We start from the raw sequence: 107,472 nt of genomic DNA on the forward strand, positions 1-107,472 counted from the left end.
AGTATGGTTTTAGAGGGACACAGACTGGTGTCACCCTCAGGTAGGCAGTGTGACTGACCACCCGCCAACTAACAGGTCTCTACAGGAGTCTAATGATGTTTCCTCTAAGGAGACGGGAATATATCTTCCCATAAATAGGTGACCTGCTTGGCCAAAAAACTGCGACTGCAGCCAGCAGGCTTGGTGTCTGTGTAGCTCCGGCCAGAGACCATCCACCTGCTGGAACGTTTTTTGCCAAGCCCAGAACTACGGAACTTGCTGTTGAAATTAAGTTCAAAAGGCGGGCATGGGTAATTGGTTCTCTCCTATCTCAGCAAGGTTAGCCAACGTGGTGTGGTTGGGATTTGGCACGGGAGGGAAAGGGCACAGTTGACCAAATTAATATACTAAACTTAGTAGAATTGTATAACGATGGCTGAACAGCAGCTACACTGATGGTGCTTAGAGGATGCTCTCAGAGATGTAGATTTGTGAGGTACAGCTTTTCCAGTGTATTAAAAGTAATAGAATTCATACCATTGCCAGATCAGGTTGAAGGCTTCTTTGCACATTCAGGATGTCCTTGTGCCACAGCCCAAAAAGCACGACGGCAAATTTGTGTGGATTTCTCCAAGGCGATCTGGAGAAGGGACCCTAGAAGGGAGGGTGTTGTTTTGGCCTGCGGGCCAGGAGGAGAAGGGACTTAGCGCTGTCCGTTCCCGAGTCTGTTCACTCTGCCCGACGTGTTGGTTCTAGCCCTTTTCACCTTTACATGGCACCAGCTCACATCATCTCCTCTCTGTCTGCCCAGCAGGCTCTTGCGGAAGCAGAGCAGCTGTCGTGGCTCTGAGAGAAGGGGCTCCTGTTGCAGCAGCTGGAAGGTCTGCAGCAAGCAGTTGCAAGGCTGCAACATAAGAAGACTGAGCTGGAGCAACTCCATGCTGAGCTCAGGAGGAGTCTTGAGCAGATAAACCAGGCTTTCACTGCCTCCACACAGCCTCGCGGTCCTCTGGAACACAGCACATGTCCACAGGCAGTGCTTTGGAGTCCTCTGCTCGTTTCCTTCCCTCTCCCACATGCCCCTGCGGACACACGCTTTCGTATTTTGTCTCTCTGTTCTGGCACCCCTTTGCCTTCACAAACGCACATTTGCTCCGGTACCACCCTGCTTGCCCCAGTGTCCCCACACACACATTTGACACTCTTGGGTCAGGAACTGGTTCCTCTTGCTCTTTCTCTTCCACAGTCTACTTCACATGCTTTTTGCCCCCTGCATTCTCTGGTGCAATTAACGGTCTCTGAGCAGACATCTCCTTGCCGTGATGTCCAGAGGTCCCTTTGCTCCCTGTTTGGTGGCAGGTTTCTGTGACCCTGTCTCCCATCCAACATGCAGGTGGAATGTGAACGGAGGAGGCTGAAGAGGTATTACAGGGGCCGGTCGCTGCCAGATGCCTGTGGATTGTCCCTCTCTGACCAGCACAGGATGCCTGCTTCCAGACAGGTGGGAACAGAATCTGACTTGGTGGGAGGAGGCTCTGGCCATGCCAAGGAACAATGGCCAATACCATTCAGCCCCCCAGTATAGGCCCTACGGAAGTTGAATATACCATGGCCCTGTCCAAACTGGAGACCAAAAAGAAATCCTTGTGTTTCCTGCACAGGAGGAGTCTCACGTGTGCTGCAGCTGCTGCTTAGCTGAGTTGCAGAACCAAGGGAGGAGCAGGAAAGCTCTCATAAAAAGCTGCTGTGGCCGTATGGATGGGCAGAGCTTTGCCCAAGGTTTGTGTGGCTGTCAGGAAGGGAGTGCACCAGGCAGTGGAAATACCCAGCCAGACACATCTGCTGGCCATGGCCAGACAACGGCGTTCACCTGGGTCTAGTCCCTGGCTTGCCTAAAGGTCCGGCAAGGTGGGAGAGGGATCAGAGGAAATTCAGAAAAATGGAATTGCTTCTGTTATTTGAGTTCACTTGCCAAGAAGGAATATTCTCCTGTTCCTCGCTTGAGGTTGGGGATTGCGTTCCCGTGTGGAACACAGCCCTCGGCAAAGCACGTGTCCCTTTGGAAACCAAGGAGAACCTCTGACCTGGGCTGCTTTCCCCAAAGCAGCAGAGCCCTGAGCGCTGCTCCGAGTGCTGGCATCTCCTCGGCTCCAGAGCAGGCAGAGGGCAACACGCCGAGCTGCTGTGGCTGCGCTGCAAACCTCACAGGGGGTGACAGCCGCTGGGTCTCCCCCACCACAAAGCCCGGCGGGCGCAGCCCCGGGGGGCCAGGAAATAATGGAGTTGGAGGATTTCCAAGGCCGCAGCAGTCCTCTAAGGCTCCTTTTCTCCCTGGGCTTTGCTCATCAAATTATGCTCAGCTCAATTGTGGAATGCGCTGAAGCTAGGAAAAAGGAGAGTTTGCTCCCGTCTCACGTGCTAGCTGTTGAGTTTTGAAAATAGATCAGAAGAGAAGAGTTCTTCACTCCCTTGTGTAACCAGTAGTCCCTTGCTGAGGAAAAAGCATGTGGAACTACGATGTCAGTAGCCCAAATGTCTCCGGCAAACAAGAGCTGGGTTACTAACTCCTGTAGGAACCTCTGTCTTTACTGCACATGTAACGTCTCCGTGTCACACGTGTGTGGATGGTGTGCCAGAAGGAAACCTGCACTGATGACCATCCAAGCTCAGCTCAGGGTGGCTCTGGCTGCCTGCTGCTTCCTGTTCCACGAGGACACAGCGTTCATTGGGGCTGGAGGTCGGGGCCGCGTCTCCCCTGACAGCCAGTGCCGCGGAGCTCCAGGTGGCCCTGACCGCATGGGCTTGTCTGAGCTGGGCCTGCCGCCCCTTCCGGGCGTCCCTTCTGCAGAGGCAGTGGCACCGGGACGCAGGCGCAGGCAGAGGACACCAAGCGCTGTGCAGAGACCAGCCGGGAGCCGCCAGGCCTCCGCCAAGAGCTGGCTGGCTCCGTGGCAGTGGTGGTCCAGGGGCCTGCGGCTGCTGCTCTGGAGGCAGAGGCTGAGCCGTTGGGTCGTCTCCGAGTCTTCCGTTCGGCAGCGCCGTGGGGCCCTGGCTCGTGCCCTGCCTGCCTGAGACCAGATCTTATGACAGTTGCCTCAAAGCTTGTTTGCAAAGCCAGCTGCAGGACCTCAGGCGGGCTGGCAAAGCTTGCCTGCAGCCCAGCTTGCTGCAGGACCCCCTGGCAGGCCAGCAAAGCTCATTTGCAGCACAGCTCAACCTCCTGACCGGCCAGCCGAGTGCAAACCAGACAAGGCTGTGTCTAGACACTGACCCCCCCGGCCTGCTGGAGCCAGGACTGCGAAACAAACACGTGCACCAGACTGGGGGAACGTGGGGTACATGTCATTGCCCAGGGAACCGTCTCCCCAAACACCTTGTAAAAGGCCATGCGACCAAACGACGAGGAGACCCCCACCACTGCTGCACACAGGAGCTATGGGGACCCCACCACCGACACACATGGGGGCTATGGGGACCCGACTGTTAAAGATTTTATTCTCACACAAGTGGGTTACACCAGGTATTGCTTTATTCACAACTCAGAGTTGCGCCATCACCTCAGTGAGTGGCCAAGCTGAACTCGCTAGATCAGTTTATAGACATTTATTAACCGATTACATCAAGGCTAGAATCTTCATAAGTTTCTAAGCAACCGTTCCGTTCCTTTGAGTACACCATTTATTAAGTTCTTTCTATTCTTCTGTCTTGGTAGAATTCTCCCTGGCTGGTTTCAGGCCTTGCTTGGTTTCAGGGTCGTCTTGGAGTCATCGTCTGTCCTTCATCTTCTTTTGTGAATTCTGTTTGATACAATCCATACAATTAATTTCTATCCCAATTGCACGCATACACATTGTATGGTTTCTTAACACAGCTGTGTTCACACAGCTGAATCTACGTTCTAGTTCTATGATTTTATTCTATTCTATCATCAATCTTCTTTATAATCAATCTCTGACACCGACCACCGACACACATGGGAGCTGCGGGGACCCCACCACCGCACACAGGAGCTATGGACGGACGGGACGCCGCGGGACCCACGGCGGCGACCCTCTCTTGCGACTCCATCCTGACTGCTTGCTCGGTTTCTTTCTTTCCCACCTTTCCCTCTCTTTCCCGCCGCCGTTTCCTCGTGCCTCCACCGGGACAGGCGACGATCGACCTGTCCGACTGACCGGCGGCGTGTGGCCTCCTCCTCCTCCCTCCGGGAAGATCAGCGGCTCGGGGCTCCCCGAGGAGGGGCTCCCGCCGTGGGAGCGCGGCTCGGAAGCGTCTCCCGGTGACAGCGAGTCTTCGGTTTTTTAACAGCAGGGATTTGGCCGGAGTGCCCTCTTCCAGCGGGAGGAAGCCGCTGGCTCTCTGCGGGCCACCGCGAGCGGTGCCGCGGTGCCGGGCGATGCCACCCGCGGAGCCCCCGCCACTCCCCGGGACGAGGCAGCGGATGGCGGCGTTGTCCCGGCGGAGGGGTTTTCCCCGGGACACGGGCTCCCCGCTTCGCCGCTGCGACCGCCGGCCCGGCCCGAGGCCCTCCGCGGGGCGCGGGCACCACCCGCCACCGGGGCGGGACCGGGCCGAGGGCCACCGCCCCCGGCCGCCCCGCCCCTCCCCTCCCACCGCGCGGGCCCGGCGCGGCACCCGGCGCCGCCTCCCGAGCGCGCTGCGCAGGCGCGGGGCCGGCGGCGGGGAGGGGCGGGCACGCGCGGGGCTCCCGCCCCGGGGCGGGGCCGGGGGCGGGGCGCGCGCGCCGCCATGGAGGCGCTGCGGCGGCTGGAGCGGTTCGATGCGTTCTCCAAGCCCCTGGAGGACTTTCGGGTCAAGACGTGCGGGGGCGCGCTGGGTGAGCGGGTGCGGGGCCGGGGCCGGGGCCGGGGCCGGGGCCAGGGCCGCGGGCGGGCGGGCGAGGCGGGTCTGACGGCGGCTCTCGGCCCCGGCAGTGACGGCGGTCAGCGGGCTCATCATGGCGCTGCTGTTCTTCTCGGAGCTGCGGTACTACCTCACCACGGAGGTGCGTGGCGGCGCGGGGCGGGGGGGGCGAAGAGGCGGCCCCGCAGCTCGGCCCGGGGTCTCTTTCCGAGGGGCCGGGCGCGGGGGGGGCCGTGCCGCCGCCCGGCCAGGGGAGCGGCGCCGGGGCCGGGGGAGCGGCCTGCGCTGTGCTCCCGGGGAAACGGGGCGCGCCGGTGTTCCTTGTCCCCAGGTGAACCCGGAGCTGTACGTTGACAGATCGAGGGGAGAGAAGCTGAAGATCAACCTGGATGTTGTTTTTCCGCACATGCCGTGTGCTTGTGAGTCGGAGCGGGGGGGCCGGGGGGGCCGGGATGCCCGCCGGCACCGTCTGTCGCGTCGAGCTCGGTGCCGCTGGAAGAACTGGGACGGGGTCCGGGTTAGGCCGTGGTGGTGGTGCTGGGAAGCTGCAGAGGCTCCGCGGGAAGTTACTCGCCGAGGCGCAACCTTCCCGGGATTTTTGTGCTGAAATCCTGAGCGTAACGCCAACGCCGCGTGATAACCTTTCTCCAGAAGTTTTAAGATCAGAATGAGCGCTGATAATCTGACTGCCTTGTATCCGAGGTCAGAACAGAGCTGCGGGACGAAGCGACGGGACGGTTTGTAGGTCTCGCTGCGTATGGCGGCTGTGCGCGTTGTCCGCTGCCTCCTCTTCTGTTGTAGGAATGCCTTTGGGTGTGCGCTGGGCTCGAAACGTAGTGAGCCTGAATTCCCTCTGCCCAGCCACGATATTCTGGGACTTTGCCTTCCTCACATTCAACAGGGCGTGGGAAGGCTCTGCTGTTTCCTGCAGAGAAGCTGTGAGTCGCAGAATCCCAGCATGGCAGGGGTTGGCAGGGCCCTCTGTGGGTCCCCCAGCCCAACCCCCTGCCCAAGCAGGGTCACCCAGAGCAGGCTGCACAGCACCGCGGCCAGGCGGGGCTGGAATATCTCCAGAGAAGGAGACTCCACAGCCTCCCTGGGCAGCCTGGGCCAGGGCTCCGGCACCCTCAGAGGGAAGAAGTTCTTCCTCGGGTTCAGCTGGAGCTTCCTCTGCTTCAGTTTGTGCCCGTTGCCCCTTGTCCTGTTGCTGGGCACCACTGGAAAGAGTCTGGCCCCATCCTCCTGACCCCCACCCTGCAGATATTTGTAGGCATTTCTAAGGTCCCCTCTCAGCCTTCTCTTCTCCAGGCTGAACAAGCCCAGCTCCCTCAGCCTCTCCTTGCAGGAGAGATGCTCCAGTCCCCTCCTCATCCTCGTAGCCCTCCGCTGGACTCTCTCCAGTAGCTCCTCATCTTCCTTGAACTGGGGAGCCCAGAACTGGACACAGGAGTCCAGATGGAGCCTCACCAGGGCAGAGCAGAGGGGGAGGAGAACCTCCCTCGACCTGCTGGCCACACTCCTCTTAATGTCCTACGAGGCTTCGCAGCCGGGCTGGGCCCATGGAGCTGCTGGGTCTGTGCTGTGAACAGGGCTCACAGGGAGGTGTGCTGGGGGGGAAGGGGCAAGGGCGAGGGAGTCAAAGTGGGAGGCAGCTTGCAAACAGTGTGAAGCTTAACTCCTGAACTCCTGAAAATGGTGATGGGCTCTGAGGGGTTTGGTTTTGTTTTTTACCCGAAGTGTCATTACCTGTCCTGGTCGCGCTTTGTGGGGCAGTTGGAAGCAGTCCTTCTGGCAGAGCGAACCAAAGCCCGTGTCGGGAGGGGTTGTTTAGGGTGCTGAAATGTGCGTTTGAGTCCCTCTATGTCACGTCGCCCCAGCTGTGCACCCTCTTCCAGACCAGCATGCTCTTATCCCCCTCGCCTCGCTGCAAGATTCTGGGTTTTCACTGGCTGGGTGCTTCCGCAGCCTGCCCCAGGCCATAGCACGTGTGTGTTTAGAGACCGCTTTCCTTGCTGGCTGGTTTCAGATTTGAGCATCGATGCCATGGATGTGGCGGGAGAGCAGCAGCTGGATGTGGAGCACAATCTGTTCAAGCAGCGTTTGGATAAAGCTGGCAATCGTGTGACGCCGGAGGCCGACAGACACGGTAGGGTGCTGTTCGGCCTTTCTTGGGTGGGTGCCCTCGCAGTCTTTACTTCACTGTGTGCCTGCTTTGGGATTCACGGGCACACATGACAGCTGAAGAGCATTTGAACACCACAAGCTCTTGTAGAGCTGTTAGCAGCAAATCCACGAAACTGGCAGATCAGAGGAACTCCTCTTATAGTCGCTGCTCGTGCGAGGCAGATCTTGGCCGAGTCCCCCTGAAATTACAGCAAGGGCTGATGGATGCATTTCTGGAATAAAGCTGCGGAGTTAATGGTCTTTTACGACTGGAAATCAAGGCGCTGTTCTGGTACAGCTTGGCTTTGGTTGTACCTTTGACTCACAGCGGGCTGACAAATGGGACGGCCTGGGTAGAGGAAAGAGCCTGTCTGCAGGGAAGGCTCCAGGGACTCGGCGCTTAAGCCTGAACCTGCACTTCACTGCATTCACTGTGTGTGTGTAAAGGCACACCTGAGAAATATATTTTATTTGATTTCTCAGTTACGAGTCATAGTAGGTGGTCCTTGGTACATAAGCCTTTCCTCTACACTTTTTACATCTTCTGACTCATTGTTGTACTTTGATACAAACCAGCAACGATTCTGGCAAAGTGTTCCAAGGGAACAGCAGTACTGTCCTGACTTTTCCTGTCCAAAACATGAGCTCCTTGTCGCCTTTTCTGTGAGAAAAGGTAATAATTGCTTGGCTCTAAGCCGAAAGGTGAACAGTTGGTAGTATGAGAGTTTCTCCTGTTGTCACAGGAACACGGTGATCGTGTTCCTTACTGCTGTGTCACGTAGCAGCCTTTCTGTATTCAGAGGCTGTGGCATCACAGATCGAATGTCTGGGGACAAACCCAACTTTTTTGTAGGTAATCCTCTGTCAGCACGTGGAGGCCTCCTGCCTTACTCGTACTGCCCGTCCCCATCGGGATGGCTCCATCTGAACCGGGTGCTCTGACTCCTCGTATGGTTGATGGGGAGGAAGAGAAACTTGTAGGCAGCAAACCGTCCCGCCTAGAAGAGGCGTTTGAACAGAGATCAGCTGTGTTGTGTGTAACAAGCAGTTTCTTCTGCTGTCTGGAAAAAGCACGCAACACTGACGTTCAGGCAGTTGTGCAAATGGCACCTGTAGCGGTACTGGCCTCAGCTGTAGTAACGCATACCCCAGTTTTATGGAGTGGTCTGCGGAGGCTTTTCCTGGTCGTAGTTACATTACAGTAGTGAACAGCTTAACAGTTTCTGTGAGAGGCTGCATTCTGTGCTTGGATGTCGTGTTCATCCTTTCCGTTGCACGGCCAGGAACGAGGGAATTCTGTCCTGGTGGTTCATACCGTTTCCTTCCTTTTCACACGGACAGTTCTCCAAGCTCGTGTATCGTATCTGCATGCAAGTTGAGGACCATGTTAACAGCAAGAAGCCCTGCGTGTAGGGTTTTAGGTACTGCAGTTTCTTTACAGAGTCTAAACTGTGCACATTACCTCTGGATGCTGTCTCTGAGAGAACAGAGTAAAGTATTTGATTAAAGAAATAAGGTTAACGATTGGCTTTCCAGCATATTTCATACTTTGCAATTAAAATCTCTTTTTTTTTCTAGCAGACAATACAGGCAGCTTTAGTACCTACTTCTGCCCACCTGTTGCACCTCCGAGTCTTGACGAGCAAAGCCCTGCTAGCGTTTTGTCCCCTCAGCAGTGTCTGACCGTGTACGTTCTTGCCGTCCCAGTACCGGTTACCCCAGGAGCCGCCTTTCCGAGGCTTGGGGAGGCGGGTGCGGCGGTGCCTGGCGGGGAGCCCGAGAGGGCTGTTGGAACCCAAGAGACTCGCTCCTGTCCTTCAGGGCTTGTGGGTTGAAACAGCCTGATTTGAAGGGGGCCTCTTGCTAGAAGAGACAACGTTTTTGAAAATTTTGGGCACAAAATTCCTTGGCTCACATACTGCTAACTCCAAAATTTGCAGACCTTTGATACTTGCTTTGGCTCTTGACAGAACAGAAGTCCTGTTTGAGTTTTCTGCAGGCAGCTCCTGCCCTTTGGTGAGTTCCGGCTGTCCCCAGCTCTTATCTCCTCTGTTACGAGTCCCTCTTGAGCCTTCTGCACAGAAGAACATAAAACTCCAGGAGTTTGTGCCCCAGCCGTGCTGCGGCTGCACATTCAACACGCGCGTGGCCCGGGCACTGACAGTGTTGTTACGTCCCGGAGAAGGTAGAAATTCCTTGGGGATTTCTAGGGAGCAGTGTTTACTGTGTCTGCCTTGTCAGCACTGTCATCCAGGGGTCTGGTTTTCCACTTGGGAGACTCCCGCTCTGACCTGGTTTCACCGCAATGTATAACCGTGTTCCCTGCGCCTTGGGCACTGCTGGTGCGGTCGACTGCTACTTAAAATGCTGTGTGTGGAACGGGTCCTGTATCGGTCACGATTTACTGCTTGGGTCTGCTTTAGACAATGTTTGAGCAGAGCCTTTATGCACGTAACGTCTGATGAGTGCTCCAGCAAGGCTGAGAGGCAGCCAGTTCTTTCTGCGGAGGGTGTTCTTGAGATGACAGATGCTGGCCGGCTGCTTGGTCGTACCCCTCCCCTCAGCAGGCTCCGTGCAGGCTGTTCCAGGTGGGCTTTGGGTGTAGGTTGGCAGCTTCCAACGCAAAATGATTGCGTTCATGTGTCGAACACTTACTGTGCATGGAACAAAACAAGAGAACAAGATAGCATTTCTAGACATGCCTCATCTCTTTGAACCCTCTTTTGTCTTAGAGCTGGGGAAGGAAGAAGAAAAAGTGTTTGATCCCAACTCTTTGGATGCCGATCGCTGCGAGAGCTGTTATGGGGCAGAGTCAGAGGACATTCGGTAAACTTTACACATTCTCATATCTCCCGAGCACTGGAGTGAATACAGCTGTGTTGCCTGGACGAGTCGTGAGCTGGAGCGTCTCTTTGTAGCAGTAAGGATGGTAAGGTGGTGCTTGTGCTTTTGCAGGTGCTGTAACACTTGTGACGATGTCAGAGAAGCGTACCGGCGGCGAGGCTGGGCCTTCAAGAACCCGGATAGCATAGAGCAGTGCAGGAGGGAAGGGTTCAGCCAGAAGATGCAAGAGCAGAAGAATGAGGGCTGCCAAGTGTATGGTTTCCTGGAGGTCAACAAGGTGAGAGCGGGGTTTTGCTGTGGGCCTGCTGCAGTACGGTGACGGCTGTGAAAAGGCCAAGCTGGGGCGTTCTCTCCTTCGCCAGCTCTCGGTGCCCACGGGACTGCCACATAATGACCCCTGGGCTCAGCAAGGCACTTGTGCCAGGGAAGGGGTTCAGCAGGAGAATCGGGAGAAAGGGTGGGAAGGGGATGAATTCTCCATGTCATTGTGTGGGCTGGTAGGAAGCGTGCCAGCTGGAGAAGCTGAGCTTTTCCTACCGCCGAGTTGATGAGTGTTTTTGCTGAGGTGTCTGGAGGAGGAGAGGCAGCTTCTCTGAGGTTAGATCGTCCCAGCTGCCCTGCTGCTCTTAAACCAGAGACCACCAGTGGTTGCTGGAGATAGCAGTAACCAGCAGCTCGCCAGCAGAGGTGCTGGAGAGAGTGAAATGGTATCTTCTGTAGAAAAACAGTGGAGGCAAGGCTATTGGAGATGGTTGTCAAAGCTGAAAATGCTCAGAGAGGTGGGTTTTGCTACTGGTGTATGAAAATGTAGTACGAGATATACCAGATAATGGTGTGGCTGCCCTGTCATTTGGTGGGTTACCAGACCCAGAACACTTGGACATGCAGATTGCGTACCCAAGTACCTTCTAGAAGTCAGGCCCAGGCTAAATTTTTCTTTCTTTTTTTTTTTTTTTTTAAATTCAAACTCTGGGTTTTTCACATCGTTGTGTCTGTTTCCTGGAGACCACACTGTTTGTTTCTGGGAATTGAACCTTTTACTCGCAAAGGCAGACATTGTGATTTGAGCATCTTCATGGGTACCAAACCGTTATGGGACCCTCTGTCACAAAGTGTGATGAGCAGGAAAGATTCCAAGGGGAATGCTGGAGGCAGCAAGGATGCAAGGATGGGTGTCGCTGGGGAAATCTCTGAGGGCTGTTGTTACGCACCTGGAATTTTGCACCTCTCTGTTCTCGTCAGGTCTGCAGTTAATGTAGGAAGTAGGTTTGCGCAGGTTTGTAGGTCTAGTGCTTTATTTTTGCAAGCAGCGTATTTTCATGGATGCATACGTAGGATCACTTGTTTATTATATTAAGGGTGAGATTTTTTACCCTGTGCACTCTCTCTCTCAGTTACTTTCTCCACTCCTTTCCTGTGATAGCTTTTTGTATTTCCTGCAGCAGCAGCTGGTTCTGTCCTGACAGACCTAATTCCTCCTTCTTCCCATTTTTCTGTCCACTAAAATAATCTGCATAGCACACTTATTTTCAACATCAGAAATTATGGCTATCCATGTCACTGCCTGTGAGGAAGAGGGGAAATTCATATTTCTTTTAGGACAATACCTGCCGATATCATCACCTGTGAAAACGCGTTGCTTAGTGTATATCTGGTTTCAGCCAAAGTGTAAAAATCCAAGCACCAGTGTGACTGCTTTATTTGTATAGGTTCAGACCTTTTAATAAAAGATTACTATCTCCTGCAGGTGGCTGGAAATTTCCACTTTGCACCGGGAAAAAGTTTCCAGCAGTCTCATGTACACGGTAAAGTATTTTCCTTTCCTGCTTGTTGTGAGCTTTAGCTTCCAAGTGCGTCTGCCCGTTTTCTGTGAATGTCTTTGCATCACTATCCATAAGAACAGCAGCACTGCTTCAGTGGGGAGGGCGTTGTTGAAGTTTTGTTGCAGAGGTTTAGAACCATCGTGAACAAATAGAGAAGTGTTTTGTGGAGGTGCTGCCGTGTGGGTGTGGAAGGACTTGGGGGAGAATGTTTCTGGGCAGTCTCTCGGTCTCACTTTTTCCACAGAACTTTGCTGCTCTGCTGTAAAACAGCGTCAGGTGAGGTGTTCAGTGCAGGACCTGAGTATCAGTGTCTCTGGAAGGGGTTATTGTGGAGAATACCTCAGGAGAATTTTAAAGCAGCTCAGAACTTTTTTGGCACTGAAACGAGTAGTCCTGGCTCTCCTGCACCAAGGGAAAACCAGAATCAAACACTGTTGATCTTTACAGCTTTCTGTTCCAGACAGCACAGCCCCAAGCCCTGCCTATTTATTTGGTGCAAGCTGAGACTGGGCTTGCTTCACTGCTCTTTGCTCCACAGGCTTTGGATCCTGAACGGAGATTTTATGTTCAGTTTCTGCAGGGGGCTGCAGGTTTTGGTGAAGTTCTCTCTTCCACTTGTGCCTCTGTAAGGACAGTCTCTGCCTGTTTGTGATGCTGGATATCGTAGCTGTTTTCTTTGCAGCAGTTCACACCCTCTCTCTTTCCTTCCTGTCTTGGAGAAAAGAGGAAGAATGGCGTGACCCAGGCGTGTAACCTCCCGAGGTGTGTGGTGCAGGCGCTGCTGCCGTCTCTGCCCGTGCCTGTATGGTAGCAGCCATCTGCTGCTTCAGCTGCGGTGGTCGGCAGCGAGTTTCCAGCGTGCAGGAGAGTCCGTAGTGATGGGTTCCTTGGGAGAGAAGTGATTGTCATATCAGTTCTTTCTTCCTTGCTATATTCCTTCTGGCCAAGGGGAAACTGAGGCTTCTCGTTCGTCCTTTAGATTATCTTGGGGCCATTCTGTTGCCGAGGTGCTGTCATCACTGGTTTTTAGGGAAGACATTGCCCATCGTGCTTTACTGACAGCCAGAGAGCTTTTCAGGAGTCCTTAAGATGCATCATGAGATTCCCTTAAGTCCCTAGAAAAGAAGTTGACACTGATGACAACATTCAGGATGTTCTCTGTCCTAGAGGCACACTCTCAATGAACATGAGAATTTCCATGGGTGAAACAGTTCTGTATGTGGTCCGAATTTTGTGGTTGTCTTACAGCCTACATGGTCAACCGGAGGAACAAAGTTATCTTTGGAAGCACTGGTTCTGGGAGTACCATTTGTTTTCCTCCTCATTTGTGGGGATGATTGTGGAAGGAAAAAAGAACCAAGTAATCTGCTCTTTGAGATGATGATGGTTTTGGAAAAGGAGCTGCCTACTTGGAGTCACCGAGCTTTGCCTAGGAGTGTGTGGTGTATCGTTAGCTCTGTAAGAGCACAAATTCACTGATCAGTTGTGCATCTTCGTTAATGTTCAGCGTGTGGACTTAAGGGAGGGTTTATTCCCTTCTCTACTTGAGGTTTGTTTGACAGCCAGAACCTATCTGAAGGCATTCTTTGACACTCTGGATGACCCCTAATAGCCTCTCTTGGTTTCCATACTTTTTGATGTTTTGCATGCTGAATTGCAAAAGGACATGGAATCTTTGACGGGAGACTGGTTATCATTTTTTAGGTCCGTTGACATCTTCTCGTTGGCAACGAAGAGCAAGTGACGGTAATTCTTTTTTTCTGCAAGGACTGCAGCCTCTTTCTCTGTTCCTTTCCTGGAGCCCTGCTAGTTGTGGGGCTGTTACTGTTATCCTAGGCCTTCCACAGATACCAGTTCCTCATCTGAACTCTCCTCCTGCCCATCAGCATTGTTGGAAAAACAAACAATGTGGGGCTCAATCTCCATCCATCAAGGGCACCATTTCAGTGTGGAGGAGATGCAGATGCTCTGGGTGATCACCTGTCCAGTATTCCTTCCGCAGAGGGTGTTTGTGTGAGCTCATTCTAACTTCTGTCCCACAGTAGTGTCTGCCAGGAAAGTAACCATTTTCATCCCCAGACGCATACTGGAGCCTGAGAGTCTTGTTCCATCCTCAGCATTGCGAAGGACTTGTGTTTCTACGCTGGTCAACTCCTTTCAGAGTTTGGTTGTCTTGGTGCTGGGAGATGCAAGGTCTCACCCATATCTGTGCAGATGGACAAGCCGTTTGCAAGTTACATTGCATCTGTTTTGGAGACCACAAACATGACCCTTCCATTTGTCCCCGGACTATAATCCGTCAGAGCTCAAGCCGAACCGTTGTTGGGAAGACCTGACGTTTGTCAAGCAGCCATCTGGAGGCTCTCCATACCTCCCATGCCTTCTCCACACCAAGTAACGTGCTGTTGGGGAAGCACCAGCAGGGATGTAGCATTTGGCAAAGTGGATGGGAACTGCTGTGCGAAGGATTCGGAGGCCTGTCTCCGAGGAGGTGTAAGTCTAAGGCAGTTATTGGTTAGTCACGCGGTGTTGAATATACATGAACCGGCTTTTGAAAGAAACGGCCTATGAGATAGGCCGTCCAAACATACGTTTCCCTGGCCCCCGTCCTTCCAGGTGTTCCCCTTGGTTGGGATCTTGCCACAGAACGGAACAAAGCAAACTTCGTGGTTTGCTGCCTTCTCTGTGCATCGGGTGTGATGAAAGCAGCCCAGGACTGATGAAGAGCAGAAACTTGTTACCCAGCTTTGAGTGTTAATATGTTGTGAACATAAACCCTGAGTGCACTTCTGGATAGCTTTGGTTGCTCCTGAAATGACCTTTCTGTTACCTTAAGGCTGAAAAAGAGTCTAAACATAACCGGCGTTGTCAGTTGGCATGCTGCTGTAGAGCTCACTTACCAAATACGGGCATCCCCCTGTATTTTTCCTTTTAGTGATGAATTCCTGCATTTTTGTTTCTCTGTTACTCTTTGCATGATTGCTTGTCCAGAGATCAGTCCTTTGGCTGGCTAGGCAGTCATTGTATGTGGCCTGGAAAGCACACGGGCAAAGCTGTTGCGCTTCCCCTTTTTGGTATGAGTTTTATATGCTGCTCTATCTGAGTCTGTATCTTTTCATTGGAAGGATCTGAATATTTCTCTTTTCTCTCCTACTCTGCTCATGTTTGCAGTGCACGCTGCTGAGAGTAAGTGTTGCTGTATCCTTTTTATCCTCCTTATCCTCCTTCGGGAGGAGCCGTTGGTGTAGGCTGGGATTTGAGAAGATGTGCTGAAAGCTAAAAGGAGAGCCACCCCGGGTCGTTCTGCTGTGGCAAACCAGCTAACCTGCCAATCCCAGAGCACTCGGCAGGAGGCTTTCCAAGGGTTTGTAAACCACTGGAGTTTTGAAGGGTAGTCGTGGTGATGACGGGTTGAGACGTGGTCTTTGGGCTCGGTAACATCTGGGGGAGGGCTCAGGCTCTTGGCTTTGCTCACCCCCTCCCCCAGCTGCAGCTTTTTCGGTGTTGCTCCCTGCCTCAGTCCCCTCTGCACGACGCGTCCGTACGCCACTCGTCGTCTTCCTGCCGCTGTGCTCCTCTAGGATATTTCCCTCCAGATATTTCCAGCTTGAAAACTGGTGTCGTAGCTCACCTTGGAGCAGCGTGTTTGGGTCGCTGTGTCTTGGGTTTCTTGCTGTCTTCACATGTTTATTGGCAGAGCCCTGAGTGGCCGTAAGTGCTGTTAACCCTGTTTCATGGGTAAAGGACTGAACGTCAGAGTCTCGGGAGGCTTGTGGTTGTTGAGGTCAGAAATGTGAAATGAGGAGAGTTCTGCAGACTGGATATCTGGAAAAGAGCAAAAAAATCTGGAAAAGAGAGTTCTTTAGGTAGACAGCAGTTCTCTTACTAAAACAGTGAAGAAAACTAGGTTCTGTAAAACCAGACAGGCTTCTCGACAAACCTCAGCTGTTGTACCGGTCTCCGTGTTTCACTGAGCCAGGCGCTTCGCTGCGGGTGCGGAGCGGAATTAATGTGGGTTTGTTTCTTCCAAAATAACAGTCTCTGCTCCGAGCTGACCAGACCTTCGGGAGATCTTCTGTTCTGTTTCCTTGTTCTGATTCTTCCTGAAGCAGGCTAAACAGCCGGTGGTTTTGTGTTGAGCAAGCTATGGCTAGCGAAGCATTTATCTGCAGCCTGTGCTTTGCGTAACCCGCGGTGATCAAAGACGAAGAAACCGTGGTCTGGTGGAACACTGTTTTCAAAACTGAACGTACCAGCCATTGTCTTTCACAGAGTTGTAAGTCATGTATTGGAGAGGAGTTCTATAAAAACTAATTAATCAGCATTTCATCTGCGGCAGGCATAGCAGAGCAGTGTGGGGAAATTTTGTTTTGGACAGCCAGAACTGTTAACCTGGGTCATGCATGATGTGAGTCTTGTGTAACGAGTTAGCTGATGAGCGGTCTCTCTCCGGTGCTGCCCTTGCATTTCTCTGGTACTGCGCTGTTGCCGTAAGAGTCGTCAGCCGTGCCAGCACCCAGCTCCCTGCCGAGGACTGGGGCTGCCCAGGCGGTAGAGCTGCTAAACGCCATAATCCTGCGCGGGCTCCGAGGAGCCTGGCTACCAGGAGGAGCATCCCGGTCCCCCCAGTGCATCCCTTGTCCCCCCTGAACAAGGCTCCCTGCAGCTGTGTGCAGAGCCAGTTCATCTGGAGCTGCTGGGGCTGGGGGAATAGCCTCGCCTAACGGAACGCTTCTCTTGCGGCCTGTTGTGTTCTCTGGTGGGGCTCCTGGCCGAGGGGAGGGTGGGATGGGGATGGGCCATCAACAGAGACTGTTCCTTTGGCAGGAGGTCCAGTTTAGCTGCAGATCCCTGAGCCGGTAGAACTTTGTTATGAACTGGAGGTTGGCCTGCTGATGTCTGTGCCGAGGGCAGCGGGACTTGGCACTCCACTGACACCTCAGCCGCTGAATTCTCGACTTAAGCCCAAATACTGCTGCAGCGTGAAACAGGGTGTTGCTGGTAACCATTAAGAAGAACAGTGTAGCATAACCCCACGGCTGCTTCTCCCTTCTTTCCTTTCCCTGCCCACCATTTCGCATCTATTTCTAAATTTTTGGTAGGAGTTTCTTTTTAAAAGCCAGCTGAGTTCTTTGATCCAGTTGCCAGCACAAGCACCCAGAGCACTGTGCTGGTGGCACTGGTGGGTCTGCAGACTGGTCAGAGGTGTGCTGGTGGCAGTGGTGGGTCTGCACACTGGTCAGAGGTGTGCTGGTGGCACTGGTGGGTCTGCAGACTGGTCAGAGGTGTGCTGGTGGCAGTGGTGGGTCTGCAGACTGGTCAGAGGTGTGCTGGTGGCGGTGGTGGGTCTGCACACTGATCAGAGGTGTGCTGGTGGCACTGGTGGGTCTGCAGACTGGTCAGAGGTGTGCTGGTGGCAGTGGTGGGTCTGCACACTGATCAGAGGTGTGCTGGTGGCGGTGGTGGGTCTGCAGACTGGTCAGAGGTGTGCTGGTGGCAGTGGTGGGTCTGCAGACTGGTCAGAGGTGTGCTGGTGGCAGTGGTGGGTCTGCACACTGATCAGAGGTGTGCTGGTGGCACTGGTGGGTCTGCACACTGGTCAGAGGCAGCAAGGTCTGAAGCCAGGGCAGCTCTGAGCTCTTTACAATGCAGAACCATGGCCTGAATTGCAATGCCTGCAGCCTTGGTTTCTGAGCATCGAACATTTAACTGTGAAAGGGCCTCTCCCTTGGTGGGAGCCTTAGGAGGAGCGGGTTTAGGCTTAGCAGTTCCTTTTCTAGCTGCCCATTCTCTGTTTTGCATGTGTGTACCTTGGGATTTAGAAAGGGCTTTCTGTAAACACAAGTAAAGCTTCTGCTGTTGTCTTGAAAGGTGTTCAGGGCAAAGGCGGAGTTCACAGCACAGAAGTGTTTAGGAGGAGAGGCTGGCGCCGGTGCTTTCGCTCTGCAGCCTCTCTTGTGCCAGGCTGTGCTCAGCAGCCCTTTGGGGGAGCAGCGTGCCCAGCCTTTGTTAAGAATGTAGCAGCACTTGGTGGTCTGATTCTGCCAGCTCCTAAAATCATAGCCCACGAGTTTTGAAGTGTGTTTTTCTTTGCGGAGGTGAAAGGTGAGGTCTGGCTTCCCAAGCGTGTGGCTTCACCTCTCAAAATGCGCCACAGGCTCTGGCTGCGTGGAGACGATTGTGTGACCTTGGGTGAAGCTGGTAGGAGCGACAGTGAAACCGAGTTGTAAGTTATGTGTTCATCCCGAGAGTGACGCTTCCGGCATTGCCTGAAGTCATTTAAGTCACCAACCGAAAGAGTTCCATTGCCCAAAGAGATCCATTGCCCGTATCTTTGCCAGGTCCCTTCTGCTGTCTTTGTCGTGTTGCTGTGTGCAGGAAGGGCAAAGAGCGGGCAGGCCAAACGCCCCTGATCCTCGCGCCGGTGACAGTCACCTCAGCCCCAGCAGCAGTTCGCAAATACCCTGCTCAGGCCGTCCCCACAAGGACTTCTTTCACCGTGTGTTCTCCAGGCAGCGGTGACAAGGCTGACGGGCGGAGGGTTGCTCGGGTGGTGATGGCTTCGTGAGGGCACTCGCGTGGGAGGTTAAGGCGCGCGCTCTGCTCAGCCGTTAGCTGAGATCTGTTGTGTTTTACAGTAGTTAGAGGAGTTCTGCATAGCAGGTGGTAGCAATGAAGTTTTCCTTGCTTGCCCCTGGGATCTTGTTTTTGCCCTAGAGTAGGAATATATTCAGGTGAGGACTGAAATGCCTAATCTGAATTAACCCCAAATTCAAGTTACTTTCCTTCACTCTAGCAGTGGGGAATTGCAGTGGTTTTATCTATCCCATGTCCTACTGCAAGCAAGGGAGAAACCCAGGCAGTTTTCTTGCCGTTTTAAATTGCGGTGGAAATGAGAGGAGCTCCCTTGTAAACTAGAATAAGGTCAATAGATAGGCTCGTTATCACAATCTGAAATACATTGTTAAACTCTTTTTCTATTACAGTTCACGATCTGCAGAGCTTCGGCCTTGACAATGTAAGTGTTCCCAAGACAGTGTTCTAGTTCTCTTGGTCTGTTTTTCTTCCGGATTTGCCTCCCTCTGAGACGTTGAGATCCTAGCGTACTGATCCCAGCCGGATTTGGCCTTTGGGAGTCTGAGCAGAACCTGGGACCTGCTTTCATACAGGGCTCTGAAGTATATTCTTGGACATGTTGGTGGGCAAGCCCGCTCCCCTCTTCCTGACACTGCCTTGCTCCTTAGTCTGTGCTTCCCGGTTTTCAAAGGCTGACGTTTCCCCAGCTGCTTCTGGACCTGCCAGAGTTTACCTTGTGCTGGGAGGAAGGCTGATGTCACCCATACCCGCGACGCTGAGGTGGCTGACAGCACAGCGCTGCTGGGGCAGGGAGAGGCGTGGGTGGGAGACCCTGCTCCGTAGATGGGAGGGAAGGGCATGGGGATCTGGGGATTTCCAGCAGGAAAAGGAGCAATTCCACATCTTGGAATCTCCCGTGAATCAAAACGAAGAGCAAGTGCTTTGGAGTTCACTGTTAGGGCACACAGATTAAGGGAGGACCAGTCTCTGTAACAGAGCCCCACTCAGAAAAATGCACAAATACTTCACTTTCAGCCCTTACCTTGCCTCTCGGATGCTGTGCAGTTGTTTGAGTTGTTGGCGTGTCTGTTTCAGATCAATATGACGCACTACATCAAACATCTCTCATTTGGAAGGGATTATCCAGGCCTTGTGAACCCTCTGGATGGGACAGACATCACTGCGCAGCAAGGTAAAAGCCAGCTGAGAGGAATCTCTTTTTCAGCGTCTGTACTAACCAGTGTTAAAATAGAACAGGAGCGAAGTTCCCAGTCTTTAACAAGAACCCTGACAGCGCTGTGTAAAAGGTGGACTCGTCCACCTTGTGCTGCGGAACAGCTACCTCCATTCACCTGGAACAATTCTGCCAGTGTGTTTTGATTCTGTGACCTTTCTGAAAGATCTCTCTTTGTCGTTAGACGCCCGCCTCAGGTGTAGTTCAGGGAGAGCCCTGTGTAGCTACCACATGCAGTAGGAGATAAGCAGAAGCTGCAGGATAGAGAAAAGAGGCCTGATTGATAGTTGCTGGAGAGCTGTGGTGTCTGCCTGACCTTGACCTACCCAGCAGGAACAGCTGAACAGCTGCAGTGGCGTGGAAATATTGCTGATCTTTTCTGGCCAGCTCCCGTTTGCTGGCTTGAGGAGGAAAGGCGATTCTCTCCTCATGCTGCTGCTGCTCAAACGATAATCTTGGTTTCTTCACACAAGCCCGCCCGTGTGCATTTTCCATGAAGGTTCCCGACCCTACCACTTTGCGTGCCACTGCGGAGATCAGTTGGTTTTTTAGATCCACTGAAGTCTGCAGAGTTTGTGTTTGCAGGGACTTGGGGCGCTGCTGAATAGAGCAGCTTGGGGAAGGAAGTCGTTTGCTTTGAGGTGGTGGTAGGATTAACAATCCTGAATCCGTTCTTTTAAATTTTCCACCATCGATGTTGATTCTTGTACCCAAATTGAAGGATGGTGCTTAAAATAAAATACAGAAAAATGAAAAGGTGTCATGACGCTCAACACGATCGTGACGCCGTAGTTTTTCTGTGGTGTAACAAACTCTCTGAGAGGGGGCTTGTAGCTGGCTGGTAAAATTCTCTCTGTAGGCTGAAGCTTTCCATCCTGGGCCTTGGAGAACCAGATGACAAATTCTTGAGGAATTAGCACTGGAGACATGCTCCAGAAAAGAAGTGGGAGAAGTAGATTGCAGGTCAAATTTATGTTTATTGCAGACCAGCTAAAGATATTGTATAGGAGAATTACTTCTTCTGTAGATATGGATGAATAGTCCTCTCCTCTAGGGAATTTCGTAGAAAATCAGGTTTCAAAGCGACTCCTGCCTTCTGTTATGCTTAAGAGAACTGAAGGGACCAGCTGGTCTGAGACAGCAGCAGGAGTTCTCTTTATTCTTCACTGATCCAGGTGTTGCTTGTCATCTCCTGATATGATGGAAGCCATGCTTCTACAGGAATAAACTGCAGTCTCTATTGAAGTTGCTATAGGACACTCATTTAGAGTTGAGTGTGCTGTCTTAGGGCTTTGCTGTTTAGATGTAAAGGTTTTCATGTGCTAGAGTCAGACTTTTCAAGAAGTTGTACTGGTAAATCTATGGCAAGGTAACTGGTTTGTAGAACATTTTCCATTTAGTCAAGGCCAAAATGCTGGTAGTTTTGATTTTGGTTGGAAGAGGAACGAGATTCACTTTGGCTAAAGGAAAACTCAGACGTTAACATTCCTATCCTTGCAAACCTCCGGTAGCTGTTGTGCAGGAAGATGTTACCTGAGAAGTTAAACAAAACCAATTTGTGTCTACCTGACCTGTCAGTTAAGCTTTCCAGCTCTTTGCCAGTTATTAATTGTGTCTCTCTGTCTTTGCTTATAGGTTCCATGATGTTTCAGTATTTTGTCAAAGTGGTCCCCACAGTGTACATGAAAGTAGATGGTGAAGTAAGTACCTTTTTTCCTTATTGCTTTGGCAAGTGAGAGCCAGCAGGCTTTCTCCTCAGATTCTGAAGCTGACCCTAGCTGACCTCTGGTGGAAGCAACACAATCTGTTTGACTTTCTTGACATAACCACCCCAGCAAGAAGAACAGTTTCTGTGGTGTAACATTACCTGTAATGATGCAGCAGTGAGGAAGCAGATTGCGGCCTCCTCCATCCCACCTAGATCAAAGTGACCGTGCCATTTTCATCATGTTCCCTCATGAATCCCTCCTAGTGCATGCTCAGGAGAAGTGAAAGCACCCAGGAGATCCAAAAAATGTTCTTTGGAGGATCACCCAAGATCAGCTTGTCTCCAGTCTAAAAACTCCTTTGACCTCCAAAAAGGCGTGGCTAGCTTTCAAGCCCTGCTTTCAGAATATGTCCATTTTTTGGGACAGGTAGGATAAAGAAACCACGGAGGAGATACCAGGGTGAGAAGAAGATCATGAGAACAGACAAACTTACACTGTCTCCCGAAGCCAGCCTGAGGGAGCAGAAAGAATTATGATTTCTTTCATTCATTTGGAAGCACTTATTTTGGTTGCCATCATTCTGCAGGGGATCTCGAGAGCTACAGAGAGCCTCTTTATAAAAAAGAAACCAAACCAGACCTGTCAGCGTTATTTGGGCCCCCGTGGTCTTAGGGCAGCAGAATGATGTAAGCTGTTATGTTTCTTCCGCAAAGAACACACCGGCAGAAGCAGCAGCTCTTGGTTGTGCAGGCTTCAGCACCCATCCTACCGGTGTGCTGGCCTAACCCTGTGAGGAAGAGGCAGGTGCCACATGCCCCAGTACCTCTGTAAACGTTCACGTGCAAGATGGCTTAGCTCCCTAGCTCGCTCCCAGATTTTGGTTCTGCATCTTCTACGCTGCATGGGTGGTGCATGCCCAGCTTCACTTTAACACCAAACCAGTTTCCTCTGAGGTGAAACCCAGGTGTGGTTCTGGGACTCGTTAAGTGCAAGGACTGATGTACACGTGGATGAAAATACGCAGAATTTGACTCCCACGTCCTGCGCAGTCTTAGAACGCTGCGCAAACCCCGCAACACTGGGAACCCTTACCACCTCAGGTTCTTCAGCCAAGCCCATGCCACTCTCGGGCGCGTACCACGTAGCATTGCAGTCAGAGCAACATGCTGCTGTGCATCCACACCACCTTTGTGTTGCTTTAGGCACTCTGACATCTAACCACCGGCAGATTATTAGCTATGTCAAGGCTACGTAGGGACCACAAATCTGAGGAGCCACACAGCCACAGAAGATACAACATAGACGTTCAAGCGAAGCTGTCCTACAGCAGTGTGGTCAGAGCAAGCTAACAGAATCCACTGGAAAGGTAGATGTAGTTTGTATTGCTTCATCTGCCCTAAAGATTGAAACTGTTTGCAAGACTCAGATCTCATGTGATAAATTCTTATGTGGGCCACTCTTTCTTCAGTCTCCAGCCTAGAAGGGACCCATCTGTTTTTGCCTGGAAGTTGGGTGAAAGTTGCTTGCTATGAGGTGATACTGAGAGAACCTTCAGGCCACGTTTGAAGCTCATTCTGCTTGGATTCAGGATGCCTCTGCAGTTTCTGTGGATGATTGGCATTCCTGGAGTACAAAGGATAGTTAATTGGAGCCCTATTCTTACGGCCACCTCCCGGTATACCAGGGCTCCTGTTTCTTTTGATGAAATCTCACATTCTGCTGTGGAGCTGTTGTTCAGTTTTCAAAGGACTTCTCCTGTCAAAAGAATTGCTTTTTGTTAGTCAGCAGGTAAGGAATCCATGCAGACCGTGATGCTTATACCTATGGTAACTATGGATCCAGGGGTGCTGCCAGATGTATACCGGGGCTGTGTTGTACATTCAGTACTTGGAACCCCCAAATGTGGAATTTGGTAACAAAACTGCATAGTATTTTTCTCGGCTTGGAGTGTAATTTGTGTCAGCTTATTGAGATGATAGAACGTAATTTTACTTTACAGACACCCAATTTATTTGCTCTAAGAATAGGACTGGTATGAGCAACGTGTAGAAGAATGACAGGGCATAGAAGAATGCGGCAGGGTGATCTCCGTTTGTACAGAGACAGGCAGTCTCTGTCCTTCTGCAGCCCAGGCACTCTCCTGCCTTTATGTGTTATTTCCCTTTTTCTTACTCTCAAATATATATGGCTTTCTCCCATCGTGGTGTCTCCTGAAGCGTGCTTAGGGGAACTACAGTTTGGTGGAGGATGACGTGGAGCTGAGCTTGAGGTCGAGAGGGACAGCTTATGCCATTACTTGCCAGCAGAGACCAAAACCAGTCCAGCCTGGGGACTGATGCCTCACTCATTCTTTGGGCTAGCTGGGGCTCTAACTGACAGCCTGGAGTGAAAATAGACCTGATCCTGATGGAGCTCTTTATGACCCATCGTAACCACTGTCAGGCCCCCCCACAAGTGAGTGGGCAGGGCTACACTGATGCGGTTCACTGAACTCATGTTTTAGTCGCCTTTCCTGTTCCTTGTTAGCAAAGTGACGTTTGCGGTGCTTGGTCCTGCTAGGTGGTGAGGACTAACCAGTTTTCCGTGACACGACATGAGAAGATAGCCAATGGGCTACTGGGAGACCAGGGTCTGCCTGGCGTATTTGTGCTTTATGAACTTTCGCCCATGATGGTGAAGCTCACAGAGAAGCACAGGTAAGAGACGTTTCAATCTATTTCATTCACCCGCCGTTGATTCTGTCATTTTACATAGCTTACAACTCCATCCTTGCTTCGACATGGCAGTGCCGACGCCTGAAAGCCATCCAAGCCCCTTCCCAGTCAGTGGAGAGGAAGAGGAGCTCCCAGATGCCCTTCCTCTCGATGTGACCATCTGAAAGGGATGGAGGTTTTTCTTGTACTGCCTGAAGTGTTTCAATCCAGTACCAAGATGGAGAAGGGAATTGGTGCAGTGAGCAGAAGTCTGACATAGTGGTTCTCATTTCGGACTAATTTCCTCAAAGTCTTTTTTAATGGGAAGACTGGCTTTACATAGCGTGCCCATCTTACCAGCAGCTGCAGCGGCACCCGCGCTGATCCAGCCTGGCTACTTACTCTGCTTTTGCTATAGCTTTTCCTCATGTTGTAGTCGGTGTGGAACCTCTTTGTTCTTTCTGGGTCCTCTGTTAATCACAGGCATGCAATTGCAGGGGAATGGAAGGGCTTGTAGCTGTCCTGTCTTTTAGGATCCCAATGAGAGACAGCCAATGCCTGCACCTTAAAATGTGTGAACGTGTGCTTAGGGATTTAGTTTTAGTGTTAAAGCAGCCTGCTGTGCATTCTGTCTGGGTAGGAGTGGATAAAATCTTGGGGATTTAAAGTCCATCCTTTAGGTTTATGAGTTCAGTACTTGCCTCCTAGAGTTGCCATTGAGCTCGTTAGAGCGTACTACTCTAATGCTACTCAGTGCTGCTCAGTAAAAGTGTCAGTGACAAACTCCATTCTGTAGCCAACAGGGGCTATGTAATTGTAAAATCTGTTAGTTGTCAGCTATTAATATTACATAATGCATACTTATGTGCTGTGATAAACACCGTGTTAATTATGAAATAGTTTTTATTAGTTAACTGTTGCTTCTCTGACATGTTGGTATCTGAGCTCATGCTGGTTGTTCGTGTTGTTTTCCCCATTCTAGGTCCTTTACACACTTCCTCACGGGAGTTTGTGCCATCGTTGGAGGCATATTTACAGGTATTGCACCTTTGAAGCTTTTTTCTTTTGAAAGTGTGAACATTTGCCATCTTACTCTTTCTAAAGGCTGCATGGCTGGTGATAAATCCCTGTTTGGTGGGGAGAGAGGATTTCAGCCTTCAGGAGAGGATATAGCCTGTTCTGGAGAGTCGCAGGAGTGGTGTCAGATTGTAATTCGCATTGCAGACTTTGAAGATGCTGTAGACCTATTATAATATTTCATTCAATGAAGTATTTAATTTCATTATGATGTAGACCTATCATAATATTTCATTTAGATGCTCTACGGGACTTCTTGTTTTCAAATAATGCGGCCTTTCACATACAATATGAATGCATCTGTGCTGTTTTCTTGGCCAGCTTGGGTCTGTAAGCAGGTAGGTGCTTTCCTGTGGAACCAAAGCCAGCAAAACCCAGGTCGTCGTGGGCATAACCATCTCGGAGGTCTCAGACGGTGTTCCCAGACACAGGAGCTCCCGTGAGTGCTCTGCAGGGACTGAAAGCAGCGCTCACAGCTAGACAGGGTCCCGTAAGCAGAGGCTGTTCCTGCGGAGCCATTGGAGTCTCTGGACGTCACTCTCAGTGCTGGCTTCTGCAGTAGCTCGTCAGTGTCCAGCTCAGCTCCATGTGCGTGACAGAGCCCAGCCTTGGTCCAGCCTTGCACTCCAGGCAATAACCCCGGGTGCTCTGAAACATGGTCAGGGATGACCATGGTGTCACAATGCTCAATTAACCTGCTACTGTTAATCAGGATTTCTCTGTGTAGAATGATCGTATTGATTTCTATGGTTGACTCAGGCAAAGATGTTCAAAAATTTATTTTCAGGACAGACGCAAGTGCCGTCTAGCACTGATGAGGTTTGGCAGCCAGTTCACAGTGTTTGCTGCCTGCCACTGTGCTCAGACTCTCTATAGGACAGATCAAATCAGCTGTGTAACAGGTTTTGTGTTACAGCATCAAATTGATTCCACAAACAGACATAGTTTCAGGGCAAAACAACAACGAAAGACAGCCATCTGACGTGTTACTCGAAGGCCAGATAGTCAGGCCAATCGTCTGTATTCTGCACTAACAGAAGACTCCGTTCCTGTTTTAGCTGCTACTTTTTGTATAGTATTGAAATGTCTGGTTTCGTGTAGGGCCAAGTAATCGCTCGCTTACTCCTTGGGTAGCGGTGTTGAATAAGAGGAAGAACGGGAAGCTTCAGAACGGCATTGCAAACACCTTCCTTCGCTGGCACCCTGTGTTTCTTCCCAGGCAGGAGCTCAGGGGTCCCATCCTGCAAAGGCCGCTTCGCTGGGTGCCGGGCTGTCGGGTTTTGTCATGCAGCAGACCCGTTCTGAGCTTTCCTGCAGTCCCAAAGAAGCACTGAGTGAACGGGCTCCCTCAGTGCTGGGGAGATGTGGGGGAAGGGCTGCGGGAAGAACTGAAGGCGTTGGTTTGTTTTGCTGTGTGTCCTTGCTGGGTCAGCACTGCAGTCTCCAACAAAGGCATCCGTGAAGGGCAGCACTGGGTAGCGTAGCTTGCTTTTAAGGTTGCTGTGAAAGGAGCAAGAAATGGGAAACGTGCCCTTGGCAAGCTGGCTGAGGGCAGTGACGTGCATGGCATAAAGCTCTCGGCATCAGCTTCCTCTGCAGCCTCTCCGCACTCCTCAGTAAACACACGAGGCTCGGCCTGTCTCATTTTTGCCTCTGTAAGAGAGAGCTTTTTCTGGCGCAGCGTGATCACCTCTGCCTGCAAGCTGGACCTTGTCTGTCGTAACGAGACGAGGACCGACTCTTCTGAGCAGCAGCAGCTGTCTTCCACCTGGGGGAGGTGGGATTCCTGTGCGCTGACAGCAGGGTTTGTGTTCTCTTTCCCTGGGAGTTGTTCTCTCTTTGAGGCATGTCTGGCTTGATCCGTCTGTTTTTTCCTTGTAGTTGCAGGATTCATTGACTCCTTGATCTATCACTCAGCACGTGCCATCCAGAGGAAAATCGAACTTGGGAAGACAACTTAAATAAGCAATGACCTCATCCCACAAAACAGACCTTTGAGGAGAGCTAGACGGGTTTTTCGAAACACAAGTGATCTTCTGAGCACCCAAGAGAAGAGGTTTGGAGTTACCTGTCCCATCATTCTTTGTTTGGCATGAATTAGTGGATGGAACTGCTTGAACCTTGCTGCTACACAGACTGGCCATCTCGTCGGGCTGTGCAAACCCTGCTGTAACCCCCCTTTTGTGTCAGTCTGCGTTCACCCAGTTCCGCCCCCTCCCCGGGAGAGCTGCTGGAGCGACTGCGTTCTGTTTGCCTCCGGGAGCAACGGGCGGTGGTGTCACGAGACCTGGAATGGACTGAAGTTGCCATCAAACAAGCTCCCTAGCAACACCAGTGAGCTTTTTAAATTTTTCTTAAAAATGTTTTGGAGTGTGCTGCTGCCGTGTTCCAGACCTGTGTGAAAATGTCCCGAAGCCCCTGTGCTTTCCTCCCAGCTGTCCTGGGCGAGGTGGTGAGAGCCGGCACGTGGGATGTGCTCGCTGGCCCGTGGGGCTTCGCGGGGGCTCCGGATTGCTCTGATGAAGTTGCAGGTTGATGTGTCAGCAAAAAAAAGTGTTTGGAGTTTTAATTGTTTTTTAAATTGGATTGTGTTTTTCACTTCCCCTCTCTTTGTATTTTGAAATAAAGTCCATCCTCTGTGGGTTTTGGTAAAGCATTTGGAAGAGTAATTAAATTATTTGAGCTAATCCTGGTACTGAATTGGAAATGATAATTAAAAAACACACCTGCCTTGGGGCAAAGTATGTACATACCATGATGATGATGATGGTTTTTTTTCTCTTTTTAATGATAATGCGTGAGTAGAGTGCTTGGTATGTGAAATTATACTGGGAGAATTTTGAAAATAATGAGGAAAATAATGAGGAAATTTGCAAATAATGAGGAAAAATAAAACATTGTGGATTCCTGCCTTGTTCTGAGGCAGAATAGGCTCGTTAACTCTTAACTCTCAGGTCAGGATTTGCTTTGGTGCCGATTCTAAACTTGGTCCAAACAGTTGGTCCAACAGTGGCAGTGAGTGACAGGCACAAGATCAGATAAGGCAGAGAGAAAGCTATGTTATAATTGATTTTAAAGTATTTTTTTGTTTGAGGGTTTGGGTTTTTTTCAGTTAGTGTAACTTATCTGCAAACTAGGAAGTATAGAAACCTGCGTTTTTTCAAGGGGGGAGAGAAGCAATTTGAGCTGTGGGGAAGGAGACTGATTAATCTCCAAGCTAGAATACTGAAAAAAATGGGTTTGTAAGAAAAATACATTTGAAACAAGGATGTTTAATAAATCCATGGGCTCGGGATCATATGGCACTACTAGACTGTGAGGAAGGCGACAGCCCCAGTTAAACAGTTCGCAGCTAAGGGCTTGGTCTTTGGTCAGAAAGCCCGTTACTTGTAAACCTCAGCAAAGCCTGGAGAGCATCGGTGCGTGGCACCTGGAGGGAGCAGGGCAGCTGAAGGGTGGGCAGGAGCGAGACTGGCAGGGGGAAACTGGGGTTAGTGGAGAAGAGAAGCAGAAGATGCATACAGAAATGGACATGCTACCTGGAGAGGCAGAAAATCAATGAAGCTAATGAGTTAACACGAGCACTACAGGCTTCTGATATAGAACAGGAGCTCATGAGTGGGGGAGGTCTGGAGATTTTAATACGCGGAGTGACTAACGGCCGCGGAAAAGCTGAGCCTCGTTCAGGGAAGTTCGTGTTTGAGAGCAGGAACAGACGTCCATGCCGCTAACCCTGCTCCAGAGGAGAAGGACCTCGTTGGGAGCGCTGTCTGCGGCATCTGCAGCGTGCTGCAGGTTGTGTTGGCTTTCAAAGCAGTAAGGGTGCGAAAAGTAAAGCACATGTTAAGAATAGATTCGTGCGGCTTTTCAAAGTTCATTCAATGTAAGATCATTTCAACTGTACTTGAATCTGTCATCTTTTGACTCGAGTCTTTTCCTTTCTTACTCTTGTGTGATACAATTTTAAAAATATGGCTTTGGTTATAAAAGGGCAGGAAGGGAAGATGCCCCTGTCCCCCACCCAAAGAACAGCTCTGAATCTCCCCCAAAAGCTGTCGCTGTGTGGAAATGCCAGCTCTGTCATGCGGGCAGCCACGTCAGACTGGCTGCCATCATCACCGCAGCTGGCACCCAAAGGCTTGGTGGCCACCGCAGGGCCGTGGACAGCCGCTCATGGGCTCCACGCCCGCCTCCAGCCCACCGTCTCCTCTTCCTCTCCCAGGCAGCGTGGGCAGAGGCACGCGCAGCCTGTGTCCAGCCCAGTGCAATGTCCCTGGTGCCATGGGACCGTGTCACCTCCTGGCACCCGCAGTGCCCGGCTGCTGGGACCAGCCCACGCAGCACCCAGAGCCCGGGGATCGCAGGGTCTGTGGGCACGCGGCGGCACTAGGGCAGCGAAGCGAGCGGAGAGCTGAGGCAGCTGCCGGCTGTGCAGGGGACGGCCAGTTCCTGTGCGAACAGCCTGGCCTCAGTTCCTTGGAAAGGCATCATCTGTAGAACAGAATCCTGCCTTCAGCTGCCAGTTTCTCGATGAGGCTGAATTCAGCGTCAGCGTCGTGGACCCTCGTCCTGCGAAAGGCTCCGGACCAGCGGTTTTTCTCCCAGTAGTGGTGCCAGTTCCCTTCGGCATCTGCTCCGAAGCCAAAGACGGAGACCTGCACAGAGGCCAGCCAGAGCCGTCGCCCACGGGCGCTCGGGCTGCGGGAGCGCGCGGTGCCGTGGCAGAATGGCCGCCGTGCCCGGTCCCGCCGGCCGCGCTCACCCGCTGGCAGGCGTGCAAGGCGAAGAGCAGGGCCGTGAAGCCGGTGGAGGGGTACCGCCCGCGGCGCTGCGTCCAGCTGTCGTGGACGTACTTGAGGAACGCGGGGCTCAGGACCAGCACCTGGCGGGCAGCAGGGCGGCCATCAGCTGCTCCCCGAGCTGCAGAGGGGACAGCCGGCCCTGCCACCCGCTGCCTTCGCCCTGCTGCCCGCCTCGCCGCTCTGCCCGGAGGAGACGCTGGAGCCTGCCCGGCCCTTACCTTGCGTCTGTCAGCGTGGATGAACGGCTTCACCCTGACGTAGGTGCTGCGGGAGCCGGAGGACAGCGGTGAGCGCGGGGCGCTCGGCCGCCGGGGCCTCTCCTCCACAGGCAGCCGGCGTGCGGGGGGCGGCCACGGCCCCTCGGCAGCCCCAGCCCCGTGGGTGGCCACGCAGCAGCCCCCGGCCCGGCTCTGGGAAGGGACCATCAAGCCCCATGGCCGCCATCCTGCCGGTGGGGGCTGTGGGACTGCGGGATGCCCCAGCTGCGCGGGGCCGGGTCGGTGCCACCTCCCACAGCGCGGTGCAGAGGGGTGCTGGACCCTCGCCCAGCGTCCTCTGCTCCCCTAGGTCAGGGCCCCAGTGAGGCCCCAGGGCCCCCCACCCCATCCCCAGGGTCTGTCCCCAAGGCGGACGCACTGCGTGAGCTCTCCGGTGGAGAAGGCGCTGGTCACCCACTGCAGGTCCAGGGGCTTGAAGGGGACGAGGACGAGGTGGACACCCGGCCCGAGGTTCACTGCGCTCTCCGGGTACATGAGGTGATGGGTTGTTCTCCTGCCAACGTCCAGCTCGAAGCCAGCGATCTTTGCTTGGTTCATCCTAGGAGACAGCGGGAGGGCACGTCCCAAAACACAGGCGCACACGCGCCAGTCCCAGGCCGCCGGGCAGGGACACCAGGTCACCCTGGCCAGCAGCAAAGAGGGGACGTGGGCAGCACAGGGCTGGTGTGGGCTCCATGGAGCAGGGCCAGCAGCCCTCTGCCATCACCGGGCTCGTGGCTGGGGGCTGGGGCACCCCAGGGTCCCAGGGAGGGGCCCAGCCCCTTCGGCTCACCCACCTCAGCACCCAGTCATGGGCATCGATCCGCAGCCCGTGGCCAGACCCCTTCAGTCGCCCCGAGTTCCCCACCACCGCGCAAGTCCTGCAGCGGGACGGGTGCCATGCGCTGCCGGCCGGGGCCGGGATGACGGTGAAGAGCTGCTGCATGATGGCCTGGAGCTGGACGTCCCGCGGGGGACCCTGCAGGGTCTGGGGGAGCAAGAGCAGCAGACAGGCAGCATCAGCCCCTGCCAGTACCCCCAAAGCGGGCTGGAGCCCCACTCCTCCCAGCACAGCCCTGGGAAAGGCACAGAAAACCCCAGTGGGGAATTGGGGAAAGGGTGTGGGACAGCCCAGAGGGGTGGGGGGTGAGTTGAGGGGGGGGGGAGGGTGAGCTGGTGGTCCTGCACCCCCTGCATCCCCCCATCGCGCCTGTCCGACTGCCCTGTCCCACCGCAAACAGACTCGGGGAGCCCGGGAAGAGCCCCAAGCCCCCGCCCGTGCCCCACTCACCAGCCACCACTGGACCACGTCGGCGGGGAGCTCGTGGGCTGCGCCCGTCAGCAGGGGCTCCGCGGCCGCGTCATAGCGGGCGTCAAACCACGCGGAGCTGTTGGCAGGGGCAAGGCAGCGGGCGGTGGGCGCGCCGAGGAGGGCGGGAGCCCAGGGGAAGGAGCCGAGGCCGGCGGTGGGGGCTCGGAAGCACTGCCACAGGACCAGCAGCAGGCACAGGGCCAGCAGCACCCGCGTGCGCCGCTGGCACAGCATCCCTCACGGCGCCTGCAGCGAGACGGCACCGGGACCAGCGGCAGTGGCACCGCAGACCCCCTTCGCACCCACCCGCCCTGCCCAGCCTCCTGGGGCACCCCTGGGCTGCTCGCCGACCCTGCAGAGACCTGAAACAGCCTGGTACGCGCTTCCTTTTCAAACTGCTCTCTGGGTTTATTGCTGTGCTCTGCTGCTGGCACTGCCGCAGCTGCTCAGGGCCGCGGGCAGCACGTGCTGGGCCAGGAGCCGCTCTTTGCCTGCAACACTTCCACGGTCTGCAAATCGACCTGCAAACAAGCGGCAGAGCCTCATCGTCCCGGCCACGAGCTGAACTCCAGCTCCGCTGCGGAGTGGCAGCCGCCCGCCCGTGACGAGCTCTGGTGCCGGCACCGAGCCTCGGCACCGAGCCCACGCAGCCGGCCGGACGCTCCCAGCCCAGCAGCCCCCGGGTTCAGCAGCTTCAAGGGCCCTGAGTCACGGCCAGGAGGAAGGAGCAGGAGGTGCTAACCGCCAGTTGTGGGCAGGAACCGTTCTTCAATACCTAGATTTAAGCAGCATTTCCGCTCTCCATCTAAAAGCGCTCACGTAAACCTGAAGTCAGAGTGAAAAGGGTTTTCTCACCCTCAGGGAGCTCACGAAGTGCTCAGCCCCTCAGGACCTGGCTCCTGTGGCCCAAGGCGAGAGTGTGGATGCAGGACATGGGGACAACCTCCACCCAGGGTCAGCAGTGACTGCAGCAGCTTGGGGTGGGGTGAGGGGGTATCCCCTGGGGACTGGGAAAGCTGAAGGAGAGAAAAACCCCTCCTGGTTTTCTGGAGTAGAACCACCCCTGTGCTTCCTCCAGGCCCTGCCGTGGGGCTACGGTCAGCACCAGCTTCATTTCTCCACATCAACCACTTTCTGTGGCTCCCGCAGCACGGACGTCCGTCCTGCTCCAGGCGGTACCGACCCGCTGCACGCCGGTCTGACCCGCCGGACGTCGGAGAGCAAAACTGCTGCGCCGGGGGGCCAGCAGCCAGCGGAGATGGGAGATGGGAGGGGGTGCTGGACAATGCAGGGGGGCCGCGGTGGGGCGTACCCCACTGCAAGCCTGCCCTTTCAGGCAGCAGCTGAACCAGAAGACCTCTGCTTGAAGGGAAGCACCCACGGGCCACCACCAGCCCGCGAGGAACAGAGGTGGGTGCTCACACGCAGGAAGCAGCCAGGAAATACCGGCTCTTCACGGCGCAGGCTCAGGGGGACCCCAAAGCCCCCCTGCACCGTCCCCGCCGGCGGCCGCGGAACCCCGTGACCTGCTCTGTCTCCCCGCTGCAGCAGCCACGAGCATTTGCAGTGACAGAGACAAAGAGCATCCGTCTGCCATGCCGGTCTTGGCAGGAGCCAGCGATCGCCCCGGGGTGGTTCGAGCACTTGTGGAGCCCCGGAGTTGTGAGGCCGCGTCCCAGGGAGGGGACGAGCTGGCTGGCAGCCGCATGGCTGTCCCCAGCAGCTCCATGAAGCCCAGAGCCAGAGGACTCGGGCAGTGTAGGGAATATTTCGTGCAGGTTTTTGCAGTCACCCATGGCAGGGCGGGCAGGGCTCTGGCCAGGCAGGGCTGAGCTGCACAGACTCCCTGCCGGTGCCGGTGCCCAGGCTCTGCTCCACAGACGGGGTGTCTCCACCCGCACCCCCACGGCGGCTGAAACGACCCCCCCGGACCCGCATCCAGAGGTGCTCCGACGTCGGGGTTCCCCAGCCCAGTGACATTGGCCACGAGCCGCCACGTCGCAGCCATGTGGCAGCCGCAGCCCTGCCCCCACCCCTGCCCAGCCCCAAGGGACACTGCCGGGAGCTTTGTGGCCCCGCAGCCAGAAAAGCCCTCGCAGTGCCATGGCCCCTGTCCCCAGACGGCTGGCCCGGGGCCCCTCACCTCCTCGGGGAGAGCTCCGTGGAGCAGGGCCGGGCGACGTGGATGCTCCCAGGCTGGGTGACCTCGCCAGCGCTCTTTGCAAGTGGCAACAACCGCCACGGGAAGAGGAAGTGTTGCACCATGACGTGGGGGGGACCGAGCCTTGCGGCAAGCGGCGCGGTGAGGTCAGGGCTGCCATCCCTCCTCCAGCAGTGCCCGCCACCACGGCGTCCCGGCGCGTCCCTCCCGCACAGCCCAGCGCCGGGGCGGCCACCGTCCCGCCAGAGCTGCAGGCCCTGGCCATGTTCCCAGGGCCGAATCAGGAAATTCATCATTAAAAAGTTCCTCCGAGAGTGGCATCCAGCACCTCACCAGCTGGTTTCTTTTGCTCATCCGGGTGGGATTTTAGCTCAGAGAGGACAGAGGAAGGCTGTGAAATGTGCCTCAGCAACTGGAAAAACACAGCCAGTGGAGAAAAGCCATGCAAGCTGAATTGTGAGCAATTTTAAGCTGAATTGTGAGTAATTTTATCCAAGGGGAGGTCAGCCCTCTTTGCTCCGATGCCTGCAGCAAGGATTGGTGCCTGGGGGAGAGCGGCGAAGAGGAAGTATCTAGAAACTCAAACTAGAACAGCCCTGCGAAGAACAGAGCACTGAGGAGCCGGTATTTATTGGCAGCGGGCTCAAAGGGCCATTTTGCTGGGTGGGGGCCAGGCAGCAACGGAGCCGTGCCAGGAGCTGCCACCGAGCACATTTTCTGGAGTCAGCCTGGGTGGGAGGCATTCGGGACGGCACAGGCCCAGGGCGGTGCTGGCTCACAGCGCTGGTTCGCGTTCCCCGGCTCCCGGCACGCTCAGCCCTCCGAAGAAGCCCCTTTCCCACGGACGTGCGTCCTGCACAGCTCCGCTTGCAGCTCCAGAGCGCGCAGGGCACAGCGCTGCTCCGCTCCGCCATCGTTTTCACCAGCACTGGGAGAGCAGCACGGAGCAGGCAGCGAGGTCTGGGCAAGGCAGGAGCTGGGCTCTGGGCAGCAGAGTGCCCCAGAGCTGTCTCCTGCACGGGAACGTGGCTGGGGCAGGAGCACATCCATGGGGGTTGCTCTGTGTACGCTCTGGGGGAGCCCACGGGAGGAGCGGGAGCACGGGGTGAGCTGGTGTTCCCAGCCCGCTCGTCCCGGGGCCCTCAGTGCAGACTGGAGCTTGGGGAGTTGCGTTGTAAGCAGCTGATCAGATCGTTCTTCCTGCATTGAAGCAGCTCCTACTCGTTGAGCACGTGAACAAATGAAGCGGGGAAGACACCTTGCCTGTGGGGCTGTCCTTCAATCCACCCTTTCTGTGGGCAGAAAGGAAGGGAGACGAGTGGTGAGCACGGCACGGGGTGTACAGAGGGATGGGGAACTGGCCCCAGAGCAGCTGCCTTCGGTTGCCGAGGAAAAGGTGGGAGACAGAGACAGATGCAGAGCAGGAGGTGACAGCGGATGTGACAGTCACGGGACAGAGGCCAGAGGCGGATGGAGAGGGGATCACGCGCACCCCAGCCCCAGCCTGCGCAGGCGGGTTCACTCACCCACCAGTTGCTGTCCTCCTTTTCAGACACCACAATGATCTCGCCTGTGCGGAAAGTCAGCTCATCCTCCCGGTCAGCCTGGCAGTCGTAGAGCGCGCGGACCCTGCGGAGCAGCAGTCTGTTCTGCAGGCAGGAGAGCAGCGTCAGGCCTCCTCAGCTTCACCACGCAGAACCGAGCTGCCGCTGCCGCCTTGGTCCCAGAGCCCCGAGCAAAGAGCTGAGGAGCACGGACAAGAGACTGGGAGGTTTCCTGCGCAGGGGGAGGGCAGAGGTGGCAGGTCACCTGCTGGGACTTTGGGTGGGACAGGGGTCCAGAAGACAGCTCCTTCTGCTGGAGCACCCACCCAGAGGCAGCCGCCCCTCTGCCCCAGGGCTGCGGCGCGTGGAGTTGCACTGTCTGGGGTCCCGGTTCTCCCAGAGCGGTTCTGTGCGAGGCGGCAGCAGCGCTGCTCCCCACAACCCCAAGACCAAGCAGCCCAAGCGATGTCCCCATGACAAAAGGGCTCTGCACAGTGTCCCTGGGGAGAAGGCGTCCCCTGGAGCACAGAGAGGCAGGGCCAGTGTGGACACTGCACCCTTGTCTGTGTCCAGAACTGCACCCTGACCTGCCAACAACCCGAAATCACGAGCAAGGCTTCCCTCCAGAGGCAGCGGAGCCTTACGGGGGTTTTGGTAGCGTTCCCAGCACCCAGCAGAGAGACGTCAACACCAGGGAGTCACAGCAGAAGTGCTGGGAGGAGAAGTTGCTGAGGCTGACTACTGCTCAGCTCAAAAACCAAAGGTGATAAATATGGGCAGATGCTTGAGCTGAGCTGATCCCGGCCGCTGGACACCTACCAAACTGCTCCTCCGAGGAAGAAGAGGTGGGACATCCCAGGCATGGCCAGAGCATGGATCTGGCTCCTGGAGGGGTCCGTGTGGGCCAGGCTGTCCCACTTTGCTGGTGCCAGGAGTGCAGAGGGGGTCTGTGGCTTTCAGGGCACCTGCAACACAATCAGGCTGGTCATCTCCTCCCACCTTCCATCACAGGTGGACAACAGCAGCCACCACTGTCAGGGAACATGGCGCAGCATGGTCCTCCACGACACAGCATGGGCAACCAGCACCCCACCGGTCTGGGAGCTGGGAAGAGGGGGACTGGTGGAGAGGGGCAGCAGGGGAAGGGGACGTGGCCAGGAAGCAGAAGGACATTGAGCGGAGGCTGGGGTGAGAAGCACATTACCAGGAGGTGGGAGATGGGCCGTGCCGCTCCAAGGTGCCCCAGGAGCCGCCAGCACCCGGGGAGGGACGCGGCTGCCACGGATCGTGCACGTGGCACTCTCTGTTCCCCCTGCTCCCGGGCGCTGCTGGGATCAGGCTGTTTGCTGGAGGACCCCATGGGCCAGGCGTCCGTCCCGGAGCCCCCGGGGCTGCTCTGGGCAGCGCCCACCCCCTTGATGAAGGGTTGTGTTGCTCAAGCCACGGCCTCAGCCCCCCACCTGCCACCCTGCCTGGATGGGGGGGCATCCACCTGCCATGGGACACCCGTGGAAACAACGATGGGGACGAGGTCATTCCCTGCTCTGAATTCAGCATTTCCAGCAGACCAGCAAACCCTAGAATAACCCCCCTGGAGGCACCGGTGTCCAACGGCCAGGGTGCAGGGAGCCCACCTTGTACGCGGCAGCTGCGGGCACGCAGTCCGGTGCCGCAGCTCCTGCAGCTCGCTCAGTCCCGCATCCCAGCGAAAGGCCTCACGGGCCTGACCCAGGAACAAGGCTCAGCCAGAGAAAGCCACCGACAGCCCGACCTAGCGCGGGTGCTGGACGGCAGCCCTCCAGCAGGTCCTTCCCACCGGCGCGGCCGGGCTCCTCAGCCCCCTGAGCCTGTCCGGTCACTACCTGCGGCCGGGCTGCGCTGCTCAGGGCTGAGCGGTACCCAAGGCACCGGCTCCGAGGACGTGCGCTTGTGCTTGATGCTCAGAGGCGAGGGTGGGCTCCTCCTGCTCCTTGTGTCCTCATCAAAGACGGATGAGCTGGTAAGGAAGGGCAGATGTGTCCCCTGGAGGGCTAAACACAGAGCAAGCACAGATCAGGGGGCAGCACCAAGCGGCCAGGCTCCAGGGGCGAAGCGCCGGGGGACAGCAGGCACAAACGCACGAGCAGGGATCGTCTTCTCTCTGCTCGCAGGTCTGACTTGAGAAATGGTTGGAAGCAGCGCTGGGACTGGCAGAGGGGGAGTCAGAGAGGACCTGGTGAGCCTCCCGGAGAACAGGGTAGGCTCTTGGACGTGGGACACCCCATGGGAAGGCTGGGCAAGGACAGTGGGAGTCGATCTTGCTGAGGAGCAGCACTGCGATGCTGCTGCTGTTTCTGCTGGCAGCGTTGTCTTCGCATCCCTGTGTCTGAAGACCTGCTCCTCTGCCTGTCCCCACAGCAGCAGGAGCGCCTGGGATGCAGCAGCGCCCGGCACATCCTAACAGCACCGGGCAGGGAGCGCCAAGGGCTCTTCAACGCGGGGACCGGCGCTAGGACAGACCGACCAGCACAAGCCAGCCTCGGTCCTTCAAGGAGCAAAGCACAGAAGGGTGCCCGAGGTCACCAGCCAACCCCCCCACCACGCTGGGGGCCCAGCTCCCCCCCGACCCCCCTCAGCCGACGGAGCCCCTCGCCCCGCAGTCCTCGCTGGACCCGCCGCAGGCCCTCACCTGGCTTCCCCCGCTGGGGCGGGAGCGGAGGAGCGTAGGAGGGGGCCGGCGGCACATCCAGGGCACGGAGGTGGGCAGCGGCAGGGCGGCGGCAGCAGCTCTGGGGACGCGCAGACCCCTTCCTCGCAGAGCCCAGCTGGGAAAGGGACGGAGCGGGTCAGACGGAGCTGACTGGGCAGGGTCCAGTGCGACGCGGCAGCGGCGGCACGCGCGGCCCCAAGCCAGCGCGTGCCAGGACCTCACCTTCTCATCTAGGTCTTCGTCACTCTCGTACATGTCCTCTTGGCCCAGCCACCACTCGCACTCCACGTGGACATGGGGGCTGAACTGATCGCTCTGGGCCTGCAGCAGCTGGGGCAGAGGAGCTCCCTGAGGACACGCCAGCCCCGTCCTGCCCCACCAGCCCCACGGCAGCTGCTGACCCCATCTCCCACCACCCGCCCGTCCAGACAATGTCTGCAAGCTGCCAGAGGTGCTTTCCAGCAGCGAGGGAGCTCTGCGAAGGTCTCCAAACACACAAACGAGGATGTGGCAGAAGCAAGGCTTGGCCTTGTGGCAGAAGCAGGCTGCCCAGGGAGGTTCTGGAGTCTCCTTCTCTGGAGATATTCCAGCCCCGCCTGGCCGCGGTGCTGTGCAGCCTGCTCTGGGTGACCCTGCTTGGGCAGGGGGTTGGGCTGGGTGACCACAGAGGGCCCTGCCAGCCCCTGCCATGCTGGGATTCTGTGATTCTGTGACTCGCTGAGGAGATGCACTCACCCCACACACTTCCAGGTCCCCCTGCCCAGGCACAGCGTGTCCCCTGCCTGGCCTGTCCCCAGCCACTCTGCCACGAGGGACCCCATGCTGGCAGGGCCAGCACCCACTGGACCCCTCCACACCCTCCTCTGCATCCCACACCAGCGCTGGAGATGCTGAGGGGCGTGGGTGGTCCTGCAGGACACGTTCACGTGGGTGCGGGGCCCCCACTGCTCCCTGCCACTGGGACGTGTCCCAGAACTGGAGCGGTGATTGGACACAGCGACTTACCAGCTCCTCACACAGGGGATGTCTCATCCTCCTGGCAACATCCAGGGCCGTGTCTCCCGCTTCGTTAGCTGCAAGGGGAGAACAGCAGCCTTGAGCACCGCGAGCCCGTGCTGTGAAGAGCAGTGCTGCACTCGGGGCACCAGGGGCAAATAACCCTGAAAGAAGGGACAGCCTAATCCCAGGCCAAAACAACAGCTCAGGCCATTCAGGGATGGTGGGGGGCAGCCAAAGAAGAGGGCAGGAGCTGAGACACCCAGATAAGGAGAGAAAGGAAAATCGAGGAAATCCTGATGAGTTGCAGAGATGGGACAGGATGGAGGGACACCAGAGCTCAGTCACTGCCAGAACCCGAAGGTCACAAAACCCGAGGAGGACTCCGCAGCCAGCACCCTTTGTACTCTGTGTCACCACAGGGAGCTTTGGGCAGACCCACTACGCGTTTGGTGGACACAGACTGCCTGGGCACCCAGGTCCCAGTGCTTGCAATCAGGGCTGTGAGTGCGAGTGCAAACGAGCGACAACCATTTGACGTGTTTCACTTCAACCTAAAACCCCTTCCACTCCTGGGGGCTCAGAGGGTGGGACCTGTGATGGTGTTGCTGTAACGCTGCAGCCTTATCATTTCTGCAAAAGCTGTCCTTGCAGAGCTGCAGCACAAGTCTGGCTGGGGAGGGGTGGGCTGGGGGGACTCTGGGGAAGGGTGGGAGAAGAGAACAGCAAGAGGCCTGCACCCTGAGGCACCACTGAGCACCCCAGACCAGCGGGCAGGGTCTCCACTGCGGACTCAAGGTGCTCGAGGTACCAGTGGTGGTCAGCCAAGGCAGGTCAGGCACGGCTGCACCCAGCATGGCCGAGGCAGGGAGAAATTTGGGTGCCAAACCCCTGTGCTCCTGGGGGACACGCACCCAGCTCCTGCTGCCCTGCCACCACCTCTCTGCACTCCGAGGGGCTGCCACCACGCTGCCCTGAGCAGGAGACAGGAGCATCTCAGGAGCAGCCCAGGAGGCAAGGCTCAATGCGCCTACCAGCTCGGCTGATGTCTGACGGTGGGAACGTGTGTGCCCTCCCATTTCACCCGCATCCTAGCTTTAAAGCTCACTTCTTTGTTGTGAAGAGGGGATTCGCGGGCAGCACAAAGAGCTGGACCTGTGATCTGGGCTCCAGAGCACCAGCACACAGCGTCTGTGACCCAGCGCTCGGGCGGCCATCCCGCCTGCCCCCAGCACTGCAGCGCTGGGGGGGAGCGAGTTCAGCGTCTGCGTCGGCTGCTGCTGCGCATGTGCTGCGTGCGGAAGGGCCGCTCGGGCAGCGTTTGCCTTGTGGGGCTCTGCCAGCTCGGCGAGCCCACCCCGGTGCAGTCCGACCGCGGAGCTGCCAGGCGCAGGCAGGCCTCTGGCTGCCCACCTGGGAGGGGGGCAAGCGAAGTGGGGCAGAGGCATGAGCTCCCTGGGCTCAGGAGCATCCCAGAGCAAGCTGGTTCCTCCCTGGGGAGCAGAGAGGAGCAGCCCCTGCTCCACGCCGGAGAGCAAAGCCGCTGCTTCTGCCCCAGGCTGTTGATGGGAGGAACCTGCGAGATGTGGTCACCTCACTCATGGAGGGCCACGTGCGGCCCAGACCAGCCTGTGAAGGCAGCTGAGCCCGGGGAGCCAGCGAAGAGCAGCGTCAGCATCAGCACGTTGCTGGACAAACGGAGAAGAGCCTGGGGCTGAGGCTGTCACTCTGTGGGCTGGGTCCCCACCCGACGCTGTCACCAACCCACCTCTCCCCAGCCGCAGACAAGCGCTGCTGAGCACTGCAGCAAGGCTAAGGAGGCGTCTCCAGAGAAGAGCTGAGAAGACACCCAGTGTGTGCACGGGGTGGGGGGTCCCGCGGCCACTCACTGATGGTGATGTTGGCTTTGGCCTTCAGCAGCAGTTTGACGCACTCGGGTTTGTTGTGAGAGCAGCAGTAGTGTAGCGGCGTGTTCCCCCGCGCCGTCCGCTTCGCCAGGCTCCCGCTGCAGCAGAGGGTGGGCAATGTCAGCACCCCTGGGAAGAGCCGCCGGCTCCAGCCACGGCAAATACTGCTGGCACACACGTCCTGCCTCCCACCTCAGCCAGGGAAGAGGTGGTCACCACCACCGCCACACCTCAGCCCAGAGGGGACAGGGGAACAAGGAGTGGTTGCCCCAAGCCCAGCCCAAGGCACATTTGCTGGGAGGCCTGTCCTGGTGATATTTCTTTTTTTTGGGAGCATTTTGGAGAAGACAATCAGTCTTGCACCTTTCACCAGCACTAGCCATGACAAGCTGACTGTCGTGAGCTTACCTGTTCTGGACAAGAAAATCAACGATATGCAAAGAGGTTCGATCAGACAGCAACACTGCGAGGTGGAGAATGGTCTCCCCAGGTTCCTGTAACCAAGACACGCACAGCAAGGATGAGACTGCGTCTGCCCACACCCCCACCACAGACCGGAGCACTCTCCTTCAGGGACTGTCCTTGCACACTGAAAATCCCTGAGGGATGAAAAGCTTTGGCTGTGTGTCTTGGCCACCAACGCTACTGAGAACATGGTTAATATGTGTAGAGCCACGACTCACGGCTTCATGAAGAAGAACCAGTCATTCCCTTTTCACATTTAGAAGCTGAGGCAACCAAAGGTGACTTTTCTCTGCAGGCCAGTGGCTGAACTTTGCCAAGGCCACGATCTCACCAGAGTCCCGGGGCGTGCAACGGCTGCTGCCCACAGAGCTGCTTCTCCATTGCCGGTTTGTCCCAAGACATCCCACACTGACGGTGCTTCTCGCTCACCGCAGCATTTTACTCCTTCATTTTCCCTCTGCAGAACACCCACCAGCGTCCATGCCAGCCAAGGGGTGGCACGGCGGCGTGCCTGCAGCCCCAGGGGAGGGCTCTGCTCTCCTCTCGCTCTGACAGCGAAGAACCATGCTGCTGTTTTGCAGGAAAAAATGCTGCCCTGATTTTCCAGCGAGACTTGGATGTCGTGAGGAAACCTGCTCAGAAGTTTACAAGTAAATCTCGGTTACAAATTTGCCTTTGGAAAGCCTTGGGATGGGTTCTGACTTCTGGCCCCCGCGCACAGCACGAGGAGGGCTGTGGGGTCGCAGGCAGAAAACCTCCCTCTGCCGTGAAGTTCCTCACCCCACTCGAGTCTGCCTGCTGCTTCCAGCTCACAGAAAGCACTGTTTTCATCAGAAACCTCAGTCCACTCCCGGGCACAGGGACCCGTACGGACAGGCTGGAGAGGCGACGGGAAAGCTGTTTTCCCCATGGGCCCACGGGAGGAGTGGCCATACCTGCAGAGGTGCCAGCACCGGCTCGCTCAAATCCACGTTCTCTGCGTACGCTTGGAGCAAAGAAAATATGTCCTTGTCCTTGACGGCTTCTGGGAGGCCAGGACACCGAGCAGCAGCGCTCCTCTTGGCATATTTCTTCTCGATATACTTGGAGATGATGAAATTTTTCCGAAAGGCCCTGGCAGAGACAGAGTGAGAGACCCTGGCCGAACGAGAGTGAGCGGCCGCAGAGCATCCCAGGGCCAAGCCCCCCTCCCCTGCTGCTCCAGCCACCGTCCCTCCCGCTCCCGCAGACCTGCCAGGCTCTTTAGCTCCTTTTCTCTCTCCGTTGCATCCCCCAAACGCCTCTGCAGCAGCGTTCATAATTCATAATTCGATATTCATAACAACTTTAACAGAACACTGTGGATTTCTTACAGCTGCCTCTGCTGCAGTTACGTAGTTAAATGACAACTTGACATTCATGCATTCAAAGTGTGAGCGCTGCCATGGCTGGGGCGAGGACCCTGCACCCAGCGCGGGGAGTAAGAACCAGCTCCCCATCTCTCCTTCCAGCAGGGATCCCACCGCCTTCATCCAACACCCCAAGGTCTCGTGCTGGGAGAGACAGGGAAAGGTCCGTGCCTCTCCCCCTCTCCCAGGCACTCGTGGCTTTCCAGAACCCCCTCCATCGTCTCTGCTCCAGGGTGAGGAGCCCTGACCCCTCCACCCTTCCCGAGTGGGAGACGCTCAGGGGTGCCCTGGGGATTTAGATACGATCGTGGTGATGTTTTCTGCTCTCTTCTCCCTTCCTTTTCCTTCCTCCCCAGCCCTGGGCTGTGCTTTGCCTCTTGGACCCCTCTGCCCTCACTGTTCAGTGCTGGGCTCGGCTCCCTGACTGCGAGAATTAGGGGAACGAGCAGAAATCTCAAGGACTGTGAAAAACACATGGCATGAATTGGCCAAGCATATCCATGGGTCAGGAACAGCTTCCAGGCAAGGACTGGCTGAGTAAGCTGTGACTCATCCCCCGGAGGGGTCAAGAACAGCAGAAGCAGTGGCCGGCCAGAGGATCTGGGGCGGCTGCAGGTGCCCCAGGGGCAAAAGAGTGCTCCAAACAGAAAAGGCCACTGAGGAAGTGCTGAATTATTAATTTCATGCAGATTCAGCGTCCCCAGCTTCCAACTGGAAGGGTGGATCTGGCAACGTGGATCTTGAACACGCTGTTCCCCTTGTATTTTCCTGCTCTCCCAGCTCTATGCTGCTCCCTCCCTGCCAAGGGCAGTTCCCCATCCACCTATTCACTGCAGGGTGAATGGTCTAAACAGTGCCCTGGTCAGGACTTACCTTTAATGGAACCTCATTGTGCCTGGCCTGCCTGCTCTCCAGCCTCCTGAAGGTCCCCTCAGCACTGACGAGAAGCTGCCCAGCTATATGTTTCCCCCGAGAGCTCTGCTGCAGCCCAAGTTTACAGCACTAAGCCCTGGAGCAGCCCCCAGCTATCACTGGTACCAGCCACACCACCCCAGCTCTCCCCCGTCCTCTGCAGATCCCAGAGGCTGCGGGCTCCAGGATGAAGGACGGGGGTTCCTGCATCCTCAGCAGATCCTCGCTCGATGCCTGCGCTGATCCCATCAACCCTGGGCCCCAGCTGCTGGACACCATGAATTTTTCTGCACGATGCAGGTCCCTGCCCCCATCCCACTCCACCCTGCCGATGTGCAGGCAGGGCCATCCTGCTTCAGCATCTCCCCTTGGGCTTTAATATTTCTCTTCTTGCCTTTCCCTTTCCAGTACCAATTCCTCAGTCCTCGTCCTGACCTCGAGGGCAATCCCTGACCTGTCCTGCTGGCTCTTCCTCATTTTTCTGCTCTCCTTCATCAAACCTTTCCTGCTGGGCTTGATGAAATTGCTTCTAAAGAGAACTTGTGGTCTGGGGAGGAGATTGGGCAGTGCCAAGTGTTTGGTCGCTGCAGGGAGCACACAGGACTGCAGACGTGTGTCCGTGGGTGAGGACCCCCTATCTAACCTCCCACAAAAGAACAGCTCTTGCGGAGCAACTCACATGTCACTGTGCACTGTGGGCTTCAGGGAGAAGCTGGGGAGATTCGCTTCCATGATGTCATTGAAGCCAGAGTTGCCGATATTCCTCGCCAGCTGCAAAACAGCCAAGCTAGAGGTGACCTGGGACCTGCAGCAGCTCTACTCGTGTGGCAGCAGGACAGGGAGCTCCAGGCTGAGGTCCTGACCAGGTATCAAGGAGATACCCAGGGGTGCCAGCATGTGTGTGCCCAGTGCTGGAGCCTCTGCCCGGACTCCTGCCACTGAGATCTCCCCACTCCAGCAGTGCAACCAACTCCAGAGCTGAGCCCTGGGCAAGCAATGATCCCTGCCAGACGCTCCCATCTCCTGCCCTGATGCCCACCAGCAGCTCCCCCCACAGCCCCATCAAACCCATGAGCACCTGGAGCTTCGTGGCCCTAAAACAGCCCCACATGCCGTCTCCAGCCCCCTGCCTGCCCCACACTCTGCTCTACCCCAGGTCAAGCGTGGCCCTGCCCCACATCTCCCCTGTGCCAGGGGATGCAGATGGGGAGAGAGGGCTGAGGGAGACGGGTGACTCAGCAGCAGCAAAATGAGTCCCTGCTCTCCTCCCTGAAGATAACAATTCCTGCCACAATAACCACTAAAACCTGGGAATTACAGGTGGGCACAGGTCAGTTCAACGGGTGAAAAAACGACTAAATTAACTTCATTTCAGGCAGGCTGCAGCAGAAGCAGGGGGAAGCCCGAGGACACCGGCAGTGTCCTACCAGCAATTCGGAGGTCGCCAGCTTGTCCAGGGCCAGCGACTGGATGCGGGACAGATGCACACCCATCTCCCGGTGAATTCCAGAGCACTCGATGCAGATCAGAATGCCCAGGTTAACGGAGAGCCAGGTGGGATCTGCGGAGACAAGACTGCCAGGCTCGTGCGTATCTGTGGCCCCCCCCCACCCCAGGGCGCGAGCCCCACGGCAGCACAGAGGCGAAGGGCCAGAGCCCGGCTGCCCGAGGGTCTCCGGGAGCCGGACGCCGTGGAGGGCAGGGCTGAGCTGTGCCTGCCCGGGTGGGGGGAGCCGGGCAGCCCCCGGCCACGGGCTGGCTCTCACCTGGGGCCGAGCAGTCGCAGCACTCCCTGTTCCCAGGGATGCCTCTGACCTCCGCCACCACGGCGCGGGCCAGCTCGTCCCAGCTGCTCTCCCCAGCGCTCTGCGCCTTGCTGAAGGCCACGTTCAGCGCCTCCTCCTTGCTGTTGCTGAGGACGGACACCCAGCTGCAGGGGCAGAAAGCAGCTTAGGAACAGGGGCTGCGCGGCCGTGCTCAGGCTGCAGGGCGAGCAGGGCGGTGGGGCTCGGAGATCCCGCTCTGCCCCAGCCTGCACAGCCACACACAAAGGTCCTTCACCGGACTCCAGTAGCAAACTGGGACCAGGAGCCTCCACCACGCTCTGTGTCCTGCTCGCGGCCAGCCAGCCCCCGGGGAGTGACCGGGACACCATCAAGATGGGAAGGGCACCGGAGAAGGGGCCGCGGCACGCTGGCTCCTCACCGGCAGCCGGAGGAGCGCTTTCTGGGCTGCAGCGAGGCGCTGACAGTACTCACGTGGCACAGTCCTGCTCGTCCTCTGCCAGGAACCGGTACGTGCGGTTGTCTGAAACACACAGAGCCAGACTCCTCCAGCACCCCGCTCGTCCGGCTCGCCTGCCGCGCCCGGCAGGACACGGCACGCCTGAGCTGGGCTCAGCAGAGCCGGAGCGGCCTCCGGCCCGGGGAAGCTGGGGTGACAGTCACCTCCAGCTGACTCAGCCCCCCCCCGGTGCACCCCAGGCAAAGCGACCTGCTCCTGCACCAGGAACGAGGGATGCTGGTGTCAGCTAAGCTGCAGCCTGGGACTACACTTGCGTGGTCCCCACGCACCCCACGCTGCCCCATGGCACTGCTGCCTATCTCAACAGTGTGCCTATCACTGTTTCCGAGCAGAGCTGCCTCCTGGCACAGTTTTTCCAGGGTAATCCCCCCAAGCTGGCCCAAAGCTGCAGAGATTGCCCTCATCCCTGCCGGTGCTGGCTCTCTGAGTCCAAAGCACCATCACCGCTCCAGGCCCTTCCTGGGGGAACCGCAGGGCAGGTGTCAGCACTCACGGGAAACCAGATCGAAGCATTTCTTGTCATCCGTGCTCGGCTTCACCTGGCAGGTCAGTAAATTCAGCTTGGCTGGCGGGCGGTTGAGCTGCAAGCAGAGTGGGGAAGCATCAAAGGGCTGTGGTCCAGCGGTGACGAGCATCGCCTGCCTCTGGAAGCAGAGCCATGGACCTGCCTTCTGCCCAGCACTCTGTCTTTGGGTCTGCTCTCAGAAGCAATGTAAAAAATAGCAGCACAGACTTTTTCTCTCCCAACAGCCACCCCACGCTTGGAGCCAGGTCCCCAGGCTCAGCCCCTCCGTGCACACAGGCATGCGAAGGTCTCTTGTGTTCGTCTCAAGCCCTCTTGCGTTGCAGGGACTTACGTCTCAACAGAAAGCCTCTTACGCCAGGGCAGCCCAGCGGCACCAGCAGCAGGCAGGAGGGCTCTGACGAGCCCCGGGCAGCCATGGGCATGGCTGGCATGGCCGGCTCTGCGGCCCCTGCGGTGTCGAGCAGCAGCTCCCAGGCAGGAGCAGAGCAGAGCGGAAGAAGCGGTTCCTACCATGCTGTGGGAGATGGTCAGGTAGCCATTGCTGATGGTGCATTTCCTCTTCTGCCAGACTTTTCTCAACCTGGAAAGAAGCGGAGGGTGAGCCGCGATGACACACGTGGAGGAGCAGACGTGCACTGGCAAAGGCCAGAGCCATGCAAGGCACAGCACGGGGCCACAGCTCTCGTCAGAGAAGCTGGCTGGGCTGCCACAGACGGGTCAGCTCTGGGCTGAGCAGGACACATCACGTGGCAGAAGACAGGCTTGTACAGGTAGGCAGCAGAGCTGCTGTGGAGGCGATGCCGGCGCAGAGCAGCAGTCGGGGCAGCAGGACCTGCTAGGAGGGCATGCAGCCCTTTGCAGAAGACCTCAGCAAACACCAAGACCACGACCTCGAAACTGCTCCCAGCTGGCTTTCCTGTGCCTGCCGTTCAGGGCCAATCGTAACACAGGAGAAAGGTGGAAGAGAAAAGGGAGAGAGACCGAACTTTGGTCTGTGGCAAAGGAGACTCCTAAGCCCCAGTTCATTATTTTCTGTCCAGCTTCAGGTTTTCTAGGACCCTTCACAGTCCTTCCCAAGTCTCCCAGCGCAGGACCCCTGTGATTCCCAGCAAGCGTCCTCCCACGCACTAGTGGGAGATGCTCCTCTTCCCAAAGACAGGATTGCTTTCTGGGAGCTCGCAGTCTGGCTCCTGGAGAGGGGCACGCTCTCTCTCCCCTCTGGTCCATGATGCTATCTCCAAGGCTGCACTGACCTACGCTGTGTCTAATTCACCCCACATTTCTGCTCGTTCCCCTAATTCTCACAGTCAGGGAGCCGAGCCCAGTACTGAACGGTGAGGGAAAAGGGGACCAAAAGGCAAAGGATGGACCAGGACAGGGGAGGAAGGGAAAGGAAGGGAGAAGAGAGCAGAAAACATCACCAGGATCATATCTAAATCCCCTGAGTGTCTCCCACTCGGGAAGGGTGGAGGGGTCAGGGCTCCTCACCCTGGAGCAGAGGCGATGGAGGGGGTTCTGGAAAGCCACGAGTGCCTGGCAGAGGGGGAAAGGCACGGACCTTTCCCTGTCTCTCCCAGCACGAGACCTTGGGGTGTTGGATGAAGGTGGTGGGATCCCTGCTGGAAGGAGAGATGGGGAGCTGGTTCTTACTCCCCGCGCTGGGTGCAGGGTCCTCGCCCCCAGTGCTCACAGAGCTTCAGAGGACATCGGGCAGCTTCGCAGGAGAGGAATACCCTCAGAGCTAAAAGACAGACACAAGCTGCCTGCAGCTCTGTGTTGAAAGCTGCTGGAGGCTGGGGCAGTGGTGAGGACACCTTCACACGCGCCTGTCCTGTTCCTCTACCTGGTGGCCACCCCAGGAGAGGAGGTTGGTCTGGGTGAGCCCTGCTCTGGCCCCAGGTCACCAAATCACAATTGAGAGAGGCATGCTGGATCCCAGCTTACCCATCGCTTTTCTTGTAGAGAGTGCCCGACTTCTCTGTGCCGTACTGCTTGTTCCCGTGCAGCTGGTGCATGTTGTACCCTGCCTGCTTGTTCCCAGGCTCCTGGCAGAAGCAGAGACTTAGCAGCAAGGTCATACTGCTGGCAACCATGAGCACGTTCTCAGGGCACTGCCAGGGACCCTGTGCTGCCCCAGAACTCACCAGAAGCCCCATGACTTTCTGCATCGGCGGGCAGGCACTGTACAAGCAGCTGCCATGCCATGCCTTCTGCAGGCACCACCCCGTGTTCCCTCGTACGAAGGGCCAGAGTTTACCTCTTTTTGCTCCAGCTGCAATGCTGCTTTCAGCTGATCCCGAAGGGCGCAGAGCTGCTTCTTCTCCTCGTCCTGCCTGATCTTCATCTGAAAAGCACCGGAGCGCAGCAAGCTGCTCACATGGCAGCAGGGGCCTCCTGCCTCAGCATCCCACTCTCCGGGAGCAGCAGAGGTGCCCCCGCACCACCCTCTGCCCTCGTCGCCTCCCCGCGCCCGTGGGACGCACCCAGCCCCATTCCTACAGTGGGAGGTTGCCGCTAATACCCTGCGGTGCCATGGTATGTGGCATGTGCAAGAAGTACTTCAGTGGAAACCTCGCTGGGGGAGGCAGCAGGCATGTCCCCAGCACTGGCACTCCTACAACACAAGACCTCAGGAGAGCTGTCTGCATTTTACTGAGAAACCAGCTGTTTGCAGCTCTCCACAGTGTAAAAACAACCAACAGCTTGAAGGTCACCATGGCGGTTGGGTATTTTTTCCTTTGAGGTGTCAGTAATTAAAATAATTTAAAGGTCCCCAAGCCATCAAAAAGTCGATGGACCTTTGCACAGGAATGGGGCCCTGAAACGGAGCTGGGGGTTTGCCTGCATGACGGATCCGTAAGGTGCTGCTTGCTGTGCTCAGTTACCCTGCTCTGGCCCCAGGTCACCAAATCACAATTGAGAGAGGCATGCTGGATCCCAGCTTACCCATCGCTGGGTACCCAGTGCTGCCTCCCCTCTTTTTGTTCTCTCCACAATGAAGTTTAATATGAGTGATTACAAATTATGGAACAAGCAGGGTAACACCCCTAAAGCAGATTAATTTGAACAAAGCAGCAGATGCCCAGAGGAGACCTGCACTACAGGACCGTGGAGACGAGTACAAGTCATGCTGACACCATATCTGGGTGAGGATCGTATCGCAAGCCTCTGCAAATCTTGACTTTCAAGGAGGTATGGAGAAGGATGAGCAAGCCCAAGAAAACTGGAACTGAGGTCCAGAAATGCTGGGAAACCAGCATAAACCCTCTGCTGGCCTTGGAGGATGTCGTACCACCTGTGACAGGAGTGCCCAGACCGTCTCGGGAAGCCTTGCCGCTTGCACAGACTCCCGTCTGGCTCCTGGCTGTGTATGACCAACAGAGCCCAAAGTCAAAAGCTAATGTTCACGAGGCTTACATGACCTGCCTCCGCGGCTAAACAAAGCCCCTGAGGAAGTGCATTAAGAGCTGGAGTTGGCAGCAACAGGCATGGGAAGCTAAGAGCACAAATTCGAAATCTGGAAGTCTGCAGAACAGCTAGGGCTTTGGCAGACGAATCTGTTAGTGCCTCCCTGGTTCCCGGGTTTATGCTTGTTCTTCCTACGCTGTGCGCTGGCGTATGGCACCATAATTTTCGCAGTCCCAGCGATGGCTGCCCCCTCTGTGGGCCACTGTGCACCAGAGGACCAGGAAACAACGATTAATAGGTGTGAAGAGCTGCAGAAGTCCTCAGCTCTGCTTCCGCAGATGAAGAGGATGCCCTGGGGAAGACATCCCTGCTCTGCTCGCCGCACCCAGCTTCAGACAAACACTCACACTCTGCAGCTCTGGGACGAGCTTCTCTGTAAACTGCTTAAGTTTTCCCATTGTGTTTAAACATTCCTGGAAAAAACTGAGAGGAGAGGCTAGTGTAAGGGCATGTCCTGAAATCCTGCTCCCAGCACTGGCTGTGAAGCCTGCAGACCACGGGCTCCCCTGAGCTCCTGCCTCAGAGCCCATCATGCCTTTAGCAGGCAGTGCTTTAGAGTTGAAAAAAAAATCTTTCTTAGGAAATGTATTTTGAAAAGTTTTGCAGGCAGTTAAATTCAGGGAGAGCGCTCAGCACTCTGTCGTCTTTGCATCCCAGCTATCTGCTTTACACTGGCTGATGAAAATTGATCAGACTAAAGAGAGGGAATGCACCCCCTTGAGAGCCTTGCCTCCACCGCCTCCAGGAGAAGAGGGCTTTCGGCAAGCTACAGGACAAAGCTGACTGCAGGAACCCAGGTCCTGCCAGTTAAGCTACCCCCCAGGTCCTCTCTACAGCCAGTGCTTCTGGGGAGCAAGGGCATGCAGCCAGGATACCGGTCGCTCTTACCTGAACTGTGAGCTGCAGTGCTTGATGTGGTTTTGCAGCAGGTCAATCCCTTTCTTGGTTTTGATCTCGTTCACTTTGATTAGGTACTGAAGGGAAAAGGACACGAGGACTGAATTTGTAGCTTTGAGAGAAATGCCTCTGATGCACGTTACGGATGGGCGTGGGCACAGGGCGAGGGAGGGGATTCTGCCCCGCTCTGCTGAGACCCCCCAGGAGTCCTGCGTCCAGCTCTGGAGCCCTCAGCACAGGACAGACATGGACCTGTTGGAGCAGGGCCAGAGGAGGCCCCAGCAATGATCCAGGGGCTGGAACCCCTCTGCTGGGAGGAAAGGCTGGGAGAGCTGGGGCTGCTCAGCCTGGGGAAGAGAAGGCTGCGGGGAGACCTCAGAGCAGCTGCCAGGGCCTGGAGGGGCTGCGAGAGAGCTGGAGAGGGGCTTGTGACAAGGGCAGGGAGTGATGGGACAAGGGGTGATGGTTTTAAACTAAAAGAGGGGAGATTCAGACTAGATATAAGGCAGAAATTTTTTACAATGAGGGTGGTGAAACACTGGCACACGTTGCCCAGAGAGGTGGTCAATGCCCCATCCCTGGAAACATTCAAGGCCAGGTTGGACAGGGCTCTGAGCAACCTGATTCAGTCAAAGATGTCCCTGCTTATTGCAGGGGGTCTGGACTAGATGGTCTTTAAAGGTTCCTTCCAACCCAAACCATTCTACGATTCTATGCCCCACACACACAGTGTGTTTTGGTCCATCCTGGCAGTTATGTCCTGATGGGAGCAGCTCATGTGGCTTTTCTGGGGTCAGAAGATGGTGCTAAGCAGGGCCCAGTGCTTTGATCTGGCCAATAGAGTGGCGGACCCACCCTGGGTTTGCTGCACTTTACTTATGCAGGGCATTAACACTCAGTTAATACACTCTCAAAGATTCACCACTCATGGTGCCTTCACCAAAGAAAGGCCAGATTTCCTATAGACCTTCAAACCTCATAGCTCAAGAGCCAAGTTCCTCCAAGACCCACTAGACTTGGTCCATGATCCACCTGACCCTACTGACAAAGCTAGTGCTGTGAGCCTGCCTATGCCCAACACGCAGCTGGCATCTCAGCCTGCCTTGAGGACCTTCAGAAGTGAGCTGAAGGTTCAGATTTCTGGCCCAAACTGATCTGCCATCTCACTCAGCCCATCCTCCACCATAACAATCTCACCCACGAAAACCAACACCGGCCCTTTCAGTTGGCAGACTGACAACGTGAAACAGTGTGCTGTGAAACACGTTCAATATTTCTCCATCCTTCTCTGGACTACTCCTACACCAGCATCAGCTCGCTTGACATTGCAACGGCTGTAAAAACAGCAACCTACGGGTAACCGTTTCCAGAGGACCCGCAGGCCAACACAGTAAATCACCTCCCAAAATACACGTTCAACATTGCCAGCCTCAGGCTTTCCTGTGTTTATTCTGCAAGGATCATTCAAAACACCCTCGATCCATCAGAAGAAGGATTTCCTAGAAGACAACCTCTCAGGAACCCGAATGTCATGCATGGACTCACATCAGCACAGAATGAAGCCTCCGCCTGACCTGCTCGCCCTGTTGAAGGATGGTGCAGTTCCATAGCACAAGGGCTTCTAATGCTTGCAGTAGAACAGCTGCAGTATGGAAACAGTAGCTGTTTCCAAAACATGGCTACAAAGAGCTGGATATTTCGAATGAAATCGGTATGTTCCAGTCCTTTACTCGTGCTGTTGCTTGTACTTGTGGCAGTGGGAACCGGGAATTCCGTCTGCAGGGGGGTTGGGCCAAGTTTATCCCAACAAGCAGAGGGAGGGCTATGGTGGGACCAAAGAGGGGGAGCAGGGACCTCAGTGCCAGCAGCACCCACCATGGGCAGTCAGGAAGAAGCCTGGGTCCAAAGCCTTCGTGGAATTTTTCCCAAGTTGTTACCTCTACTGCCAGGTTAATATAGGCGCAAGCTTTGGCTAAACTCCTTGATCAGACCCTGCCCCAGGTTGGCTTGAGCCTAGCACAACCCAGGCAGCTCTTCAACTGAGGGAATATGCCCAGAGTCTCGCCGGCCCAACGGACCTGACCTGCTGCGCAATGGTCCCTGGGGATCTGCAGCCCACATTGGTGCTGCTCCCAGGGGCTCCAGGGGCTCCAGAGGAGCTGCCGGAGGCTGCCAGTGCCTGGAGCAGAGCCTGGGGCACTTCAGCATCCCAGGAAGGCAGAAAGGGACCTGCAGTACCCTGGACACAAGCATCACTCACTAACTGGGGACAGAAGGTGGCTCTGAATGGAAAATCAGTGCGGATTCAGACAAAAAAGCTGCTTAGAAACAATCCCAGGTTGGAGGGCAAGCAAGAAACACCAGTGTGAGAGTCACTGCTGATGTCTGCTTGCTCCAGACTGGGCTCTGCGGGGCTGTGCCACGGACTCTGCGCACCAGTGGAAGGGAAATTCATCCCTTGGGTGCCAGTTCAGCAGCTCCAACACTGCTGTGCGCAGCACAGGCTGGTGCCTGTCCTTACCTCACACATGTTCAACTGGAAGGTCCTGCGCTCCTTCTCCATCTCCTCGGCAATCTCCCCCCCGCTCACCTCGCTCCGCACCATGCCGTGCTGCTTCGCCAGCTCACGCTTCTCCTTCTCGATCTTGGCGCTCAAGGCAAGAGGAGAGACGCGTGAAAGGCTCTGCCTGACTGCTCACCGGTGGAGGCAGACAAAAACCAGCCTCTGAGTCCAGGCCTCAGGGTGAGGGAGCCCAGTGACTTACAGTTTGTTCTCGTAGTCCTTGCAGGCCTTCTCAAAGGGCTTCTTGAACTCCTGGGAAGAGCCAAAGGTGCCGTTTAATGACTGCGACCGGGACCTACTTCCTCAGGGTGCTGGGCCACCCTAGCAGACCCAGGACATGGCTGTCCGCAGGAGTGTCCTTCCCCAGGAAGATCCTCGCCTCTCCTCCGTGCACTCACCGGTGAAGTTCCGCTCGCGGGCACGTGCTTGCACGCACACGCAGATACACGCAGACTCCAACGCGCACACCGCACACACGGGCATCGCACAGGCACGTGCAGGGCAGTACCCAGCAACACCACCTTTCACAGACTCTCCGTTGCAAGGGCAGAAGGAATTGCTCAGACACGCACAAGCCAGAAAGTGTCAGCCAGGTTCTCACCCACGGAAGCCAGAACGTCGTGTTTAACTGAAACACCGCTCAGAAAGACAGCAGAAACCCCCCCAAAGCTGGCAATGCCAGCACAATCTGATTCTTCCCTGGAGATTCATTTAATGGTGAACTAGCCTTGCTGCTGAAAGGACGTTATTTGTTTCTCACCTGACTTCGTGTGACTTCAGGTTCTCTCCAGTGGTTACCATCTTGGTATGTTCATCTGGATTTGTCCATCAAACGCATTTACTCAGGTGACCCACGTTCTGCTCTGTTCTCACCACTTACTGCTCTGCAAACCTCTACGTCAGACAGAGCAAACCTGGCTGCAGGGGGCTTCGGGAGGTCTCTGGTCTAACCTCCCACCCAAGGCAGGGACAGCACTGACTTCAGATCAGGCTTTGTGCAGACAGATGTTGAAAAACCCCAAGGATGGAGAGCCCACAGCCTCTCTGGGGCCCTGTCCCGATGCCTCTCAGTCCCCCAAGGCAAGATTTCATTATTTATGTCAAGGCAGCACCTTGTCGGGACAAATCTTGCATTTATCTCTATTCTAACGAAAACGTGAAACAAATTCAGGTCAGCCTCTGCTTCCTGTTGGAAATTATCTTCAGCTTAACAACGACTCCTTGACGGCAGCTGGTTTTTTTCCTCTCTCTCTGCCTGCTTTCTTGGTTCCCAATCTTCTTGACATCTTCCTTAACAATGAAAATAGTGGATTTTTCCCTTTTTATTTCATTTACTTCACAGCAGAAGTTCCACAATTTGCTCTCTCCTTCCACTTTCATGCTGCTGTATAGCACAAGCTTCCAAACAGATGCTGAAACACTCATAATTTGTTTCAGTATTTGGCAATTAGTTCTATGGAAGTGCCCAAACTCTGCCACAGTTCCCATCCCTCTTTCTGCAATCCTGTCCAAAACTGTCCCTCCAGTTTCCCAGAGTTCAGCTGTTTGCTCAAGGATCCCCAGCGCAGCTCTGACACAGCCCAGCTGCAAAACCCTCATCAAGCGTCTGAGGAAACTGCAGAGCTGGGAGAAAATCTATTGCATGGAACCACATGAGATTAAAAAGGTAAAATTACAGAGTTCAGGCTGATGAAACAGGTTCATTAGGAGCTCAAAGATTCAAGAGGGAAAATACTGTCACAGGAAAATATAAAAGCCTAAGAGAAGAAAACACAGAGGGTTTGTCAGAGTACCAGCAGGTCTGGTGGAAGATGGCAACGGCCAATATTAAGAATCTGTTGCAGGGAGCAGCAGCTCTGTCCCTGCTCCTCCCGAGCTGGTCTGCCCGGCCAGGACGAGCACTCAGGTGTCTCGTCATGGTGCTGAGTGTATTAACACCAAGCTCATTAAATCCTAACAATCTTGTATGCGCATCAGCCAGTAAAGAATTGCTTTACTGCTTCAAGCCATATATACCCTGCTCGCAGAGTCTCTGTGCCCAAAACTACCCAGAGAGGGACGGTGCCAGGTCACCACTGGCAGCTGCTCCACCACATGAGATGCAGGCTACGATCAGCAATCCCTCGACAGCGACCTCGCTCAGCATCAGGATCAGTCCCAGCCTCTGAACCCTGAGCCCCTGTGGGCACGGACACCCCTCCGCAGGCAGAGGCACCCAGGGGCAATCACGCAGAGCTGACGCCCTGAGTACAGCCACGGGGACTTCGCGGTAGGGATGCGTGTGCAGGCTTACCAAGGACCATGATGACCTTCCCATTGGTTAAAAAAAGCAAAAATTAAATATGAGTTTGATGTTTTTCCTAAAACCTACACTGATGACCACTGCGAAACTCTCTGATATCTCTACAGCGCTGAAGATCAAATTGCATGGTCACGTCAGTACTCGCTGCTCTGCAGTCCCTGCGAGGTACCTGCAGCCAGCAGATCCACACTTCCACGCTCAGATTCCCACCAACACGCATGTGCTCGCACACATAGATGCATGAGCCACCGGGGGGTCGGTCGGTGGGGGTGGACCTCCCTAGGAGGTTGTCAGGGAGTTTGTGCAGTGGTAGCCAGGGAAGATACCAATATTTGGTGCATAACACTGATTTTTCCCCACCAGACTCCCTCGGGTTCAGCCAGGTGCTGCAGAGGGGCAGAGGTCCCGGCTAAGGGGCACCACCACCTTGCCCCGCGGCGCGAGGCAGCAGCACGCGGCACACGGAGGCGCAGGCAGACCTGCCCACCCAGCACCCATCCCTGCCCGCGGGACGAGACCCCACGGCTGGCACCCGCTCTGCCTCCAGCCACTCGCTGACCCACCCCACCTCGGCACAGCCCTGGGACCCCGGCTTACCCCTTTGAGCTCTTTCATGTCACCCTTTATTAATGACTCCAGGGAAAAGTTAATGTTGTGGTACAAACTCTGCCACTGGAAAGGAAAGAGAGATCACGCCGCTAGCACCGCGCCCCTGCCCCGATCCTCGCGCAGAGAAAGCAGAGCTGTGTGTGAGCCCGCGGAGCAGCTCCTGTGGATAACGTTCAGCAGAAAGCCTCCATCCTTGGAAATTACCAAGCCGGAAAAAGCCAGAGCCAGCCCGACTCAGTGCTGGTGAGCGCCTGGCTTCAGGCAGGATGGAGGGCCTCCAGGAGCCTCTTCTGAGCAGCGTCAGAGGTCTGCGCAGACGGCCCCAGCCATGCAGGCTGCGCCGCTGGCTCTGCAACCAGACGCCATGGCCCCCTGACTCCTTCTGGGGACGAGCGTGGGCCTCCAGGCTGTGGCCCAGAGCCTGCTGCTCTCCCTCGGGACCCCTGCCAGCATCCCCTTGCCAGCCAAGGGCCCCACTCCAATGTGCATGCCGGGACAGAGCTGCCTACCAGGCTCTGGAGAGCAGTCAGCAGCTCCCGGGAGAAGGCAGCAAAGGTGCTAAAGGCGCTGGCCAGCTGCTCCTCACCCTCCAGCTGGTAGTTGGCTGAGAACTTCTCCTGAGCAGCAATGTGGGCTTCGAGGTGGCTGATGAGCTCTAGGGGAACACAGATGGTCTCCGGCGAGTGCAGGGGGAAGGGTCAGGATGAGCATCCAACCCCTGCCTCCCTCCTGGGAGTCACCATGCCCAGTTCTGCTCACACACCGGAGCCGGCTCCTGTTGCCTCCTGCTGCCCCCACCACACCCAGCTGTAGACACCCCTGAGACCCACATTCGCCTCTGTGGTCAACCTGACCTGCAGCAAGGACTCCCCTCATGCACCCATTGCCGTCTCCCCCCTCCTGAGGCTCCGTTCTGACCTTGTCCACAGCTGTGTTCCGCCTTGGCTGCTTTCCTCATCTTCTGTAGCACCGCTCGGTCAGCATCCAAGGCCTAGAAACACAGAGAAGTTGGTCAATGACTACATCCATACACTCCTCTCCATAACCCACAGGGCTTAGCACAAGCTTCAGCATCCCCAAGCCAGCAGACAGGTGATGATCTAGTGGTAGTAGCCCATGTGTATCTTAAGTCTTTGCAAGCCTTCCTGATGTTTTTCTGGAACAAGTAGTCAAGCATTAAAAGAGAACTGGAAAACATATTAGAAAAAGGAACACGCAGCATTGACAGAAAATGTGGATTTCAGTGGCAAGAGACTGTTAGTTGCAAACTAACTGTGAGTTTCTGTTAGTTAAAAACTAAATTTCCATCCTGGGAGCAGGATAATTCCCAATACCAGATCCGACTGGCTGTGCTTTGCTTAGTTGGGCTTTGAAACCCTGCAAGGGTGGAGGTCACGTCTCTAGTGACCTCTTGCAGTGCTGCATCACCCTCTGCAGAAGAAACTTTTCTTAACGCCCAGCCTGAACTTTCCGAGCCACAAAGTAGATATTGCTGCACGTTGTATCATCTGATGCTGCCCGAAAAAGCTTGATGCCATTGCCTAGAACTGCCCTCGGATGAGCTGTGGGCTGCTGTTGGACACCCCCTCTTCACCCAGCTCTGCTTCTCTTTTAACATCCACTGACCTTCTCTGCTATCTCCATGTCGCTCCTGACTGGGGACAGTCTTCCAGGTGTGGGTGAATGGGTTTCACCGGACTGATGGGAGCCCTGACAGCTCCCACATCGCACTGGCCCAGCCGCAGGGAGTGACAGGGCTTCACTCTAAGGGTTGTCCTGACAGTGCCAGAGCTTGAAGACAGGGCATAGGCTTTTGAGATCCATGAACACTGATTTGTGGGAGCAGTTTTACAGCAATTTGGGAATGCAAAGAACAGCCCAAGGTGGACTTGCATGCTACAGCTAAGGCTGTTCAACAGCTGACCGGGCAGGTGGGTACCTGGGGAGGGGGAGTACCACCACTAGCTTTGTCCTCTGTTGTGCACTGTGGCAGCCAAGCCATGCAGCTGAACCCGGGTAGAAGAGGAAGATGTGAGTCCGGCTCTGCGTGGGTCAGCGCAGTCGAGACGGTGGCATGCAGGGGCATCGCCATAAACATTTAGGTACCCAAGGAGCAGTAGCGCTGGAAACTTATCTGCCTGCATAGTTCCAGAGTTCAGTGCAGCAGGGAGGTTGAGAACTTCAATTATGGACTTAGACCCCAAAACAGGAGTTGCCACCCACGACTCTTAGCACCTGCACCTTCTTGTCCAGCCCAGTTTGGGACTGAGGTTTTCCAGTCAAGCCCTCAAACAGAGACTCCTGGGGCAACTAACATAAGACCTCTAGGACCAGCAGGACTATGCTCACACCAAGCAATGCAAATCCAGGGAATCCAGTGTTACGGTTCAAAAAGATGCCCGTGGGCCAAGGTCAGAAAGGCAGTGGTGGGACAGTTATCATGAGTGCTGCCGTGAGGTAGGCACAGTCTCGTCCTGGGCCACAGCTCCCTGCAGATGTCTGAGTTGCTGCATGTGGGATTCATCTCACTGACCTGAAGCATCCCTTCGCCCTTCTTCAGGTGAAGCGCCTCTTCCTTGCAGAGGCTCCACTGGGGCAGCTTTCCCAGTTCCAGATGTCTCTCATCTCTCTCCTCAATCCTACAGCAGACTTTTAGCCACACAGTTGGACTCGACCTCTTCCCTTCCCCACCTGCCCTTGTGCGTGGCACTGGGAGAGAGCAGTCTGGAGCCTGCTGCCACCGAGACCCTGATCTCCAGCCTCCCAGCAGCCTCCAGAGCCTCTCTTGCCCCTTGCTCCCCTCTGCTGCTGGAACCGACCTTGACGAGCACGGCTGCCTCCTTCCGAAACTGTCCCTGGAGCCTGCTCAGGTCCCTTGTGATGCCAGTCATGCTTACACTTCATCTTTTGCCAGAAATTCAGCTCTCCACACACAGATGCTCAAACCTCCCACATCCAGGGCCTTCCTCTTCCTCTCTCCTGACAATCCCCTCCCTGAAGGCATAACCTCGGTCCACAAGTGACCCATCCCCACCTTTGGGACAATTCCCTGCCTTCTGGGCCGATGTTTTCAGGCCAGGAGGCTTCCCTGCTTCAGAGGAGCAGCACCAGGGTGAAACCCCTCCGCCGTGTCCCCAAGGCCATCACCACCAGGCACCTCCACTGCGCCGGGCTGCCCCGGTCCGGCGAGCCCAGCTGCCAGCGGCAGCTCTCCCTCCAAGGGTCGTGACGTGTGTACGAGCACGGTCGCCGGCCACAACGCAGGAATTTGCCCATCTGGTGCTAGGTGCAGGAAACCCCAAGCTCCCTTCCCTGCCTGTACTTCCACCTGCGTTCATCACCTCGTGGGCACGGATCCGGGTCTGCACGCAGCCGCGCTGTGCGACTTCCCCTTCGGGGACCTGCCGCCAGCTCCGGTCCTTCCTTGAGCCGAGCGCTTTCGCTCTGCCGCCCACGCTGCTGCCGGGCTCAGCACACACCGTGCTAGGACTCTCCTCGCTCGAGGACGGGCTCCTGCTGCGCTTTCTGCTCTCTCCCACACTGGTGCTGCTCTCCGCACCTGCTGACGGCTGTTTGCACGCACAAGGACTCTTCGCTGCACAAAGTTCCCCACACCATCAGTAAAAGCTGCTGGCTGAGCCGCTGCAGAAGTCACCGGGATTTCTGCCTTTCAGAGGTGAGACCAAGCAACAGAAGGACCTGCGGCTCCAGCTCTTTCAGATCTGTTTTCATCCCTGTCTGAGATTTCCAGTGTGCTGCTCCCTTCTCACTAGTTTTCAAGAGTGCAGACAGACACAGATTGAGAGGGACCTCTGATCGTCTGCGTAGACACGGCATCAACAGTCACAGGACAACCTTGCACGCGCCCTTTGTGGGACTTTGCACCCTTTGTGCGGCTCAGCAGTCTCCAGAAAGACATCCAAGCTGCACTGCAAGACAATGGAGACCATTTGCTCCACCTGGGTCATGCACATCAGTAGTTCATTAAGTCACAGCTAAAATACTGCAACTGATTTATTTTTTCAGTTCAGCTTCAGCTCCCAGCTGCTGGCTTTCGCTTGCCCTTCTCCAGCACCAGTCAGAAGGAACGAAGTCGCAGGCGAGAGCCTGGTCAGCCTCACCTGGCTGCATGGCGAGAGCGTGTTGGGCTCAGGGAGAAGCAAGGCAGAGGCCAGCACTGATGCAGGCAGAGAGGACCTTCCTCTAGGACAGGCAGAGAGAGGAGGCACCTAGCTCCTGCTGACACCAGCACCCAAGAAGAGCAACTGGGGATAGGCGCGATGCTGGCGTTTCTCCTTGCCACCTGCTCAGTCCAGCCCTGATCTATAACCAGAGATGAAGGTGCCTCCTGCCCTACGCAACCGCTCGGCTCACACCACCGCTCCCCGCTTCCACTGCGGCAAATCCCCTGCGGGCTGCGCCGGGGGCTGCTGCCGCACAGCAGTGGGAGCGTGTCCCGAGTTCTGTGCCCGCTCCGACGCGCGAGTCCAAGCCAGGAGCTCTGCAGACACAGTTCAGCAGTGTTTCCCTCTAACCGCAGCTTCCTGATGTAGCAGCTCTGGTTGCTTTAAAGGACTGAAGTTTTAGCTTTCCTCGGGGTGCAAGTGATAGAGTAACAGTTGAAAATTAAGCAACACAAGGAAATTGCCCCATGAGCAGAGGCTCCTGAGCAAGTCCTGGCCTCCGGAGGCCTAAGGACTGAGAAGAATAAAACCTCAGTGACCACCGCTGAGAAAACGATCTACAGGAGCACAGCTCTACACCTGCTCCAGGGGTGCTTCAGGGCAGTGTGGCTGTCACAGCCCTCAGACAGGCCCTGATAAAGTCCCGGGCACCATCCCCTCATCTGCTGAAACTACAAAGTCATGAGAAAGGTGCCACGGTGGTGGTGCAGTTTGGTGGCTCCCAGCACATTTACCAGACCTACCGGAGGAGGCACTGAGGGTCTTGAAGCCCTTGGACCACCATACGGAGAGCCCCACCACAGTGGCAACATCTTGTGGATACTTTCCATAGGGGGTCAGGACTTCGATTTGCGCAGGAACAGGACAGCGCGATGGTGACGCTATACTGGCCATAGTTCCCAGCTGAGTCCCGAGGTGGGTCTAGGTGGGCAGTGGGATGCCCTCCGTGGGAAGCCAGGCCGCTCCACCGAGCCGACCTTGCCCTCCCTCACGGTCTTCTCAGGGCATCAAGCTCTGCTGCTCAGTCCCTCAGGTGCCAGCAGCATGCAGCAACCCCTTCCCCTCCCCATCAGGGTATTCTGGCTTTTGCCATTGGTCAGAAAACAACGGCATTTGGCCCAAATAAGTCTTGCGTTGGCTGCTGCGCTCAGCAGCCAGCTCTCACCCCGGCTCTGTGAATTCTTGGAACCACTCATGCATTCGGCCTCCGAACACGCCACGTCAGCAGCTCCCAGAGCTCAGCTCTGGACAAGTGGGAAAACCGTCCCACTGCCCCCCAAGGACTTCCTTCAGTTTTTGTTTTGCTTTTCCTTTTACGCTGGTCTGGTCTGGTCTGTCCTCTCTTTGCCATACAGTGTGAGCATGGTCCAAGCTGCAGCCTCCCCCCACAAAACTCTTCCCCCCTTGCTCTTGTCCCCACCGACTGACGCCTGTCACCCGGCCACCGCGACCTGGCACAGGTCCTCGCCAGATCTTTGCTTTGAGTGGTCTGCAAGCACCCAGAGATGCTCGCACCACTCTCCACTCACGGAGACAAACGATACGGCAGCGCCTAAGCCGAGGTGCACCTCCTGCGGGACCACAACACGGGCGGCCCCCCCAGCCCCTCGGGGTGCCGGCCCGTGGCCCCCGCCCCGGCTCACCTCCTCCAGGCTGCTGGCGGTGGCCTTGCAGCGGCCCATGTGGCTGGCGAAGGCAGAAGTGGTGGGCGAGCTGAGGTCCTCCTGCGCCTGCCACACGAAGTCGCACACGGAGATGAGGGCCGCCATGGTGCCGCGGCGAGGTGGCCCCAGGAAGGGGAACTGCCACGGGAGCCGCGGTCGCGCCGGGGCTGGGCAGGGGGCTGGGGCCACGCTGCTGCAGCAGCGAGGCAGGAGGCAGCCCCTCTCCCTGCACACCCACCCCCTGAAGAGGCACAGACCCCCTCGGGGTGCGCCCACTGACACACACCCGCGCACCCAGCAGCACGCCTGCGGCTCTGTGAGTGCACCCTGAAATATTTTGAGGAAGCTTGAGGCAGACACGCGCCGAGTCACAGGGAGCCCGAGCCTGGTGGCGAGGTGGAAAACGCAGCTGAGCACGGCTGCGAGAGCCAAGGAGCTGCCGACGGACGTGCGCTGGGCATGCTGGGGAGCACTGGGCTTGCTGGCATGGACGGGCCACTGCTGGGGTGCACCGGGTGTGCTGGGGTGCACTGGTCACTGCTGGGGTGTGGCGGTCACTGCTGGGGTGTGCTGGGATGTGGTGGTCGCTGCTGGGGTGCACTGAGTGTGCTGGGGTGCACTGGGCTTGCTGGCATGGACCGGTCACTGCTGGGGTGCACTGGTCACTGCTGGGGTGTGGCAGTCACTGCTGGGGTGCACTGGGTTTGCTGGGATGTGGTGGTCGCTGCTGGGGTGTACCAGGTATACTGGGGCACACCAGGTATACTGGGGCACACTGTCACTGCTGGGGTGCACTGGGTGTGCTGGGGTGCACTGGTCACTGCTGGGGTGCACTGGGTGTGCTGGGGTGCGCCGGGCACCGCTCGCAGAGGCCGCGTCCCGGTGACAGCCCTCGCATCCCTCTGGGGGTGAGGCAGCTCTGGGGGCAGCACCAGTGCCCAGGGCCCCCCTCCAGCCCCGCGCAGGGCTGCGGGACCCGAGCCCTCGCAGTCTGTCTCGCCCCCGCTGCACCCTGAGGGTCCCCTGCGGGGACAGGGCCCCCCGCTGCCATTCTGGGCCGCGCCAGCAGCCCTGGGGAGCACCAGCTCTGCCCCACACTCGCACCGGGCGTCACGTCCAGCCCGAGTCCTCATCCGCTCCTCCCCTGCCTGCCTGGCTCTGCCCAGCCAGGATTTCCCCGCTCCTGCCCGTTCAGAAGACGGCCAGGCAGCCGCCTTCTCTATAAAACCCCGTCGCCAGTTAATTTCTTTGGAAATGCAGCGGTCCCTCTGAACATCCCCTCCTGCATCAGGACGAGACCCCTCCGAAGGACCCTGTCCTGTCCAAGCTCAGGGTGAAGCACCTCCCCTCGAGATCAGAGCACCTCAGGGCTTGTCTGCGCAGAAGCCAGGAACTCGGGGGCACCAGAGACCACACTGAGAACCAGTCCCATTTGGTGTACACCAGCCCAACACCACAACGCAGATCCTCGCTGACGCCCCAGCGCGGGGCTACCCGGAGGGAGGGCGAAGGGGCACCAGCAAAGACTGCTTGCAGCAGGCTGGCCCCCAGCTCCCGAGAGCGGCTGCAGGCACAAGCAGCATGGGAGGGAGCAGCCAAGGAGCTTTTATTCCTGTGGAAATGGAGAGCCAAAATGACGTTTGAAGCAAGCCTGAATCCAGCGCAGCACACACAGGAAAAGCTGTGAAGCAGCTTGTAATGAGTGAGAACCAGGAACTCTGCATCCTGGGGAGTGCTACCACGTCCAGAGCCAACTCCAAGAGCTGTTCCTGTGCTCTTGGCACGGCAGGAAGGTCATGGCTACCTTGGCTCTGCCATCTTTCTCCCTGTGGAGCCCCATTCAAAGGTTTTCCAGCTCCTGCCTTCACCGGGACCCTGCACCAGGCCTGCCTTCCCCCCATACAATGTGTTTTGAACAGGCAAAGGCCTGGGAAGTGCCAGGGGTTGTCAAGCTGGAGCATGGATGGCTCTGTATGTCCCCACCTCTACCAGAATCGCTTTCAATGGCAAGAGCTGGTTTCAGCTGCCATGTCTGTGTGGACAGCCCCAGCAGACCTTGTTTTCCCACCCTCCCACTCCAGTCCCACAAAGAGCAACTTTTTTCCCCAAAGTTGTAACTGTCCTTCAAGTTTTCCTTATTTAGTATGTTGGTTTCTTAGCCTCTCACGGGTACCTAGCATGAAACAGGACTCCCCAGAGACAGGCCACTTCCGCAGGTCTCTCCCTCTGAAGATTGCCTCCGCACCCGCGGTATTTCCTTAAACATTCCGGTCCAGTCTCAATTCCCGCAATCATCACCCCTGTCTTTGAGCAGTCCTGCGCTGGAGAGCATTTATCCATTGATGATCTTCTCGCTGATGTAGCCAGGCATGGTGTAGATCAAAAGAACCAGGAAGATTGTCAGAACAGCGACAATGAACAGCACGATGATGTATTTCTTGTACCGCTTCCAGATAAAGAACACAAAGGTCTTCATGGGATTCACAAACCAGTTGAAAGAAGTTTTTGGCCGGCTGGAGCAGGAAGGGAAGAACAGATAAGCACAGGCTCAAGCCACAGAGCAGCACGCTGGCCGCTCTGCTTTGGAGCCCTGCCACTCTCACGGGTCGCCAGCTCTTCCTGCTGCTTCCAGAGAGGATCACCCCAGGGACTGCAATAACTACAGCGCCCGTGAAAGCGCTGGAGACAACAGGACCCGAGCCCCAGGACCACCCCAGGACCGCCCCCACAGAGCTGCTCTGCTCCCCTGTGGCTAACGGGCACCTTCACATGGCTAAACCAGAGCTGCCCTTTCTGTACAAGTAATGTCATGGCATAGCTCCCTCTAGTACCTCCCTGAGATCAGCCCTGGCCCGGATGCCGTGGCCACAAGTCCTGTGGGACCCACCAGAGCCCTGGGAAGCCCCGCAGCCCCAGTCCTGCAGACCCCACCACCTACGGCCTCATGGATCGCGCTTGGCTTCCTGACAAGGAAATGCTCCCGCAGCTGCTGAAAACACGGCACTGCCCATCTCTGTGAAAGGTGACAACACAGATACTCACTTCGGCTTTTCCAGGGGTTCAGGCTCTTTTCGGCCCAAACCAGCAGGACTTTTCTCAGCTTCCTCCACAGTCAGCAGCTGGAACTCTGCTTCCACCTTACCCTGGAGAGGGAACAGATCTGAGCCACAGCCACACGCGTTGCTCCGCAGACCAGCCTGCTGACCACCCGCCCGGCCAGGACCGATATTTTTCTCCCGGTTCCGCTCAGAGATGCTCAGAGCAATCGCCTTTTCTCTCCAGGCGTTAGCTACAGAGCCTCTCGCTTCGCAGCCAGTGGAAACCGTGGCCTGGGCAGAAGCTAACCGTTTGGCAGACAAGGCACTGTATCGTAACGCACGCCCCAGCTGTCTTGATTTGTCTGCAGCCTCCCACACTGGCACTGCGCAAAACTCGCTCTTGGGGACAAGCAGTGGTGCACTAGCAGGGCCCCCGGCAGCACGTCTGCCCTGGGACAGCTGGCGCCCGCCCGTCGCGGGTAGGCAGAGACCCTAGGACAAGCTTTTGCTGCTGTCCTGTCGGGTTGATGGGGAGCCACACGCCTTTTGCTGTGCTCCCCTCGCTGAGCACTGCTCTGCGCAAGACCCAGAGGAAGACATGAAGCTGGACACCCCCTGCAAAGCCACCGCAGCTGACACTTCTGGGCAGACGAAGTGCCAGATTTGCAGCAGATGGGACAAGTCTTCAGGACCCTGCACAAAGTCCCGAGCAGCTGGGCCGTTGCTGCCTCTGTAGGTTACGTCCGTGTGGGACAGGCTGCTGCGGGTAGGCAGAGGCAAAACACTGGCTCTCTGCTCACCCGTGCCTGCACCCTGCCTTACCGTCAGGAGGTACGTGTTCCCGCTGGGGTCTGTGAACTCCACGTCCTCTGGTTTGACTGAGCTGCTCCATTTCTTTTTCTTCTTCTTCTGTTTGTCCTCCCTCTTCTCTCTCTCCTCGTCTTCTTGGTCTTTGAGTTTGATGAAAGGCCACCAGCCCCTCATGCGCTTGCTTCGGAAGATGGAGAAGCGAGGCGTTGCATTCTCCTTCGCCATCTTGATGGTGCAATGCTCTGAGCTCTTGGCCGCCCGCACCATGTCATGCAGCTTCAGCTCGATGGAGCCTGGAGGCACAGGGAAGGGGAGAGCTCATGGTGAAACCCTGAGGTCAGCCTCACGCACCGTTTGGCTTTCTGTCTCAGCTACGCTCCCAGCACCACGAGTAGGTCCCAGCTGCTGCAATGATCTAGCAGAGTCCTGCATGTTTGCAGGTGGAGAACCTGAAGCTCAGCATAAGACAGCACCAGCCCTAGAGTCAGAGACTAAGAAGCAGAAGCCACAGGTCTTGTCTCGTCTCTGATGTGGCCAGTTTGGTCTGCGTGTGGTACAGCGGGTTATTTTCACTCCTTTACTGTGTCTCACCCTGCTCTCCTCATGTGTTTAAGCTCCTCTTCCCCTCTCATTCCTGCAAATGTCAATGAAAAATTATAAAATCTGGAAAACTCTTTAAAGGTTTGAAGTCTGTTTTACATCTGAAACAGCCTCAGTTCATTTCCCTGCTTGGCCTTGCGCATCTGTCCTCCTTGGAAGGAGCTTCTGGCCCACTTTGGCACTGAGCCCTTGCAACAAATCAGTCCTAGCACGTACTGGTCTGTATTGGCAAAAGCACACCCAGCAACCAAAGGATGTGGGTGGCCTCCTCTGCTCAGCTCTGGTGAGACTGCATCTGGATACTGTGTCCAGTTTTGGGCCCCCAAAACAAGAAAGGTGTCAACTAACTAGAGAGAGTCCAGCAGCTGAGATGGTCAAGGCTAGAGTATGTGCCATAGCAGGACGGGTTGAGAGACCCACGCGTGTTCAGCTGTCCTGCAGCCGGGACCAATATTGCCACCAGCACATTGTTGAAGAGAGGAGTACCGGTGCACCAGAGAAGAGAGGTCAAGGGAGAGATCCTACTGCATCTCCCATGGCCTAAAGGAAGCTATGGAGCAGATGGAGCTAGGCTCCTCATAGAAGTGGACCATGAAAGTATGCAAGGCAATGGACACAAGCTGCTGCAAATAAAAAAATTTGAGAATTATGAGAATGGTGCAGCCAGGAAAAGGAGCCCAGAAGGGTGCTGGGAGCTCCAACCTTGGAAATACTCAAAACTCACGCAGACAAGGCCTGCTTGGAGCAGGAGGTTGCAGTACAGACTGCAGAAGCCCCTTCCTGCCTAGAAGTTCCTGAGATTGTACATGCCAGCAATGGCTGGGATTGCTGTCTAACACTTTCTTCAGTGCCTGAGTAGCATGGCTGAACCAGTCACCACAGCAGTGCCTCATGGAGGTAAAGCCCTTTAAATCCACCATGGAAGGCTGATGAATAAAGAGAGGTTTATCCTGCCCAAGAGGCAGCAGGGCAAAGCGGCTGCTCTTTAATGGGGAGGTCAAAGTTTGAAGAAGGGAGGGACAACTGAACGGGGTGCTACAAACTTGGGGATGGCAGTAGAAGCAAGAGACCATAGGTCTGGTTGCTGGGAAGCACCAGAGCAGCCGGGAAGCTCTGAGCCCCCAGGGATGGGATGCCGCAGATCACATCCAAATGGTCTCACAAAGGTTGCCAGTCCCTGCGCCCACAACATAAGCTCCTGGGAAAGCTGCTCTCTGGCCAAGTCTTTGGGACCTGCAGACCTGAGTAGGAGCAGGCAAAATGAGCAAATTTATCAGAAAGGTTGTGAGGAAGCAGACCCTGGAAGTTCTGTGGTGTGACAGGCCCTGAAAAAAGAACACCAAGGACCTGGGACAAGCACGCAAGCTCAACATGTCTGTGTAGGGGAGGTGCATATCTCCAGGTTCTGCCTACAGCTCACATGTGAAAAACCAGCCCAGGTGACTGCTGAGCGGAAGAGCCTGATCTGATGCCTCTGGTGTCACTTTTCGGAGAGCTGGGCCCCAGGGGAAACCCTGTAATACTCCAGCAAGGCGAGGGACAGGTCATCCGACTTCCAGCAGGTCACATCATACCTAGAAAGTCATTAGCTGAAATCCTGTCGTAATCCCAGACCTGGAGGACTAGGACAGCCGGTTCCCGAAACTCTGATTCCTCCACAGAGAAGACAGAGTCCTTCTTCTTGTAGGTGATCTCCTTCTCGGTCGGGAGATAGTTGAAGCGGAAGATGAGCCTCCAGTTGAAATTGCCCTCTCCGGTCAAGGAGTTAAAGTGAACATCCGTCTCCTGCTTGTCATGGTCAAGACCCTTTATCCAGCTGCAGGAGAAACTCAGTTATCTCCTACCCACTGTCAGCCAGCCCCAAAGGCAGAGCAGAAGGATGGAGGGGCTGAACCCCATCCCATGGGGTAGCAGGAAAGGAAGAGAGTCAGAGACCCAAACCGCACCACCACCTGATCAACATCTCTGGGGATACAGCAGTCCAGGCAGGGGACCGGAGTGGGGCACCTTGTGCTGAGGCAGCGAGGAGCAGAGGTTCGGAGGAGGCAGTGAGGGTGTGGGGCAGGGCAGGGAGCAGGACAGCAAGGCTCTGGCCTCTCTCCAGCTCCCACCAGACCTTTTCACGTAGATGTCGCTGGAAGGCTCTCCCGTTACTGGGTTGACATCATCAAGGATCACGTCCTCCGTGTTCCAGACAATCACACGCAGCTCGTAGCTGTGGGAAGGACACAGGGGTGAGAGAGACACACGCTCTCGCCCCCAGTGCCTGGGAGGACAGGTGGAGCCCACATCAGCAGAGCAGCAGGACTGGAACCCTCGTCGCACTGTGGTCCCCTGCTAGGGTTCCTCTGGCCAAGCACAACCCAGCAGTCTCGCTCCTACACACAAAGCTGTTTCTGGGGGGCTACAGCCCCACAAGACAAACACCCACAGTCAAAACAGGCAGCTTCTGCAAAGCAAATCCCTGGTGTGTGGGAAACCCACCCAGCACCATTGGGCTGCAGAAGCACAGGAAGGCTTAGGCAGGAAGGGACCTCTGCAGTCCCTGCTCCAGCCTCTAACTTCATAGTAGATCAGATTGCTCAGGGCCTTGTTTGCATGAGTTTTGAATATCTCCAAGGCTGGATATCCCAGCAGCTTTCTGGGTCACTCCGTCCCTACCCCAAGGTAGCTGCACTCTCACTGGGAAAATGTTTTACTTTATCCAGTTGGAGCTTCCCTTCCTGCAGTTTGTGTCCATCATCTCTTGTCCTTTCACGTGCACCTCTGGGAAGAATCTGGACTATCCATCTCCATAGACTCATTAGAGCATAGAAAAAAGTGGATCTCCTTCAACTTCCCTTCTCCAGGCACCCAGAGGACATCTGTCCACTAGCCAAGACAGAGCTAGACGAGTAGCTCCGACCTGGGTTCCTATGACCTTCGTGTCCAGCCTTAGAGAGATGAACCCTGCCCTTCACAAACACTTGTGCAGCTGAAGTGCTTATGTCCCAGGAGACCGTCCCAAGGCCAGCGCTGAAGCAGAGAGGGCTGCATGCCAGGCTAGCACAGACCCTCAGCCTGTGCAGGACTCCGTGGCACATCCCACCAGGCACGGCGAAGGACCGTGACCCTCCACACAGGCTCACCAGCCCCAGCCCCGCTCCCATGGGTGCTACCTGACAGGCAGTCGTGGCTTGATATTGACAGGCGGCGGTGCAGGGACGTCGTTTGGAAACATGTCAATCCACATGTGCAAGGAGCCCTGAGGAGAAAAGACAGCAGAGAGACTTCAAAAGACAGACCACACTCCAGCTCTTCAAGGAGCAAGGGCTTGGTCCCGCAAGGAAAGCTCTCACCAGAAAGCCACTGCTTGGCTCTCTCCATCCCCAGCACTTCAGAGTGACACATGACTGGATTTCAGTCAGGGAAAAAATTAGAACTACCAAAAATTGCTTATTTCCTTCCCCACCCTGCTCCCAAGAAAAACCACGTCAGCTGGACTGAGTCCAACAGAAACACCTGAGGTTTCAGAGGCAAATGTGTCGCTCTGTCTTAACCAGAAGCACGCGCTGATGCAGAGCTGCAGCATAACCAGGGAAACTAAAGAGCGGTGGGTCTGACCCTCCCCTCCCCACATGCACTTCCAGTGCTGCCCAAAGACAGACTGACTGCAGAGCTCTGCTCTGCCACAGACCTCCGGTACCTGAGGGAGCAGCAGATGTTCAGTGCAGGACATTGAAATGGCCGAGTTCAGATCACTGCACTGCATAAAACCGCGAAGCGATGTGTCTCCTCCAGCCAGCAGTTCTGTCGTGCCCCCAACGAGAAGCCAAGGGGGCAGAATGGGGCTCTTGCAGGGGAGCGAAGCAGCGGTGACAGGGGACAAAGCAGAGGAAGAGGCAGGGATAGGCCAGGACACTATCACCCACCGTGGTGCATGGTGGCAGGGCTCAGAAGGCAGTGCAGGTCCCCTCCCACCCACAGAGTATCCTCATCAGAGCAGTTCTACATGGCCTGAGGAGACAGGAATGCCACCAGCATTGTGACCACAACATCAGTGGACAAAGGTCCCTTGAGAAAAGGGTGTTCAGAAGCACCATGAGAGGTCAGAGGGTGGATCTGAGCAAAGGACACCTGGGGCCAACAGTCCTCACTTCATAGCAGGGCCAGCCATCCACAGACACAGCTCCAGTTTCCCACCTAGCAAGGGGCAATGCATGGGATTCATGCCATGATGAGCAGGCAAAAGGACAACAGGGGACCAGCCACGGGGCTGGGAACCAGCTGTCCCGACGGTCCTTCCCCAGAGCAGTGCCTAGGTTAGGCAAGGAAACACATCTCACCTGCACAAGCCCAGGGTTCTCCGGGTTGTACAGGGACCGGATCTCCACATGCTCTGGTACCAGCTTGTACCCGTATCTTGGCATCTCTTCCCAGTGCTGCAGGACGTACAAAGCCTTATGTTCATCATCCACTGAGCAGTTCTCATCTGTCACTCCTCTCTTGTTCCTCACAGAGGCCCCTGCAGCAGGACACAGCCAGGTAGAAGCTGAAGGCACCTGGCTGGCAAGAGCTACATCAAGACATTAGTCACGGGCACAAGTAAGGGAAGATGATGGACTGGGCAAACAAGCACCTCCCCAGAAACACCAAAATGGGGACAAGCAGGAGGGCGAGGATGAAGGGAATGAGTTCAGTATGTTCCAGTGATGAGGACACCTGTAGGCAGGAAGACAAACAATCTAAGAGAAACAAGAGGAAAAGGGCAAAAAAGAATTTACTATGGCCCTGGGAAAAGGATCCAGGGGACACCAAGCAGGATGTGACCCTCTGGGACAGTTTCAGTCCTCATGTCTCTGTGGTAGTGCCAACAGATCCATGGATGAGAGGTTTTGCCCTAGAAGGGGTCCAGGAAAGCACCACTTCCCCGTGGCAGTGATACGCAGCTGTGCTCTCCATTAATTAACAGTCTGTGCGATTAATTGATTCATTTGGCACAGTGAAGCCAAATAGCAGTTCAAGACCAAATCCTGCTGGTGGGGAGACAAGCAGGAACCACCAGGTGAGGACACAATGGCCCACCCAACTCTGGGTTTACAGAAAGCATCTGCCCTTCGGAGATCAGTCTGAGCCCAAAACCATCTCAAGAAGTGCCTGAGCACAGCAGAGGTTCACAGGGCACCAACTGGAGTCACAACCGAACCAGAGTTGGCTCTCAGGGGAACACCAGGAAAGCACCTCCCCACCTCCCCAGTGACCTGAGAAAAGGGGAAAAGGGCTTCTGGAGGCTCCTTGCCTGCTCCTGAGCAGCATTTCTTTCCCTGTCATGACATAACCCAAAGAGGCCAAAGGAAAGCTGAGGAACATCAGAACCAAGCAGGAGGTAAAGGTGGCCGTACGCGTAGGCACCCTGCTCCGGGCAGGTCGGGCAGAGGGAGCACCCTTCCTACAGGCTGTACAGCATTGCCTTGCAGGACCCAGCCATCCACCAGCGGGCCACAGCCACTCCATCTCCAGGCTGGACATGGCTGCACGGGTGTTGGCCACCGGAGGGAATGTGCACAGCATGGACAGGCCTGTGCTCAGGGAAGTTCTCCATCGCTGCTGGTGGAGGGCACAAAAAGTTGCTTGGACATCTGCAGCCCCGGCTCAGGGTTTGTAACTCCAACAAGGAGGAAAGAAAAATAGCAAAGGAGAAGCAGAAGCTGCTCGTGAGGAGGGAACCAACAGCAGTGAGGGGCAGTGGGGAGTCACCCAAGGCGCCCAAAGCAGAGAGCATCCCTGAAGGACAAAGACAGCTGAAAACAGGAAATAAGACTGAAAAAGCACATCTCCCCCCGCCCCCCCCAAAAAAAACCAACACATTAAAAAGGACGCCAGTGTCTTGCTGATGGCAGTCACAAGCAGACGGAGGTGCAGCTTTGTGCCAATGTCAGCGATCAGAATAAGCTACACCTTCTCCGGCCGCACAAGCTGCCAAACCCCTGTACCCATCACTGCCATGCAAGCAGGGTTACTTTGCTCCAACCACCGCCTGGGAAGCTGCTCTGGGACCTAACGGCCCGGATCACATCTTCTCCTAATGCAACTCTGTCATCCACTGTAACCAGGCCACTGAGCACCGAGGGTGCTTGCCGCGGTGACGCAGAAAGCTGGGCCACGCAGGGGCAGCCAGCCTGGACGCCTCAGGGAAGAGGGGCTGGTGGGTTCCCAGACATCTCACCAGCACGCGCACTGCTAAGCACAGGCAGCGGCTTAAGGGAGCAGTCATTGTTCTCCAAGCCCTCCATACCTTCAGGGAAAGCCTCTGGAGGGACCTTGAATATTTTATTGTCCACTTTGACCTCCTCCCGTCTGTACTCTGCTGCAGGGAGAGAGTTTTTCTTGCACAAACTATCCAAGATCTGCGTGGGCTTGAAAGCGTCTCGCCAAATGTTGTAGCCTTTTCTGCATGGAAGGGAGAACATCGAGAACATTTTCAGCTTAGACACGACAGGTTTTTTTCCTAGGCTATGAAACACCTTGCCTTCCCAATGTCAAGTGAGCGCTTTTCTCACAGAACACAAATATGAAAGCATTAAAGGACTTTTTGCTACACGCAAAACACGTTAGTCCGCAGTAGGAATTCGAGCTATCACAGAAGCTGGTGGGAGTCTAAAGGAGACAGAGTTATCCGTGTAACCTGCAGTGAATCTGTGGGGCACCTGCTCAAAGGATACTGTGGGTGCAGGCTCCATCTTGCAAAACTGAAGGTGCTCAGCTACCCACTCCAACAAGAGGTGAGAAGCATGCGTCTCATGGCCCCAACACGTCGCACTGGTACCTACACGTCATACTGAGAAGCCACTCCACAGTTGGCCCTGTGCTTGCTGTAGAATCGATTCTCCAAGTCAATCTTGGTCTCCCCAATCAGATCATCAGATCCAACCAAGTCATGGTCGAATATTGCCACGGTGAGTTCTGATTCCATAGGAAAGGACACTGTCAGCTCTACAACTCTGGACAGAAGTAGACAGGGAGAGCACAATTAGCAAAGAGGATGGAAATGAACCACGTGCTCCGCTTTGATTATCCTACACATTTAAGAATTGTATTGACAACTCAAAGACCTCTGATAGAGTTTGGTTCTCAGCAGGTTCAGGGTGTGCAGTTTTCAGTGTGCGTGTTCAAACAAAGGAGTTGCTTTTCCAGGAACGCAAGCCCTTGGACAGAGGTCCTGGAGCTAGGGAAAAAGCTCTCCAATGCTCTGTTGTTGCTTGTCTTGCTATTTTGTCTGGTAAATCAAGCCCTTGGGAGTGTTTCCCTCCAAACCTAAAACACTTAAGGCTCCTCTGTCAGCTAGAAGCAAGAGACGTGCCTGGGACCTCTGTGCTACAGCACAAGATTCTCCAGCAGAAAGGAACAGAAGACCACACATGCTGAGCCACAGCCTGAGCCCCGGATTTGCGCTATTCCTATTAAATCTGCTAGATGAAAACTTCCCGCATACTCTCCAAACACAGGATTGAGCTGCTTTGGGATGTATCGCTCCTTTGTGTCCTTCTGCTCCCGCCCCACAGTCACCACCACGTAGGGGTCTGCCTTGCCATTGGGGTCTGCTGGAGACAGGTTCGTAGCCTGGAATACACAAGAGGTACGGCCATACATCAGCTGCAGAGAGCAACCTGCACCAGGAACGCCACACAGGCCTGGGACCACCCAAGCCCACGGGTCAGGTCCCTCCAGCAGCTGCCCCAGCAGTGAAACAGACACTTGTTCCCACACAAACCCCCACTGATATCTCCAGCTGCTGGCCCACCTACTTGCTCACCATCTAAAGGCAGATGAGAGGAGCTGAGAAATGCCCATCTGGATTTTTAGGACCTCCTGAAGCTACAAAGCATGGAAGACTCCCCACAGACAAGGTGTAGCTGACTTCCACTGGGCTGGCAAAGCCTTCAAGGCAGCATCCAGCTTTTCACAAGTGCCACTGCTCATATTTACTGAGCAGAGAATGGCAGGAGGTCCACAGGGAGGGACAGACCTCCAAGCATTACCGCCACCACCGGCAGAGACTTACCTTAACCACATAAACTCTTACAAGGACCTTGATGGGTCTGTTCCTTGGAACACCCTGGGAGACCCTGGGCTCCGTGCCAGCTTCCTCAGTTGGGTAGACATAGAAGGAGCCCTGCAGAAAAGACATGGCAAGTAACAACTAAGTACAAGAGAGAGTGTAGCAGATGACATTGGAGCCACCAAGACCCGCTTCACCTGCTAACTGGAAGATCAGAGCTATTGCCCCATGCAGACCACAGGCACCCTGTGCCCACAGGGACAGTCCTTCCCAAAGGCACTGTCATGTCCACATGGCCCAGGCAGTCCCTGTTTGCAAGCCAGGCTGCAGGCTGTCAGACCACTGCCAGTTCCAGAAGATCGGAACATCTCCAGGCACTTTGGACTGCCAAAGGCAGGGGGCACCACGGGTTTTGTAGGGACCTTCTTAAATCAACTTCCGTAGTTGATATTTCAGAGTCTTCAAGAGCTGCTGGAGGGGAAGATGATGCCTCTTTTAAACAAGTTTTACTGATTTTAAAACCAGTGAAGCTCACTAATTCTTATTTGCACACTGAACACACGCAGAGGCCCCAACCAGAATAAGAGTCCTTTATGCTTCATGCTTTCTCCTTCCAAGAGCTAAAAAAATCTAAATCAGGTGCATTTATCAACTAAGAAAGGACCACAGTACGCCATTGCTTCAACAGGCACCAATGGTGCCTTGGCCATGCTGCACCGTGGCCTCACACCTACACGCACTCTCCAAGGCTTTGCTGGTGTCAGCATGCTCCAAAATACAGGTTGTCCCAAGGCTTTTCTTCCACATGCAGCACAAATGTCATTCAAATGACACAGTACCTTGTACTTCCCCACAAAATGTTCATCCTCGTTTCCATCTTCATCCTCATTTGCCCTGCCACGATGAAGGGGGAAAATACACAGCCAGTCTTCAAAATTATCAAACTCATTTTCCAGCTCAGAGTTGTAGATCTGAAATAAGTAGAAACTCATTTGGGGCCTTTTCCTGCTCTGTTAAATGGGACAAGAGACAGAAAGATCATCCTTTCCCTGCTTCAGCCGTTTCACCTGGTCCTGCTTTCTCCCTGTATTACTCAGGGCAGGGTGTTTTGGTTCTCCCTTATCCCCCAGGTCCACCGTCAGTCGCGCACACACGTCCCAGCGTGGCTCAGAGGTCTCACTAGCTGTTTCAAAGCCCAGCAACTATGGGGGCCCTGCACACACTGCAGGTTCGCCTCCGAGACTAATCCCCACTGCAGGGAGGTGAGCGGACATGGACAAACGGCCGGGGTTGAAAGAGCCCAGATCTGTCACCCCAGTAATCACCTGAAGGGTGGCAATGAGCTTCCTCTTGGGTCGAGCAGGTTCAGCTTCAGTTACTGCCTCATCTTCTGCTTCCATGTCAATGGAGGATGCATTTAAATTCCCTCCATCTAGAAACGGCAATAGGAGATTTGGAAATGCTCTGATCTCTCCATCATCTCAAGTGTCTGTCCATGAAATGACCCCAGCAACAGCTTTCGCCTTCAGCCAGGGCTTTGACCCGTGTCAGGGTAACTGGAGCTATGGCTGTCCGTAACGGGTGTCCTTACGACATCCCAGGGTTCCCAGCAAGGCATGGCTGGACAGGTGGGGGGAAAAAAACTGGCACAGACTTCCTGCATGGCTACTGTTTAGGATGGAAGTGGGCAAAGACCAAACAGAGGGAGATGGCTGGACCAGCCTACAGATGCTGTCTGGGAAGGCACAAGTGAGAGCTAACCTTCCTCGGATGGACGCTTACTTGATGGACGTGTGGTTTGGGTGGATGTCTAACTGAAGCATCACTACCGCTTTGGGCACAGCACCACAGAATCACACAGAATCACAGCATGGTAGGGGTTGGAAGGGACCTCTGTGGATCGTCTAGTCCAAGCCCCTGCACAGGCAGCCGTGCATGGAGAGAGCACAGCTAGACCTTTCTCTGGGGCACGAGCAACCCAAGGACAGTGAGGGTGTGTCCTTGCCCCATTTCCCAAAGACCCCAGATCCCTCGGGCACTAATGGCATTGCAGGTGCCCTCCAGCCCTCTCCTTAAATAGGATTTACATCATTTCTATACTTACTGTCTCACCTCCCCAGGTCACTGCTACCTCACTACCTAGTGACCCCTTACACCTCCGCAAACCTGAGCCTACAGCTGTAACATGGTTCTCAGATCATCTGATTATCATTACTGTTACCACGCAGTGAATCCTGTACCCCGGTGAGCACCCCACGTGCACGGAGCGATGCCCACCTCCTGGGCAGTTTTGCCTCTCCACCATCCTCTCCCTCCATCTCACCTTTGCTTCCTGCTCTCACCCTGACAATGCCATGATCCAGACGATTCTTCTGCAGGTTTTTGCTCACTCAGGAAGGCTCCTGCTTCAACACAATTTTCCCAACTCTTCTGTGGCAAGTTTGGTGTTTTCAACTTGAAATAGCATTTGTTAGCCCCTGCCAATGTTTCCAGCCTCTCTGCTCCCTTTTGTGTTGCTTTTGCTGAACATTGCAAAGCCGCCGTCTGCTCAGACCCAATTCCCACAAGCCCAGCACCCTCTGGGACAGGCTAAGTCCTGGCTCTCCACACAGAAGAGCTGGGTATTGCTAGAGGACTCACCTGCATCATTCAGGTCATCATTCTCAGTGTCTTCCTCGTCACTGCGTGTCTAAAATACACGTAAACAGTTACCCCACATGCCTGACAGCAAAGGGATCCATCCAAGCATGGGACACTGTCAAAGCTTGCCAGTCAGCAGTCAGCAACACCTCGGCTGAGATCGTTTAGCATTAACATCATTGCAGGAGGGTACCCAATGAGTGCCTTAACTACCTTTTCTTCTCCCCAGATCTTACTGATGGCTTTTTTGATTGGGATTTACGGGACACAGGGCAAGGAAGGAGATCTGGGGCAGACCTGCTCCCACAGCACATCCTGGGAAGACAGCCAGGAGAGAGTAAGCAGCATGAAAGCCCCTGCACTGCAGCTAAAGTCAGCAACGTCACATTTTCAGGAGTGCCTCAGCAAAAGCCCAGTCACATCCTCAACACCACTTGGGCACCCAGCCTCAAGGATGTTTCAACATCCCTCACCTGCTGAAATCAGTCCACCTGCTGCCTGCTTGATACCTGGCTACCTTAAGTGCTCTTGACAGACAAAAGCCCACATCTTCCTGCAGATCCATGCCAGGAGGGCTCCTGTGACACCCAGTGCTGCTGAAAACGTCCTCCTCAAGCCAGTGCAGCCACTCTTCCCCTCTGCTGGCAGCTGTCACAAAAGATTACCTGGTTATAGAGCTCCTTCAGGGACTCGTAGTACTTGGACCACCAATCCAGTTCTTCCAGCTCTGGTTTTTCCTCTTCATATTCATCCTTCTTCTTGACAAGCTTATTGATAGGAATTTTCTTCAAAGGAGACTTAAAATAGCAGAGAAAACGGTTCTGAGGGAGGAAACGACCGCCCAGGACACCCATGCACACCACCCTAGTGCCCTGGGAGCCCTTGGCAGAGGCTCAGCTTCCAGGCAGAGCACAGGAGGTGCAAAGCTACCTGGAGCCCCAGCATCATGCTTTGCTACAACAGCAGCAGATGTCAAGGCAGAAGGCATCACAGCCCTCCTCCCCGTGCCAGAGCCCAGACACGCCACAGCCCTGATGAACAGGCAGGGGAGAGGAGCATTTGGGTCCAGAGTAAAAACTGGTGGTTGAAACCTAACTCTGAACTCTCTTTTTTGTTTGTAACCTTCAGTCCTAAACTTCAGCGTTTGCTGGGCCCAACACACCACTCACCTTCACAAGACTCAGGGGGTGAGTGCTGGGACCTGGGTCACCAGCTGCCGGGCCAATGTCTGCCACAGTCTGAGAGGGAAGACGCTGGGATGAGACTTTCTGAGCTGAGAGAAAGAGAAAGAGCCTCATGTTTCCTGGCATTTATTTCTGCCCACTGCTTCCTACTTTTTGGCCAGTTGTTGGGAAAACCCTCCCTGTTACCCCACTATAGTGTGACTGCTTTTAAAGCTTTTGACAGCAGACCCTGCAAAAAGATTATTGGAAGTCCAAGCACAGTGCTGAGACTGGCCACCATCATCAACATGCTTGTTGCTGACTCCCAGGAATTCAGATTTATGAGATCTTCCTTCCCCACTCACAAATTACTACAGACCGATCAATCCTTTGCTTCTCACCCCTTGTGCCGCACTTATTTACACACTTCCAGATCAGGAGCGCTGGCTGTTGCTGTCACAGAGCTATTTAGTGAATCCATCACCCAACGAACAGACCTCGACCCAACGATGTGAGAGAAGCGTAAACCTTTCAGCACTTTGTCCTAGTGGACCAGCTCCCTAAAGCTTGATGGAGGTCGCACTGGGGACAGCTCTCCAGCCCACCCAAGCAGACGGTTGAAACAGGTGAATACAAGAGTCCTTCCCAGGCTAAACATCTCTGATTCCAGACACAGACTTCCCACAGAGGTAAGTTATTGCCTGGTATCTAGCCCCAGTTAAATGTCCTGCTGGACTAAGATGTCTTCACAAGCCATTCTCCCTCCTCCAGTTCCTACCAATGATGTAAGGCAAACAGTGCCTGGGAAAGACACCCCAGGGACACGCCACATCCACAGGTGAACAGTCCTGCCGGTGTGATGGGGAGGCGAATGTCAAGCTAACCTCGGAGAAAACAGTCTGTGAACTGCCCTTTGCGATCCCCAGAGAGGGATGCCAGCCCTTACACAGCACTCCATCGCTTGGCTGCTGCCGCTTCCCAAAGACCAGGCTGGAGCAGAGTGCTACAGACTGGAATCACACCCTGCCTCCAGCCCTAGCCTGCTCCACGCTGTGCTTTTGCTGAGCATCTTACGGGTCTTGGAGAGGACTTTGCTGCCTGGCTAAGGAGGGAGCGGAAGGGCCAGGGATCTCCGCCACTGGTGGAACCTGCCTCCACAATGACCTCACCAAATGCTCACCTTTGGGCATGTCTTCTGGTTCCTCCTCCAGCTCTCTGGGAGAGAACTTCATCACGTCGGACACGACGTGGGTACCCACCAGCACAGTGTGCCCAAACGCCCTCTTTTCCACCACGAAGATGCTGAGGGGAGGGTGCAGGTAGACCTGCTCCGGGAGTTCCTGCAAAAGACCCAGGCACAGGGTTCGCAGGAGCAAGGGAGGTACCCACAGCAGCCGCACCACACGCAGGGAGGTCTGACGGCAACTGGCAGCTCTGCCCAGCAACCAAAGCCTGGCAGCAACAGGTGATGGCTGCGACTGCTCTTGGCGGGCAATTTCACAAAGGTTCTGATCTGCAGCTGAACCACATGGCCACAGGAGAGCAAAGCCCCGGGCACAGCTCCCCTGCTGTCACCTTGCCCTTGCCCCAGGCAGACAGACAGTCCATGGGCACATGATGGCCACGGTGCACCCTGGCATGGCAGGACCCCCCCTTACTACTCACCACATCCACGTATTTGACCAGCTCGGTGAAGCTGGGGTTCTCTTTGTAGGCCACAATCACCTCTGACTCCACCTTCTTACCAGCACATTCAATGATCACCTGGGGCTGATCCACCTCGAACAAGTTCACCCGCTTCAGGTCCCGCAGGCCCCAGAACAGGATCTGAAGCACAACATGAAGCCGCGGGGCTGCTCGAGACATGGCAGGCATGGCACGGCCACGCAGCCTGCACCCTGCCCGGACCCGCCACCCCCCTCCAGGACACAGACCCCGAGAGAGCCGTGAGGCCACCCTCCCAACCCAGCCACCCAACACCCCTGGCTGTCAAACTGCTGAGACGGCTTCTCCCTCACGTCGAGCACCTCCATTTTTGGCATCTGCTCCGGCCCCAGAGGCACATCTGAGCTCCCAGCCCGGCTCCCTCCCCAGCCCTGCCCTCTGCACAGCCCAGCCGTGCTGCCCACCCGCGGCAGCCCCGCGGGACACGGCCCGGCGGAAGGCAGCGCACCTCTATGCGAAACTCCTTCAGCGCCGGGCGGATGCCCTCAGGGATGATGAACCGTCCGGCACGGGGGTCTCCCAGGTAGTGGGGCTCCTTGGGCTCCACGTCCTCGGGCACCGATGGCTGAACAGGCAGAGCCAGGGCACACCAGGCAATGAGAGCCATTTCTACTCCGTGCCATGCCCCTCTCCCTCCCCTCCTGACCTGTGCTCACAGGCTCTGCCCCTGCAGCCTCCCCTCAGCTGAAAGCCAGATGTGGTTTTCAACAGGGAACCCTCTGGTCGGCCCCATGCAACCAGCTCCTCACCCACACAGCTCTCCCCAGAGACCTGGCAACCACGTGCAGCTTCCTACAAGCCAGCTACCTCCAGATAGCCACTGTAATCCAACTCAATCAGCTCAAAAGTGGCAATGAGCTCTCCTGCTGCTTTGGTGCCTTTGTAGAAGTCGAAGAACTGCAGGGCAGGTCTGGTGTACGGCTCATCAACCAGCTTCACCTGTGGGACAGCAAAGGCCTGGCCGAGGAACTCGTGGGAGCCCTGTGGGAAGGTGGGGAATGGGTCAAAGCATCCCACTGTTATCTCACCACCCCAGAGGAAAGACCACCACTAACTCCAGCTGATCAGGGACAGCACAAGACCGCTCTTCCACCCTTACCATCCTCTGCTTTGATATCCCCTGCTCCATCCAGAGCTAGGAGCAGATGAGATGCACCTGCAGCAGCTCCTCTTAACTCCCAGTCCACCTCCACGCAGAACTGGGCAAAGGGCCTGGGAGCATGCCCCAGAGGACATCAAAGCTAGGCCAGGTTGCTCAGAGCCTCCTCGAGCCAGGGTCTGAGTGTCTCCAAGGACGGATATGCCACAGGCTCTCTGAGCTCCAGGCCCAGCATTTGAACTCTCTTTGGGTGAAAACATCTTCCTTATATCAAGTTGGATTTTTCTCTTGTTCCAACTTGTGTTCGTTGCCTGTCATCCTGCCCCTGGGTACCTCCAAGAGAAGTCTGACTCCACCTTTTCCACCCTCTCCCACCAGGCTGTGATAAGGCACGGCCCTTGCCTCACCTTCTCCAGGCTGAACGTTCCCTCCCTCCTCACTCTGTCCTGTGCTCCAACCCCAGCCACCTCAATGGCCTCCTCTGGACTCACTCGCATATGTCAGTGTCCGTCTTGTACTGGGACCCAAGAAACGGACCCAGAAAAGCTGCTGAGCTACACAGGACAACACGGTGCAAGCTACGCCATTACCCTTACAGCAATGAAGAGGCGAGGAGTGTGACTTCAAAGCACTAATGAAGAGAGCAGAGGGAGGGCTGAGGAAGGGATGAAGGAACAGCCCTAGGAGGCACCTTGCTGGCTACGAGCCCTCTGCAACAGGAGCCTGCCGAGGGAAGGGGCAGGCAGCTGGGAGAGGCGCAGTGCTTCTCCGAGAGGAGAGATCCTGAAGCCACCGAGCGCTCGCCAGGCCCTGGATCAGCTCACCCCCGAGCCATCTGCACGCCGCAGCCAGCAGCTCCGCCCCAGCTCACGGCAGAAGTCTGCAGAGAGTCTCAACCCCAGCCACAGCCCCCAGGACTCACCACCACCCGTGGATCAGGATCAAGCTGAGTCATGGAAACCAAAGAGATGTGGCTCCTAATTGCCGGCTCGCAGCACCCACCCAGGGCTCCTCTGCCCTCCCTGTCCTGGAAACGACAGCAGCAGGGCAGCACGGCCATACTCACAAATTTATTGTGGCTGAAAAGGTTGATTATAACGATGGGGGTCTCTGTTTTCAGCTCCTCTTTTTTCCCATCAATAATGAGCTGGTCGAACAGCAGTAACTCATTCCACATGGGGCTCAGTGTCTCCTCCAGCATCTACAGACAGAGACAGGAGGCCTGAGTGGACCACAGCCAGCGGGAGCAACCCACACGCGCGTTGTAAAGAGAGCGAGGAAGCACGGGCTGATCCCCTTTCCCATGCAGCTGCACACAGCTGGCACCTGGCAGGCGGGGAGATGGCAAAAGCAGAAAATCAGCGCTTGGGGCCAACTAACACATGCCAATCAACCTTTGAGACCATGCTCAATGAGACGTTCCCTGAACATACTCACACCACCCAGAGCAGACAAACACCTCGTGCCTGGAGTTACAGAATTTCCAGGAGGACTGCCACAGCACTGGCCTTCAACATATCAGTGAGGACACGATGATTTTTCTTTCCCCGAGTCCCCAAGAAGGCAAAGGCAAGAGTTCAAGTGGTCTCACCCTGGTGCTCTGGCAATGAGTCGAAAAGACCACTCTCACAAACGGATCTGAAAGGCCATTGTCATCTGCAGGAAGGATCCCTCGAGCCTGATACAGATGGGCTCGGAGCTGGAAATAGCTGAAATCTGGTAAGAAAAAGGAGAAGAGAGGCCCCAGTTCCCCAATCCAGCCCTGTCTGAGGCCAAAAAATGCATGAAGAAGAGGGCCAGCCAGGTAGGAGTGGGCACATCCTGCAAGGAATGGGTACAACTCCTGGGGCACTCCCTGAGTGGTTGTCAGAGGGCCAGCACATCTTGAAAGGTTTGGCCAAGCCAGGCGAGCTCAGCGTGCTCGGCAGACGGCTCTGGGAAGGACACGACACGTGAAGTGTGCAGTGACCGCGTGCCCACTGCCAGTCTGCCAGCACGTTCGGTGTCTATGCAGCACTCCTCCTGCCTGCTGCTCCAGCTGTGAGTGTGCAAACAAGTCCTCGTGAGAGCAAACCGGACCTGCCTGGCCCAGTCCTGTCTTGGAGATCACATGGAGATGGTAGATCAGGCCCTACTCCTCGGACACCAATCCCGAGGCAGGACCTCGCTGCTCTCCTGCTGGCGGTTAAGCCACGGAAAGTGGCATCTGCACTCACCATCCCTGCGGAGCCGGCTGGGAGGACTGTACGCCGAGAGCTGGGCTATCTCCTGGCCACTCTCAGAGAGGTACCTGAACTCCTCAGGCAGCTCCACCAAACAGTTCTTCGCATATTTGGTTACCCCAAGCCACATGTAGACTTCCAGTTTGGCAAAGATCTCCCCAGTGTGTACGCCAGGGACCTGAAAGCACAGGAGGTTTGGCAGGCTTCCCATCTCAGCCATGCCCCCTTCAGATCCAGGGGATGACCCAAGAGCACGGGAGACAGCACACCACGTTGGCAGAGGCACGGGGCAGTGGCAGAGCGAGAGCTGTGTTTTCTCGTGCACTCCAGGATTTCAGGAAGGAGGGCTGGCAGCAAGGGGGGAGAAGCAGCATGCAGCAAGCAAGAGCACACAGTTTTGGTATAAACCCTACCTTCATAAAGACAGTCTGGATCTTAGCACAGTCCTTGCCTCTCTCCTCTTCTACTACCGAGTAGAGGATGTTCTGTGCAGGAACCCTTGCATAGGCCACACGCCTGTTGTTGCTGAGCATCCAGAGCAGGACATCAGGGAGGGTGCACTGGGGCTGGAGAGAGGAACGAGAGGAACGTCACAGCAGAGAACAGCACATATCTTGTCCTCCCTCCACCGACACAGTGAAAGCTTTGTCTCCTCACGGGGGGGACTGCTGGCTGCATGGCGCTCTGGAGACCCAGAAGCAAATGAAGGGCCTGACACTGGGCACGTACTTCTGAGAGTCTCAGCCCTGCAATATGGCTCTGCAGGTTTCTCAGAGGGGTCCATGATCCGTCTTGTTTTTCGTTACGAACACCAGCAGGATGCCCCATGCCACGCTGGTAAGAGGGAGCCCCTAGGAGACTGGAGAAGTGGCATTTCCCCCCACACCTTTGACAGGAGCCCGCGTGCTGATCCAGGGGAAGGAACTGCATTAGCTCTCCGGGTTGAGAGCAAGACTTGCAATAAAGCAAATGCACAGATGGAAGAAATTACTTCTGATGAACTCTAAGTCATCTCAGTTTCCCTGCCACCAGTGTTTGCACTTGTACTTGGTACTTGCACTTGCAGTTTTCAGGACACAAGCAGCTGAAGCAACTTATTACTGATCCAAACCAAGGCCGCCAGCTTCCAAGCAGGGACTAAAAGTGGCAAGTGCACGTGCAGGGCTGACTGCAGAGACAGCAACGCTCCCACCCGACCACGGCAAGTGGAACAGGAGGAGGTTCCCCTCTGCCCGGGGGACCAGCTGCAGCCACCCTGCGAGGCTGGGGCCAGAGGACAGCTTCTCCTCCTGGTCACGTGAGGGCTGACACCTTGGTCCTGCTGCAGCCTACCCGCTCCTAGCCAAAGGTGTGCAAACGCCCCGACTTCACTTAGCGCAAGACTTCTCCAAACTGCAACAACATCTGTCCCCCTGACTCCAGCAAACATTGCATTCTGGTTTACGCTACACAAACGCAGCGCCCTTCCAGAGTTACATAAAACAGAGCCAGTGGAACTCTGAAAACAGAGAGTCTCTGCTACGGCTGAGAGACCTTGCTTCAACGCCAGTGTGAATTTGCAGACAGTGTCCAGGGTCAGTCTGCGGCGCGGACGCCGGCAGCACGGGCCAGCCTGTTTTCCCAGGCAGGCTCCCGGCAGCAGGACGGCCTCGGGCTGGCCAGGCGGAGAGGCACGGTGGCCTGGCACTGGCCCGGCTCTGCCTCCAACCCACGGCCGAGCTGCCTGGAGCCCCGCTCTGCCACCAGCAGCCCTGCAAGGCTGCCGAGCCTTATCCCTCCTAAGAGCTGTTGCACGACACGTGGTAACTCCCAGCAGCTGGAACTTGGGATTTCACACAGCAAGGACGGACAGCCGAGGAACAGCCCCAGCTCAGGCTAGCAGGAGCCCTGCAGCCAGCCCGGCGCCCTCGCCCTGCCCGTGCCCTCTCCTACTCAGAAACGGGGTGCCCTGGGAGCAGCTGTACCTCTTTAGCCATGAAGCGCAGTTTCGTCAGGACCTTCCTTGTCTCCTTCACCGACTCCCTGACGTGGGTTCGCGTCAGCCACCGCCTCAGGCGGAGAGCCTGCTTGGCGCACAGGATCTGAGCAGAGAGCACAGCTGCCACAGCCCTGGCCGGGACCCACGCGTGCCCCACCGGCCGCCCTCACAGAGGCTCTGGGGGCAGCACCCATGTGCTGGTCACACCCCCCCTGCCCCACCGTGCCCCGACCTCCACCATGGCTCACTCCGCAGCTGCGGAGAGCAAACCTCCATCAGCCTGGCACCAGCCATTTAGTGAAGGGTGCCAAGAAAACTGGAGACTCCAGTAACTCAGCAGCTCTGCCGATAGCCAGCCCGTAACAGAAGCCCATGAGCATCATTTGGGGTAGAAAGATGCACAAGGGATAAACATTTTAGAAGCTGTGGGTCTAAGGCTCCAGACAGCGCCTGGGAGAGGCTTTGCGCAAGGTGCAACCTGGGGTCACATTCACACGGGAATACGAAGACACAGGAAACCAGAAGACAGGGCTGGGCTTCCAAGTCTGTTAGTTGACAGTGTGCACATCTGACGAGAGACGTGGGGATGAACCAAAACTAATAACGAAATCCAGAAGGAATTCAGGGTGCAAACCCAGTATGACTGGCAAGGCCAGAAAACTCATCTCCTGGGCTGGTCCTCTCTTTCAGAGAGTCTCAGACTGGCCAGAGTACCTTCACCATAGCTCAGGTGTGCAGGGAGGCAAAGGGAAGGGAGCTGGGACCCAGACATGTCTAAATTTTATTTCCTGCTGCTCTCATTGCATTTTGGTCAGCCTTTCAAAGCTTTGTAGTCTCGTGGTGACTGTGACCATAGCCATGCTCTGCTGCACTGTGACGGAGGGTACCTGTGCTCTCCTTCAGCTAGCTGCCCTTGTCTGCAGGATTATGAGTGCCCAGGTGTTGCCTTCTCCAGGCACAGGCAGATGGATGGCTGTTGTAGATCTGCTGGATGGACACCCAGCCTATGGATTGGGTTTCCAGGGGCAGTGGGTCTCAGTGAGCTCCCCAAAACTGCCTGCAGGAACAGCCTGCACCAAAAGACCTCCAGCGACACGCATGTGCTCAGCCACGCGTGCCCCACCGGAGAGGAAGGACGGCATCAAGGCAAAGTATCTGCAGGAAACACGGCCGGTCCCTGCCTCTGTTTCCCGTGCTGGAAGTTGTACTGCTCTGCGCAGAAGCGGGAGATGCTGCAGTAAAAGCCTGTGACTGGCACCGCGAGTCTTAGCCCCAGGTTTCCTTCTCAGCATCAACTCCAGCTGGTCCTCCAGAAGCATCGCCCGGAGCGGGGGTCACACGGGCTCCCACCACCACCACCGCCACGCCCCGCAGCTTACGACATTGCGCATCAGGTATTTCGTCCGGCGTCTGTCCAGGCTGTTCGGATGTGCCATTGTTTTTCTCTCCGCGCTGAGTGAATATTGCCTGCAAGGAGGGGAGCAGCACAGGCTCTGCAGCCCCTGCACGCAGCAGGCAGAGCAGAGCTCACCGCAGGGGTACAAGCTCCAAATCCCTGGTGCCAATCCAGATGCCTCAGAAACCCCCCTCTCTGCAATGCCCTCTCCTCTGCAAGCTTTTTGACTTGGAAGGCGCACTGGGGCTTGCTCAGCACCCGAGGCTGCCTCTCCGCTGTCACCATCACAGGGCTGGGGACCGACACGTGTGTCAGACCCCACTGGGCAGTCACAGCGACTGAAACACCAGCCTCTTGCCTGCACGACTGAAGAGAGTGCAGGAAATGTCCTAACATTTAGGAAACTCCCAGGGGTCCAGGAACATCGAGGCTGCGGGCTGTGACCCCTGTGCTTCCCAGGACTGGAAGGTCCTTTCCCAAGGTTGTCCTGGTTTTCCTCCACTCATCTGCCTCAAGAGGACAAGCGCAGGCTGTGCACAGCCCGGGAAGAACACGATACAACCTCCTCACCTGAAAACAAGAAACCTTAGGAGATCAGGGACATGCTCACCTGCATCCAGCTACAAATTCCTCCAGCACCTCTCTGAGCCGCTCTTCCGCTTTAGCCTTTGGCCTTCTCATGAGCTTCTCCACAGCGTCCAGCCCCTGCTCCTGTGGGAAAGCGTAATGTTCAGGGAGCTCGCACAAGGCTGCGGGGTCAGGGTGAAGCACTGCAAGGATGTGTTTGCCACCAGTGGCTGGTGCCCTTCTGCAGCGCTGTGCTGCTGGTCAGCCCTGTGCTGCTGGGGACTGGAGCCTGGGGATGACCGTAATGCTGGTTACAGCACGTGCATCTCGGTCCTTGATCAGCCCCTGAAACACACTGGGCAAGCTCTGCTTTCCGATTTCTAAACCCAGAAGGGAAAGATGAAGCCCTGGGAAGAGACTGCACCCCCCGACGACAGCCCGAGGCCGAGTCTGCTCGCAGCAGCAGCGTCTCCCCAGTGCACACACAGCTCGGGACAGGCGGCAGAGGAGCTTTTTGCCACGGACGTCGCGTCACTCACGCCTGCAGCAGACCCTGCCAGGCTGTGGCACGGCGCGGGCGGTGGATCTGCACTCGCTGCCCGGCCCCCGCGTCTGAAGGGCGGGTGGGACGGAGCCCTGCGAGAGACGTGGGCTCGCATCGGGGGCAAAGGCGTTTGAGGCAGACACAGACCAACCGCCTGCGCTACAGGGCGAGCACAGCAGGAAGGACCGTGCCGCAGACAGACACCCCGAGCACGCTACCAGGCGCTCTGCCAGCTTGACAACCCAGTTGGAAACGCAGAGTCTCCAGGTGTGATCCTCCCAGTAGCTCCACACGTACACGCAGGGTTTCTCATGCGCCATGGGCAGGCAGCTGTACGACCTACGGGGAGCAGGCACAGGAGGTCACGGCTGCTGTTTGCAGCAAGCACACGCCACGTCACAACACAGCACTCGCGCACCCAGCACAGGGAGCAGCGCCTGGGCTCTGTCTTCGTCGCTGAGAACCAGCTGTTTTGGGGTTCCACAGACATGGACGCAAGCTGCTGGGTCTGCCTTGGCCACCCCAAACTCGCGCGCAGGGTTTCGAGCACCGGCAGCAGCACGCGCCCGGCTGGATGAGGCTGGTGGGAGCAGGGGACGCTGCCCAGATTTCTGGCTGCTATGGGACTGGGTGGTAGCAGGCACAGGGCTCGCAGAGCGCAGACACCAAGACACTGCCAGGCCTGTGGGACAAACCAGGCAGCATTCCCAGAATATCATCAGAGAGCTTCTGCTTGTGTCTCGCCTGCCCCGCACAGGGCAGCATATGCTGGAGTACTCCTCTCCTTCCTCCCCACTGGAGTCAAGCCCTCAGGACGCTGCTTGTTAACCAGAGCAGGGGCTGCTGTTACTAATGGGTCACAGCTTCCCTGGGACCTTGTCCTTGGCCGCCTGCACACAGCAAGCAGGCACCGTAGGCCAATGGGCCATGGCGAGCTGCAGGGTCGCAAAGAGGAGAAACACCCGCGCAGCCCTCGCATTGCTGAGCAGAGCTCTAATAACACCTGGAATAACCAACCTGGGAAGCTGGGGCAGGACCAGGGCAGGTGGGAAAGAAGGACGAAGAAGACTCACCTGTCATACTCCATGGGCTCTGGTCTCTGGCTGTTCGTCACCGACTTGTTCAGTGCTGCTGAAGCTGGGGCCAGCACTTCAATGTCCGGCTCACTATCAGAACCAGGGTCCAGCAAAGGCTGCTTTTCTTCTTTCACTTCTCCCTTTTCCACTTTTCTCCAGGCTTTGGTCACAGCCTCTTCAGCCTTGCCATAGTTTCCTTGAAGTTAAGCATTAAAGAGTAAACAGGTAAGTGGGATCACTGTTAAACAAGTTTGCTAGCTTGCAAAATCCGACAGCAATCATCCTGCCAAGAGAAGCACATGGGCACACACTGCTTTTGGAACTAGCAGTTCAGTAGATCCAACCGTCAGAGCATCACATGGACAACCAGGAGGTCTGAGAGAGAGCTGGGCAATTGCAAGGAAGTCCTTGTCTGTGCCTTCAAGTTCCACCAGCTCCGCCGAGGGCCTGCTAACTGCCGCCTGCACCCCTGCACTGGGGTCAGCAGCACTCGCTCAGGAAGACTCCTCAGCACCAAGCATCTCCACCCATCCAGCTTAGCAGGATGGGCCTGCTCTCCTACAACTGTGTCCCCATCACCCGCTGTCACAGCCCCTCAGCATCACACGGCCAACCCCAGTATCCCAGCTTCCCCTCCTCTGCTTACCTTTCTTGCTCCCAAGCCCTTTTACCTCTTCTTCTCACCCCCACTTCCTGGGAGAGCTTGGACCACTCTCCCCAGACAGGCAGTTCAGACAAATATTCCGAATCTCCAGCCCCGCAGGAGAGCAGCCAGACTCACAGGGCTGTCAGAGCCCTGTGTGCGCTCCCCAGCCTCACCCCCATCCTGCCCGAGTTCCTGTTTCGGGGGCACGAGCGGTGCAAGGGCTGGCACCTTCGGACCGCAGTGCTGACCTGGGCTGTCAGCAGGAGATTCGCACTGTTCCCAGCGTTTCCGGGCGCGAGGCCCCGGGGAATACCCACCTATAGAGACTTCAAAGCTGACGGGCTTGGAGCTGAGAGACGAGTCCATCATAGTGGCTTCAAAGAAGGCAGCGAAGAGGAGGAATTCCTCCTTTTTCCCCAACGCATTCTGAGCAAGGATTCAGAGATCAGTCCGAGAGCCTCACGTGCCAGAACACCACCTTAGCAGAAATTCAGAGAACACCGGGGCACGGCCAGTGCCTGGCAGCCCTCCCAAGGGACATCGGCGGGATGCTGCTGAGCTCACCGCCGCTACGCTGCCAGACGCGGGACGAGTGTCCCCACGGACCCCGGGGGCTGGGGCAGAGCCACAGCTTTGGCTGACGCTTGCGTGAAGCCCCTGAGCAGGTCTGGGGATGGCTACTGTACCAACACCGCTGCATCTTGCCTGCTTTTCCCAGACCAAGGGGAGATCCAGAGCCAGCTAACGGCTCCCCGGCTCCGGACGACAAGAAGCGCAGGCTCCGAGGCAGCTGTGCCCCGGGAACAACGCCCAGGCCAGAGTCCTCCCTGCGCAGCTGGGGATGCTCCAGCCCCGCTGCAGGAGGCCGTCTCTGGGCTGCGGCTGCGGCCTCGGCCCTTGCAGAGGCTCAGCGAGCCCTGGACGGCCCAGCATCGGGCAGGCTGGGTTTGCTCCAGCATGGCTGCACCAGCCAGCGATCCCATGGCACCTTCCCCGTGAGACCTGTGCGTGCTGCAGGCCGGTGTGGGTCAGCTACGCCAGCATGGCAGGACTCACCTCGGGAAGCGGATGAAGCTCTTCCACCTCCACAGTGACCTCCCCGGGTTGCTCGGCCTCCTGAGAGCTCCCAGCCTCCTCCTCTCCCTGCAGCTGGCTCAGTTCTTTGGCTTTCTCCTTGGATTTCTTACTTCTCTTCTTCAGCTTCAGTTTGCTTAGGGTACCTTTCATCTTGTCCCCAAGCTTCCTCTCTGCCATGCTGGGGCTACTGAAGATCTCCACCGTGATGGCCATAAGGATGCGCCCGCGGTAGAAGATCCCCTCGCCCATGCCCTCGTTGAGGTCCCTGTGGACGTCCCGCAGAGCCAAGCTCTGCGGGGAGCCATACAGGTTCACCCAGGCTGGGCCAAACGTGGGGTTAAAGCCTGCAGTGACAGGGACAGGGGCTAATCACACCACAGGTCCCCCAAGACGACAGTCCAGGAGACAGGGATGCGAGTGAGCCCCTGTCCCTCCTGCCTCCCACCTCCAGCCCACCATGGCCAAGCAGCGGGTGCACGGCACGGGGCTGCCCAGGACTCACCATTCCTGCCAGGGTCCGAGATCTGCTGCAGGTCAATGCAGTGCGTGGCGATGGCCACGTCACCCATACTGGCATCATCCACCACCCGGACTTTTATCTGCCTGGCCAGAGGCGGGAACATCTCGATGAAGCTGATCTGCTCGTTCCACTCCGGCTCGGTGGTGTTGGTCTCCACTGATGTTTCCCCCTGGGAAGGACAAAGCGTGAAAGCCACAGAGCCCAGCAGCGGCTGGAGCGAGGGACGCCTCGGAGCCTCTCCGGGAACGGCATGCCCTCCTGTCCCACCCGCAGACCGCGCTGGGCAGGCTCTGGATGGGGCAGCGTCGCTGCTCCTGCCCCCGTCCCAGCAATCGCTCTGTGCTTCATCCAGGGCGGCTGTCCTACCCACCCTGCACTGGCAGCAAGCGGGCAGCACCCCCAGAGCCAGCGCTGTCGCAGGGTCCCCTGAGACCACCCTCAGGCCCACCCAGCTGCCTGGGACTGATCCCCACTTCGTGGATATCACAGGACCAGAAACCCTGGCCAGGGGTGCAAGAAGAGGTCCGTTAGCTCAGTAAACTCTCCTGAGCATGTCAGGCTGAGCCCAGCCTGCCACAGAGGACTTCTGCTCCAGGATTTGCTGGACCCTCTCCCTACGTTCAGGGAGATCAGACCTGTGCCCGCGCAGCCCGCAGCGCAGCCAGCGGCAGCGCCCAGGGCTGCGGAGGGACCCCTGGCAGCTCCCGCAGAGACGAACGTCCCACAGAAGCCTTCTCATCCAGACACCGTGCAGCCACACGGCTCAGGCCATGGCCGGAGACCTGGGCTCTCCCCGCCCGTCTCCCGTGGGACTGGGCGAGCTGTGCAGGCTCCTGGCAGCATCGGCCCAGCACGCGTTGCCGCAAGCCAAGGGGCACCGGTCTGGCCCCACGCAGCCCCCCGGCAGACTCACCCGCTGCCCGCAGAACGAGACCTGCACGTACGGGTCGATAAAGACTTTCTTCTCCCCTACGATCTTGGAGAAACCACCCATGATGCCCGCGCTCATGCTGGGCAGGCCCTCGGCACGATACAGCCTGACACAGAACCTGGCCCAGGGTCTCTCCGCGGGGACTCTTTTAGGCAGCAGCAGGTTTCTGAAAGACAAATTCATGTTCCGCCGCTCTCCTGGAGCCCAGGAGACACAGCGCTGCGAAGTGCCCTGACTGGCAGGGGGTTTGGATCCTGCCCCACCACGGGTCTCTTTCCCCAGGTCTTTCCCCATCAGAAGAGGGGAAAATGGGGCAAAAATGTTAGTGTGCAGAGAGACACGACTCTTTTCCCCAGGGCCACACAAGACCGTACTGCATCTACCTTTCAATGTCCTCATCCCGGCTGCTGGAGGAGGTGGGAAGGGAGCCCACAACGTCCCCGCGTGCGGTGACAGAGATGTTGCACTTCACAAAGCCTTTCACGCCTGCCCGGGTGTCCGTGGGGTCACTGATAACAGCCCACTTCTGGAAAAACCTGTGATCTGAGAGGGAAGGGAAGGAGTTCCCCGTGCAGAGCCCGGGTTACCATCTCACACCGCAGCTACATCTGCACAACGATTGCCCTGACCCTCTGATGGTGCAGAAGGTGCCACCAGCCCTCAGCCAGCCAGGAGAAGCAAGTCCTCATGTGAACCAAGTGCTTTAAAGGTAGGGCCCTCGCCAGACCCAGCAGAGCATGAAGGAAGCATCAGTGCCAGACCAAGCCGGGGTCAGGGCGCAGGTACGCAGTGCAGGCGGCCATACCTGGCTGGCTGTACACCGTCACGATGTCCATCTTGAACGTCCCTATGCACGCTCCCAGGAATGGTATCTTCTTTGAGTGAAAAACCTGCAGACAGCACAACTTCCCTTGAGCACCGAGAGATGCAGGCAGCCAGGTGACACATCCAGACACCTCTGAGGAGGACAGGACTGCCAAGAGATGCCCATTCCAATGCAGAGCTCAGGCAGTGGTTGCAGCTCCTCATGCACATTGACCCATCTGAGCTAGCCCTGGGACAAACCCGTTCCTGTCCAACCATTCCCACAAAGTCCACCAGCCTGTAGCCCTCAGTCAAACCTGGGCCAAGGCAAATTCATGTGCAACCAACTCGGCTTCTTCTGCCAGCCTCGGACAAGGCAAACCCCTGCGACGGCCCACGGGCAGGCCTGCTTTCCCGCAGGTAGCCCTGTGTCCGTATCTGCTGGGTCGGGGCAGAGCCAGGTCCCTACTAGGCTAGCGTCTCTCCCAGAACGCGAGCCTTGCTCGGTGCTTGCTGAACTCACACCAGCAGCAGAGACCTGCAGCCTTTCACGGGGAATGGGCAGGAGACCACGTGGCAGAGGAGGTGCTGGCTGGGCTTCGCTGTCTTCAGGAAAGCCCCACGCCTTGAGCAGCCCCTGTGATTTGGGCTAGGGATTTCTGAAGACTGCTTTCTGCCTGCCTGGGCTGCTCTACAAGCACAAATCACTCCTGAGCTCCTCTCGCACCAGTCAGTCGCCTCCGCAACCCGCAAGGTGAGGCTCCAGGGTAAGGGGCAGCAGGGAATCACCCCCAAAGCAGCGGGGCAGCAGGGCAACGGGCGAGAAGCTGCCGCGGAGGCCCCGCTTCTGTCACTAGATGCAGAGCAAGCCTGAGATGGAGGAGGGGGGAAGGCAGCGGTTCCCAGCACTGGCTCAGAGCGGGGCCGGTCTCTGCCCCATTGCGGCCGCAGGAAGGTCCTCTGGTCTCTCTGCAGGGCAGATGCCTCTGTCTGTTGCATGAGGGGAGGTCTAGACTGGATATTAGGAAAAATTTCTTTACTGAAAAAGTGACCAAGCATTGGACCAGGCTGCCCAGGACAGTGGGGGAGTCCCTACCCCTGGAAGGGTTCAAAAAACACGTAGGTACAGCACTTCAGGACATGGTTTAGCAGGCATGGTGGTGTTGGGGTGATGGTTGGACTTCATGATCTTAGAGGTCTCTTCCAACCTCAACGATTGTATCATTCTATGAAAACCTGCCTGGCACTGGTACCCTTGCTTTGCCCATCACTCCCAGTGCCCACATGCAGAAGCACTGGGCTGTACTGGTTACCGACGAAGGACAAAGAAGAGGACACACTTACCGAGATCTCGATGAGTCTGTGTAATAAAATGTCCCTCGGCTCATGGAATTCAAACAAAAAATACTGAAAGAGAAGAGCAAGACAGCTGAGCCCCAGACCCCCAGCACGGCCTCGGAAGCGCCTCTGCCTGGGAGCAGCTGCATCCCAAGCACCCCTGCAAGGACGGCCCCAGTGACTTGGGACACCAGAGCCCCTGTCCACATCGCTTACTTCATTGTAGAAGGGACAGTTTGTTGACTTCTGCGTTGCCGTGTGCTTCTTCTCCTCTCCAACCTTGACTACCACGAAGGGGTTAATGTTCACCCCCACCAGCTTCTGTGCTTCAATGATATTAATGCCAACCTGTGAAAATGCAGGAGAAAACCCTCAGATCATCACTCTCCTCGTTTCCAGCTCCATCTTGAGCTTGTTTCAGCAACGCCAGTGCGCAAACGCGCGGAGCCATCTCACTGCAGAGGTGAACCCTCGGGGCAGGCAAAAGCCAGGCTGCTGAAATCTGCTACAGCCAGGACAAACCAAGGTGGTGCCTGAGGTGTTTGTTCCGTTCAGGCAAGGAAACGAAGTGTTGAATCCCCAGCACCTTTGACAAGAGCAGCCTCCCCAGCAGCCCTGTCCCCCCTCTGTTCCTGATCCCAAGGGATGCAAACCCCCTGCTCCCACATGGTGGGGTCCACAGAGCGTCTTGGAGAAGATGCTCTTTGGATCTTCTGTCAATATTCCCTTTGAATCCTACCGAGATGGGCACCATTGGAAAGACTGGAATGCGGCCGTCTCATTTGCTGTGACTGGTTACGGGTCTAAGAGACGGGAGCAACGTTCTCACGCTTGCTCCCAGTACAAGCAGCTAGGCAGTTGTTCAGGTGAAGAATAATAGCTTCAAGAAAAGGATGGTAGGAAACTCCACCCCCCACAAAAGCTTCCTGCTCGATGGACAGGACCCAGCCCTGAAAAGCAGGAGACCCAAATATGAGTCCACATTTACTTAGAACCAGGAAAGGATTTAAATCCACAGCCGGGCCGGGAGACTGCCCTGAAATCTGCAGGGCAAAAGATGGGACCGAGCTCCATTTCTAACCTTTATAGTGGTTTCAGATAAACCCGATGTCAGAGCATCAGCCAGAGCCACAGCTTTGTACCAGCCCCCCGGCAACTCCAAGCAAGCCCCTGCAGCAGCCCTTCACCCCCAGCCATGTCCCACAGATGTCCCTGGGGTCCCAGGCATGGCCCTGGGGACCAGCCCCGCCTGGGTGCTCTCCGAAGCTCTGCGCAGACGCTGCTCTGCAGCGGCACATCTGCCCGTCAGGCTGGTTCCCTTGTCCCGTACACCCACAGCCAACTGCACCGCCCAAAATTACCCCAGGCACCAGCACAGGCTGGAGCGGACCTGCTGGAGAGCAGCTCTGTGGAGAGGGACCTGGGTGTCCTGGTGGATGACAGGGTGACCATGAGCCAGCAGCGTGCCCTGGCTGCCAAGAAGGCCGATGGGATCCTGGGGTGCATTAGGAGGAGTGTGGGCAGCAGGATGAGGGAGGTTCTCCTCCCCCTCTACTCTGCCCTGGTGAGGCCCCATCTGGACTCCTGTGTCCAGTGCTGGGCTCCCCACTGCAAGAAGGATGACGAGCTACTGGAGAGTCCAGTGGAGGGCTGCGAGGATGAGGGGACTGGAGCATCTCTCCTACGAGGAAAGGCTGAGGGAGCTGGGCTTGTTCAGCCTGGAGAAGAGAAGGCTGAGAGAGGACCTTAGAAATGCCTCCAAATATCTGCAGGGTGGGTGTCAGGAGGATGGGGCCAGACTCTTTCCACTGGTGCCCAGCAACAGGACAAGGGGCAACGGGCACAAACTGAAGCAGAGGAAGCTCCAGCTGAACCCGAGGAAGAACTTCTTCCCTCTGAGGGTGACGGAGCCCTGGCCCAGGCTGCCCAGGGAGGCTGTGGAGTCTCCTTCTCTGGAGATATTCCAGCCCCGCCTGGCCGCGGTGCTGTGCAGCCTGCTCTGGGTGACCCTGCTTGGGCAGGGGGTTGGGCTGGGTGACCCACAGAGGGCCCTTGCAACTCCAAACATTCTGGGATTCTGTGAAAAAGAAACCCTGCTCTGGGCTGGCTGATGTTGGAGCCAGCGCTCATGGATGTAATCCGGCCGGGGAATCTCAGACCTTGCCCAGGGAAAAGACACCCAAAGCAAGAAGGCGTCTTCATGCCAGAGGTCTCGCCGGGGTACGTGCCATCTGGAGAAGCCTGGGCCCACAGCAAGGCAGCGAGGGACCGGCTGTGGGGCCAGCGGCAACTGCAGGGACGTGCACCCGACGCTGCAGTACCTGGAAGCTCTGCGGGGTTGGGGCGGCAAAGAGGTCCCGCGCGGAGCAAAGTCTGGAACGGCTGCGCAGAGAAACAACCCGGGTGAGGAGGTCTCTTCATCTACAGGGACCTGAGCAAGCCCCCACCGAGGGAAGCAACAGAAACCCCTGGCAAGTAATGGCTCCTCGCCCCAGGAATGAGCAAATCCCCGAGAGTCCCTGTCTGGGGTCACTGGAGACTGCGGGTTTCTGACATTTTGCAGCAGCAGAATGCCACGAGATGCAGGATTCCCCGGAAGCCACCCCATGAGCTGACACCTTCCACCCCAGGGCCCAGGGCAGGAGAGAAGAGCACGCCAAGGATACCTCTTCACAGGGCTGAAGACAATGCCCGAGACCTCTGTCTCAGACACATCGTAGAAATCATCTCCCTCCTCCTCCTCTTCCTCATCAGTCTCCAGGCCTTTCGCCAGCTTCCTGCCCAGCGCAGCGGCCCGTCTGTCCAGCTCGCTCGCCCTCGGCCCCTCGGCTGCCCTGCGAACGCCCACCACGGCACGCGCCGCATGGTCAGCCCCGACGAGCAGGCTGTGCTCCCCCCGCCGCCCAGGACTGCGAGATGACGCGCTACGTACTCCAGCTCCTCAAATCCAGGGTTGCGGATGAGTAACTCCGAACTGCAAGACAAACAGATCCTGTGCTGACAAAACAAGCGTGCTGCGGCCACAGGCTCGCGTCCCTGCCCAAGGGCTCTTGGAAGGGACACGAGCCTCCTCCTGAGCGATGCTTCTGACGGCCCACGCCGCGTGCCCGCTGCTCTGCCTCTGGCACCCTCGCTGCTGCCTGTCACCCTGCCCACCCGGACACCCACATCTGCCCCAGCTTCGGGCACCGCCTGCGTGCAGGGCACCCGGGGCTGCTGCAGCCCAAAGCCAGGCTCTCTGCAGCTTGGCAGCCCCGGTGCCTGCTCCCGCCAGCCAGGCGGGCTGCAGGAATGTTCTCCAGCCTGAAGGGACTCCCGGGGTGCAGTGGGTTGTTGCAGTCACGGGCTCTTCGTGAGGACGAGGTATTTTCTTTCCAAGAGCCCTGCTCGCTAACTGCCATGGCAGAGCAGAGCTGCATCAGCCTGGGCAGAGGTGGAGAGCAGAGGAGGCTGGATGGCATCCCAAAGGCTGCCGCTGGCAAAGGAGCTGTACAAGGTGCCTGGAAGTCTGCTCCTCCCAGGATCTCAGTACCTGTCTTTCATCTGATAGACAAAGTCCTCTTCAACCCAGGTCCCAGCTGAGCCATCCGGAGGCTGGTAGCGCAGATCCAACTCAATGTAGATCTACAAACAGAAAACGAGACTGCCTGAGAGGTCGGCAGCCATGAAACAACTGCAGAAGTGTCCCGGAAAAGGAGAAGAGGAGTGTGGAAGGAAAAAAAAGAAGTGCGATGCTGGTAAAAAGAAGGGGAAGGAAGGGGGTCACAACCCCACAAGAAGCCTGTTCATACCAGACTCTTCTTGTCTTCCTCCATCAACAAGCTAGAGTTCACCAAACTCCCTCCCCTAGGGCTTCCCAAACTCCAGGATTCACTGAATAAAAGCCGGCTCAAGTTTCCAGACCTAAAACACGCTACGGAGCAGCCTCTGAGAGCCGTCCCGGGGCACTTCTGACAAGGAAAGCGGGGAGAGCCCTGCAGCGGAGCACACTGCTGTGCAGGGGTTTGGAGCCGTCCCCACGCGGGAGGCACCAGGCCGCTGGCAGAGCATCCCCAGGCACGACAGCTTGGTTTACAACCCCACAGAAGCCCTAAGCAGGCCCAGAGGCTGCACCACAGCAGTCATCGACCAAGCGTTACCGAAGGAGGACGGCGAGCGCAGCACAGGGCACGCTGGGTGTTGGCACAGCCAGCACGGGTCTGGAAATGCTCGGTCTGCAGGTGACCAGCCTGACCTCAAACCAACACAAACACCCAAGAATTTCCCACTGGAGGCCAAAATTGCAGCCCCGGAGGAGGTCACTCCTCAGCAGACTGAAGGGGATGTACAAGCTGGGTTCATAGTTCAGTCCCTGAAAAACATGTGTCTGGGAGGAGAAATACAGCCCAAGCAAGCAGCAGCATGGTGGCTTGGAAAGGCAGAGGCAAAGGATGGATGGAGGCAGAAGCCTGACATAAAGCTGGGTGAACAGCTGAGGCTCTGAAAAATGCCTGGACAGGCTGGAAAGTTGGGCAGAGAGGAACCTGATGAGGTTCAACAAGGGCAAATGCAGGGTCCTGCACCTGGGGAGGAACAACCCCAGGCACCAGTACAGGCTGGGGGGGACCTGCTGGAGAGCAGCTCTGCGGAGAGGGACTGGGAGTGCTGGGGGATAACAGGGTGACCATGAGCCAGCAGCGTGCCCTTGCTGCCAAGAAGGCCAATGGGATCCTGGGGTGCATGAGGAGGAGTGTGGGCAGCAGGTCGAGGGAGGTTCTCCTTCCCCTCTACTCTGCCCTGGTGAGGCCCCATCTGCAGTGCTGTGTCCAGTGCTGGGCTCCCCAGTTCAAGAAAGATGAGGAGCTACTGGAGAGAGTCCAGCGGAGGGCTACGAGGATGAGGAGGGGACTGGAGCATCTCCCCTATGAGGAGAGGCTGAGGGAGCTGGGCTTGTTCAGCCTGGAGAAGAGAAGGCTGAGAGGGGACCTTAGAAATGCTTACAAATATCTGCAGGGTGGGGGTCAGGAGGACGGGGCCAGACTCTTTCCAGTGGTGCCCAGCGACAGGACAAGGGGCAACGGGCACAAACTGAAGCAGAGGAAGCTCCAGCTGAACCCGAGGAAGAACTTCTTCCCTCTGAGGGTGACGGAGCCCTGGCCCAGGCTGCCCAGGGAGGCTGTGGAGTCTCCTTCTCTGGAGATATTCCAGCCCTGCCTGGACACGGTGCTGTGCAGCCTGCTCTGGGTGACCCTGCTTGGGCAGGGGGTTGGGCTGGGGGACCCAGAGAGGGCCCTTGCAACCCTGAACATTCTGTGATTCTGTGAAAAGACCTTCAAACCACCAGGAGAAAAAAGGGGTGCCAACAACTCAAGTCCCAGAGAAGAACAGGGCTTGGAATAGTAGGAAGGGCTTTGCTAAAGCAGCCATGGTTGAAATGGCCTCTTTGCCTTGGGGACGTGTCTCTTCCCAGCTGAGCTGAGGGAGAAGGTCTCAGGCTGCTCTTGGACGGGCGTCCAGTCTCGCCTGCGCTCTTTCTGTCCCCACCGCCCTTGCGCAGCCAGGACTGCTCAATCAAGAGCCAACCTGCCATAGCTGAACGCGGCTGGTTTTTGGTGGGAGCGGCTCATCAGCATCAGTGCTGCTGGAGGTGCAAGGGAAGAGGCAGCCAGGGGCAAAGAGCTGGCCCGCAGAGCAGCCCCGACGTTATGGTGGTGTCAGTGCCCCCAGCTCAGTCCCCTCAAACCATCGCCAGCACGGAGTGCGGGGGTTCAGCCTGGTCCCTGTCCCTTTGCCGGCACAAATGTCCATAGAGCGAGCTGCATCGGGCTGAAAATCATCCTGGAAATGCTCAGCTTCCACCCGGACCTGCTCCCTGATCCAGCCAGCTCAGCAACGGGGGAAAGCGGTGCCCGTGCCGTTCGGGCTCGTGGTCTCGTGGCCACGTAGCTGCATCACGCCAGAGTCCGGCTGCTGGCGGCCGTCCGGCATTCACTGCCCCAGGCCTGCACACCCAGCCAGCAGGAAACAAAATCCCAGAATCCCAGCATGGCAGGGGTTGACAGGGCCCTCTGTGGTCACCCAGCCCAACCCCCTGCCCAAGCAGGGTCACCCAGAGCAGGCTGCACAGCACCGCGGCCAGGGGGGGCTGGAATATCTCCAGAGAAGGAGACTCCACAGCCTCCCTGGGCAGCCTGGGCCAGGGCTCTGTCACCCTCAGAGGGAAGAAGTTCTTCCTCGGGTTCAGCTGGAGCTTCCTCTGCTTCAGTTTGTGCCCATTGCCCCTTGTCCTGTTGCTGGGCACCAGTGGAAAGAGTCTGGCCCCATCCTCCTGACACCCACCCTGCAGATATTTGGAGGCATTTCTAAGGTCCCCTCTCAGCCTTCTCTTCTCCAGGCTGAACAAGCCCAGCTCCCTCAGCCCTTCCTCATAGGAGAGATGCTCCAGTCCCCTCCTCATCCTCGCAGCCCTCTGCTGGACTCTCTCCAGCAGCTCCTCATCTTTCTTGAAGTGGAGAGCCCAGAGCTGGACGCAGTGCTCCAGATGGGGCCTCATTAGGGAAAAACCATTCATTTTTGGGTCGCATTCACTTTCCGCTGGCACCAGGGGCCCAGTGAGCCCAGGCACTGGGGCAGGAGGGGAGCGGGACCCGCGGCACAGAGCAGAGGGGCAGGCAGGCGTCAGAGCTGCTCACGCTGCCCTGGACCATTGCTAGGCCATCTGGTTAGGACTGGTGTTCACCCAAACGCTGGCCGGGGGTCCCGAGGCACCCTGCCACCTTCAGCCTCAGCCCACCAGCTCCCCTCCGCTTTGCACCCTGCAGCAGCCCGCGCACTGTGCGGAGCGCAGGCAGATGAAATACCACCTCCTACACCCACCGCCCAGACCCGGGGAGGTGGTACTGAGCCTCCCGCTGCTCACCCAGGCCCTCAGCAGGTCTCCAGGGCCCCCAGCCCGCCCCATGCGCTGCTGGGTGCTCCCAGAACTGCTGGATGGGTGGGAAGCGGCTGCAACCCCTGCACAGAAAGGTCACCAACACCATGGCGCTCCTGGGCTCAGAGCAGTGCCTTGGACTCCCCCCCCAGCCCCAAATTCGCATGGGAAGCACCACGCAAGGTTTCCCACAAAGCCCTCCTGATGGCTGACGGCCAGGCCGCCCACAGAGGACTCACCCCAGTGGCCCTGTGGTTCCTGTCGACGAGGGCCTCCCGCAGGATCAGCCTCCCGGCCGCCGTCAGGTGCTGCAGGCTGAGGACAAGCGTTCCGAGAAGCCTGGAACAGAACCAGAGCCTGCAGCAATACCGTACGCAGCACAGAATCACAGAGTCACTAAGGCTGGAAAAGTCCTCTAAGGGCATCAGGTCCAACCATCACCCCAACACCCCCACGCCTGCTAAACCACGTCCCCAAGTGCCACATCCCCACGGTGTCTGAACCCCTCCAGGGATGGGGACTCCCCCACTGCCCTGGGCAGCCTGGGCCAAGGCCTGACCACTCTTCCAGTAAAGACATTTTTCCCAATGTCCAACCTGAACCTCCCCTGACACAACCTGAGGCCATCGCCTCTCGTCCTGTCGCTGGTTACTGGGGAGCAGAGCCCAACCCCCCCTCCCTGCACCCTCCTGTCAGGAGCTGCAGAGAGCGAGAAGGTCCCCCCTCAGCCTCCTCTTCTCCAGCCTGAGCAGCCCCAGCTCCCTCAGCCGCTCCTCATGGGACTTGTTCTCCAGCCCCTCCCCAGCCTCAGCGCCCGCGCCTCGGGGTCCCGCTCTCCTGCTCACCGCCCTTCCCAAGAGCGGGAAAGGCAGCCAACGGCTGCAGCGCTTCCCCCAGGGACCCAAAACGCCGGAGCCCCCCAGCCCTGCAGCTGCGGTGCCCCCAGCCCAGCCGTGCCCAGGCAGCGGCTCGCAGCCGAGCTGCCGTCGGTGGCCAAAGGCTCGGGCAGACCCCGTCCCACGCAGCGCGAGGGAGCTCTCCCCTCCGGCAGAGCCTCCTGGGAGCCGGCCCGTGTCCGGGCACCCGGCAGAGCTGAGGTGACTTCCCCGACACAGCTGAGGCTCCGGACATGCAAATACAGAAACAGGAGAGAAAGCCACGGCCGCAGGGATGCCTGCAGCAAGGCGGCCAAAATTCACCCGCTCCGAAGGGGCCTCCCCATCGGGCTCCCTGCCAGCGGCAGCGACGCGCGCGGGGTCGCGTTCGGCCGCTCCTGTCCCCACCTTGGACTGAGGCTGTCTGGAGCCCGTTCCTACGCCGGCCTCCTCCTCCCTGCGGCATCGCTGCCGGCGGCCGAGCCGAGCCCCGCGGGAAGCAGAGCTGCCCGCTGCAAACCCCGCCGGAGCCTTCCACCGCCCGCCCGGGACCGCAGCGGGAGGAACCGTTCCCCAGGCGCCTCCGTCTCGGCTGCCGATCTCCCCTACCCCCTCTCACCTCCCTCTGTCTCTTCTCCAGCCCCCGAGGAAGGAGGCTTCCTCCTCATCCTCCTCCTCTCCAGCCCTCCCTGCTTGCTGCGGCCGCCACAAAAAGGCCGCGCGTGCAGAAGTCCAGAGACCGCACACCGATACAGAAACGTAACACACTTCTCCCTTCTGTCCTCCCACGCTCTCTTTCTGTTTATTTTGGGCCACCCCAGTGCGCTGACCAACCGCTTTCCAACGCTCCCGCCTGTCACCCACCGCCGCCCTGCTCCCAGCGGCGCGGGTCTGCGGAGAGCGGCTGCCAGCGCCGGCCCAGCCACTTCCCGCTGGACCTCTCTGCTCAGCACCACCAGGGCCTGGAGATCTGTTACTGTTTGTTGTACCGATTTGTCCTGTCACCGTTTCTATTGACACTTCAGCCTGAGACAACTCCTCTGGTCCAGCTCCCACAAGGCAAACACCCAGTAAGCAGCGACGCAAAGTTCAGCCGCGTTTCCTGCTCTGGCTTTAACTTCAGGTGTCTCGCGGTGCTGTGCTCCCGTTTCCTCCACGCCCTCGCGGCAGCCTGGCGACGGCTTTGGAACGGACGGTGTTACCAGCTGCCTCTACAAAGTTGTTCCTGTGGATTTTCCTCCAGTTCTCCCACTTTGGTTATCGGAGCCGGCGCCCTTCCCTGCATCCTCGCGTTCCCGAGGCCTGGAAGGACGCGCCTCTGCTCCCTGGCTGCTCCACCACCGCTACGCCAGCCGTCACCTCGACTCTCGGGTTTCCCTGAAGTCTTTCACTGCTGCTGGAACAGCTCCCGAGTCGCAGTATTGTGTCTGTACCACCCAGAGGCATTTTAAACTCTGGCTGATCCTTTAAATTTAAACTGCTGTCTTTTTTTAACGGTTAAACCGTACTCCCACAGGCTCGGGGCTTTTCCCCGCTGACAGCCGTGTTGAAGTTGGGTGCGGCATGCTCCCGGTCACCGTGCGGGTCTGCAGAGCGAGAGCAGGTCCCCACCCTGCTGCAAGTCCCGCCCTGGCAGCTCGATTTTTAGGGCCCTGTTCTGTGTCCCACCTGGGGGGCTGGGCTGGATCCTCTGGTGGTCTCCGGTACTGCTGGCACCGCTCCCCTTCGCTAACGTCACACCCACGGCAGCGCTGCCTCGCCAGCACAGCTCGCCCCGTCCCTCTGCTGTAACCCACCTCCCGCTCCTCGTCTCCCACCGAACCCCCAGCAAATGTCTTTGCTCCCAGGAGCAAAGCGAAAGCCCCGCCGCGGGACCCACCTGTCACTGAAAACCTTGCTGCAGTTGTACGCCTCGACGGACAGCGTCTCGCCCGCCACGAGCTTCCCGTAGTGCGGCCAGCGGAAGAGCTGCCAGGGAGCGGAGCGGGGATGCCGACCCGTTCCCGCGTTCAGGGGCTGCTCAGGCCCCGCTGCCGGGCCACCGAGCGGGACAAGGTGCTGCTGCGGTGGGAAGTCCCCCCGCGCTGGTGGGGATGGAGGGGACGGGGATGGAGGGGATGGGGGGGTCGCGGAGCCCCTCCGGCAGCGCAGAGCTGGGCCGCCTGCTACAAGCCCCGAGCATCCCCACAGGTGCCTGTGGCTGCGGGACCCCCGCGCTGGCGGGTGCGGGGTGGGTGCGGGCAGGGAGTTCCCGGGGGAGCGGTGCCCGGGGCAGGGAGTCCCCGGGGGAGCGGTGCCCGGGGCAGGGAGCCTTCGGGCGGAGACAGACGGCAGGGCCGTGCCCCGGGGCTACCTGGGCCGGCGGAGCGAGGGGTCCCCGGCCCCCCCCCCCCCCCCCACGTCCCGGGGCCGAGCCCCACGGCCGAGCCCCGCGCCCCGCTCTCACCTCCCCGAACTCGGCCTCCGGGCCGCTGCGCACCTTCCGCGTCCTCTGCGTGAAGCCTTGGGGAGGAGAGGGGGGGCGTGAGGAGCGGAGCGGAGCGGCGGCCGCGGGGGGGGCAGACCCCGCCGCCCCCCCCTCCCGCCCCGGGGCCGGGCCCACCTCGGAAGCGGAGCTGGACCTGCCGCTGCCCGCGGCCCGGCAGCCGGGAGAGCCGCCGGACGCCGACGCTGAGCGCCATGGAGCCGGCCGGCAGCGCTGCCCGCTCCGCCCCGCCCGGCCCGGCCCCGGCCCCAGCCCGCCCGGCCCGGCCCCGGCCCCAGCCCGCCCGGAGGCCCCGAGGGAGCGGCGGGACGGGCCCGGCGGCTCCGCCCTGCTCGGCCCGGGGGCACCGCGCGGGGCCGCGCAGGGAGAGGGGAGCCGACAGCCAGGGCCCCCGCCGAGGCGGCCCCAGGGCCTGGGGCGGGGGGGGGCCACGGGGGCTGCCAGAGCTGCGGCGGCAGGAGGGGGCCCTGCTCCGCCCCCACCGAGGCACCGCGGTTGGAGCCCCCGAAGCAAAGAGCGGGAGGCGGGGAAGGGGCGCCGGGCCGGCTCGGGGCCCGCCGAGGGGAGAACCGGGCGGCCCCGCGGTGAGGGAACCGCGCTGGGGCTGCCCCGGGTCGCGCCCGGGCGAGGGAGCGGGGACGGCAGAGCCCGGCGGGGGACGGCGCCCGCCAGCGCCGCGCACCAGCACCCCGCACCGCCGGGACCGGCTCCCCGCACCACCCACGCGCGCTGGAGGCCGCGGCAGCGGGGCCCCGGGCGCATCGTGCCCGGAGCTCCCTGCGTCTCGGCTCGCCCTGCCCAGCTCTTGCTGCCTGCACGAGGACTGCGGGAGCAGCGACGCCGGGGCCCGCCCGCAGCCCAGGCTCAGGCCGGAGGAGAGCGGCCCGGCCATCAGCACCGCTCCCGGGGCGGCAGAGGGCTCGGGGCACCGAGCCCACACCCAGCCAGGGCGGGAGGGGGGCAAGGGGGGCCGTGCAGGCTGCTCCGCGCGGCACTCGGACCACCAAGGTGTGCCGCTGAGGGGCAGACCCAGTGTGTGCTCAAAGCTGACCAGACGCCATCATCATCGGTCTCTGCTCCCCAGTAACCAGCGACAGGACGAGAGGCGATGGCCTCAGGTTGTGTCAGGGGAGGTTCAGGTTGGACATTGGGAAAAATGTCTTTACTGGAAGAGTGGTCAGGCCTTGGCCCAGGCTGCCCAGGGCAGTGGGGGAGTCCCCATCCCTGGAGGGGTTCAGACACCGTGGGGATGTGGCACTTGGGAACATCCCCAAGGCAGGGGGTGTTGGGGTGAAGGTTGGACCTGATGACCTTAGAGGGCTTTTCCAACCTGAGTGATTCTGTGATTCTACAATCTCCCCGTGGAGTTGTGCGGCTTCCTGCAGCAGCTGCAGCCGTCCTCCAGCCTGCACTCACCTGAGGACGGTGCCTCAGTTCTGGGGGAACCCCAAGAAGGACCCTTAGCCCAAGCTGGAGCCCTGCCTCCCACAGAGGAGGGAGCTCTGTCAGGTAGCGTGCCACAGCCTGGCATGAAATGTCACCGGTATTTATCGCCACGTGTGCCAGAAGCAAGAGGAACGCTCCCCGATGAGCTCTCACACGCAAGCGCTTTTGATTTATACAGAGCCCCGAGGCTCAAATACCTTTGGGGACCGCAAGTACGAGGGTGCTTGCTCAACCTCGGCCAGGGCCAGGGGAAGGAGACTTCTGGGGTGTTCCCCAGGCTTACCGTGGAAATAAAGCAGGAGGGTGACCTGGGACGACAGCGAGCGCACACTCCCACTGGGCGAGAACAGCACGTTCCTCTGAGGAAGAAAACCCGAGCTCAAAGCTGAGCTAAAGCAACAGCAATGCCACAAATCTGCATTCCAGCTACACCCAGGGTGGCACGCGGCAGGAGACACCTCCCAGCCTCTCGCCAAAGCGCTCGGCAGCCATCGTCACTGCCTCTAAAACCAGGAGCCCTGGGGAGGGTCAAGAACAAGAGAAAACGGGCAAAACTGTGCCATCCCAGCACAGCAGCTGCCAAGCGAGACCCTGCCCTGGCTCTTCACCTGGGCCCACGCCCACGCAGCTCTTGCTCTCAAGTGACAGCCACCAGACCCGGGTCCCTTTGCCTCTTCACATCTCTGCAGCTTACTTGCAGGTAAACGGCATCGCCTCCAGATTTTCCTCTTTTTCCATAGGGGGAAGAACTTCCTCAGAGCTGCCTCTGCCACGTCTTGGCCTCTTCCTCCCCTGAACAGGGCAGGTCTCTCCCACCATCACCAGGTCCTGCGCCTGGACACACCTCGGCAGAACGGGCAGCGACTCCAGTCCTCACAGCCAGCGCAGGGACGGAGGATTCACCCTCCTCCTTCAGAGCAGGCAGAGGTTTGAGAGGAGAGGTGAAACGAATCTCCCACTACGCATTCTGCTGTCTCAAGCGTCATCTTCTGCCCCTCAAGGCTGGAGCAAAGGAAAGTCCCAATGTGCTTCTGACGTCTCGCCGAAGAAACCATTCACTGAAGCCAAGGACTACACACTACCAACCAGTATTCTTGGTCCAAACAAGGCATTGGTGAGCCCTCACAACTACTGCTGTAAACATCCTTTAAAGAACACTGTATTAAAAAGAAAAAAAAAAAAAAGGATACACACACACACACGAGCAGCCTTAGGTTTGCTTGTACACATAATACAGGCAAGGAGAGCTCTGCCTACAGGTCGTAAGCGGCTGAAAACGTGAGTAAAGGATGCTCTCAACCACAGTGCAGTTTCTCAGAGAAGATCTGGCAGTTTTCCTCCTGCTCTTCCACACTTGCAACACATTTTAGTTTCAGCAGCCACTCAAGGAGAGCAGTGACTTGGCTTCCTTCAAGAATCTAATTAAGCACACGAAAACTGGGTGCTGTAGGCCAGATGATGGGGTATTTCAGGAGAGACAACCTGGCTTTCTCTAGAAGAAGCCGTCTGCTGCCTGTGGAACACAGGAGAACAGATCATGACACTAAAACTGAATAAAAAGCTAGCACAAGTTCATCTTCACTCAGCAGTGGTCCTAGACCCACAGCCCTCCAAACACAAGCCATGTACCAGT

The 107,472-nt window shown here is 57.0% G+C and overlaps 4 protein-coding genes across 8 annotated transcripts; 1 reads left to right on the top strand and 3 right to left on the bottom strand.

Moving 5' to 3' along the window:
* Positions 1–4,694: 4,694 nt before the first annotated feature.
* Positions 4,695–28,266, top strand: ERGIC3 (ERGIC and golgi 3). 2 transcript variants are annotated; one of them, XM_075439008.1, is made up of 14 exons: positions 4,695–4,816; positions 4,914–4,984; positions 5,174–5,261; positions 6,869–6,988; positions 9,738–9,831; positions 9,961–10,126; positions 11,597–11,654; positions 14,844–14,858; positions 18,659–18,690; positions 19,344–19,440; positions 21,118–21,182; positions 23,751–23,887; positions 24,867–24,922; positions 26,843–28,266. In XM_075439008.1, exons 1-14 carry the CDS (start codon positions 4,729–4,731, stop codon positions 26,920–26,922), a joined length of 1,167 nt encoding a protein of 388 aa, XP_075295123.1. In that variant the 5' UTR covers positions 4,695–4,728; the 3' UTR covers positions 26,923–28,266. The 2 variants fall into 2 exon arrangements, with proteins under 2 accessions (XP_075295123.1, XP_075295124.1); XM_075439009.1 differs by lacking the exon at positions 14,844–14,858.
* LOC104328268 (CMP-N-acetylneuraminate-beta-galactosamide-alpha-2,3-sialyltransferase 2-like) lies at positions 28,255–31,651 on the bottom strand. Its single transcript, XM_075439010.1, has 6 exons — positions 31,312–31,651; positions 30,818–31,008; positions 30,400–30,579; positions 29,982–30,027; positions 29,724–29,843; positions 28,255–29,616 (listed from the first exon to the last, which is right to left on the bottom strand). The coding sequence occupies exons 1-6, from the start codon at positions 31,564–31,566 to the stop codon at positions 29,449–29,451; spliced, it is 960 nt and encodes a 319-aa protein (XP_075295125.1). The 5' UTR covers positions 31,567–31,651; the 3' UTR covers positions 28,255–29,448.
* A 2,467-nt stretch (positions 31,652–34,118) lies between these two features.
* On the bottom strand, positions 34,119–62,085 carry LOC104328267 (arf-GAP with SH3 domain, ANK repeat and PH domain-containing protein 1-like). Its single transcript, XM_075438784.1, has 26 exons — positions 61,891–62,085; positions 56,982–57,054; positions 56,573–56,718; positions 56,052–56,126; positions 53,355–53,404; positions 53,111–53,240; positions 50,581–50,666; positions 50,040–50,115; positions 48,482–48,568; positions 48,169–48,269; positions 46,735–46,804; positions 46,192–46,279; positions 45,653–45,701; positions 45,161–45,324; positions 44,822–44,955; positions 44,074–44,165; positions 42,030–42,207; positions 41,038–41,123; positions 40,612–40,727; positions 38,732–38,799; positions 37,949–38,056; positions 37,706–37,841; positions 36,900–37,067; positions 35,857–36,002; positions 35,020–35,142; positions 34,119–34,785 (listed from the first exon to the last, which is right to left on the bottom strand). The coding sequence occupies exons 1-26, from the start codon at positions 62,014–62,016 to the stop codon at positions 34,711–34,713; spliced, it is 2,751 nt and encodes a 916-aa protein (XP_075294899.1). The 5' UTR covers positions 62,017–62,085; the 3' UTR covers positions 34,119–34,710.
* A 1,415-nt stretch (positions 62,086–63,500) lies between these two features.
* On the bottom strand, positions 63,501–104,589 carry LOC104328266 (fer-1-like protein 4). Of its 4 annotated transcripts, XM_075438917.1 has the most exons (45): positions 104,511–104,589; positions 104,355–104,410; positions 103,788–103,876; positions 101,273–101,372; positions 97,656–97,747; positions 97,056–97,097; positions 96,790–96,957; positions 96,445–96,505; positions 94,340–94,471; positions 94,130–94,192; positions 92,787–92,871; positions 92,365–92,524; positions 91,964–92,147; positions 91,033–91,219; positions 90,510–90,874; positions 89,771–89,879; positions 88,805–89,003; positions 87,950–88,070; positions 87,231–87,331; positions 86,604–86,691; positions 85,211–85,327; positions 83,660–83,812; positions 83,241–83,424; positions 82,616–82,740; positions 82,091–82,225; positions 80,733–80,906; positions 80,374–80,490; positions 79,866–80,027; positions 79,381–79,540; positions 78,207–78,310; positions 77,703–77,834; positions 77,038–77,086; positions 75,723–75,829; positions 75,237–75,368; positions 74,401–74,511; positions 73,831–73,958; positions 73,169–73,339; positions 72,634–72,788; positions 70,685–70,863; positions 69,518–69,603; positions 68,476–68,574; positions 67,934–68,175; positions 65,772–66,052; positions 64,954–65,054; positions 63,501–64,424 (listed from the first exon to the last, which is right to left on the bottom strand). In XM_075438917.1, the coding sequence occupies exons 1-45, from the start codon at positions 104,587–104,589 to the stop codon at positions 64,244–64,246; spliced, it is 6,066 nt and encodes a 2,021-aa protein (XP_075295032.1). In that variant the 3' UTR covers positions 63,501–64,243. The 4 variants fall into 4 exon arrangements, with proteins under 4 accessions (XP_075295032.1, XP_075295033.1, XP_075295034.1 ...); XM_075438918.1 differs by lacking the exon at positions 85,211–85,327; XM_075438919.1 differs by lacking the exons at positions 63,501–64,424; positions 64,954–65,054; positions 67,934–68,175; positions 68,476–68,574 and having other exon boundaries at positions 65,939–66,052.
* Positions 104,590–107,472: the final 2,883 nt, after the last annotated feature.

The sequence above is a fragment of the Opisthocomus hoazin genome, chromosome 18, assembly GCF_030867145.1.
Source record: "Opisthocomus hoazin isolate bOpiHoa1 chromosome 18, bOpiHoa1.hap1, whole genome shotgun sequence".
Lineage (NCBI taxonomy): Eukaryota > Metazoa > Chordata > Aves > Opisthocomiformes > Opisthocomidae > Opisthocomus > Opisthocomus hoazin.

What these genes read in the sequence shown, in the direction of transcription:
- ERGIC3 (XM_075439008.1), top strand. Translation starts at nt 4,729, where the DNA reads ATGGAGGCGCTGCGGCGGCTGGAGCGGTTCGATGCGTTCTCCAAGCCC. An exon ending in GTTTCCTGGAGGTCAACAAG is followed by an intron (nt 10,127 to 11,596) that starts GTGAGAGCGGGG and finishes TATCTCCTGCAG; the next exon opens with GTGGCTGGAAATTTCCACTT. An exon ending in CGTTGGAGGCATATTTACAG is followed by an intron (nt 24,923 to 26,842) that starts GTATTGCACCTT and finishes TTTTCCTTGTAG; the next exon opens with TTGCAGGATTCATTGACTCC.
- LOC104328268 (XM_075439010.1), bottom strand. Translation starts at nt 31,566, where the DNA reads ATGCTGTGCCAGCGGCGCACGCGGGTGCTGCTGGCCCTGTGCCTGCTG. An exon ending in GCCCATGACTGGGTGCTGAG is followed by an intron (nt 30,580 to 30,817) that starts GTGGGTGAGCCG and finishes GCTGTCTCCTAG; the next exon opens with GATGAACCAAGCAAAGATCG. An exon ending in TCCACCGGAGAGCTCACGCA is followed by an intron (nt 30,028 to 30,399) that starts GTGCGTCCGCCT and finishes CGGCTCCCGCAG; the next exon opens with CACCTACGTCAGGGTGAAGC.
- LOC104328267 (XM_075438784.1), bottom strand. Translation starts at nt 62,016, where the DNA reads ATGGCGGCCCTCATCTCCGTGTGCGACTTCGTGTGGCAGGCGCAGGAG. An exon ending in CGGTGCTGGCACCTCTGCAG is followed by an intron (nt 41,124 to 42,029) that starts GTATGGCCACTC and finishes TCTTGGTTACAG; the next exon opens with GAACCTGGGGAGACCATTCT. An exon ending in AGGAGGACAGCAACTGGTGG is followed by an intron (nt 34,786 to 35,019) that starts GTGAGTGAACCC and finishes TTCTGCCCACAG; the next exon opens with AAAGGGTGGATTGAAGGACA.
- LOC104328266 (XM_075438917.1), bottom strand. Translation starts at nt 104,589, where the DNA reads ATGGCGCTCAGCGTCGGCGTCCGGCGGCTCTCCCGGCTGCCGGGCCGC. An exon ending in GAGCCCATGGAGTATGACAG is followed by an intron (nt 88,071 to 88,804) that starts GTGAGTCTTCTT and finishes TGCTCCCCGTAG; the next exon opens with GTCGTACAGCTGCCTGCCCA. An exon ending in TGCGCTTCATGGCTAAAGAG is followed by an intron (nt 83,813 to 85,210) that starts GTACAGCTGCTC and finishes TCCTCTCTCCAG; the next exon opens with CCCCAGTGCACCCTCCCTGA.